General features: G+C 32.1%; 3 protein-coding genes across 5 annotated transcripts in view; 1 reads left to right on the top strand and 2 right to left on the bottom strand.

Moving 5' to 3' along the window:
* Positions 1–17060: 17060 nt before the first annotated feature.
* LOC139486838 (rho guanine nucleotide exchange factor 17-like) lies at positions 17061–64675 on the bottom strand. 2 transcript variants are annotated; one of them, XM_071271851.1, is made up of 22 exons: positions 64606–64675; positions 59328–61108; positions 56809–56886; positions 55940–56116; positions 55272–55388; positions 54795–54887; positions 53296–53463; positions 52569–52619; positions 51866–51966; positions 50569–50657; positions 49507–49619; positions 44222–44337; positions 43044–43135; positions 38507–38580; positions 36649–36854; positions 35087–35289; positions 32540–32666; positions 30884–30970; positions 29242–29458; positions 28444–28618; positions 25349–25522; positions 17061–20530 (listed from the first exon to the last, which is right to left on the bottom strand). In XM_071271851.1, exons 2-22 carry the CDS (start codon positions 60975–60977, stop codon positions 20238–20240), a joined length of 4401 nt encoding a protein of 1466 aa, XP_071127952.1. In that variant the 5' UTR covers positions 60978–61108; positions 64606–64675; the 3' UTR covers positions 17061–20237. The 2 variants fall into 2 exon arrangements, with proteins under 2 accessions (XP_071127952.1, XP_071127951.1); XM_071271850.1 differs by having other exon boundaries at positions 64610–64666.
* A 5724-nt stretch (positions 64676–70399) lies between these two features.
* LOC139486119 (myosin heavy chain, clone 203-like) lies at positions 70400–112522 on the top strand. Of its 2 annotated transcripts, XM_071270830.1 has the most exons (20): positions 70400–70491; positions 73618–73741; positions 74662–74730; positions 75625–75675; positions 81117–81170; positions 82167–82202; positions 82800–82853; positions 85463–85522; positions 86851–86982; positions 87845–88024; positions 90625–90699; positions 91263–91421; positions 92589–92648; positions 96113–96250; positions 97480–97647; positions 99294–99368; positions 100163–100358; positions 101122–101208; positions 102603–102680; positions 112171–112522. In XM_071270830.1, exons 2-20 carry the CDS (start codon positions 73680–73682, stop codon positions 112432–112434), a joined length of 1998 nt encoding a protein of 665 aa, XP_071126931.1. In that variant the 5' UTR covers positions 70400–70491; positions 73618–73679; the 3' UTR covers positions 112435–112522. The 2 variants fall into 2 exon arrangements, with proteins under 2 accessions (XP_071126931.1, XP_071126932.1); XM_071270831.1 differs by lacking the exon at positions 97480–97647.
* A 3346-nt stretch (positions 112523–115868) lies between these two features.
* LOC139487090 (gamma-aminobutyric acid receptor subunit alpha-6-like) overlaps positions 115869–121864 on the bottom strand; it is a 16957-nt gene continuing 10961 nt past the window's right edge. The window contains exons 5-9 of the mRNA XM_071272095.1: positions 121145–121227; positions 120006–120146; positions 118199–118351; positions 117463–117668; positions 115869–116209 (exon numbers count right to left, since the gene is read on the bottom strand). Of these exons, the coding sequence (XP_071128196.1) occupies positions 115943–116209; positions 117463–117668; positions 118199–118351; positions 120006–120146; positions 121145–121227 (850 nt within the window). The 3' untranslated portion in view covers positions 115869–115942. The remainder of the gene's footprint in view (positions 116210–117462; positions 117669–118198; positions 118352–120005; positions 120147–121144; positions 121228–121864) is intronic.

Here is a 121864-nt window from a genome sequence, read left to right as displayed (position 1 = left end):
TATTTAACAAGACAATGACGTAAATTACTCGATATATTCAAGGTACTGTATATTTTAATATACAATTCCTTGATATATTGTGTATTGTTTTCATCAGTTGTTAATTAATTAGAGATATAAAAATAATTAGCTGATTTTCATGACTTAGTTTGATGAAGAATGCATATACGAGTCGAGTAAACTCATTTTAGTTCATGAATACCCCCTTCTCCAACAAATAATTAACCAGCCTCCGCGGTCCAGTCTCAGCCGGCCCAATATGTTTTACAATATTTTAGACCTACGATTCTCTGACCAGGGAAGTCATAAAATAAAACTGTAAGCTTTGAAGGCTTTTAATTATAAGCCCTGCATTAACTTACAAACTGGCAAATCAGGAAATTTACCTAACCGCCTATCGCCGGGTAAATATTTATGCCATACGTATAGATATTTGCTCATGTTGCACAAGTTGGACCATGCATATATGAGGGGGAGGACAGGGGGGTACCCTTCTCCCTTCTCCCACCCCTCTTCTCCTTTCTCCTACCCCCGCTCTCCTTTCTCCCATTAGAATAAAACATCTCCTTTTGAAATATTTTTTCTTGAAATATTAGATCATTTTTTAAAAGGAGAGATATTTTATTTTTTCTCCTTTCTCCCAGCCTTCCTCTCCTTTCTCCTACCCCCTTTCTCCTTTCTCCCACCCCTTTCTCCTTTCTCCTACCCCCTTTCTCCCTGTCTCCCTTACCCCTGTCCTCCCCCTCATATATATATATCATATATAATGATCATGATTATGATTGAAATCATCATGCACACCCTCCGGGTTATCATCAGGCCGGCGAAGTATAAGAATTTTTAAAACACCCTCGGGGTTATCGGAGAGGGAAGTAAGAATCTGGGACTAATATTATACTTTAGTATAAGAGTTCCAACAAGAATTCAGTATCATCACACCCTCCGAGTTAATCGGAGGGATGTTTTAACAAGATTTAATTCTAAATTTGTAAGTAACTTTCATGGTATATACAAATCAAATTGTTCTACAAAGCTGCATGAATAATAATAACTGGACCAGTCATATACACAATATTTAATCTCAGAAAGCGTGTATACATGAGCTAGTGCACTGACCGTCTTGCTGTCAAAACAGTCAACATCTTCACATTCACGGTGACCGACATGCATGCAGTGTTCTTAGTATAGTGTCCAGGGGCGGGTCCAGCCATTTTAAAAAGGGGGGTCCCAACCCAGGACAAAAAGGGGGGTCCAACTATATGTCCCCATTCAAATGCATTGATCGTCCAAAAAAGGGGGGTTCCAACCCTCAGAACCCTCCCCCTGGATCCGCCACTGGTGTCACACGGGTAGTGAATTTGCTGTGGCATTTGCCTTAATATATAGTACTTAAGTTTTTAATTCGAACTCCGAAAATGACAGACGCATTCAACTCCAATATTAACTGCATGACTATATGATTGTCCGTTTTCCTACCGATGATGGGTGGTTCTCTCTGGACATTTCAGCTTCCTCCATTTAACTTACCTTCACGATATATATAACCAACAAACATTCAATAAGTGTTTGTTTTACTAAGTTAAAACTACAAATCTGAATCTATGACACACGTACGACTGGATGATTTCAACTCTCCGTGTGCAAACTTTCCTTTTACCAGCAGCAGCATATCATTTGTCTTAAGTTATCTTTGTTGTTTTTTGGATACTGTGATTTATCTTATGATCGTTTTTCGTTGTTTTTTTTTCAATCACATTTTCAATTTGTTTTCGACTTCGTTATGAATGTGAATATCCCTTTGGTATCTTTCGTATCCCTACTAATACCTTAAACGTTCGACGGTTCGAACATGTTCACGCTATACCGATTTCGTTAACCGGGGTGTGCTTCTTAACCCCGTCCAAAAATGCTCCAGCACATTAACAAGTAAAAACGACTGAAATTTACACATAATTTTACGATCAGCAACTCAAATTCAGTGAGTTGATTCAATAAATGTGTCGGTGTATTAACTCGATAGCGCCAAGTTTTTGCCGTCTAATATATCTTATATTTAAGTTGTCTGATCACGGCATTCTTTCCGATTGTGTCCTATTCCTGAGTGTGGCTTTTTAACCGAGTTTGAATTCGCGATGATTGGTGCTGCATGCATAGTAGGAGACTCACCAAGTCTGGCCGCTTCTTTTTGGAGTTCTTGTGGTTCAAAGTTTTTGTCTGTAACATTGATTTGTCTCATCCTATATTCGATCTACGAGATTTGAACATCGAAAAAGTACTGCAGCATAAATCAAAGTACAATAATAAATATTTAAATCTGAAATCACATATTCGAGTATTTTACATACAATATGTTAATCTATGATAAAATTGAAAATGGAAATGGGGAATGTGTCAAAGAGACAACAACCCGCCCAAATAAAAAAACAACAGCAGAGGGTCACCAACAGGTCTTCAATGTAGCGAGAAATTCCCGCACCCGGAGGCGTCCTTCAGCTGGCCCCTAAACAAATATATACTAGTCCAGTGGTAATGAACGCCATACTAATTTCCAAATTGTACACAAGAAACTAAAATTAAAATAATACAAGACTAACAAAGGCCAGAGGCTCCTGACTTGGGACAGGCGCAAAAATGCGGCGGGGTTAAACATGTTTGTGAGATCTCAACCCTCCCCCTATACCTCTAACCAATGTAGTAAAGTAAACGCATAACAATACGCACATTAAAATTCAGTTCAAGAGAAATCCGAGTCTGATGTCAGAAGATGTAACCAAAGAAAATAAACAAAATGACAATAATACATAAATAACAACAGACTACTAGCAGTTAACTGACATGCCAGCTCCAGACTTCAACTAAACTGACTGAAAGATTATGATTTCATCATATGAACATCAGGCACAATCCTTCCCGTTAGGGGTTTAGTATCATACCATCATAACATATATGAGAAGAACATAACCCGTGTCATGCCAACAACTGTTTTTAGAATAAATGTGTTTAGTTCCGATGCAAAGACCTTATCAGTGACTCAATATTAACGCCAAAATATGCAATCTTTAATGACTTGACAACAGTATCGTAATTATATCCCTTCGTAATAAGTCATGATATAAGTCATGATATTTTCTTCTAGAGAAGTTGTATGTTACTTATCATATCATAGATTAACACTCTTAGAATATTTTAAACAAAGAAACAACTGATAGAAAATCATATAATACAAATGTGAACGTTTTTCATATTTGTCGAGCCTTCGACTTTTGTCGAAAAAGCGAGACATACCGATTCTGCACTCCCTCGTCGTCGTTGTCGGCCGGCATCGTCCACAAGTATTCACTCTGTGGTTAAAGGTTTTAAAATTTAAATAACTTTCTTATTAAAACTATCCTGGATGTGTACCAAACTTGGAAAGAAGTTTGTTTATGATCATAAGATAGTATCCAGAAGTAAATTAAAAATAATCATGTATATTCGTATTTTACTTATAAATGGACTTAGTTTTCTGTCAGGAACCATTACATTCACTCCGAGATTAAAGTTTTTAAAATCGATCATAAGATCCAGAAGTAAATTTTGCAATAAAAAATCAATCATTTTTTCCGTATTTTAGTTATAAATGGACTTAGTTTTTCTGCCAGGAAACATTAGATTCACTCTGAGATTAAAGTTTTTTAAATCTTATTAACTTTATTAAACTATCCTGTTTTCAGTACCAAACTTGCACAGAAGCTTGTTTATGATCAAAAGCTAGTATCTATAGCGGGAAATTTTGTTAAAATTGTGTACATGTTTTTCCTTTTTTTACTTATAAATGGACTCAGTTTTTCTTCCAGTTAAGATTACATACAGTAACAGTCTGTAGTTAAAGCTTTTAAAACATTTATTAGATTCATAAACTATTCTAGATTTTTACAAAACTTGGACAGAATAGTTATCAAAGGTACCAAGATTATAATTTAGTACGCCAGACGCGTGTTTTGTCTACATAAGACTCATCAGTGACGCTCATATCAAAATATTATAAAGCCAAATAAGTACAAAGTTGAGGAGCATTGAGTATCCAAAATTCCAAAAAGTTGTGCCAAATACGACTAAGGTTATCTATACCTGGGATAAGAAAATCCTTAGTTTTTTTCGAAAAATTCAAAGTTTTGTAAACAGGAAATTTATAAAAATGACCACATTATTGATATTCATGTCAACACCGAAGTGTTGACTACTGGGCTGGTGATACCCTCGGGGACGAAATATCCACCAGCAGTGGCAGTGGTGTAAATAGTTATCAAAGGTACCAGGATTATAATTTAGTACGCCAGACGCGCGTTTCGTCTACATAGGACTCATCAGTGAAATCATAGTTATTCGATTTAAGGCTAAAGCAGGTAGTTGAGTTCAGTTTAAAAAGAAAACCCAAGATATCAAAACATCGCCGATGATTTATTCAACTTTGACCTTATTGAATCCGTTTTCTTGTGACCTTGAATTTAACCCCTTAGCTAGAGATTGTTTATACGCATGTGTTAGGCGTGTTCAGTCATTAACAGGGGAAAAAAGGTGGAAAAAAGGTTAAAAAAAGGTGAACCATTTGGTTGACAGAAAAATAACATTCTTTTACAGAAAAAAACCGGCTGATTCACTCATTTTTATAATCTATAACATGAAATCTAGCTGACCTAGAAAAATCAAATTGAATATAGACACAATCTATATATATTTCTGTTGGCAGTCTTCAGAGGTCATCTGGATGGTTAATCAGACTAAATACACACGAAACGTTGACCCATAAATAAGATGTGGTTTGAGGGCCAGTGTGACAACCACAAGCACTTGTCTCAGAAAAAAATTCTTATATACCTTTATATATAACACTTATATTAAGGTATATAGGAATTTTTTTTCTAAGACTGCCTGTGGTGACAACTCTCCATCCAAGCCACAATTTGTATAAAAAGTTAACAATTATAGGTAAAAAATTGTCTATTGTTTATTCACACTTCATGTAATTTGGATATACGTTTTTGTATTTTATAAATAAATATCAGAATTTGAGTCAGATCAGTGAACCCTGTAACTGTCAAAATAAAATTGAGAATGGAAATGGGGAATCTGTCAAAGAGACAACAACCCGACCACAGAGAAGACAACAGCAGAAGGTCACCAACAGGTCTTCAATGCAGCGAGAAATTCCCGCACCCGGAGGCGTCCTTCAGCTGCCCCCTAAACAAATATATATACTAGTTCAGTGATAATCACCGGCGGATCTAGAAATTTTCATAAGTGGGGGCTCACTGACTGCCTAAGGGGGGGGGGCTCCAGTCACGCTTCAGTGATTCCCTATATAAGCAATCAAAATTTTTCCCGCCCCGCCTAAATCCGCCTCTGATAATGAACGCCATACTAAACTCCAAATTGTACACAAGAAACTAAAATTAAAAATAATACAAGACTAACAAAGGCCAGAGGCCCCTGACTTGTATTGTTATGAGTTACAATTTATGACTAAAATTAGCAAAGACCCATCAAAACAACATTTGATACAAAAATTTAACAATACTTTTAGATATTTGGATGATATATTGGCTGTCAATAATGACGACTTCAGTATGTATACTAAAGAAATTTATCCTGTTGAACCTGGGAACAGTATACCTATATGTATATGTTCCTGGTTGAACTTACTTTAAATAAAGCTAATATTAACAATTACCACTGCCCTTTCCTCGATCTTGATATCTCAATCATTAACGGGAAGCTTAATACAAAAATTTATGATAAAAGAGATGATTTTTCATTTCCTATTGTTAATTATCCATTTTTAGATGGTGACGTTCCCTTGTCACCATCTTATGGTGTTTATATATCTCAACTTGTACGATTGGCTCGTGTATGTAACAATGTATTAGATTTTAGCGAGAGAAATTTATGTATTACTGAAAAATTATTACACCAGGGTGTTCGATATCACAAACTAGTCAAAACATTTACTAAATTTTATCATCGATATGAGGAAATAATTTGTAAATAATACCTCAACATGCAGACATCTTCAGGTATTTCACATCCAATCTTTTATGGTAATATTCTTTACAAAGCACACAAATGTCAGTATTCACCTCAAAAGCTTACAAAACCTTTAAACAGACTTATTAAGAAGGGATATAGTTACGATACTGTTGTCAGGTCATTAAAGATTGCATATTTTGGCTTTAATATTGATTAACTTTAAGGGTCTTTGCATCGAAACTAAACACATTTATTTAAAAAACAGTTGTTGGCATGACACGGGTTATGTTCTTCTCATATATTTTATGATAGTATGATACTAAACCCCTAACAGGAGGGATTGTGCCTGATATTCATTAGATGAAGACATAATCTTTCAATCAGTTTAATTGAGGTTTGGAGCTGGCATGTCAGTTAACTGCTAGTAGTCTGTTGTTATTTATGTATTACTGTCATTTTGTTTATTTTCTTTTGTTACATCTTCTGACATCAGACTCGGACTTCTCTTGAACTGAATTTTAATGTGCGTATTGTTATGCGTTTACTCTTCTACATTGGCTAGAGGTATAGGGGAAGGGTTGAGATCTCATAAACATGTTTAACCCTGCTGCAATTTTGCGCCTGTCCCAAATCAGGAGCCTGTTGCCTTTGTTATACAAAAAAGAAGATGTGGTATGATTGCCAATGAGACAACTATCCACAAAAGACCAAAATGACACAGACTTGTTAGTCTTGTATGGTCTGACGTCCATTATCACTGAACTAGTATATACATATTTTCGAGGGGCCATCTGAAGGACGCCTCCAGGTGCGGGAGTTTCTCGCTACATTGAAGACCCATTGGTGGCCTTCGGCTCTATGGCCAGGTTGTTGTCGCTTTGACACATTCCCCATTTTCTTTCTCAATTTTACTGTTTTTGGGCAATGGTCAAAATATAAGATTGCGATTCTTTCAACATTTTATTTTATTTAAACCAAAGCTTATTGTTATATGTTGAACAATCCCTCCCTTTGATTCCTTCTGACAATTTATTTTCACATATAAATGTTATAAGGATAAATCTTTCACTTTCGCTGTTTACTGAAAAAATTGTTATTCACAATTGTTATTCACAATTTTTAAACATGATAATAGACAAAATTGATAATTGAGATTTATTAAAAAAAATCCTCAATAACTGTGTCGAAATTGTTTCAATCATATTGAAATTTGTAGGTGTTACATTACTGATATTTATTTGCTGTTTAGTTTCTACTGTCAGTGAGTTGAGAATTTTTTGCTAGAAATAGAAGCTCTACAAAGAGTCACCTAACATCATGTGCAATTCCAACAATGGGCTCTCCAACATTGTAGACTAGAATTGAATTCATTCTTGTTGTTGATCTTGAATTGCTGATCATTGTTTTTATGTTAAGCCTACAATTTCTTTAGTTATTGTCCAAAACAATAAAAGAAGGATAGTTTTCAAGATAATAGACAACAAGAGTGCACACGCTGAAATGTCTCGCCTTCTTTACTAATTATTGATATTATTTTGATAGTCCTAAGTATAAAGCTTTATTAAAAACTCACATAAACTTAGCATTAACCAAGATAATTAAACAAAGACCAATGAACCATGAAAATGAGGTCAAGGTCAGATGAACCATGCCAGGCAGACATGTACAGCTAACAATGATTCCATACAACAAATATAGTTGACCTATTACTTTTTTAAGAAAAATAGACCAAAACACAAAAACTTAACACTGAGCAATGAACCGTGAAAATGAGGTCGAGGTCAAATAAAACCTGCGGGACTGACATATAGATAATAAAATATTTCCATACACCAAATATAGTTGACCTATGGCATATAGTATTAGATAAAAAGACCAAAACTCAAAAACTTAACTTTGACCACTCAACCATGAAAAACGAGGTCAAGGTCAGATGACATCTGCCGCTAGACATGTACATCTTACAATCATTCCATACAATAAATATAGTAGATCTATTGCATAAAGTATGAGAAAAACAGACCAAAACACAAAAACGTAACTATAACCACTGAACCATGAAAATGAGGTCAAGGTCAGATGACACCTGCCAGTTGGACATGTACACCTTACAGTCCTTCCATACACCGAATATACTAGACCTATTGCTTATAGTATCTGGGATATGGACTTGACCACCAAAACTTAACCTTGTTCACTGATCCATGAAATGAGGTCGAGGTCAAGTGAAAACTGTCTGACGGGCACGAGGACCTTGCAAGGTACGCACATACCAAATATAATTATCCTATTACTTATAATAAGAGAAAATTCAACATTACAAAAAATCTGAACTTTTTTTTCAAGTGGTCACTGAACCATGAAAATGAGGTCAAGGACATTTGACATGTGACTGACGGAAACTTCGTAACATGAGGCATCTATATACAAAGTATGAAGCATCCAGGTCTTCCACCCTCTAAAATATAAAGCTTTTAAAAAGTTAGCTAACGCCGCCGCCGCCGCCGGATCACTATCCCTATGTCGAGCTTTCTGCAACAAAAGTTGCAGGCTCGACAAAAACACTGAAAGAAAGCATCATTGATGTTGTGATCGAACCAGTTTCACAGCTAGTGATATTTTTTCTGACCATCCTAAGGCTTACTTCTTTCAATTTTTTTTTATACTCTTTTCATTTCAATTTTACTGTAAAAGTTAACAAAAGTACTGAAGTACTGAACAAGGGATGAACGCATTTTTTTTTATTGTGGATGGTCACAAACCATACCTGTCAACCTGTGACGAAGAAAATGCAGGTCATGACCTGCATTGAAGAATCAAATCTCAGTTCACAACGCGTACGAACTTTTTCGAGCTAAATTTCAGTATTTATGGTACATTTTCTTATAATGTATATCAAATATACCAAAACATCAATGCATGTTCACTTTGTTAAGTCATTTTAAATCTTATTAAATATTATTTCATTGCACTTTTAAAGATTTTTATAAATTTGTGTAGCTTAGTCTTATGTGCTTTACTTTTTGAGAAAAAAATACTGCAATCATCAAACACTAGAATTTAATATAATTCTTAAAAAATAATTTTCAACTTTTAAAAAAAAAATTGTATAAAGGTATAAAAATAATGAAAAGTTATTTTTCAATATGTATTTGAATTTTATATTTTTATGATTTAATCTTTTTCACCCATAAAACGTAAATATAAGGAATAATTTTGAATGGTGACAAATAAGGGGAAGTAACTCTAGTTTAGTTTGTGAACCAATGCCATTGGCAATGGTGCAATTTATTTTCGACCTAAAGCTAAGGTAATTGGTGTTAATTAACAGTGTGTTTGACACCAAAGCTGTCAAGTGAAGCCATGCACTTAATGGGTCACTTAATTTGACAGTTTACATAGCTAGGTGAACTTCCTGTTCATGGAAGAATTACGAATTTGCCGGTATTTCAAAGGACTATACTCAAGGCTAAGAAATACGGGTGAAATCGGGTCATTTTCGGAATTCCCGGGTTATTCCAATGACCCGGCGGGTGTTCCGGGTGATCCCTCAGAATTGTGAAAATCTCGGGTCACACCCGCAGAATACGGGTCAGTTGACAGGTATGCACAAACACTTGTCTCAGAGAAAAATCACATCTCTATACCTGAAAGAGAGGTTGACACTGGATTTTACTCGTGAAATAAAGTCTACTTGCATTTTTATACATATTTTTTATTATTTTTCAAAAAAATCCAACTAATCATTTGCTTTTAAATCATTCAGCTTTCACACAAAATTAACGGAAGAATTTAATGTAGTGTAGATCAAAACGAACAATATGTTGGTATATTTACTGTTGAGGTCTAGAATTTGTATGAATTGGAGTTACAGCATTTCAAATAAAATGCTTTGCTGAGCGCAGCCTGATACAAACGCAGAGGTCAAACCCTGAACAGTTGGAACAAAAATTGTGGCAATCAAATTAGCTTTATTATCTTACACAAGCATAATATAATAAGAAATTTTATGGAATTTTTATCTACTGATTAAATTGATGTATTTTGCTTTTTCACATTAATTTATCAATAGTAAATAATTAATTATGAATTTGAATTACATAGGAACTATAGCTATATGCTAGTGTATATCTGAAATAAAGTAGCTGTTCAACCAATCAAAAGGGGCCACGCTCCAGTCATGCTTCAGTTATTCCCTATATAATCACCCAGATTTTTTCCAGAAAAGGGGGGGGGCATACCCCCCTTAATACCTGCCTCTGAGTACCATAGGGTTTGATTGCACTTACTTCATGCAATCTTTATCCAAAAATCATTATTATAGAGCAGTAACTCCAATTGTGCTGCTAATGTTTCAAATTAAGAAGATGTGGTATAATTGCCAATGAGAAAACTCTGCAAGAGACCATGTGACTTTGAAGTTTACAACTACCACTAATACATCTATTATAATTTTTAACATAATATTCATAAATGAAAAATGAATTAGTAAAATTTGTCATTTAAGGGAAATGACTCCTATTAGAATTCATCTGACAGTTGTAAAACTTGTGATATAAATGAAAAGTAGGTAGATCTCAACATTCTGAAATTTGCGTCTGTCAAATTTTGTCTTTAAAAGCCGTTCTCAAGATGATAAACAACATTTGTATTTTACCCTTGTATGTTGTTTTTTAAGCTGTCTGCCATGTTGGTTGGAAGGCAGTATTGCCAGACACACCTTTTAAAATTGATACCCAAAATGATAATTGTACAAGTTTGGTTCAATATTTTGTAAAAAGTTAAAGGATGACCACAGAGGCCAAGTAATAAGAAAAGCTTACTTGGCCCTTTGAGCCAGGCTACCTAAATATAGTCCAACATTCTATATGACTGTGCATCTCCCAAGTAACTCAGTGGTTGTCATTTGTTGCTGTGTATTATCTTAGTATTTTGCTTGATGTTTTGTACATGTATAAATCAGGCCTCTAGTTTTCACATTTGAACTGTTTTACATTTGTCCTGTTTGCTTTTTATAGCTTTCTATGTAGTATGGGTTTTGCTCATTGTTTAAGGCCATACTGTGACCTATAGTTCCTAACTTCTGTGTTGTTTGGTCTTGGGTGTAAAGTTGTCTCTTTAGCAATCATACCACATCTTCTTCTTATTTTGTTGATAAAAATCATCATTGAAGGGGGGCATAGTGAGTCATCTTAGAACTTATGGACAATGGTAAGAAGGTAGATTTTAACATTCAGAGCATTTGTTTTCTCAATCTTTTATGGGTTTTGAGATATTAGACAAATGATGCATTTAATCCTTGTGTTCCATTTTTTGCCATGATGGCCATGTTGATTGAATGCCAGGAACCAACCAAGCTTTATACAAGACATCCTAAGGATCACTCAGTTTAAGTTTGGCTGAAATTGTCCACTGGTTTAAGAGAACATTTTTGAAAAGTAAACAATGACTGACCCAGACAACAGACATTTGGGAATGGACCATATGACCTCTAAAAAAATATTGTTTTTATTGTAATGATACACAATATTGTAAATAAAATATTTTTCAAAAAAGAAGTTTACTATGACAATTTGTAACTAGTAAGTCAAAAATATAAAAAATAAATTTCATAAGTTTAAATCTATTTTTATTTAATTTTTTTACAAACAATATGGACATATTATATGAAAAGGTATTAATATCTTTTAACTAACAAATGCTAACACAAACACTTCATAAATTCTTAAAGCTTCGAAATCCATAACATTTGTATTTCGAGTCATAATTAAACTAAAACAATATAAGACAATATGAATGATAAATACTGTCCTTAAATGACAGACTAGATTTATAGCACCTCAATATACAGGGGTTGTAAATATGGATTCAGTACACTACTTCAAAGGAACATAAAAATGGGTGGTAAGCATGGAACAACAACATAGTGATTGCATAATGACCAGGATATATTTTTGATAATTACACCTTATATAAGAAAATCAGATTTTGATTGGTTGATAGCCAGTGTATTTTTTACATATTCTAATATTTGTTCCTCATTTCAAACGAATTTGCCTGTTTTTCACCAGTGCCCGTGAATTTGCCATTTAGGATATTCCTTTCTACCCTCTCGAGCATCTTCCCGACAAAAATTTCCAGATATGACGTTACATAAAAAGGCGAGCTAAAGCATATTAGTACATGTATAATTCCCGCGGTTCTTTGATAATATCCTCTTATCCTCAAAATTATGCATAAACATGTTAATGAATTACAGCTTTCAAGAGGGGGGATAGGACCTTTATTGGGACTCCAGGATCGGGTGTTTTTAAGCTCGGGATTTCAGGATTTACTCCTTCTGGATCCGGGAATTCTTTTTTTCAAATTTCGGGATCCGGGATTTAACTTTATTTAAATTCAGGATTTCGTGTTTTTTTACCCCAGGAGTTGGGGATCAGGACCCCTCCTACCCCCTCTTTCAAGTATAAAAAAAACCAGTTGATCAGATCCACTTCATCAAGTTAATCCTCATATTCCTAAACTTTTATTTAACCATATAAATAGTCTATAACATCATAAGTGGGGGTAGGGGTGGTGTACTGGTAAAACACTGATCATTCTAATACAACTGCAACAAAGGACAGTGTAACCCATAGTTCTGGTCTTAATGTACAGATATAGCCTTCAGGAAATCTAGCAAAGAATTTTGCTCAACCTAGAGTTATGGGCAACCATGAACTTGCAGTGTGGTGTAAGCTTTGTTTCATGTTGAAGGCCTTGCTGTTATTTTCAGATGAAGACACCAATAAAAGCACTGTTCCTTTGCTTTGGGTTATCCATTGTTTGTTCTGATTCTTGTTGTGAATTAATACATCTTATCCCTTCTTTTCCTTTCTTATTAAAATTTAGAACTAATTGAACCAATAAGAATTTCTTCTTATAGTTTGCCCTATTCTAAATAAGAACAGAAAAGAATCGATAATTATAGAATAACTAATCAAAGAATTCAAATATGGAAAAATATTTGATTCATGACCAAACAACTAATGCATTTGTGAATTTATGTGTTGTTTGGTGACTGATTATTTTCTATAATTACCCTTTCTTATTCAGAACTAGGCATCCTGTTATTCCTATTGGTAAATGACAAGATCAACTATCCATTATTTAGATGTTCACAACTGTAGTGATTTGTTTAAAGACCGGGTCATAGCTGATTCAGTTTATAAATATCCCAAAAAATAATGAATTCTTTTACAATATATAAGCAATTTCATTTCATATGAACATGGCATGAAATTTCCATATTTCATATAATCATAAAAACAATTATAAAACAATACAAAACACACACTTTTAAAAGCTACAGATAATTTTCGGATAGAATATGAATTACAGGACGGATTTAAAGCTGTATCCAAACAATATGACAATTATTTCTTCTACTTAATGTTAGCATTATACAGATATATACCACATTAAAATCAATAAATAAGCTAATAAAAAGGAGGATGTAAATATCTAATTATATACATATAGCAGTGTATCTAAAAAGGAGGATGTAAATATCTAATTATATACATATAGCAGTGTATCAACCTAAAACAACATAAACCTGGAGTCTAAACCCCTCAATACACATCAACAATAACAGATCTGATTAAACTTAACAAACTATATAAATAATAATTCTATCTGATATACATGTATATGTCCAGCAGACAAAACACACTGACCATACAAAGCTAGGAACAATGAAACGAAAAAAATATCATTTAACAGAATAATCCTACAATAAGAAGATGACATAATATCAAGTTCATAGACACATTATTGGACCACACATGAAATATATGCAACAGATATTTATACATTATCAATGGTTTTGCAAAAGAGGATTTGTTTTTCTGCTACAATCTCATCAAAAGACCAACAGCTGTGAGAAGTCATATTTTCTATGGTAGAAGCACCCTTAGTTTCTAGTCATATTTTCTATGGTAGAAGCACCCTTAGTTTCTAGTCATATTTCCTATGGTAGAAGCACCCTTAGTGTCTAGTCATATTTTCTATGGTAGAAGCACCCTTAGTGTCTAGTCATATTTTCTATGGTAGAAGCACCCTTAATTTCTAGTCATATTTTCTATGGTAGAAGCACCCTTAATTTCTAGTCATATTTTCTATGGTAGAAGCACCCTTAATTCTAGTCATATTTTCTATGGAAGAAGCACCCTTAGTTTCTAGTCATATTTTCTATGGTAGAAGCACCCTTAGTTTCTAGTCATATTTTCTATGGTAGAAGCACCCTTAGTGTCTAGTCATATATTCTATGGTAGAAGCACCCTTAGTGTCTAGTCATATTTTCTATGGTAGAAGCACCCTTAATTTCTAGTCATATTCTCTATGGTAGAAGCACCCTTAATTCTAGTCATATTTTCTATGGAAGAAGCACCCTTAGTTTCTAGTCATATTTTCTATGGTAGAAGGACCCTTAGTTTCTAGTCATATTTTCTATGGTAGAAGCACCCTTAGTTTCTAGTCATATTTTCTATGGTAGAAGCACCCTTAATTTCTAGTCATATTTTCTATGGAAGAAGCACCCTTAGTGCCTAGTCATATTTTCTATGGTAGAAGCACCCTTAATTCTAGTCATATTTTCTATGGTAGAAGCACCCTTAATTTCTAGTCATATTTTCTATGGAAGAAGCACCCTTAGTTTCTAGTCATATTTTCTATGGTAGAAGCACCCTTAGTTTCTAGTCATATTTTCTATCTCAAGGGAGTACCATGAACTGAAAAATCATCACAAAAAAAGATCAAAGAAAAAAATACACAAAATAGCAATCAATATATCTTTTTTTTTCATTATTGACACAATCATTTAGCATTGGAATGAATAAGAAGCCTTCCTCAAGCCAATTATTTTTAATCTTAAATCAAGTTTGAAATACAATGTATACGTCAATTGTTATTTACCTATACATGCAACAAACTTGTCAACAAGGGGCCTCTGGAAGATTAAAGGAGTAATTACACCTTGAAAAATTATCAAAAGTAAAGTGTTTCAATCTTTACAAAAATTTATTGTATCAAATGTAAACATATGTATTTTAATTTAATTTTGCTTTATGGATTTTGCCCCATGGAGTGAATTCAGCATAATTATGACAGTCAACTTTTTTTTATCACTAAGAAACATTTCTGGGTCAAGGCCTTTTATAGCTGACTATGCAGTATGGGCTTTGCTCATTGTTGAAGGCCGTACTGTGACCTATAGTTGTTAATGTCTGAGTCATTTTGGTCTTTTGTTGATAGTTGTCTCATTGGCAATCATACCACATCTTCTTTTTTACAATATGATTGGATTTGATGTTTTCATAGTTGATCTTTGAAGAAAGTTTTGCAAGTTTATTGCAGAGTTTGTTTCTATTGAGATTTGTTTTCCCCTCAAAATAAAGTAGTGTTGCACTTAAAACTATACAATGAATATTTTTTGTCACTATGATGTCTATTGGGTAATTGTGGTTAGAGCTACTGGTTGTAAGACTACTAAAAACAGGAATTTCAAAGATATTAAGATTTGCATCTTGACTTGACCAGGATGAAAAATAAAATATAATCACATTACAAAACCAGATGCTCCGCAGGGCGTAGCTTTATACGACCGCAGAGGTTGAACCCTGAACGGTTGGGGCAAGTATGGACACAACATTCAAGCTGGATTCAGCTCTAAATTTGGATTGTGATTAAATAGTTGACACAGCATAGGTTTCTGACACAGAATGAATGTGTTCTAATGAACTTAAAATTTTTGTTTTCTCCTAGAGCAATTCACTATGCTGTTGAATATTAATCCTCTCAAAAAAATGTTTGAAGAAATTTTCTTTTTTATTTATGAAATTTCAAATGAGAAAAATTGAACCCAATTTTTTTAATCACATCCCCCTTTCCCTTATTCCAAAACTAATCTCAATTAAAATTTCTAATGGAGTTTGCAACAATAACTACTCATTTAAATACATCATAAAATATTAAGATGTAAAAAAACTGCTTGTTATCACTGAATGGTAAAGATTATTTTAATTTATCAGTTGGTAGTAAAAAGTGAATATACATTGTATATTGTATATAACAAAGATTTAAGTTGATTCTGGACAAAGAAAGATAACTCCAATTAAAAAAAAATCTTGCTATTGCACAATATTTTGCAATTAGATATTTCTTGCTTACTATTCTGGACAAAGAAAGATAACTCTAATTAAAAAAAAATTTGCTATTTCACAATATTGTGCAATTAAATATTTCTTGCCATTGCGCAATACTGTGCAATTGAAAAGACTTGCTATTGCACAATACTTAATATAATAATTTTAGATCCTGATTTGGACCAACTTGAAAACTGGGCCCATAATAAAAAATCTAAGTACATTTTTAGATTCAGCATATCAAAGAACCCCAAGATTTCAATTTTTGTTAAAATCAGACTAAGTTTAATTTTGGACCCTTTGGACTTTAGTGTAGACCAATTTGAAAACAGGACCAAAAAGTATTCGGACGACGACGACGACGACGACGACGACGCCAACGTGATAGCAATATACGACGAAAATTTTTTCAAATTTTGCGGTCGTATAATAACTATGTGCTTTCATATATTTTTGTTTTTCATTTAAAAACATGAAGAAGTTGGGGACAGAGATCTGTGTGGTTAAATCTTTATTTCACCTTATACATGTATCATTGATTTTGATTGGTCAATAAGTTGTATGTTTTACTTTACTTCAATGCTTAATTACCCCAACTTAGGTTAAATAGATTTATAAAAATAATGTACTGAAAATAATCTATGCTTCTGTCAGTTATACACCTTATCGCTAATCCTGGCTGCTTGAACTTTTGACGCATACAACAATCACTTTTCCATTGTGGCATCAGATATTTTTTTTCATGACGTCAAAATTTTACGGGAACCTGTGTGATATCCAGTAATGGCGGACAAAAAGTGATAAGGTGTATTGTTAGAAAGCTCGTGTAACAAACCAAGCAATACAAGATAGTGACAACAACAACAAAAATACATATACTTCATGTGTAATCCATACAAAGTAAAATATGATCTAGCAGTAAAAATACATACAACCAAAATGAATAAACTTATAATAAGACCTTGTAAAGATCAAACATTGGTTACACCAATCTAATAAAAAAATAATAAAGACACAACTAACAACAAAAAGTGAGACATACCTATCAAAATATGACAAAATTCATAAGTCATAAGAATCTCTGCTGCTCTTTCTATGCAGCAGAATTTCTTTTTAGAATTCAGAACCCAACTTTTAATATATTGCAATATACACTATTAAAGCAGTGTTTAACAACCTTGACCACCCATGAGGGTCTAACATTGTCATTAAATACACTGTTTACAAATATAACTCAAAGTCAAATTTCAGGTTTCAAATAATCAGGAGACAGCCAAGTTTTGCTGGATTTTACTTCTTAAAGCTGGATATATTGCACAAATCTGTGACCTAATTGGCACATTAATCACTGTTTTAATACAATTAACAAAAATATACATACATGATTAAAATTCTACAATATGACAACAATAAATAGGACATTCCTTATGAAGCATATTGTTTTATATTTCCCATACAACACTGTTTATCAAATGCCCCAATATTTTCATAAAAATACCAATTACCCTTTATTAAAGTCTTTTATATTGGTCTCTTTGTTTATAACAATTTAAACTATAATAAACATATTTAATATGATATGTATATAAGTTTGATTGTCACATTCATTTGATCAAGTATTTTCTCTTAACAACAATTCCATTTCTTTATCTAGCAAGGATCTGAATATAGAAATTGATAATTACCTTCTTCAATATTCTGAGTACAATTAAGGGAATGGTGTGATCTTTATCTTTAAAATAAAAACCTCCTGATTATGTCAACAACTAATAACTCTTATAGAAGTAAAACATTTATATATGTTCATCTTAATCTAGGACACAAAATCAAACAGACCTAGACCATCATTATACTATTGTCCATGCCTGTCTGTCTGTCTATCTATATTTGCTTTAGATCAAGTCACATGACCATAGGCAGTCATCGGAGGTAATCTCTATGATTAATAAGATGAGATTTTGTCCTAAAATACACACAAATGCTGATACTTTATTTCTTTTTTGTGCATTGTTTATTGTTTCTATAGAACTTTTGTAATACTATTTTTATTGATAAAATTGTTGGTAATGAATTTGCCATCTCATGCCACTTTAAGAGGTTTGCCATCTAGCTTATATACATAATACCAACAAAAGATGTTTGGTTTATGTCAATGAGACAGCATCAAAACAACACATAAACTGTTGACACAGAGAGATGTCTCACCTGTCTGCAAAAAATTCAGAAGACAATCCTATGGACATTAACATTGCTAATAATTCAAACTTGTTGGACCATGAGTTAGTGAGAAGGTTTTCTATATGGTCATATGGTTAGTAATGTAACGTTATATAAAAAACTATCGTCAATTGTAAGTCCTATCAAACAGACTAAAGCAGAAAATTCAACATTGAAAATTGGTAACTAATTCAAAGTCACTGGACCATTTTCTTGGGGATAGGGCCCCAAAATAGTCGTCAAACTGATATGCACTGATAGTAATGCAATTCATACAAAACATTCATTGATTTATCAGAAGTAGTTCCTGTCAAACTAACTTAAACAGAAAACTTAGTCATAGTCGCCATCACCAGAAAAGCAATACCCATGTCTCACTTTCTGCGCCTTTCTTCACAGGCAAGAAAATAAAAACCACAAAAATAAATAGAGAGGTTAACAAATGGTCTTCAACGACAGACAAATGATTATAAATCTGTCAGTTCTAAATAATACCTTAATATATATGTATATAAAATCTTAATGACATTTCTAAAAAATGTTTCATTTAATACATGTATCTTTAAATGACATATTGGAATAATGATCTTATAGCACTTTATAGACTTCAGCCAGTGATTGTTTGGAAATGGTTAATTACAAACTAATTATAATACTATTCATATATTTTCACTCATAGTCATACTCATAAAATGGTGAAAGTGTGGACAAACTGAAATCTGCGTAATTGATTGTCAGAATAAATATTTCAATGATGTTTGGTTAATATGATTGACAGTCATTTAGATCAAAGTATAAAAAAAAGATACAATTCTGTTTAAAAAAAATTAATCTAATGAGAATCAACAAACCCTGTAAGAACTAATAGTAATTGAAGAGACAATGAACCATGAAAATGAGGTCCAGATTAAGTGTCTCATAAAGATGTTTACCATAAAAAGATTGTAAAGTCTCTAAATATTTATTTTGTATTATATAATAACTGACCTGACAACTGAATGTCATTATCCCACTAATTAAATAATTAGTTTTTTACGTTAATATCTCTGAAACAACAAGTCAAATTTCCAACAATTATGTAACAAAGAGAAAAATGGCCTTACAAGGTTCGTTAACCACATGAAAATATACTGTAAATAAGAATTATTGCGAATTTGCTAAATATGCAAAATTTACTTACATGACCCAGAAACATTTAATATTCATGATTCAAATAAAACTGACGTGTTATAAAAATGTGATCTGAACCCATTTGTTTTATTCCCATGAATAAAAATATTGCACTAACTTTTAAATTTACAGTAATCCAAGTGAAAGAATAAAAGCATAAATGGAAACAAAAAATTAAAAAAAGAGATATTTTTTTTGCACTGTATATAATGGTAAAATATGGATTCTTAAAAGAGGGTGGTAAAGGTTTTTTTTGTGCAACATGTTTTACCATTTTTAAATCACGTGTAGCCGTGAAAAACATTCGTTATTCACCGTGTTTCATGAAATCAGTAAAAAAAATCAACGTGCAGAAAATTTTTAAATGTTCGTTCATTGTAAAATATCAATTTTATTTTGTGTTCTTCCGTGCAGATAACCCCCCTTTACGCCCCTCTTAACAATGATGTTACTCAGAGATAATCAATGAATAAAAACAATGAAAGCAAACAACAATTGATGCAGTCTTATGTTTGAGGTCAACAGATATGTTAGCTAGAGTTATTTATGGAGAGTTACCCTTCTGGCCCCATATGGACTAAACATTAAAGTACACAGGAGACTAGTATAACATAAATACACCAGGGGACTAATATATATAAGGTTGACTAGTTATTATTTTCAAACATGCCACAATAGTAAATGATTTGTGCTATCATCACGTCCAGCAGATTCATTAGCAGACGTGGTACGGAAATCCTCATACCCGTCCCCACCACTTATCACAAGCATTCGTGTTGCCATAGTAGCAGTAGTTGCAGCAACAGAGGATCTACGGGGCATGTCTTTTATGGCAAGGTTTTCTGGCAGTGACGATTCCTCTTCATTATCTGTCCTACTGGAAGTTGCTGCAGCTGCATTCATTTCAACACATGTTAAAAATCTAACATGACCAGTATGTCCATACACAAGACCTACAAATATATATATATATATATCAATCTAATATGGCATGTATGTCCATACACAAGACCTACAAATATATATATATATATCAATCAAACATGGCATGAATGTCCATACACAAGACCTATATATATATATCAATCTAACATGGCATGAATGTCCATACACAAGACCTACAAATATATATATATATATCAATCTAACATGGCATGTACCGGTATGTCCATACACAAGACCTACAAATATATATATATTTATCGGACCACAGATGAATTATCACGTTGCAATTGGTTAAATGCCGTCACGTGGTGACCACCTATGAGACCGTATGGGGTAAGTAAGTTTCATATGGGGTTCATGACGTGTTAATGGCGACGTCATCTATTAATGGTGTTGTGTTTCATTGTTTATTTTTCAACAAAACGCCGAGTAAAGACCAGCGTCCAATAAATTCGTAATACGGTTAACTACTGACCCCTACGGATCCATAGAGGGTGAATAAAATTCATAGGGGACTTGGCCTCCGGCCTCACCCCTATGGATTTTACTCACCCTCTATGGATCCATATGGGGTCAGTAGCGAACCATATAACTTATAATATCAATCTAACATGGCATATGCATGTATGTCCATACACAAGACCTACAAATATATATATATATATATATATCAATCTAACATGGCATGAATGTCCATACACAAGACCTACAAATATATATATATATCAATCTAACATGGCATGTATGTCCATACACAAGACCTACAAATATATATATATATCAACATAACATGGCCGTATGTCCATACATAAGACCAGGTTTTCCGCTGGCGGTCGCCATTTTCGCAATTTGCGAAAAAATAATAATTGTGGCGATTAAAATTCGTCATTGACGAAAGAATTTGGCGAAAGAAATTATTAAATTATATAACGATTTATTTTCAGCCATCTTGTTTATTTACTTTTTTCGGGTTTCTCGGACTTTATCCGATCAGACAATACCCCCAATTCACCTTGAACTCGTTTAGATTTTGACAGAAAATCAATAATCAGCTAATTGAATAGGTATCAACATCAAAGGACTAATTAATAAAGGTGTTGATTGTATTGTATTATATGATAAAATTATATGGATAACTGGCGTCCGTCACATGTCACAAAAGGGATTTATTAACCACTTTGCGATGCACGTGTTTGAAGCAAAATTTTGACGCTTCCTCTCGATCCTTCTTTTAATGATAGCCCAGAAAAGAAAACAGTTGTTATGACGAAAAATGTTGAAAAGCAAGAAAGGTCTCTGATTTAAAACTTTATCATTTAACTTTGATATAGATATAAGATAATTGATTTGAGTGGGTACTTTAAATTCGTTTCATTGACACACGTGTTTCAAGCATTATCATAGTTTCACTTATTTACGATGGTCTAGTCTAGAAAAGAAAACTGTTGTTATGAAGAAATCTATTCAAAAGGTTGGCATGAGAGTAACCATTCAATGTAATGACTACACCTTACACCAGTGATCAATTTCAAGGGATAAAATGTTTTGTTTTGTTGTAAAAACCGTCTTCTTATTTAGGGGGGGGGGGGGGCTAAAAAAAAATTAAAAAAGAAAAATATATTGTTTTGGCAAAAGAGGTGGCGAAAAAAATAATTGACCCAGGGGGAACCCTGCATAAGACCAACAAATATATATAAATATCAATGTAACATGGCCCGTATGTCCATATACCAGTGTATACAAGACCTACAAATATTAATATAAAATGTAACATGGCATGTTTGTCTCACAAGACTTACAAATATATATATTAAATCTAACATGGCCGGTATGTCCATACACAAGACCTACAAATATATATATAGAATCTAATATGGCCGGTATGTCCATACACAAGACCTACATAAAAATATATAAAATCTAACATGGCTTGTTTGTCCAACCACAAGACCTCCAAAAATAAATGTATATATGTAACACTCAGAAACATGTCCTTCCCCCCAAACATGTTCGATTCCCCCAAACGTGTCCACATGACGTAACTGAACTGCAAAACATGTCTAAGTTGTAAAACAGTGCCAAAGCATGTCATTTGTTTAAACACCCAAACGTGTCTATTTTTAATAAACACCCAAACGTGTCCATCTTTATATTTTTTACTGGAAATGTCATTCGTGTCAATATTATCATACATAGGTTATTTTGTTATTGCTTTTTCATTAACGTATACTCATTTTTCTATTTCAATAAAAAAAACTCTTTTTTTCTAAACCGGCAGAATAACCTAGGTAAAAGTGGGGACGTTCGTTAAGCTATGTTGGATGTAAATGTAAGCAGTCATGCTCAGTTAAATTGTAGATATAAAATCAGATACCTCGCATAGGGAGAATTTTCCATTCACTGCGCAATTCTAACTGAAGTCATAAAAAAAATCGTTTTTTACTCGCTCTTGAATTTTTTAAATTAATATCCCAACTAGTGTTTGTAACCCGTAAACATTTAGGTCCAATCCTCAATTCCTGGTATGATAATAGAACCAATGAGACAACTCTCCACAAGAGACCTAATGACATAGAAATTAACAACTAAAGGTCACCGTACGGCCTTCTACAATGAGTAAATCCCATACCGCATAAACAGCTATAAAAGGCCTCGAAAGGACAAATGTATTTTTGCTAACATAATATCGTTCAAAATGCATGAAATATTCGAAACTGGACGTTATGTCTCTTGTTTGTGTTTCTTTAGTGATGCTCGAAACCTAAAATTTATGGAAAAAAAACCCTGACAACTAGTTTATGATTTGAAGAGCTTTTACAATACCAGACTGAGAGTTGAAAAAAGGAAGTCAAATCTGCTGAAAGCCTGCCATGCAATGTTCGGATAAATATAAAAGCATCATCAGTTTATTTATACAAAATAATTTACATAGTAAACGATCAATTCAACTGTTCAAAAATTATTTGGATGTTTGCTCAAAATGAGCATGAAATACTTGCAACTGGCCAATAAGCAAATACAGTCAAAAGTTAATTCATATGTAACAGATTGAATTTTCAATTATGATAATCATTAATAACCAGCATTGAACAAACTAATGCTAATAAATGACCACTTCATCAACTGTGTCCCCCATCATAGAATAGCCATAAACGTTATTTCATTCGGGAAATTAGTGTATTAACGCTAAAAGATGTGAGACGTTCTAGCTTGTAATAGCGGACACGTTTTGGCTATTAACAATTATCGTACACATTTAGGGGTTCTAAAATCGGACATGTTTGGGGGTATTGAATATTACGGACACGTTTGGGGGGAAGGACACGTTTGGGAGTGTTACATATATAAAGTGCCTAGAAAATCAACCTAACGATGTTAAAGTAGATCTGATTCGTAACTTCCTACCTGGAACATGTTTTTTTTATTTCTAACTTCTATGAAAACACCGCTTAGTATTGCGCAGAGACCTTATCCCCTCCTCTAACTCTAGCTTATAAAAAATAAGCTCTCGTTTCGGGAGGTGTTTGTTACCTTCTCAGAAGGAATAACACAAGGATCTCTGATACAATATGTGGTGTATTCTTTTTAGTGTACAGAGAGGATCATCTACTCATCTCTTCAGTATAATTACAGGATGCTAATCTATTTTTAGAAGCATACAATCACTGTAATATATATATATATATCTAAACATGTAGAGTTGTCACTGGTTCAAACACATTTTCCCCCACAGATCTCTTCATGACAATTTATGATGTATAGAAACATACCTTTATTGCTACCTTTACAGTCACAAACTAAAGAAATAGCAAATCCTTCTTGAACAGTCATGCATAGTGCTAATAAATAGATAAGACCCATGTACACTTATTGATATTTTGGATAAACTTATTCTAAAAAGTTAATAATTTAACAGTGAATATTTGGTTCATCAGTACTGACATTTATTTATTTCACTAAATATGTACATTCTGTATGTCTATACACTTATGGTCATGACAGAAAACAATGCTGGAGCAGGAAAAAAATATTTATAAAAAAAATTAAAACAATTCCTGTTGTTTTTTGGTTGGACTGCTTTTTACGTGGCTAGGCAGGGAACATCACACACTTTGAATTTTAATTTTGGCCTAAAAACTAATGTTATTTCAGAAATTATTGCAATGTTATAATATTTATAAACTTTTATGAGTATAAATTAAACTCCGTTTGGTGAACCAACGCCTGTGTGAATCATTTCGAAAGAGTCCCCGAAGTGGATACCTTGGTATGCAGGGCTGTCAAACTATGCAAATGAATGTAACATTTAATTTTACTCCAAAGTGACAACAACACTTTAAATGGTCTGCAATTTTATTTGCTATGGTCTACATGTTTTGCCTGCAAGGCAGGCTTCATCAGGACAATTTTCATACAGAAATTATTTACAGAAGTACTCAAAGTGTTACATTGAATAACTTGAGTTTGTTTTACTTTTATATGATACATGACTAAAGGCTAAGTATCTAAAGAGACCATGGGAAGTTCGTCCATTTCGATACTAAGCCTTCAGAACAATGTCATTTATCATATAAAAGTAAAACGAACTCAAGTTACATTGTAAACAAACTTTATTTTTATCTCATCTATTTATAACTCTTTATTGCTACTTTCACTTTTCATTCTCTCACCATGACAATTTCAAATTAAATGTACCACTTTGAGTACTTCAGTAAGTTGTTGTCAATTAGGAATATAGTTTTATAGTTATTCTTTGATTCCATGGGGTTGTATATATATTCCACTATACATTGATTCAGTTGTTGAATGGGTTTTATTTGTTTTACCTGTTACTGATGGGGCTGTCATTTGACCTCTTGTTGTTGTTGATGTAATTCTTGGCATTGGTATGGTAAGTATAACACCAGCACTTGTTCCAACCCAAAGAAGATCTTTACAAATTAACAAGGCAGTTATACGTAAACAAGCAGCTTTGTGTTGTCTTATAATGTCATCTGCAGCTGAAAGAATCAGAAACAAATCTATTAACACAGAGATATGTCTTAACTGCTTTAAACATTAAAAAGAGTAGGTTGATAAAATACCATATTACTGCAGGTACATGTGGAGTAGATATCCCTTTTAAAGGATATCAGATTCTTACCAGATCAGAAAACTCAACATTGAACAATGATATACTTCATACACTGAAGAACATACACAGGTCTTTTATAGCTTGGTGTTCGATTTGAGCTAAGGCTCTGTGTTGAAGACTGTACCTTGACCTTTAGTAGTTTATTCGTTTACAAATTGTGACTTGGATGGAGAGTTCTTATATCTGTCAAAAAAAGTCAATAACCTTAACAGTATCCTTACAAATTCTGATCTTATAAGAAATACCCTCATTATAAGTATACATAATTAGTAAACAGAGAGTTGATAACCAATGGTTTATGAAAATGCATCACACGCTCACATGAGGCTGGATATTAAATTTTAAGAAGCTCAGACTTGTTCTGGACAAAAAAGTGACAAATATTCATTGGATGGGTGACTCGCAAATATTTACAAGGTCAGAGCATATGATATATGAATTATAGCGAACCCTATGATAGTTTTCCATAGATTCACCTGCAAGTTACCTGTCGATTTAAACTTTTGGCAGTTCTATTGTCCCATCTAACAAATACAACAGGTATTGTTCTCTGTATAGTTCATTCACCAAGACCTTTAAATTTCTTCTAGGAGAAATATATCACTCATTGATTAATTTACCTGACCAAAAAATTATCTGTTTTTTTATTGAAATACTTCTATAAACTCACATAAACTGTATGCAATATTGTATTTATTCAATATACTATTAATATATTTTCAATTTGTTCAATATAAAATCTGATTTAATAATAAAAAGTATATTTTAGACACATTTTTTAGTATTTTTCAAAGAATTTGCATGTTTTTGTTGTTGTTAATTTATAGACTATGTTTATGAAGACCTTAATTTAAAAATAATAATATTCAAATTTTTATTTATCAAACACACAAAAATATTTATTGAATATTTGATCAGAAATCAACTTTTAATTTTTAAATCATTATTAATATTGAACACATTAAAAACAAGTTTTTGGTTTTGAATAAATACAACACCACATGCAGTTTTGTGAGTCCTTTCTTAGTATTGGTATAAGTATTTTTTAGTCATTGACAGTTCAATTTTTTGTTCAGGTAAATTAATCAATGAGTGATATATTTCTCCTAGAAGAAATTTAAAGGTCCCAGTGAATAAACAAGTGAAACTGCGAGCTACTGCTCACTGATGATACCCCTGCCGCAAGTGGATAATATTAATAGTGTAAAAATATGCAAGTGTTCGGTAAACAGGAAGTTGTCAAGTGATGAATCTGAAAACGCATCACACGGTATAGCTGACTTATATAAATCCTGAAACCAAATTTCAGAAATCCTTGTATTGTAGTTGCTGAGAAAAATGTGACGAAAATTTTCAACTTGGCTATCATGTGTAAAATCATACAAGTGTTCGGTAAACAGGAAGTTGTCAAGTGATGAATCTGAAAACGCATCACACGGTATGGCTAACATATATAAATGTTGATACCAAATTACAGAAAGGGTGGATGTGTAGTTCCTGAGAAAAATGTGACGAAAGTTTCATGGGACGGACGGACGGACGGACTGACGGACGGACTGATGGACGGACTGACGGACGGACTGACAGACAGAGGTAAAACAGTATACCCCCCCCTTTTTTAAAGCGGGGGTATAACTACACAGAGACCAATACCTGTTGTATTTGTTAGATGGGACAATAGAACTGCCAAAAGTTTAAATCGACAGGTAACTTGCAGGTGAATCTATGGAAAACTATCATAGGGTTCGCTATAAATATTTAAATATTGTAAAAATCCAAAAGGTACTAAAGAATTATGAAGGGTGGAACTATAACTAAAGTTGAAATTAAAATATGTCAATACAACAAAAAAACAATTTAAATTGAAAAAGTAATGTTTACATGCAAACTTTATAATTTAAATATTTCAACAATTTGAAACTTCTTAATCACCCAAATTTTATATTACTCTCACAATTTACTTCTGTTGTTGTAGTAGTGAGGTTGAAAAAAATGGAAAACAAGCATGTTCATTCTGTTTTTAAAATAAGTTATATATGTTGTTATATCATTAGTTGAATATGGACCTTCACTACTCTATTTTTTCATTGGAACTTTTATCAGCTACTATTTCCTGTAATAAAATTGCAAAACAAACACATCCAATTTTCGGGTAAAATGTTGCAATAATGGTATCAACAGTTTTGTGTTGTTTTTTTTAAAAACTTGTTTCTCTAGTGCTAGCTGATGCTCAACATTATTATGAGTACGATTAAACATTGGGTCATTTGATGTTACAACAGTTGCAAAACTGTGGACCTTTTGAGCATTCATACAATGTTCATGACGTTATAAATTCACAAATTTCCTCTGGAAGGGGAGTAAGTACCATATTTGATATCCAATCAATATAAATTGAGGACTGTATGGATAAGGTTTTCCAAGCATCCATTCTCTATAGATTTTATTACCCTTCCCAAGCACCTGATTTCACTCCTGGTTTTAGTGGTGTTCATGTTGTTTCTTATTTATTGTTTATAACTGTTGATGTAAATGTCCTTTGGTTTTGTGAGTCCTTGTTTACTCCTTGGTTTTGATTGTTATTGTCTTTTAAACATTTGGCCTTGTAGTTTTAAAATAAAGTAAGAATCTATTCTAAGCTTAACCATTATTTGCATATAGTGAAAGAATTTAAGTTCATTACATATAGCTGTGTCTATGTAACAATTTCCATTGCAGGTGAGACAAAAGATGTTGGATGCAAATAAAAAGTACAGTTTATAATTGATAAAAGTTTTCAACATTTACATTGCAACTTCTGTGTGACAGCATGGGCTATGTTTACTTCCAGCAGGAACTCATAAGTTGTAGCATGATGTAACAAGACCTTTGAACTCTGTTGTGGTGCTATCCAGACTCCCTGTCCTGCTGTCACCATACACTGAACTGATCTGTTGGAATCTTGGCTTTCTTGAAATGATGACTGTATATAAAAAATAATAATCTCTGATGACAGTTATATAAAAAATTCTAAATCCATCTTGGTCCCCCACTCCTCTCCTTCAAAAAAGATTTGAATATTATCTTAAATTTGAGGGTTCAAGTCCCATAACTCTGGAATGACAAATTTGAAGGTGTAAACCAGAGTAAAATTCCCACCTATGCACATGCCCACTAGTTCAAACAACGTATGTGGTAAAAGTAAATTGACAAACCAAAAGCAAATAATTGACTAATTTGTGAAAGATAACCCTAAATCCTGATTTTTAGATACCCATTACAATGACCAATTTATAAAGGAACAATTTTTATCAATTTAAACAATAGTGCAATGCAGAATTACCAGAATGACAGATGTAAGGACAGACAGAAGGAAAACCTAAAATTAGATTCTGCTCCATGGTAGGGGAATATCAACAACCAAAAATATTGAGACAATCAGAGAGTATTGAGACCTTTTTGTATGAACATTTAACACAAAAAAGATAGGGAGAAATAGCAAATAAAAACAGTTTGTTTGACTGACAATTTTTTTTTAAACACATCTACCCCGGTAGGTTTGTTTAAGTTACCTCTATTCTAAGAGTCAAGGTTTGTTTAAGTTACCTCTATTCTAAGAGTCAATGGATTTATAACATTAATCATGTTCTGACAACCACACCATAATTTTCCAGCTACAGCTAGCATTCTATTGATTGGTGAAGTCACAGTTCCAACGGTACGTGTGTATGGATTTTCTGTATCCCATATACCTTCTGTATCTCTTTTATAAACTATCAAATCTCCATTGGCTAATGAAACAAATACTTTGTTATCAAGATATCTGAAAAACAAATAATTTAATGAAATGGCCTTTTCATAAACAAATCTAATGCATTGTTGATTGCTATGCCAATTTTAAGAAGACAATAGTAGTTTATATAAATTCATAAACCAATATACAAACCAAAATTAAGTAAATTAGAAATGTAGATGGCCACGCTTGCATATCATATAGAGTTATAAAGGGACATTACTGAAGAATGGTAAAAAATGACTACCCAAACTCAACTTGATCTGAGTTTTGTGCTAATAAGTATTGTGTTTAGGTTTCATAGCATTTAATTGAGGCAAACTAAAGTTACAGAACAGAAATGAAAAGTTCAGCAATTTTTCCCTTTTTAAAGGACAACTCTAGAACGGTTTAAGTGACATCACCAAAATGCAAACTTGATCTGTGTTTTGTGGTAGTAAGCATTGTGTAAAAGTTTCATGCATTTGGTTGAGGCAAACTAAAATTGGAGAATGGAAACCAAAAAAAAAAATCAGTATTTTTCCATTTGTAAAGGAGCATAACTCTGGAATGGTGAAAGTGGCACCACCAAAATCCAAACTTGATCTGTGTTTTGTGGTAATAATCTTCACTCCTGTTGTATCTGCATCAACTGCCAAGTAAATCCAGACTCAGTCAACAGGGCTAGCCTAGTCTGCACAAAAATATTTTCCAACTACTAGTCCGAAGAAAAATACCTTTTTTTTTAAGACATTTTCAGTATGAGTCTAAACAAAGTTCTGCAGAGATCTACTAGTTCGAATAAAATTAAAACTAGTCTGGAGCATCGGACTAGTGGCTAATGGTGCCAGCCATGTGAGTCCAGACTCAATAAAAATATGACAATAGGGAATTGGATATGAAGTAAAGTTTTTAATTCCAAGTGTAACTGCAGTGACAATATGTTTGCTTAAGAAAACAGCTTTAAGTAATCGTTACATTAAAACCAAATGGAATTGACAAATGAAAAGAACCAAATAGTTTTAGTCTAATCAATGAGAAATCGAAAAAATAAGGTTATAGAATGTATACTTGAATACCTTGTCATGTCATAGTACTTAATAGTCTACATTCCTGTAAGCCAACTTTTTTTTAGTAGACAAGAATGTGTCCATAGAAACAAAGATACTTGCACTATCATTTTCTATGTTCAGTGGACTATGAAATTGGGGTCAAAACCCTAATTTGACATTTAAATTAGAAATATCATATCAAAGGAAACATATGTACTAAGTTTCATGTTGCTTGGACTTTAACTTCATCAAAAACTACCTTGACCAAAAACTTTTTAAAAACATGTTAACCTGAAGTGGAACAGACAGAGACAGGTTGATAATCGACCAGAGGCAAAGACTGGAAAACATAATGCACATGAGTATAGCATAAAAACTGCAGATAACTGCGGTAAAAGTTGTGTATGATTTGTTTTATACTCACACAATACAGTAAACAGGAGATCCATGATGTATCTTCAATTTGTTCTTTGTTGTCTTAATGTTATCCGTACACTGGAAAATGTGTATACTGCAAAAATAAAAAGAATTTTGAGTTAAGATTAATTAACAGCTGCACTGTGAGGGCATGATATACCTGTCACCTTTTCAAGGAATAAAGTTCAATAACTTCTCAATGTCATATTAAAAATTCATGAAAGACCAAAGGAAGGTTATCTTAAGGGGGCTCGCGGGTATAAATCAAATTTTTAATTTAAAATAGGATTTCGCTATATTTTTCTATAAATGAACTTTATCTTATACTAAATAGAAAAATGAAATAAAAAAATGGGGTCACCATTCATTTACGCTTACAATCTTGCGTCGAAAGAAGTATACATTTTTTGTTAATGTCCTTTTTTTCTGTTGAACTAATAGGAGAAAAAGCGGTAATATCGAAATAAAAAAAGAACTAAATTACAGAAATCGCTAAAATTTTATAATCATTTAGTTTATGTACAGCTTATTCGAAAACAACAATAAAAAATATAGGTCACCGATGAGTTAAAAAAGATATTTCAATTTTAATGCCAAAAAATGGCATTTTTGCACCAAAGGTAGATAATTTGGAGCTTTTTCAATAATATCTGCATTTTAAAAGTCACCTGGGGCCAACACGAATTGATTTTTTGGAATGAGTTTTGTACAATATGACAAAGTAACAACTACTAAAGGTACTTAATAAAATTTGTAATGAAAACTAAATGTTTAATTTTTTTCTGAAAATCTTATACCCGCGAGCCTCCTTAATAGACATAAACCCGTCACCAAAGTTTCAGAAAACCAAAATATCCCTCTTTTTTTAATGAATAAAATCCCATAACTTGGAAATGTTACATCTAAAATTAATAAAAAACCAAAAGGAGCTCACATCAATAGATATCAACAATTCACCAAGGTTTCATGCGAATTGGTTGAAGTGTTTTCAAGTTATTGTCTGACATGTTGATGACGAATGGACGGATGGACAGAGGTTTACCATAATATGTCCTGTAAACAGGCATATAAAAACTAAATTTCTTAAATATTTTTAATTTAATCCATATAGATTCTAACAGTCATCAATAGTTTAAGACAGCTTAATTTTCATATTTCAAAGGGCTAGGAGAGCTTTTCAAATAATTGAATTTTAACTATTGAGAGTGAAGAAATATTGTATTGTTTGAAATTCGGTGGTGGAATCAAGGAAAGCAAAAAACAATCATGTCTTAATTGAACTTTGACAGATAAAAAAAAATAATAAAATAATAAACTGATAAGGAAATTTATAAATTGGCTAATAATTGAATCAAAAAAATATCTGTCATTTTGCATTTCTTCACAAAATGTTTAGTAAGTCCCTTCGCCTATCAATAAAATAAATGTTTTACTCTTGTAAGAGTTAATATAGATTACCGCCTTGTTCCTAACTTTCAAAGAAAATATAACATTGAAGCAGAGTTGCAATGAGATATAAAGTATTTGCTTTATCATCTGGAAACTAAGATGACTGTAGATGTGAAAGTCTGATGAATTTTATACCCTGTAGCTTTGTGGCATGGTGTATAAATATATGAGAGATATGATGCTTGCATGCCATCAGAGAATCCAAGTTACTTACCATCCATCTTCTGTTCCTAGCCACATAGTACTCTTAAAAGCATCTTGTGTCCAGTTACCAGACACTGTTATTGTATCAGGTGAACTTTGGGTCAGGTCTGAAGGAGGTGGGCGTCGAACTTCTATCTCTGAAAAAATAGGCCAAAAAATACAGTTGATATTTACTTGGTACATTAAAGTTTGGAAACTTCTTAAAAACCTATATCCTCTACATAGATTGAAGATATATATATTAAGACTGATTCCTTCAAATTGCTGATATCTAATTTTGAGCCTGCATCTTTTTGAGTAATAACGTCCATAGAATTCCATTAATTTTAACTTCATTTGGAAATCTTATATCACAGCAAAATTGACACATACTGTCTCCAACAAACTACTTGTAAACATTTAAACAAGAACTAAATCGTTCCAATTTCAAAGTTTTCAATAAATATAACAGACACCATCAAAAATCTATTATCAATACCATATTCCCCTAAACGACAGTCACGACCATAGCTTCCAAAACGGTCATATATTCCGGACAAATTAAATTTGTCTGGACATTGTCCATCTGAGATAAATCTAGTTTTCAAGAGACAGTCATTTTAACATAATTCACCAAAAAAACCGGGAAAATTTGGCGATCTTTTTGACCCAACCTTTTGCCAAAAGCCAGACATTTCCAGTCATAAAAGTGACATGGTGAATAAGTACTATTAAAACAAATCCTACTTAAATACCTTCTCATTATAATCAAGGTTAATTAGTTGTGGGAAATTTAATTATGCATCCTTGCTCTTAAATATTTCTAAAACTACCATTGATTCATCTATCTAACGTTTATTTCAAGTATTTTTTTTTAGAAATAACGTGGAGAGAGCTACTTAAACTTAATTGTGCTTTGTAAATGCACAGGGAATATCCGTATCTGGTCCATGTCTTACCATTGTCAAGTCAACATCTGGTATTAGGAAAATGTGTTCTTCAAAAACGAAAGTCAAGTTTTTGACAACATTATTTTGCACAAATAAAGAGTCTAAGGCAGATATTAGTACACTGATGTTGCACACTTCAAATTAAGAACTGTTAATTTAACTGTTTAAGTCAGAAGATCAAATTCATTTCAAAGTAAAGTTTACTATTGTTTTTTTTTATTGTCAATCATTGGTTATATGATGGCCAACTGATTATCATAGTTGCCCTTTGTTACTCAGTCTTAAGAGATTAAAATCAGGATGAGACATAAAATGTCTGGCTGGCTCAAAGATGTTATGAAAGCCCTGGTCACGACACACAAAGACATGAAATATTCCACCCCTTTCAAAGTAAACTGAACAAAATAACAGCTTCATCTCATCATTCATTGTCCTTCTTTGCAAATTAGAGGATTCAATTCCAGTTTCCTGTTTAGTTCAAAGGGAAGAAAATTAAATGAAAGATTCTGTGTTTTCTAATTATAAATTTTTAACTATAAAAAACTATAAAATAAATGTGAAATAAACGTTTCTTAAGAAATGGCTTATAGATCATATTATTATGGGGATGTACCTGGTATAAGCATCCTTGATTATTTTTTGGGGGTGTATACTTCAAGTATACTGCCATGTTCACTCAGTCTTTTTGTTAGAGTATTTCTATGTATATTCATCTGATAAGTAAAGCCTTTTTCAAATGATTTTTATAGTTTTGTTCATGTGCTTTTCTGTTACACCACTGTCCCAAGGCAAGGGCAGGGTTGGGAGCCTGTTCACTAGTTTAACCAGCCACATGCTGTATGTGCCTGTCTCAAATCAGGAGCCTGTTATTCAGAGGTTGTTGTTTGTTTCTGAGTATCATATTAATTTTTTGTTCATTATTTTTACATATAGTATGATGTTAGTTTTCTTGTTTCAATTGTTTTACATTTGTCATTTCAGGGTTTTTCATTTTTATAGCTAACTATGGTGTATGGGTTCAACTCATTGTTGAAGGCTATATGGTGATCTATAGTTGCTATTTTCTTCGTCATTTGGCTTCTTATGGAGATTTGTCTCATTGGCAATCATACCACATCTTCTTATTCTTTATACATGGTTTCTTGTGGAGAGTTGTCTCATTGGCAATCATACCACATCTTCTTATTCTTTATACATGGTTTCTTGTGGAGAGTTGTCTCATTGGCAATCATACCACATCTTCTTATTCTTTATACATGGTTTCTTGTGGAGAGTTGTCTCATTGGCAATCATACCACATCTTCTTATTCTTTATACATGGTTTCTTGTGGAGAGTTGTCTCATTGGCAATCATACCACATCTTCTTATTCTTTATACATGGTTTCTTGTGGAGAGTTGTCTCATTGGCAATCATACCACATCTTCTTATTCTTTATACATGGTTTCTTGTGGAGAGTTGTCTCATTGGCAATCATACCACATCTTCTTATTCTTTATACATGGTTTCTTGTGGAGAGTTGTCTCATTGGCAATCATACCACATCTTCTTATTCTTTATACATGGTTTCTTGTGGAGAGTTGTCTCATTGGCAATCCTACCACATATCTTCTTATTCTTTATACCTACCACTGACAAACAAATCTCTTTTCTCTGTTTCATTAAAATTCTCCTCCTCTTCTTCATCTGATTCCTCTCTATCTTCCTCCGAATCCTCTTCACTGAGTTCTTCGTCTGACTGATATCCTTCTTCATCTACTTCTTGATCTTCATCAATTTTTATTGCCAGATCTGGTACAGTGGCAGTCTTTCCTTTTTTTGAACTTGATTTTCTAAACAGAAAGAATTCTCAAGTTATTTTAAAATATATATTGACATGAGTATAGTATCTAAATATTCAAGTGTGAATATAAACAATTATCAGATAACCTTCCAGACGTGGGCTTTATGTTTTAGGTCCCCAAAGTTTGAGGAATTTGCATGTTTTCATAAATTATCAAGATCTTTATTGTCATACCACTACATATTTATAGTATGTGCCACAACATAACAAAATAAAAATAAACGATAACAACAAGATTATTAATACATCTATACATAACAAGAGGCTGTCACAACGACAGCAAACCGGATTTATTAACATTTATTTGTGTCCTGGCAATATCACAAGAACCATTACTGATGAATGGTGAAAGTGAAAATCGTCAATATCAAATTTGACCTCCATTTTGTCATCAGTATCAACATATTAAAATTTGAAAAGCTTAGATTGAATGGTTCATGAGTAAATGCAACAACGTGAATGGAAACGCCATTTTACAATCTTTCAAGAACCATAACTCCTGAACGGTAAAAGTCAAAATCGTCATTATTGAACTTGACCTCTATTTTGTCATCAGTAACAACATATAAAAATTTTAAAAGCTTTGGTTGAATAGTTCATGAGAAAATGCACGGACATGACTGGAAACACCATTTTTCAATCTTTCAAGAACCATAACTCCTGAACAGTAAAAGTCAAAATCGTCATTATTGAACTTGACGTCTATTTTGTCATCAGTAACAACATATTACAATTAGGGAAGCTTTAGTAGAACAGTTCATGCGTAAATGCACGGACACGACTGGAAACTCCATTATTCAATCTTTCAAGAACCATAACTCCTGAACGGTAAACGTCAAAATCGTCATTATTGAACTTGACCTCCATTTTGTCATCAGTAACAACATATTAAAATTTGGGAAGCTTTGGTTGAACAGTTCATGCGTAAATGCACGGACACGACTGGAAACTCCATTTTTCAATCTTTCAAGAACCATAACTCCTGAACGGTAAAAGTCAAAATCGCCATTATTGAACTTGACCTTCATTTTGGTTGTCAGTAACAACATATTAAAATTTTAAAAGCTTTGGTTGAACGGTTCGTGAGTTAATGCACGGACAACATTTGATTGCCGCCCGACCGCCCGCCGACGGTACATCCCCAATTCAATAACCGACATTTTTGTCAAAAAAATCCGGTTAATAAAAGTAAGATATTTCCCGAGTCCCCTGTCCTCAATTGTTTAGACTGTTATCACTGTAGATGGATAAACTACTAGGACCATTTGACCTGCCCCCCTCAAGTAATGTCAAAGTTTGCGTATTTTTGAGAATTATTAGTATCATAAGTTATGAATCAATACACTACCTTCTAAATATTCCATTATAAGCTGGTACAGCACAAATACATAGTATCCTTGAGTTACAGCCTGGGACTGGTGTGTTCAGTGTTACAATTGGCTCAGGTTGAAGACTGAGTAGACACATGTGACCTACATAACCATCACTATTACACACCCACACATCACGGAAACCTGTACAATTTACGCCATCTATAGCTGCAGCGCAAGAAAACTGAAAAAAAAAATTCAAATCATATCTATAAATGAAAATATACCAGACAAAACTTTTGACCATATTTCTTTTGTAAGTTGGATATGATGATGGATGACAGAAGAATTGCTTAACCTTTGATTATTTTGTGTTGTAAGTTGTTGTCTCACTGATATAAACCACATATATCTATGTATTAATATCTTGTTGTTGTCTCCTCACTGATATAAACCACATATATCTATGTATTATTATCTCTCAATCATTGATGAGCAAACCTGTCAACCTCTGATCATGACCTGCATTGAGGAATATAAAGTCAAGTCATGACGTGTACAAATCTGTCAACCTCTGATCATGACCTGCATTGAGGAATATAAAGTCAAGTCATGACATGTACAAATCTGTCAACCTCTGATCATGACCTGCATTGAGGAATATAAAGTCAAGTCATGACATGTACAAACCTGTCAACCTCTGATCATGACCTGCATTGAGGAATAAAAAGTCAAGTCATGACGTGTACAAACTTTTTTGGTTTCAATTTTGGTATTTAGAGGATTTTTTTGTATATTCTATTTCCTGAAAATATTCAGAATTAATGCATTTTATAATCCCTAACTATAATCATAAAAAATATATAGCAGTTATTATGTACTATGACAACTGTATTTTTAAAGTATCCGATATTGCATTTCTCTGTTAAAAACCTTTTGTATTTAGAGGTGATAACAAAGTGATTTATGAAAAGTAGATATAAAAATTAAAATAATTTTGCAACTGTCATCCTCATTCCATAATTTCCAAAATGTTAATTTTTTTATAATGTCCACTTCACAAAACAATAGTTAACAGGGGATATTCTTCCTATAAGACCAATATAAAAAAAACTATACGATTGATCTGTTACTAAATACAATGTATTTGGCATTGAAAAAACTATATACAATTATAAAATTTAAGGGTTGACAATTTTGGATATTCATCGATTCTAATATCCACAATTGTTTTATTATACCGAACTAACAGTGGAAAGGCCTTTCCAACACTTACTATATTCCTTAGACTTTACAAAGACAAGCTGACGTTTGAAAATACATTTATGTTCAGAATTTCTCGAATGTACAACAAAGGTAGAATCTTTTTGTGAAATATTTATGGCCCTGAAAAGGACCGTTACTTTTTTTAAGAGATATCACCGACTGCTAGCACTCTATTCATGTCCAATGCCTTATGTTCTCGTCTCTCGGTTGGCTTCCTGTGTAACGTGAACGCTGCCATTTTGTTTATTTAAGTCTGTGACGTCATAATCATGGGAGATAACTCAAGTACAAATCAACAAACTCAAAAGGTTATTCACCACTGGTGGAATTTTTTAGGGTTATTTGTCCTTCCTCGCAATTGAATCAAAAACAACAGAATTATTCCATGCCATCTGATAACGTTTCACCCAATAGAATTGTTTAAAATATATGTAAGGTATAATAATACTAATAATTATATAATGTACAGTAATTTAACGTTTTCCCCTACAAATCTATCTTTATAGATGAACTTGTAAGTTTCCGTCTTCAACAGCCCTTCCATGTTTTTTTTATTATTTTTTTTTTTGCAAACATTATAGATTGGAAAATGTATAGTTTAGAGCCAGCTATGATGTCATAAAAACTTACCTGCATTCCCGCTCTTGTTTTAGTAATCTGTAAAGGCTGTAGAAACTCAGGTGCTCTCTTGTTGGACAAAATGGCTGGAAATAAATAAATAACTACCTACAGTAAATTCTATTATTACCATGTATGATTAAGTAAAAGTATAGCTATTTAATATCAAACCATGTAAATATTTTCTTATAATTGGAATTTTATTTCATTGAGCTCAGATTTCTTGATCACTATTTGTTTTTGTTTTGTTATCCATTTCCTGTAGTAAAACTGCCACTCTAATAAAGTATTATAATCCTGAGGATATTCCTAATAACTATGAAAATGAAAATCTCAGGTCATAACCTGTACAATCTTTTTTTCAGCTGAATTTAAGTATTTAGGGGACATTTTTTTTAAATTTTAAACAAGCAGTTTCCAAAACATGTTCCAATGGTTAAGTATTACCTTAAAATTATTTAAAACTATTATTGTTGCGATGCACTTATGATTTTGATGGATTAATGTTTGAAATAAATGCTTAAACCATACATTAAACCCTTTTCATACATATTGTTTCATGCTAAATAAAACAAGTGAATCTATTGTCTGTAATATTCAAACACTTTGAAAGGTAAGAAAATTAAAAAGCCGGTGATTTCCTGTCAATTTGATAAACATAAGGAATCCCAGAAATGAGTCCGGAATGATTTGTACTTTACTATTGTTGCAAAACATCTGTTTTAATTTCATCTCTAAAATTGACAGAAACCTTACTCGTTACCGATGTTTGAGAAATTTACCATATTGAGAGCCATAAAAATCATTTCATTTTTTAACTGTTCCCTTCCCTTAACTGTTCTTGAATGCTTTGAGAAAAATAGTAAGAAAATTCACAAAGTCTATGTGTTGACATGACATACTTGCCAACCTCTGACAATAGGAAATCATGTCATGACATGACATGACATGTCAAAAAGCGTGTGAAAACGCACGACGTAGATGCAGACTTTTTAATATGAATGTGGTAATGTTCATTATTTCACATTATACAAAAGTGTTATTATGAAAAAACAATATATATTCTTCTGTAAACTTTTATTGTATCCTACAGTGGTCTGTTATGTTGCTTTTAAAGCAACACCACTAGCTATATATAGACACATATTGAAAACAACTGCCAGTTTCAAGTTTAGTTAAATTTATTTGATACATTGTAACAGCACACAATATAAATGTAACATTATCAAGTTCTGATCAGAATTCAGTGTGAATTTCTTTATAATTGAAAGTGCTCTCTCTCAGTAAGAATTGATACATGTATTTGGCTCAACTCGATTAGCTTTATCAAGCTTTGGAAGAATGTCATAATGGTTTTTTTTTTTTTGGCAATGTAAAATGTCATCTATTATCTCTGCCATTGCTCCCATTGCTATAGCCTGGTCAAAACTGGTAAGTTTATCAGAAGATAGCTGGCACTATGAGAGCTGATCCAGCAGTTCTGTGATATTTTCATCCGATGGCGCGTGGAAATCTTTTGGCTAGAGTTGAAACTGAAATTGAAAAAGAAAATGTTTTATAACTTGATTTCCATTTAATAAACATGTTGAATGCTTATTCAAATAGCTTAATTGTATTTCCCCTCTCATGTGTATTGTTTATATCATTGCAACTTAAAATGCACAATTCGTCACTCGATCATTTAAACTTGAACTCCAAAATATGATTTATAAATCTTGAATCTTGGTACGTACACATCGTTTTGGCTTAACAATCAGCGGTTTAGACGACAGTACAGACCCTGAATTCTGTGTACATTTCCCCAATAAAGTGAATTTGAAAGAAAGTCACAACATCGTTAAAACTAATCACAAACTACTTACCTTTTACTGCTCGTTTGCAGAGAAAAACAAACAACAGCTGAACAATGGCAGCCAAACAATTACTTCGAAATTTTCGGTATTTATCGCCGAATAAGGAAAAAAACCTGAGAATAGCGATATCACTAACGACAAAAAAATGAAAAGAACGAAAAAGCGTGTAATCGCGTGTAAAGTGGTGAAAAGCGTGTACACGCCATGTGACAGAATTCACGCGTGTAAATCGTTGAAAAAGCATGTATTACATGCGAATATCATGTCACTTGGCAAGTATGTGCGTTGACATAGTCAAAACAAGTACTTTGGTGCTATTAATTTAGTGCGATTTCTACAATTTTTTTTTTTTTAAAAGGGTACAAACTTTAATCTCAAAATGACCGAAATTGTGTGAAAAGATTTCCAGATCCTTGGCTCAGACTTTGATTGGCAAGTTTCTGTCTTGAAATCATAATACCGTAGAAATGCTTGTATAGTCTGCAGTTTTATTCTCCAAAATAGGACCTTCCAGATGTGGTGCGGACTATAGAGTACAATAAGCAAGAAATAAGAGAAAAATTTCAATTTCTTGGGTGAGGTCAGCCGAGGTGGTTTGCTTACGCTCCGTCATCTTTGTTATTGATATTGTAGAGGGCGCTCTTATCATTTTTCAAACTAATTATTTTAACTTGTCCATATTAATAAGTTATTTCTATTCAATATCAAATTAATCAGTGTTTTCCTTTTTTCACTAAGGTAAGGTGGGTGTTTTAAAAAAAATAACTTGCAACGGGGTGGTGTTTTTTGGTCACAAAAATAAAGATAAGTATAATATTTACATTTAATGGAGTTGAACAAACATAAATAGAAGTAGTCATATTAATTGTAAAATATTCTTTGATTTGATTTTTTTCCGCAATTTATCTCTTTTCACTCTTCTTTCATTTACAATTTTATGCATCAGCATGGATTTAAGGCCTTTCAATCCAGGTTTCTGTCCTGTTTCTTGCTTTTGTGCCGTATTTTTGGCACACAGAACAGTAGTATCCTTTCTCTCTGTGACTATAAGCCATTTGAAGTCTTGCTCATATTTGTCTTCATTGCGTGTCTTTTCCGTTGTTTGGTTGATTTTTGTTCAATTTCCACAACTTCAACATTACTATCATTTTTATTTAACTTATTTGGTCTGGTATTTTCTTTTTTATTTCTTTTTCCCCGATTGAAAACATTGAAATTTGACGATTAGACGCCATTTTTGTCAATGAAAACAAATCAGCGAGGCGTGATTAGTATTCAAATTTTAACGATACGGAACCGAAAAAAAACAGGAATTTGAAAAAAAAGCCGACCACCTCCTAAAATCGAAAGCTGGTTGGCACACCCGGCTTAAATGCCGAATGGAAAACACTGTTAATACTGATAAATATAAAAACTAAACCTTTCATTACAAAGGAGTAGGTCCGGTAAGGACCGATTTTGGCCTCAAATTTCAGGTTCACCTTACGAAAGATTTTGACCACTTTTTAAACACTTAAGTGTCTATTTTATTTGAATTAATTAGTTTATGTGAAAGATTTTAACAGATTTAGTCATTAAAAACGATCCGATTCAGGCTCAAATATGAAAAATCTACCTAATATGCCGAAAAATGTCACTTTTCAGATGGTTTTTGGTAAAAATGAAAGTGGCCGCATCCGTGTTCATCCTCAACCTTTATATATGTTATGTACTATCATAAAATACAACTTGCATTTCAATATTAAGGATGAACACGAATGCGGCCACTTTCGTTTTACACGAAAACCGTCTAAAATTTAACTAAAATGCTAGAATTATGAGGATTTCAGTAGTTTAGCATGACTCAATGGTGCTAGTACCGGATATATGTGCATTGTATTATCAAAAACAGCCCATATTTATGTAGCAGAAACATTCTACTGTCCAATAAATAACTAAAGGTTTACATTTAACAATTTTGTAAAACTGCTATATTTTGGGGCCAAAAAGGGGTCTTACTGAACCTACTCCTTTCTCATTTCTTTTCAATGCATTGGTTGAAATAAACTGGTATCTGCTTGATTGAAACAATACAACAGTGAAAAAGACAACCGTAAACCAGCTTAGAATTTGTAAACTACAAAACGTAATTGGTTATTGTTCGTTCCGTTTTGGTATTTCATACTGACTAATATTGTTTGTATTAGCTTAAGACCCTTCAAACATTAATGTGATAGATATATTAAAGAACTGTTTTACAAAAGGAAGGAACTGTTTTAATTTCAAAGTCGTATTAAAGTGATATCTGATATGTACGGATTTCCACTCTAACCGGTTAATTTCTTCTTTTACACGTTCTGTTTAAACTTCCTATTAAACATACACAAGTTTCTAAATTATTTTTTAAGTGAATTAAACTTATTTTAACAATCACGAAGCGTTCTAGAATCATTTACAAGCAGTTTCAGCTTTTGTTTGATGATGGAAAACAGGTTTTTCCATGAAAATACCGCAAATGACTGCACAGGATTTGAAATTACTGGAGTTTCATTAGACCTTTTCTAACAGTTACAACACTATACAAGCCTTTCTACGGTAGATCAATTGTCATGCAGATGAACAATACATTATTTGATTTCTTATTAATATTTTCCCACAAATTAATTCACTGACCTCTCCCTGAAGCACAAACTAACAGTTGAAATAAAATTCTATACCTAATTTTTGTTTTGCATCGTAGAAAGCTGATTCCCATGCAGATCTTTTTTCTGATGAACTAAAACATAACTCTAATGGAAAAACACCTTCTCTGTAAATATATAATAAAGATGTTCTTGAGCAAAAATTACAAATAAACAAAAGATTAATAGAAGTCTATTATGATCGTCTGCATTTGTTTGCACCTGTCCTAAGTCAAGAACATGATGTTCAGTGGTTGACGTTCATTGATGGGATTCATAAGTATTTCTTATTTTTTTATAGATTAGACCGTTGGTTTTCCTGTTTGAATAGTTATACATTAGTCCTTTTTTGGAATCATTTAAAGCTTGCTGTTTGGTGTGACCCAAGGCTCTGTGTTCAAGGCCGTACTTTGACCTATAATGGTTTACTTTTACAAATTGTGACTTGGATAGAGAGTTATTATTTGCATGACTTTAAAGCGTTCAAAAAATGTGAATATCTATGTGAATACATTTGATTTTGATTTTCTGTGTTTTTAACACCACTTTTAAGCATCGCTTTTGGGAATCTATGTGAATACATCAACTAAGTATTCTTGTAGATTTTGGTGATAATACATAATTCTTATTCTTATGAGCACTTTTGCTCCAAAAGATTTTCTCATTCTATTATGGCATTCAGGAAATAAGACAATTAATGCATTTAACCCCTATGTTGTATTTTTAGCCATGATGGCCATGTTCATTGAATAGTGATTCTTCAGCCCAATTTTGGTTGTCATAGGTTTAGTAGTTTGAGATGAGAAGATCTGATAGTTTATGACGGTGATAATAAACCACAAGTGTAGGCTGTAACTCACAGTTCAGCTAATAAAAGGTACAATTAACCGGTTCAAGTTTTTGGTATTGGATATTCAGTCTTTCTAATGGTTGATCTGTTTACCATTTACAACATAAGTTCCCATAGTATATATCATGCATGAAATGACATTGCTTGATGATTTGCCTTCATGTAAAAGTTTCATTAAAAGCAAAATGATTTTTTTCCCTAGTGAAACAATAAATTATATCTTACTTTTCTATATATATGCTTAAACAAAAGACACATAATATCAAACTTAAATATCACTTTACCTTATGAAACAAATAAAACATGCACCACTTGGATGGTTTATATTCTGTATGCATGATTTGAGTCTTTAATAAACACTTACTGCGTAGTAACTATGATATCTAGTTTGTTGGAGTCTACCAGCCTCATTCTTGCCTGTATTTCTGACAACTGATTGTTCAACATGATTAGAAGGTCTTTTAAAGCAACATCCAACTCCTATAAAAGGAACAATGGAAGTCAGCATTAAATGTTTTGTACAATTTTGGAGGTAACGTACTTGTATATATCATTTTCTTTTTCAACACTATTCTATGTCAAAATATCACTGTAACAAGAGTCTGTGAGAGTGACAGTAAACCTAATTTTCTAATCATTTATTAGCATCCTGGCATTTTTCAACATCACAAGAACCATAACCCCTGAACAGTATAAGTGACAATCATCAATATTGAACTTAACCTCTATTTTTTTCAACATATTAAAATTTGAAAATCTTTGGATAAAGGTACTTGAGATTATGAATGGACAAGACTGGAAACAACAGTTTTCAATCATTCAAGAACAGTAACTCCTGAACGGTGAGAATGAAAATTGTTAATATCTACCTGACCTCCATTAAGCACTAAATTAAGACAAACATACTGTTTAGTTAAAGTTGAACTATTAATAATATTATCAAGAGAAGATGATATAATATTGCAACATTGTCATAAACTTCCTTGTTAGTAATTGAATAACCAGCTAAAAACCCTGCGACTTTCTTCATGTGTTTGTCTTTAACATAGGAGTCTGTAATGGTGATTATTGAAGGCTGTATGGTGATCTATAGTCTGTAATGGTGATTATTGAAGGCTGTATGGTGACCTATAGTCTGTAATGGTGATTATTGAAGGCTGTATGGTTCCCTATAGTCTGTAATGGTGATTACTGAAGGCTGTATGGTGACCTATAGTCTGTAATGGTGATTATTGAAGGCTGTATGGTGACCTATAGTTTGTAATGGTGATTATTGAAGGCTGTATGGTGACCTATAGTCTGTAATGGTGATTATTGAAGGCTGTATGGTGACCTATAGTTCCTTACATCTACATCATAATTTTGGTCTATGATGTAAAGTTGTCTGATTGGCAATCATATCACATCTCCCTTTTTGTTGAGTCTGTAACCAGGGTTTCCCCTGGGTCAAATATTTTTTTCGCCACCTCTTTTGCCAAAACAATATATTTTTCGCCACTTTATTATTTTTTTCGCCAAGTAACATATCGTTTCAAATTTACCAGGGCTCACGCTACCAGGCTACTTGGGCGAAGAAGTCGCCTTCCCGACCGTCACTTCGCTTTCCCCGACCCCCAAAAGCGAAATCAAGTCGCCCTGTTCTTGACGATACTCGCTTTCAGTCGCTTCCGTCATCAGACATTTTCAATTTTTACCAAGTTGATGAAACATCAATTTTTTATTGATAATTAAAGAAATTCAGACATAAACGATTCATTGTCTTTAGAAAAGAGGTTGAAGCATTGTCTTCGCAATGTGAAGCAGGTTATTTGATATAAATACAACTTTTTATCACTTCGTGCATTTCCGCAAGTTCTTACTCGAAAACGTACATCAACCTAAATTTCGGCGGCAAAATAAGTTTGTTACTTCATTTAAACGTGATAAAAGTTGCCTCCAGTAAATGTTTAATCCATTTATTGCATTAAAAACGTTATGTTCCTTTCCAAATAACTTGTCAAACATCGTTTATTTTTGAAAATTTTCTTGCATTCGTCCGCCATTGACCGATTTCTAAACTATGGATCTGAAACGGACCAGCTATGACCGAAATCCATACTTTTACAATAATTACTACGGACGCACGGATGGAACAGCTGACAGAAGAATATTGATCCCAAAGGGGAAAAGTACGCATTCCACACGCATTAAGAGACTTTTGGTTACATCTAATTGATTGGTGTATATAATTCCCTATATTTTTTATGGATTGTTTCAAACTATTGATTAAAATTGCTTAACTCTGAGACTATTATACTAATATCAATATATTATGGCCCAGCTTAATAACTTTTATATTTTTTTATGAGAAACACTGAATTTTTCATACACAAAATAATTTTTAATTAAATTGTAATTGATATATTATAATTTCTTTACATTTTTTGAATTTTTTTTAGTGCTAGATATTTAGTTGGTAGTTTCTCACAAGAACCTTTGTAAAATTTAAACAACTTTTAATTTAAAATGTTAATTTAATTGTAATTTTTTTACTCAGATATGAATTGAACAATATAAAAAGAACATTATTTACATATGGCCCTTTATACTATTGTAAAATCCAAACATTGTAGCGCACCGCGCGAATGAGCACTTCTCTTTCAAATCTCACCACTTCTCCCTATCAGTTTCAAAAAGAGAAGTCACTTCTCCCTATAATTCTGAAGTAGTGTGAGCCCTGTACCTTTTTTTTGTCCCCCCCATCCCTTCTTAAATAAGATGATTTTGCCCCATTGTGTCTATGATTATTCTCTCAAACTTATTTTAGAGTCTTCATTTTAATGAATAAACACTTTTTTTAAAACATTTACTTTACAACAACATATTTTTTTTTAACTTAAAAGGGAAAAATATTCATTGTATTTTAAACAACTTTTCTAAACGAGGAGGTCACTATACTTTTAATAATAAAGAAGATATAAGTCCTGGAATATAACAAAATTCATGGACATGTTTTGATCATATAATACCAGTATAGTTGGTAGGGAAAGTTTCTTTAAAAGAAAAATATGGATGTGCCCTTTTGTACTAAGAAGCGGTTTTTACACAAAACAAAAGCTTTTATCCCATGAAATTGATCCCTCATTTCATGTGTAGTCATTACATTGAAGGGTTACTCTCATTCGAGGGGTTGTTCCCAACCTTTTGGAAAGATTTTTTTCATAACTACAGTTTTCTTTTCTTGACCATTGTAAATTAAAAAGTTGAAACGTAGAACTATGCTTGAAACACGTGTGTCACTCAAACAACTTTAAAGTAGTCTCCCTAATCAATTACCTATATTAAAGTCAAAGGATAATTAAAAGTTTTAAAACGGAGATTTTTCTTGATTTTGAACATTTTTCGTCACAACAGCTTTCTTTTCTAAATTATCTTTTATTAAAAAGAAAAGGAGAGGTCAAAAGTTTGCTTCAATCACGTTCGTCGCAAAGTGGTAAATAAATTTTGTATGTGACATTTAGCGGAAGCCATTTAACCGTATCATTTTGTCAAACAATTCAATCAACACCTTTACAGTGTTCTCCCCAGGATTTTTGGATAGCACCAGGGTAACGCGTGACGAAATGAATTTTACAGTATTTTGTGTCGCTTTGCGTCGCTTATTTTTTTTCTTGTTACTTTTTGTCATTACCTGTTTGCCTTTGTTTTGTTTACTGTGGAACTGTGTTGTAGGACTTTGGGTCAGAAAATTATTGGTAGAAAAAGTAAATTAATAAACAGTTTGTATACTTTAATATCTTTGAAGAATAAATAAAAGAAAGCACAATTAGTCTTTAAGCTAAAGTCACTTCTTATATTTTGATCAAGCCATTTTGTCCCGATCTTGTAGTTACACTACACATTCCCCATAACAATGAACTTTGAACAAGATTTTTGATACAGAACCTTCAGTAAATTAAAAGCTATTTTCCATAGTTTTAGATCTGATTCTTTAAGACAACAACAAATTTGTTTTTATGATTAATACTTTGTTACAGACATGGAGAGTACTTTAAAAGAGTTTTCTATTCACAAGGTTCATCCCTAGCTTTAGTCCTGCGTGGGAATGTATTAGAGTTGTGGCAGTAGGCTTTTCAGACCTGTTACAGTCCAATATTTTTTACATCGTATAAATTACCTATTTATTATAATATGTCTGTGCATCAATAATGGTATGATTCTCAAAAATAATTTGCAAAACATTTTTGTTGGTATGTTCTAAGAATGTTTTCATCCTTAATGTAACATTCTAATATAATTTTGCATTCAATTTGTACTTTATTTTTATTTGCAATGAGAAATTATATATGAGGAGCATTTATTTGTAATTATCAAAATCAGGGGAAGTAACTCCACAATTAATTCCTAAAAGGCAAATTATTTTGACTTGAGACTGGCGTAATAGGGTTCATTAACAAATGTCTGCTTGTCCCTCACAAGTCTGTTATTTAAATTATGATCTCTTAATTAATTAAAACACAAAAGAATCATGTACATCGATTAAATCCAATCATCAAGGTTAACCTCAACAGGTAAATCGATCACGTGGTGTAAACAATCATCTTGTCAATACTGGATTAAACTGGTTAGAACTGGTCAATTTTGATGTAAAGTTGAAGTCATCTGAAACTTTACCGATTTTAATACGATTTTTTACCGAAAACTTTAGCACCACGGAAAAAAATTATACATCGCGGCAAGAACGATACCACCGCGGCAGAAAATTATACATCGCGGGCCCGTGGTCCTTTAAGGGCCTGGGGAGAACACTGCCTTTATTAATTAGTCCTTTGTTGTCCATAGCCATAAAGCCAATAAAATGCAATCAGATGATTATTGATTTTCTGTCCAAATCTTAATGAGGTCAAGGTGTAAAGTCCGAGAAACTCGAAAAAAGTAAATAACCAAGATGGAGGAAAATAATTTGTTATATATCTTTCTTTCGCAAATGACGAATTTTTATCGCCACAATTATTATTTTTTGGCAAATTGCGAAAATGGAGACCGCCAGCGGAAACCCTGTCTGTAACATTTATGTTCCGAAAGTGATACATAACAATCTCAGATTCTGTTGCCAGCTTAAAAAACATTTAGATTTAGTCTGTGGTTAACTTTGTCACAGCCTATATGCAATTTAATAAAATTTAGACAGAACCTTTATTATGACCAACAGACTGCATCTAGGGCAAAATTTTGAAAATATTTAATTGAATTTTTCTGTATTTAAATGATAAATTGCCTTTTTTGCAGTTATAAGTAGGTATGGGGTTAAACTGTGTTATATATCAATTCATTTGTCAAGCCTTACTAGAATTTTGTGAAACTTTGTCAGAAGCTTTTTTTGATACAGTAATGCTTGAAGCAAATATTTTGAAAATATATATTTTTTTTCATTTTCATAAAATTGATAAATAGGTGAGTCCTCAGGAAGCCTCTAAACAAGTTTTAAGCCTGAACACTAATGTTAATTTCTAGTTTTGTATCTGTTGCAAATTTGTTTTCAATTTCAGGTTTAAAATTATGAGAATTAAAACACTGATAGACTCGATCATACAGTGATATATATGAATGACTGATATATATATATGTAAATTATGGGAAGTAATAGTACAATAGATTTGAAATGCTTACTGAGTGTTGGCAACTTAGTTGTGTTGCTATGTCATTGATTTCATTCAATCTGTGTATATCTTGTTCTATCTGTTCTGGATCAACTGATGGCTTTCTATTCAACTTTGATTCAGCTGCAAATCAAAATTGTTAATTGTTGAACTAGCTATTGAGATATAGTTAGTTACAAAATCGGAGGTTTGATTGTAAGCATGACTACTTACCACTTTGTACACATTTTACTTTTATCTTGATCACAAACATTATAACATGGATTTATACGACATAAAAACCGTTTGTTCAAAGTTATATTTGATAAGTGTCGCGTACAATAACTAAATATTTTGTTTTTTTAAATTATCTTACTTCGAGAGTTGAAGACTTGAGAGCAATTTCCTGAAATATACCTTGATATGAATTTGATCAAAATCTGAGAGCATTTACAATGCTAATTTCCATATTTGTAAGGGCATAACTCTTCACAAAATAATTGATCAATACTGAATTTTAAACTCAACTTATGAATTACTAATAAACCTATAATATAAGTTTCATAAAAATCACTAAAAAGACAGATCCCATACTTTCAGGCTGAGTGAGCTAGAAATTATCAGCCTAAAAATCATCAGACAATAATCTAACAAGGAATGTAGAAAAATCCATTCAGACATTACTTCTATTAAGTTCAAATTGATCACTTATTTCAAAACAGATGAAAAGTTAAAAGAGAAAGACAACTGCATGTATTTTTTTTATCCACAGTTAAAAGGGGATTATTTCGTTTCCCATTTTAAGTGATAGTAACACCTATATTTGACGATAGTTTTTTCAAAATTTGTTTTTTTCCACAAACAGCAGAAGACAGTTTAACAGCAACTGGGGTAAAATCAGTCAATGTGAAATTGAATTTCTAACATTAACAATAAGTAATATTAAAGCCTTCTGAAAGCAACTGATTACTTAAAAAGAGTTTATTTTTTGCATTGATAATAATTTGTTTTCAATTTTTAAATAAGTAAAATTTTCAGGATTATGATATACCATTAAATAAATTTTGCTAAACAACTATAGCCAGACACTTACTTTTAACAACTTCCACATCATCTAAGCCTACCCTGACCCATACTTTCTGTTTGATATTTTCTGCAAAATCCTGTCCAGTTGTCGATTTTCTGAATTAAATAAAATGTATTTATTAATATATTAGTAATTAACTGTTGATCTGCAAATTTCATTTCTGACATCACCTATTCTTTCACTAAATAATTCAAAATTTGGTGACTATGTGGAACGCATCTATCCCATCCAGCTAGAGATAAAGGATACTACAGATACAGTTAAGTCTGCCTAATATCTTGACTTACATCTAGAAATTGACAATGAGGGTCGGTTGAACACAAAACTTTACGACAAAAGAGATGATTCAGCTTTCCAATTGTGAACTTTCCATTTCTAAGTAGCAACATTCCAGCAGCACCTGCATACCGGGTATATATCTCCCAATTGATACGATATTCCAGTGCTTGCATTTCCTATCATAATTTTCTTGATAGAGGGTTGCTGCTCACAAGGAAGCTATTAAACCAAGAGTTCCAAATGGTGAAGTTGAAATCATCCCTTCATAAATTTTACAGACGACATCACGAGTTGGTTGACCGTTATGGAATAACCGTTTCACAAATGATATCGGATATGTTCCTTACGTCGTAACTACAATCCCCTTCCCTTTCATGAATATGACCTTGAGAATTAGACTATTTACCAGATTTGTTATCACATAAGCAACACAACAGGTGCCACATGTAGAGCAGGATCTGCTTACCCTTCAGGAGCACCTGAGATCACCCCTAATTTTTTGGTGGGGTTCATGTTGTTTATTCTTTGGTTTTCTATGTTGTGTCATGTGTGCTGCTGTTTGTTTGTCTTTTTCATTTTTAGCCATGGCGTTGTCAGTTTGTTTTAGATTTATGAGTTTGACTGTCCCTTTGGTATCTTTCGTCCCTCTTCTATTAAGAATGCTGTTTTCTTTGTCTCGCTGTGAAGTTGAATTTAAACTTACATGTGTTAATGATAGTCCAGGATCGTTGCTTTGAGGTAATAAGCATTTTGTATAAGTTTTATAACATTTGGTTGAGGCAAACTAAAGTTAGAGAATGGAAACAAACATAAAAATGTACATATGAACAGACAAGTGTAAAACTTAATGACCACCTCTTTAACAATATGTTTGATCTGACAAAACAATTGTTTTACAACAAATGATTCTTTCTTTCCACTTTTACTTTTATCCATGTGAGAAAATTGCTATCTGAAACCTTGAACAAGCTGTCACTGAATAATTTAATATAATAGTGTCCTGCATGTGAATGAGGAAACTTACAGTATAATTGTTTTCCTTGGAACAGTGCCACTTCTTCTCTTGACACTACTGATTATAATTAAATCAGAAAATGTCCAAACACAGCTTTGGTCCTTTTTACTCTGTAAATAATAAACAAAATCAGATATGAAAAGAACTGGCCTGTAATTCAGTGGTTGTTGTTAGTTGCTTTGTAACATATTTGTTTTTTGTTCAGTATTTTGTACATAAATTAGGACATTAGTCTTCTTGTTTGAATTGTTTTACATTTGTCAGGGCCTTGTATAGCTCACTATGCAGTATGGGCTTTGCTCATTGTTAAAGGCTGTACCATGACCTATACTTGTTAGTTCCTGTATTATTCTGTCTCTTGTGGGGAGTTGTTTCATTTCTTACTTTTACAGTACATTTTGTATATATCTTCTAAATTTCATTTGTTTCGCTTCTTGTTTGATATGCATATCAATATACTAAACATAAAACATCAAATATTCTTCTCATTTTCAAAGATTTCCTAAATATATATATCAAAATTAACCATGAAAGAACTGACAGAGAAATACCATTTCAAAAGCAGATATACATCTATCAAACTTTTCAATAGAACAAAATGACTACCTCACCACTATAGTTCATGTTTATAAAAAACAGTTTATCTACCTTTGTAGTGATTCTTCAAAAACCAGCATGATAAAAGAAAATTACAATGTATCTGTTTACTTACAATTATCTGTACCATATCATGTCTGATGTATTGTCTGTCTGGTGACACAAGCTACAATACAAACAATTAAAACATCACTAACTCATTCCTGCCAACTGTTACTATTTGTGGGGAATTTCCCCCATGAAATCTCCAAAAATGGAAATTTTGAAAGAACAATTTTGACCACAATTCAAAACAAAACATTCAATTAACATGGCTATAGATTTGTACAAGTATTTAGAAGTGAAAAAACAACAAAATCATAAATTTGAAGGCCCCTTTTCAAGTTTTACAGGATAATTGGAGCCATCTTGCATGTAAAACCCCCATGGGCATTTTGAAATGTTAATAGGTATATTATCTTAACATCAATTACATTGCTGAATTGTATCCTTTTTGTTATTTCGTTTAGAACTAGATAATAGGAGATGTTGCAGAAACCTTAATCTTACCATAACCTAGGGATCAGTAACTTAGTATAAAATGAAATTGTCAAATATTTGTATTAGTATTTTCAACTATTTCTCAAAGGTTAAAGACTTGACCTCTCCTACTGCAAAAATAGAATACTGTGAATTCAAAAATAATTGTGTGCATTTATTATTGTGATTTTTGAAGAATGGACAAAAAAACAACATTTTATTCATTGAACTCATGAGGCAAAATAGGTGTGCAGATAATGTACAAATACAGATTATACAAGAACAATTACAGTAATTGAATAATATCACAATGAATGTCTTACATCAGTTAGTAACAGAAGCTCTAATCTTTTCAGCGAGTCTTGGCAATCTTCTTCCTGGCGATTCTCATCCAATGTTCCAAGTTTTATTGCAAAGTTATGTAGAATTCGGTCAGCTTCTTTCAATAAATCATAATCAGGATGACAAGATGGAGTATTCTCTATTAGTCTCTGTAAAATAGAACACATTGACTAATGTTAATTACTGTATATACTTCTCTATCACAATCAATCTTTTTCCAATTCTTGACTGATTAGTTCTTTTTGTGTGAAAAATAGGGATTTGTTTAGGACAAGACTGAATAACATGAGACCAGCAAACCAGAAGTTGACTTATAAGTTTGGGTCAACTTATCAAAACAGGTTCATTCATTATGACATTGATCCTTGGTTCAAGTTATTTTGAACAGGTTAATATATTTGATGTCACGAAAATGTGATATTCCATTTCAGGAAGAGCTGAACAGAGTGATATAGACAGTGGGAACACCATTAAATTTCTTTAAAGCTAAAATCATTTACTTGAAAACAGACAGTTGAATCACAAGAAACAATGTCAAAAAGACAGTTGGACAGGTAAATATCAGCTGCTAGACAAGAAATGTAATACTGTGGTTGGTTTCACTTTGATGATAGGATAACAATGTTTTGATTGTTTACACATTAATTACTGTTGAAACCATTTTAATGACCACAGAAGTATACCTGTGGTTTAGAAAATTTCAGCAAAGTTAAAAAAAAATCAAAACTCATTAGAAAATTGTGCTTGGCCCAGAAAGTGTCAATCATTAAAAATCCAAAGGATTTAGTATAAAGATGTCAAAATCAGTCAGAAAGATGGTACCACTGTGTTAAATTGATAACCTTTATGAATGTTTATTCACATGATCATTTAGCATGCATGTATAGGCTTAATTGGTTAAATTTTGGTTGATTTTTATTTAGTTTGGCTATAAACTGTGATTCATAACAACACAGGAATAAGACTGCTATTAAAGGGGTGCAATTGGCACCAATACGAATACCTACATACTTGTATGACCATTTTGGAAACACAGGTATTCCACAATACTCATACTCAAGAGCCTGGACATAATTGCTATAGGTATTATCTTTTAAGAAAACAAATTAAGATAAGCAGAATCTAAAAGACAACTATAGTTATAAAACTAGCTATATCCAGTCTAATTCTCAGCTGACAATATATCCTACAAACCAGGATAATTCATATCTTGGGAGCTGAATAAACGTATTTACAAACCTGAATTCATATATTTGGATTCTTTGTACAGATCTAACAATTATATTTTACAAACCTGAATGAGTAATTCATATCTTGGGATTCTTTGTTCAGATCTAACAATTATATTTTACCAAACTAAATGAGTAATTCATATCTTGGGATTCTGTGTTCAGATCTAACAATTATATTTTACCAAACTAAATGAGTAATTCATATCTTGGGATTCTTTGTTCAGATCTAACAATTATATTTTACAAACCTGAATGAGTAATTCATATCTTGGTATTCTTTGAACTGGTCTTACAATTAAATCCTTCATTGTCAATTTACTTCCACTGTCTCTGTGACATTGCTGTAAAAGAAGAAGAAACTCATCAACAACTCAAACATGCAAGCTCTGATATTTTTTAACAATAAAGAAAAATCCCTTATTTTTCAATGAGAGCTAAACCTACTGTATGTTTTATCATTGCAGCTCTTTTTATAAGGAGGATCGGCTTGTGGTCAACCACCTCTCATTATAACTTCATCTGCCTCGCAGAGCAAGTGCGGGGGGAAACTGAGATGGAACATCACATCACATAAGATTATTTAGCAACTCTTATCCACAGCGTTTGAATGCATAAATGCACACAGGTATTTCAACAGCCTTTCACAAATGCTGAGGCAAATTCAAATGTTTAATTCAAAGATAAATTACAAATATCTTTTTAAACAGTCAAAGAAGTACATTTACCTCTATAAATCTTTGTATGGATGATTTATTTTGTATGATGTTTTCTATTTCTTTACCAGAGGTCTTGAAGTTCTCTACAAATGACAGGTAACAATCCAGAACAGTATTTTTGGAAAACTAAAAAGTATAAATAAGAAATCAATCATTGGTAAAATATCAACAATGTATGCAACATGTACTTTATTCACCTAACATACTGTCTCTTATGCTCTATATGTCCTTAGCATGGAAAATAGCAGTAATTGTGGATTTTTTAAGCAAATTTTGTTAATTTAACTTTTGTGACACTTTGAGTTAATCTCTTGACAATGCTTGAAGCCAATATAAATATTTCTAGAGTTTAAAGTTTTGAAAAATTTATGTGACAGATAATCTTTGAAATAAATTCGAACTTTTCATAGATTTCGTGTTCAAATAAAAAATACCTCCCCTGCACCAATTGTTTTAGAATTGAGGTCAAGAACAATGGAGATATAACAGATGGAAACCAAAGAACATAAGACATCTGTATGCAAGGTATGAAGTATACAGGTCGTCTACCTTTTCAAAATATAAGACTGTATACCAAACGTTTACAATGCATCATACATTTAGTAGAATAAGGTTTTAGCTTGTACCTTCCTACATGTAAAACAAACACTAAAAAAAGATTTAACCTACACACTTACTGTTGAAATAATAACATTTCCAACTGTGCTTGACTTTGTATCCCAGGTTCTCCAGACTTTGTCTAAAGCATTCTTGTATACAGTGTGATGCATCAATATTTCAGGAACCATGTAGAAGATATTGTCTACAATATTATCATCTACATTACTGGACAGCTTCAGCGGCAACATGTATTTCTACAATGAGAAAAAAAAAACCACATTATATCAATTCATTTTCAATAAATCTGCTCTAAATCCTGTTAAATGTCAGAATTTTATGTAAGTTGTATATATGGTTATTTGAAGGCAATTTTATTGATGCAATGTAAGAAAGACAACTCAAGTGAACCAGACTGAACCTGGTAAGTAGCTTTGAAATATTTCACCTCTTACAAAATTATCTGGTGTAGATTGTAGTTTATATTTACAAGGAATCCGCATATTATAAAACTTCTATCTTGGAATCTGTAGGAGGATATCACCTTACTGGCTCAAGTGAGAAAATGTATCTCATTGAGATGACCAATGATTATCTATAATTATATATGGGTCTAACAGACATACTGAAAGAATTTTAAACTTTTATCCATAGTGGCAATGTTCATTGATGGTCAAAAATAATATGAACAAACTATAATCTAGATAACTAAATTTCAATAATGTCAAGTCTTATTGAAATTGGTTTAATGGTTTCTTGAAAATCTCTGCAACAGTTTATAGATGAAGGAAAGACACCAGAGCTTCAGCAAGATTAAACAGACCAGCTTCAAAAATAATCACATCCTTTGTGTAAATGGAAGAATTGGAGTTTCAAGATAATGATTGAAGCCAAGTGACACTTACATGTCATGCATGTATAGTTAAAATTGTCCAAGGAAAAGACTTACATCTTTCAGTGTAGATAAAGCATCAACATATTCTTGCTCATTTCTGTACAGCTCTTCTACAATGTGGTACCTTTTATCCTTAATAAAAAAGAATCCGGATTTATAAAATATGCAAATTTGTTTTATTATTAAATGCTTCATTTATCAAGTTTATTGTGTGGCATTATATATAACATGTATAACAATCATTTCAATGAATGTTTGTGATATTTTTATACTACACAGTAACTCAGAATAAACATGATAAAGTGATATTCTTGATACACATTTATGACTGTAATGAAATGAATTCAGATCAAAATATTAAAACTTCTGACATACCTACATGTACATTTTTTTTTGCACAAAATTAAAATGTTCATGAATAATCATGATGTTATGAATGTTGTTTTACAAAGTGCATGCATCGTCATTAGTTGCTGTACATTTGTATTAGTTTTTTATCATTGTTTCGGACATACAATGTATAATTGGCCATTTGTTTTCTTGTTTGAATTGTTTTACATTTCTCATTTCAGGGCCTTTGACAGCAGACTATGCAGCATGGGTTTTGATCACTATTGAAGGCTGTATGGTGATCTAGATTAATGAGTATAGTTGTTCACTTCTTCGCCATTCAGTCTCTAGTGGAGAGTTTGTTTCATTGACAATCATACCACATCTTCTTATTTCTATATTCTCAAATCATGAAGACAGTTTTAGCACAGTTAGAAATAACCTGAAATATGTAACATTTTATAACAATTTGACAGAGATATGTCTCACCTTTTCATAATTTCAATAGTTTATTAAACTAGACAAACAAAAACATAAACATGTGAACTATGCAAAAGTTTGAAAATCAATAAACCACAATAAGATTAAGGGGTAGGACCATTTAATCTCCCCCAACATAAAGACAAATGTGCATGTTGCCTGAGGTGAGACAAAAGACTACTTTCAACAGGCTATTTAGTGAATGACTTCATAAAGGAGTGCATGGTTGACAAACTTTTCCAGTAGAGGACAAAACTCCAAACTTTATAACATGATAACAATTAGCATGGTAAGTTTTTTTTTTACTAAAATTAAAGCCAAACTATAAAACCAGTGTTCTCCCCAGGGCCTTTTAGCATCATGGTTATGTGATGCTATAATCTTAAATGTGATGCTATCTGGAGTGGTTATCTTAAATGTGATGCTATCTGGAGTGGTTATCTTAAATGTGATGCTATCTGGAGTGGTTATCTTAAATGTGATGCTATCTGGAGTGGTTTTCTTACAGACTATGTTAAGGATGTGATGCTATAATTCTTAGAAACAAGTTGGTATTTCAATTTCCTCTGTTTACCAGGATTCTAAATGAAATATCTGTGGAGAACACTGAAAACTTAATACTTTCTTCCAAAACTGACTGCCAAATTTTTATCTGTTGTTTTTCCTAAATAAAATTTTTGGCAAAATAGTTTCAGCATTGTTCAGTGAAAGCATACACTTTATCACTACATGTATGCATGCATTTGGTCCATTCTTGAAAAAACTTTCATTTTGACAACTTCGTGTTTAGGTTATGTTTTTCAAAAACAAAGGTCATCAGTACTGAGCTGAGGGAGGAAAATGTTAAGCAAGGGAACATTTTGAAATTTTGATCGTTTATTGTTCAATTTAAAAAAAAAACCAACTAAAACAATATTTAAATCCTGTCCGAAGAATAACTCTTCAGCCCGAGGTAGTTCATAATGACTCTGAATGTGTAATGCATACTGCTGTTACGAAAACACGAATAGTGCTGAGTCTTTTCATGCACACTTAACGAACAGTTTTACGCTAGCCATCCTAACATTTTTGTTTTTATCGATGTGTTATTGAAACTGCAAACAACATCTTACATAAAGATGAGAACTTTAACTGTAAAAGCACCCGTTTGGAAATGTGAAAAGGAGAAGATGGACTTCCTTCTTGAACAAAATACAAAACTTGTAAACAGTGAATGTACTACTGTGGACTTTGTGCGGCGTGTTGGCTACAATATTCCGCCAGAACTGACTTATGAAATCATATCAAGATATTTCTGATTAGTGCTGACTTTTGAACATAGGTTTTCATAGATTTAAATGATGAATTTTACTTGCATGTTATGATGACCTTTGACCTACTTAATATTTATTTCATATTATGGCTTTGCTTTCGATCAACAGGTACGTATTCCTTAATTATTTACGGAAAAGCAATAATTTATTTTTTCCGGAATAGTTACTTTTTTTCCGGAAAAGTAAGATATTTATTTGCGGAAACGTCATCTTATTTTTTCGGAAAGTAATGCCAATTTGCGGAAGCGTAAAACGCCGCAGGTAACTGCAGGTGATAAAACTTGGGATTAACAATTGGGACATGAAATACTTTATAATGCATATATTGTGAGAGATACTTACAAAGTAAATCTTTCATAATAACCAGCATTACAGAGAAAAATCTTCACCAAGAGTAATTTGTGGTCGAGTGATTTAGTATACCTACAAAATATATGAATATAGCCTTACCTTGTTTTCTTTCTTGCACAAAGTTGGCATACTGGTAGACTGAACATCTATAATACTTGGTGGAAACAGTGAGACTGGATTACTTTCATTGCTGGCTATACTGTGCTTCCTTAGACTATTCTCTCGGTCTAAATATTTTCTCTCCCTTTGCAACACACTGGCTGAACTGACACTTCTAGCAATGTTTTTCTTGTTTGTATTAGGGAGAGTGAGATACTGAGGAGAGCTATCGGTGGGAGTTGAATCCTCAAAAGTAAAACTAGATACATACAATGGAGGTTTGTTGAAGGTGTCATCAAAAGATTGAGATGTTTGTAATGGTGGATGATTATTATCGTTATCAAGGTCTGTTATCAGATCTGTATGCTGACTTTCACTAAGAACTATCTCCTCCTCCTCCTCCTCCTTTGTATCTTGCTTAGCTAAATGTGGAGAACTATGAGAGGGTTTGAGAACACCAGGTATATCAGCATTGTCTATAGACTTGCTGCCTATAGGATCACTTTTGGATTTGGGTTTTGTTCCACGAACATTTCTGGGTTTTTCCAAAGCACTTATTTCACTATTAATACTGACATCTTCACTGACGAGACTCTGGCCTAACTGACTGTCGGCTAATGATATGTCACTAGGCTGAGACTCCAAATCAAACGAGTTTGTTGGTGGAGCTTCATAAGAATGAGATAATGAACCAAAACCATTGGTATCTACAGCACCCTGTTCAGAGGGGAATGTAGTCTTTGTATTAGGGGGGTGAGTAATATGCCTAGAATTAGAGGTTTTACGACCATTGCTACTGATGGGTCGTAATTCTACACGTTGTAAACGTTTATAACTTGGTTCATCACTTTTACATGGTTCTGGCAGTGGTTTATTAATTTGCATTAAACCTGCATAAGCAGGTCTTCGTTTTGGAGCACCTATTTTATGTAACATTAAAAAGCGAGAATTTGTATCTGTATGTCCTATCAGTTTTTGTTCACCTTCAGAATCTAACCCTTCATCATCAGACAGAGCAGGACTTTTACTGTCACTTTTCCTGCCATGGATCCACCCTTTTCTATTTGCCTGAGACTGTTGTTGATCCTCCGTTACGATTATCTTACCAGGAGATCCTAGAAGACCGTCAGAACTTGACCGTCTATCACACTCTTTCATCTTTCCTGATAACAACTGACTATCACTGATAGATTTAGCACCATCCTCCGTAGGATTACTACGTGGCTGTTCCACCCCCATACGACCACTTTTAAGAATATCAGTGAGAACTTTAAGGCTGCGACTTCTGTTTCTGCTTAGCAATGGATTATCTTCAACTGACGGTGAGGGTATGGGCGATGTAAATGGAGATACATGTGTTGATTGAGATTTAGCTATAGCCTTGGGAAAAGTTTTAGGTCGACTGTAGGTTTTTTTGAAGTCAACTTGCTGTAGTTCTTTGATATCTTCCATAGTTTTATCAATGAGAGCTTTAATTTCTGCCCCTTGACCAGGGTCTGTTTTAGATCTGCCATGATGGCCAGGGCAAACTCTTTCATTGCCAAACTCTGGCAATTTTGGGCGTGAAATCTTTGGTGATATTGAAGGGTTTATTTGATCCTCATCATCTTCACTGGCTGAACACTGCCCTGATGATGACTTCTCTTCCATGTTTCACTACTATTTATTATTCTATTGATTAATTTGCATCCATGTCCTCAGGTTTTAAACCTGTATAAGACATCACTAGGATACAACAGATGTATCTAGGTAAACACATAGCTATAATCTGTAAATCCAAGCTGAAAAAAAAAGAAATAGAGTAAAAGATTAAACTGTATGTTTTACTTAACTGTAAACATGTACATGTATTGCAATAATTAGAGAACTGTTGTACAAAATGTTGAAAGGGTGAAAGTGTTAGTTCTGCCAAAAGAACATTTTTAAACTATATAGTGCTGCTTCTAGTAATGCTAACTTTATAGTTCGTATAAAAATAATAAAACATGTTAACATTTCAAACAATTTCAACCAATACAATGTACTACATATGCACAGCCAATGTGCCAAAACAGATTGAAGAAGTACGCAGACTGGTTTTTACTCAATTATAGCACACCTGTAGTGTACATGTACATTGCATATTATTTGTTGAAGCAAATTTAATATTTCCTTCTAAATTTAGCCCCAAAACTGTATTTCTATCATGCATAACTTGACAAATCTTTTAGTGAAAAATCTAGCTCATATCCTATATTTTTCTTCTCAAAATGAAAATTTAATGTAAGGTACATTGTATGTCAACACTTTAAAAGTGTTAAAAAAGATATTTTCTTGGGTTACCATATTGGGAAAAACCATGAGATAACATGCAAACAAGAATTTATAAAAAGTGTTTTGATGTTAAATAATTGGCTGGAAAATTGATAAATTATTAAAACTTACCTATCTAAATAGGGTTAATTATACTTTCACTAATATTTCATTATGAACTACATTGTAACTAACTCCCCCTTACCATGTTTATACATGTTATAGTTGGGTTAGTTTTTATCATCAATTTTCCAGATTTCAAAATGATTCAAGAATCAAATACATGTAATTTCTGGTTTCTACCAAAAATGTAATTAATCTTTACAATTTTCAACCAAAACAAAACTTTCTTGAAACCCACTGACTCCTTTCATCATGTTCATTTGTATTGCTCAGGAATAAATCAAATTAAAATTGTTAAACATACATGTACATTGTAGCTATATATACATGATATAAGTTATGGAAGTAGTTTGGGCAACATTGTTTAATCCAAGGAAAAAAATCAATATCGGCTCATTCCATTGAAGTATTTATAAATTAAAATGTGTAAAAATTATATATGTAAAATATGTAAATTGTATAAAAATTATAAATACTCATCATTTGAGGTGCACACTTTTTGTTTAATTAAAAATAATCATCCTCTTCCCTGCAATCAAGTCATTGTTGTTAGTTGATCATTATCATATTTGTTTTTTATCAATTATATTATGTTGTTCCTTTTTTGCTTGTATTGTTCTGTTGAACCTTTGTCCCAAGTATAGGTGAGGGTTGGGGGTCTCTTGCATGTTAAACCTTGTCAAAATCTGCTTGTCTCAAGTCAGGAGCCTGTAATTTAGTGATTGTGGTGTGATGCTGTATATCATTTTTGCTTTTTAATGATTGTCCTGGACGGTCCTTTGTCTAAAGTAAATTTGAACCACTGAATAGGGTGCCTGTCTGTGTGTAAATACATGTATCTTTATTTAAATATCAAGTCATCTGATTATAAAAATTCTTCCAATCATCTCCATCGGTAATTATATGGTGTCTATTCTACATGTACATGCTGATCCATTATTACAGTCCATGATGCATTGTAAATTGCATTTTTTTTTTTTTTTTTTTGGTAATTTGAGTCTAATTATCGTAAATAAAAACATTTATATGTAAATATGACAGCGTATAATCTTTAAAATTATATCCTGGTCTCATAGGTTTTCTTATTACTTAAAATGAATTGTGAAGTCATTATTTCCATTGAAAAAGCATGCATATAGTATGAATTCATCTGAAGCACTAAGACATACATTTATGATTGACTCTATATTCAGAATTTCTGCACCTTTTTTGTAAATCTCAGTGTGGGTTCAACCAGTGACACCCTCCTCTGCGGAGAGATTAGAGGATGGTGGTGGAGGGTGCATGTGTACGCTATATAATTAGGAGTTATATTTGTGATTAATGAGACCATTCCTCTAGTGCAGATGATCATGCCATCTGCTGTGGTTACTTTTCAATTTTTACTTTTTCTGATCCCACATTGGCAGGAAGGAGTCAAAGAAATTTTAAACATCTGCGCCAGCATAATACGATGTCACATTTTCAAAGAATAAAGTTCAATAACTTCTCAATGTCATGAATGTCATATCAGAAATTTATAAAAATTAAAAAGCAAGCTTATATAATTACATCAATAGACATGATAGATAAAGGGACCAGAGTAACAGACAATTGGTCGTATTATATTATATATTTTTATTATTACAAATTGCCTTCTTCATTTGCTTTAATATTTTATATCAATCAATTAAATCAAAATCAATCATATTATGTACTTTGTTTAACCTATTTTTAATTTACTTTACATTATGTCTGAAAATTATATTGTAATTATTCTGCTCATTTTGGGTGCCGTGATTGGCAAATAAAATATTTGTTTGTTTGTTTATTTGTTTGTTTGTTTGATATATTAAACAATTTAACAAAGTTTCATGAGACCTGCTGAATTCATTTTTGAGTTGTTGTTAGAAAAAGGGAAAAATCACCCTTTTTTTATTGAATAATACGCTGCAACTCGGAAATGTAAAATATAAAATTTATGAAAATCAAAAGGGACCCCATGTCAATAGATATAAACAATTCACTAAAATTTCTTGGAAATTGGTGAAAGCATTTTTGAGTTATTGTCTGAAAACTGGAAAATCCCCCATTTTTAAATGAATAAAAAAAACCTCATAAATCGGAAACGTAAAACTAAAATTTACAAAAAAAGAAAAGGAGCTCACTTTATCACTTTAATACATGTAGATATAAACAATTCACCAAAGTGTTATGCAAATTGGTTTGTGAGTTAATGTCAGACATGTTGATGAGGGACAGACCGACAGACAACAGTATACCATTATACATCCCGTAATTGCCCAGGCGTATAAAAATCAAAATCGCTTTCCAAGATGTCATAATTATTGGTACTAGCCTTTACCCCTCTTCTTATTTTAGGGCCTCTGGACCCCCCTTTTTAAATCCTTGATCCACTTCCAATAAAACGTACCCTGAACATAGTTTTAACAAAGTTGATTAGTACAATACAGAAGAAAATGAAGTTACTTTAATGCTGAATTATAAAGCAGCGAGTGTGAGAAAAGTAAAATGAAGTGTCATAGGATAAATTTGAGGATTGCTAGCGATGCCATGGTACAAAAGAACGGTTGTTTATATTGTCGTCTAATCTTTTAAATATTAATTAAGAGTAAAAATTAGTTTGAAATCGGTTAGTGCCCTATAAGAAACCATTGGCTAGTTTTATGCATTACTGCAGTCTTGTCAGCTTATAGCTGAAGATGAAAATTATAAAGGTAAACAAAAGGAATAAAATGATGTCAGAAGTTTGTCGTACATACACAAAATCGTTTGCCAACATCATTTGATGCACACTAATGTGTAGAAAACTATGTTTGAAACTTTTTATCAACTTTTCGTTGTTCTTGAAAACTTTTCTCACCTACATTTATTTTCTCAGATGCATCCGCCATTTTGTTTTCTAATTTCTGACAGCAAATTGTAACCTATAGTTCATTTCATAAAAGATCAAAAGAAAAACAGCAGCAAAATTTCTCCAAATAGAAAATTTGGAAGAACATAACTAAAATTACATGTCCCAATTCCAAACTGATGTTTTCGTGCATAACTAATGTCGACACTTTCCAGAATGGAGAGAAAAGCAAATTTACAGCGAATTATTTATAAATATATCATTGTAGATTAATTAATGGTGACTTTGTTGTCAAAATTGATGACATTGTGTACTTATTAATATTTAAAAGATCTATATATATTATTACTTTGTACTAAAACTATTACACAAGAGACATACGACAATTTTGCATAGGCGGATAAAAGAAAAAAAAAGAGGGGGGGGGGATAACTCAAATTGCAGCTACTGTAACACTATGATTTTTTTAGTTTATTTATAGCTTTCCTTGAATTTTGTCTGTACTAATATGTTCATTTTTTTTAATCTTGACGTGGATTGTTATTTGCATATATCCAGCTTGGGTAAGGTTCAGATATATGGGCCATGAATAATTTAAACTCACAAGTTTTTAAAAGCTTTGCGGCCTCCCTTTTCATGATAAGGCATACTGAATTGGCTTGTATTCCGGCATATTTTAACAAATTTGAACTCTATGCTTAAAAAATTTATCTGCAATTAGGTTTTACTCTATCCGTCGTGAACTACAATTTATGTTGTTAGCATTTTTGTCAGCGATGATTTCATAATTTGAATGATTTGTTAGGATTGTAAACCAATTTTAAGTCTGTTTGGGTTACTCACATACTTTTTTTAATATGACGGAACTAAAAATAATCAACTGTCATACAAGTGCCGGGAGGTTATGCTAGCTCAGTATAAAACCATGCTAGTTTAACCCACCATTTATATTTCGGAAAATGCCCCCAGGAATAAGACTGTCGTTTTCTACTCTTTTCGTTAATTGAGATAGTCGAGCATTTAGTTTTGTCAAGTCAGGTTTATGGACTTCCTTCTTTTCAATTTTACTTTGAAGTTCAGTACTTTTTGTAAATACTTTGCTTTAGTCCCATGTTTTACCCGACATATTATGCTAAACAATGATTTATGTATCATTTACGAGAATTTTGAGGCACACTAGTTCACAATTGTTCCATTAGAGACATTAGACCTACACATATCAATATAAATGGTTCCATAGTGTTAAAATAGTTACAAAATGAGACCAAAGCTTAAGGTGAGCTTAGACGGGGTTGTCTGCTGCCAGTATGTCGTCAAGTTTTTTTTTATTTTCATGCTCGAGTCAAACGTACGATTTATGTATTTGGCTGCAAAAAGATTTTTTGTATAGCTTTTTAAAGATCTCAACGAGCATAACACAATGACACGTGTCGTTACCGTTGTATCACGCCACGGCCAAGAAAAAAATGTGTTTAAGAAAGTAAAGTCAGTCAACTGAGTTTTAAAACCTCACCACGATCTGAATTGTTAGATCGCGGTGATCGTGGTCTAGTGTGACTGGGGCATTATAAATCTGCAAAGTTGCCGCGGGAAGCAGATTCTTGTTCTTCCCTCGCCGGGATTCGAACCCATGCTAATGGGAGATTGAGACAATACAGACATATATTTATTTAATCTACCTTATAGGTAAACGGTTACACATTTTATTGACTCTCAGATTTAATCTTTAATTGCCATTTTGAAATTATTTTGTATATTTGTTAGGAACATGGTATATTGTTCCTTCATTCCGTAAGTTTTGACTATCCTTTGTAGAATTTGAAACCACTCCCCACGATTTTCTGTAATCACACGAACTTCAAGGTAAAGTGTTACTATTGCAAGTAAAGCAATGAATAGTTAATGATGGAATATTTGCAACAAGAAGCACATCTGCTATAACGCTTCATCTCCCGTCATTTAACATCTACACTGAGCAATCAATAAAAGCTTCTCAAGAAATGCATATATTTAATAGCTCAAACATTCGCACGTATCATATTCATCAATACATGTTAACTTCATTTTCATATACAGCGTGTCGATTTCCGTTGGAATACCATTATGATGTGCCTTCGGTATTATCCCTTTTTGTTTAGTTTTACAATATACATGCATGCAGAATCTGCATTGATATCAAATCTAACACCTATTTACGATTTTTTGAAGTTTTGGGTTATGCTTTAAACAAAGAATAATACCTCTTCTATCAGAAAACAGAACTATGTTCTAATGTCATTAGCTTAAATCAGTTTTCAAATTCATATTATGTCTTGATTTGTATTTAGTGACCAGGAACCTTTTATTTATCTTACTTATTGTACGGTATGGGGTTCTGGTTTGTTGAAGGCCGTATATACTTGGTGCTGTTTTATCTGTGTTAATCAATCTTTGTTAAGTGGACACATTTATAAACTAGAAACCATATAAGGGGGATATTGCTAAGTTTGGTGGCTGCAGAGGAGAACAATTTTGAAAAAAAGTTAACGACGACGGATGCCAAGCGATCACAAAAGATCATATCTACCTTTTTCTAGGGTGAGCTCTAATGTCACAAGATAAATTATTTTTTGAAATAACTTGAATATGATTTTATAAAAGTACAATAAATTCTACAACGCATAACATGTAGATTTTCGTAAAACTATAAAAAGTCTAATTGAAGCAACCACAAATTAAGTCCCAAATGCCATTTCCAAACAGATGAACATATTATTTGCCTTTGATTAAGTAACAGTACGTTTACAATCAACTGCATGTATGTTTAAAAAGTACACTTGTCATTTTTGGGGATTTTCTCGCTTCATTGAAGACCCATTGGTGGCCTTCGGCTGCTATCTGTCCTTTGGTCGGGTTGTCCTCTTTGACACTGATATGGGGAATGTTTCCATTATCAATTTTACTTAATTGTACCCAAATTATAAATGCCGAGAGGTGGCTTTAAACTGCAGTTTCTATATTTCGTTATCTTTAATACAAATGTACAATTAATATAAAAACTATCAAGAATGACATTATTCGACCAAAATTCTGTAGGAAGTGACGTTATGAAATGTCCTTCATAAACACATACTCTAATGTTGTTTATGCTTTTCGAAAAAAATAATTAACGAACATATTTATAAAATATACAATATTTCATCAAACGTTTCCGCTACGATTGCAATGCACTAGCAAAACACTGATTCGACCAATATCTTTATCCTTGTGGACCTGCATCCTTGTCCAAAGTTTTATTTGAAAATGTCCTGTGTTTCCTTTATAATGCACATCTTAGTTCACCATCTCCTTTTAGAACAAGTGAGCTAATGCCTTTATCCAGCAGCGGTAGTCGTTAAAGTTTTCAAAGATTCGAGATCGATCATGCTTACATTCATAGAACTTATTGTACTCTTTTCAACAATGTTTGCCTTTTAGCTATGATCTTTTAAAACTATACACAGAGATATAAAAAAGCAGAAACTAAGAAAAGTTTGTATTAAAATTAAAAAAACAATTACTATGAAAGATGGGGTCTTTGGGTATACTACTACGATTCTGGCATTTACCCCAAAAAGGAATTAGTTGATTATTTCTGTTAATGCGATAATTGTAGATCTTTTCTAGTTTAACATTTTGATAGATATTATTTTCAATAATTTAAAAAGTCGATCACTTTTGCTGTGCATAGTTTCTTTTTGTTTATATATATGATCGACTTTTTATTGAAAGTAATGTCCAGCAAAATGTTTAACTAGAAAAGATCTACAATTATCGCATTAAAAAAACCCATCAACTAATTCTTTTATGGGGTTAATGTCCTTAACTAATGCCTTTTTACTAAGACTCACGGCAACCTCCAGTTGTTTTCTATACAGTCGGAAACCAGGTTGAAATAGAACAAAAGAATAGAAGCTCTTTGTTAGAGAAGGCGATAAATATGTTCTGTAATGTTTACTATAGTGACAAAAAATTTAAAAGTTAATAGAAACAAACAAAATTACAATTTTCTTCTCAATAACGAAGTGTTATATTTTAAAAACACCATTTGCATAAGTTTTCAATTTATCTAGTACATAGTTAAGCAGAACAATCATATATCAGGTCGACGACATGGGTATCTTTCAAGTTGGATGTAGAAAATGCATATCCTCCGATTTCTTTAAAAAAAATTACCACGGACGGAAAACATATCAATCTATTAGTTCAGTAATTTTCGTGTCTGCCCTTCTATTATGTGACTCAAGAAAAAATTCCCCAAAATGGGTAACAATAGTATCGAAAAGAGAAAATCGAGTGCACCTTTTTATGTTAGGGCGTGTTTGAGTTGAATATTTTGTCTTGATATCGTACAAAGCAAGAATATTTCATACACCGTCTCGCTTCAGATTCTATCATTTTTATATATCAAAGCTACAGGTTGACTTTATAAATTATAAAAATCACAGTACTAAAAGATGAAATATATGGGTCAAGTGAAATACCTATCTAATGAATCACAAAAACAGAGTAGGTGTGTTCGAAAAGCTATTATTTTACTAAAAGTACTTGACGACAGTCTTTCAAGTTGGATGATGAAAATGCATATCTTCGAAAATTTATAATTTTTTGTGTGTGATAACTAGGGTTTATAGTCTTCAACCACTAAAAAAATCTAGTCTGCCCTTCCACGAAATATTTAATTAGAATTTTTTTAAATGTTTATGAATTTTCGAAAATTCCACCTGACAACCGATCAGACAATAGTTTTAAGTTGAATCAATGCAGACAAGATCATTAACTGATGCTCATTAGCGAGTTGATACATTTCTCTTATAAAATGCAACTGACATATAAGGATCGTACTGGTGCAATGTGGATAAATTTATCGGTTTCCAAGAGCAAAATTGGTAGCGCGTCATCCCTACAATGGCTTCCATTTCTACAATTGTGAAAATGAACTGGCGTAATGGGGAGATAATTTTGACGAAGTAGGATCCTGACTGTATAGGTGTGTTTTTAACTAAATTGAATTGATATGTGAACTTATAAACGTCAACGAAACGTAACATACAACCGTATTCCAACTTTAGTAATCTATATTAACAATCGTATGTCATGGTAAAGGCGCGGATTTATGGTATTTTTTTCCCTTTCTGTATACTGAGTGGATTTGACAAGAGAACGCACGATCATATGTTTTTCTGATTTTGCATATATTAGGGAGAATCTCTACAGCACCACCGTATAAAGCGATACCATTTAATTTTTTTGGATACCTAAACAATAACACGTAATTCAGTGAGTGGAAAAAAGGTGACGACTTGCCTTTATTCTTGCCACAAAATCCGTGACAAAGAAAAATAATAATAAAAAAATACCACAAGCAAAAGAACACTGCCTGTTTTTCAGTAGTATAAGACTTAGTACACATGTATTAAAATTCCAATATGCTTTAACAACTCATTTGACCCGACTGAGTAAAAGTTTAACCACACCTCACGACTCGCGGTCAATTGTTTATGTTTATACACTATCGAAATTGATTTCTGTTTTACTTTTTACTCGCCCTAATTGTACATGAAAGACCATGAAATATTTCCCACTGAACATTGAGTGAACGATAAACAATTAGTTGATTGATATCATTTTACTTTGGAGAACTATTTTAGAAATTAATATTTCCATACAAAAATTATTTTTTTGTCTCATAGAAGCTGTCCCTTTCCATGATCTTTGTGGGTTGTACTAATTTAAAACTTCAATATGATCTATTTATAAATTAATAAAGGTGAATATTCATAAGGGTTATTTAAACACAGTACGTTTACACATGGTAGTTGTTGCCATGGACGAAAGAAAGAAAAACAGGAAGTAAATTTAACCAAGTTTGAAACGGTAAGTAAATGATTATAAGAAATGTTCTCCACTTAGTTTCATTGATCGCATTTATATAGAGATCTATTAATGTGCATGTACACGTTGTGGATAAGTCGACCACCATGTATGAATATTTGAACACCCGAGGAACACCGCTTTGATCTGAAAGAGATCACATATATACACAACATCAATGGTCTTTTTTACCCTTTTTATATCGATATACTGGCATTATTTTCCATTGGAGTTACATTCGTTGAAAAAAAATCGTGCATTCAACTTTCGCAATTTTACTATGTTATGTCAATGTTATAAACACGATAATTAATAACTTACCCAATCAAATATGAAGACAATATGAAAGGAACCCATGCAATATTATAAGCAATCAAAAGAGTACATCTATCAGCATTGAAATAAAAAAAACTTTAAGTAAATACAAGGTGTTGTAGACATACAATTTGCTATCTATTTGGCATATATTAGCAAATGTAAAAAACTTTTTTCTAGAAATGATAAATGACTTTGAGACTCAGTCTGTTTTACTTTTCTTATATTAATAATCAAAAGAGCGTTAGACTCGGAATTTTGTTTGTTTTCGTTTGAATATAATATTAGTTACATAGTGTGCTAGTGACCTAATACGGTATATATGGGGTCAGTAAATTCCATATGGGGTGAGAGCGAAGCTCGAATCGCTCTCACCCCATATGGAATTTACTGACCCCATATATACCGTATTACGTCACTAGCACACTATGTAACGAATTTATCTTACTGACTATCTGACCGTGTGAAATTAAGACTAGTGATTCTCAAAATGAGCACGTCTCCAATACTGTTAGCATTAAGACAATACTTCCATTGATCCTACAAAAACAGAAACCAACAATAATGACTTGTAAAATTTAAATGTGTTTTATGAATTTATTTCAATCTTAATCATCAATTTCTTCGTCTGTTGGATCTTTTAAGATTTTTTCTCAGTACCGTTTTGTTTTTATAAAGGGACATAACGCCATTACTAACCGTGTATGAAATAAGCCCCGCCCCTTCTTACCTAATATGGAATATAAAGGGACGTAACTCCACTACTAACCGTGTATGAGATAAGCCCCGCCTCCCTACTAACCTAATATCAAATATACACGGTTTGCACGCGGACGCTTTCAACCAATCATATTCCTGGAAATGTATAGGAGGTTAACTTGTCATAGCCTGTATTGTCATTTTACGTATATAGCACTTATCTTAGGAGACATTTTACTGGTTTAATCTCGTGTAAAAGACTTTGGAGTAAAGTATGTAGAAATGGAGGAAAGAGGTGGTGATGGGGCTTGGGTTGGGGCTGTTACAAGTAAATTTGTGATTGATGATGAAGTTTTAAGGGAAAATCAATCGTAAATTGAAAAGCAAATGAAAAAAAAAAGATGTTGGAGCAGGCTTACTACGGGCATTAATTCTGTTGAAAGATTCTACTGGAATGTAAATTCCAATATAGATTATCATAGGCGGATCCAGGGGGGGGGGGGGCTGGGGGGCCCGGCCCCCCCCTTTTTGTGAGAAAAATTTGGTTGATTATATAGGGAATCATTTAAGCATGACTAGAGCGGGCCCCTCTTAGGTCAGTCAGCGCCCCCCCCCCCCCTTTAGGAAAAGTTCTGGATCCGCCACTGATTATTTTATGTAACAAAGGATTCGAATACATCAAACATGTTTGGCTGAAACATTATAAACGATTATTTTGTTCATATTTAAGAGTAGGGGTTTCCCATGGTTACTGTACCATGTAACTCCCCATTTTATACTATCGCCACAACTTGCTGAAAAATAGTTGAAAATGGAGTTAATTCTTTGCATCTAACTTCTAAAACTTGTTGTCAAAAAGATGTTTTTTTTTTTTAAAGAATATGGACAACAAAATTGTTTGTTTATTGTACGGCAAATTGCAGGACGTGGTACGGCGAATTGAAAATAACAACAACTTTTGTCTGTACGGTGTCTTGCACTATATTCTTTAAAAAACATCTTTTTGACAAAAAATTTCAGTGAATAATATGCCACACTGTATTAAACTAAAAACGTGTCTGGAAAAATAATGAAAAACAGTTCACTATCTTGACAATGGGCCGACACAGGATGATCGCCCTCGACATTTTTCGCTACTAAGTGGCAAGTTTTGGAGTATAACACAAAATCTTGTCTTAATTTTGTACTTATCGGCGGCCTAATAATTTAAAGAATTATATATCAGAAAATTATTTCTTAATCGGCACCCTCATCAAATGAGTGGAAATGCTTTAAATTGAATGAATTAACTTGCTTACTTTTTTTTCTATTTCTCTCCGCTTTGTTAGTACCCAATTTCCGGTGGCGATGATACACATGCAGTGACCATGCATATGAATATAATTGATTTCATTTACCAAAAGCATGACTTATACTCACTTTTCATAGAAAGAATTGTAAACTACAAAATGATCTGCTAAATTGTGTTACAGCAATTTAAAGATCTGAGACATTTGGATTATAGCTCTTCATCTTTTATATAAGCTTTGGATTTCAAATATTTTGGCCACGAGCATCACTGAAGAGACATGTATTGTCGAAATGCGCATTTGGTGCAAGAAAATTGGTACCGTTCATTTTATTGAATGATGTGATCGTTCGTCCTCCCTATCCGTCTACCAGCGCAATAAAAGGTTTTGAAAAGAGAGAGGGGATGGGGCACTGTCATGACAACGGGAGTGTATGCATTAACCATATATGTAGATCTATATAAGGGGCATTGATTCTGTGTCCCCCCTAATCCGCTCTTGACTATTAACATCATGCACAGTAAACTGGGTTCTCGTACTTAAAAGTAGTTGTAATAGTACATCATACAGAATGCAATCTTATTATACATTTTATTTTCATTGTCTAACCGTAAAACCACGTAAGAAATTGAACAAACAAAGCTATATATTCATATTTTCAAGTCTAACATTGTTTGGACTAGTTTTCAAACAAAGTTTCTATAATTTACAATTGTTTGGAGATAGTATATCATCTGTCAAAGTACAACTGCTATTTCCGTAAGGTCATTTGAAGAAATAATTCGTCGACATACATAATTCTGAACCTTCTTTTTTTTCTTTCCAGACTAAGTTAGAGACTTATACGCAATATGAAAACCAAATACTAGAAATATAAGTAAATTGAATATGTCAAGTAAAGGAAAAACTAAGACAGGAGCTGCTAAGAAAGTAGTTACTAGTACATCAAAGTATGTTTTTCATATATATTATCTTTAAAATTATATCATGTGCAATTGAACTATGTTGGTCTTGAAAGTGGTATCATGTCACTGTGTATGTATACAAGAATGAACGGCATGCCACATTGAAAAAATACTGCACTTACATACGACGAGAAAATTTAACTATCTCGAGTGGAGAAATATCGTATCCTCCTCGATGCAGTGGTAGGCTTTACATTGATGATATCGATTTTGTGGCAAATGACACGTTTTAACGGAAGAACGTCATCAGATGTGCATGTGTTCAAACATTTTGAAGCTAAATACAAAAGAAGTTATGCTGACATTCACGTCCTTTTTTGCAAATGACACGTTTTTATGGAAGAACGTTACCAAGTATGATTGTGGCTTTGTCCTTTGGTACTACTTTTCTCGTCGACAATCATACCATATATCCTTAATTTTCATATTGAGCATCCACATGAAAAAGATCTCAACAGAATGTGGTAAAGAAGAGGCATTTATTTGAAATCCTTAAGTTCGCCTTCACCACTGAACCAGAAGTTTACCGTACGCTACAACAGGAAGTACAATTGTTTCTTCTCAAGGTTTCATGTCCGTATTATTTAGCTTATCCATGGTCATCGCTTTAAAGCTTTTTTTTTTTTATAAATTCTGTGAACTGATATTATTCTTTTTTAAAAGAATGATATAGTAAGTCGCTTTGTTTGAGATGAGTTGTAGATGTGCTTATCATGCTCGGTTATTTAAATTGATAATCGTCTGTGACTTCATAATTATGTAATGGTTGATTTATTTGAAATAACAGCGAATAGATGCGTAGGCGCTGGTATTTTATTCGTAAAATTTACGCAATTTTGCTAATTTCAAATTTTAAGAGGAAGACATATGGACTTATATCATTATCCTTTCTTTTATTGTTTCAGTAAAAAAATTAATGGTCAGCCCGTTCGGGAAAAGTCAGCAAAAAGAAATCCAACAAATCTTGAAAACAGGTAATGAGATATTTAAATTATTCTGGTGCGAGAGGTTATAGATGAATTCAATTTCCCCCTAAGGTTTCATTACAAATGAGAATTTGATATCGCCATATAACATGGAGTTACTAAATTGCAAAACAATAATGAACGAGCATTTGTTGTACGCTTCTGAATGTAAAATCAAAAATAGAATAACATTTTCAGGTGAAACGTGTGAATCGCTTTAATCGCCGAAAACCAGACTTTCGTATCACTTATTCGTATAACACTCAGTACAATGGATAAGAGAAACATCTCGTCATATGATCAATAGAAAACAGGCCACTATCATAAGACAAAATATGTTATTTTGAATCTTCGCATGAATATCAGCACATATCATGAATCCCCGGGGTGTAAATCTAAAAAAAAACTATCATAGTAAACTGAAGTGTATTGACTTCAACATTAATTACCATTCGGAATTTTTTCTGCACAGGGAAAACTATTCATTCGTTGATCCGTATAGTTTGTAAACCATTAGCAACGTTGATCATTACGGCTAGACGAAATGGCTGGGTTTACATCACAAAATTTACTCTTGATGACACACAAACTTGTGCAACTGGAAAAGCTTTTAGGCCCGGCAACAATCATACTTCCACAACATATCTCTATATTTGTAGAACATTTAGTAAAGGTTTTCAACAAATAATGCTATTGACATACCTCCTTGTTTTGTCTTATATATTTTTGAATGTTTCGATCATTCCTTATTGAATAAAAGTTGTAATACAAATGAGGAGGTGAGGAACAGCTATAAAATGTTCTTTACAGAAACAAATTGCTATTTCACTGAAATTGAACAGTTATAATGATATTCATGTCGAGGGAGTATACTTTCAATAGATTGGATTTTTTTTTTTACAGAAATGAAGATCCTGAAAAAGATAATAACTCTTTTTTATTCACTGGTCCATCGTAAGTTTTAGATAATCAATTTTTCAAAGATATGACAGATATACATTTTTGTTTTTGCACATCAATTGGATAACTGTACAAAATTGTCAGAAATTCTGCAATTAAAAAAAAGAAGAACATAACGTGTTTAAAAATGGCGTTGTCAGTTTCACTTTCAACATCGAGCCGCTGAAGTTATTATATGACCTTGTTTCACTCTATTTCTGTTCATCATCTTCTTTAATTATTAAACTATTCACCCTGTGTCATTTGGTTTCTTGTGGAGAGTTGTCTCATTGGCAATCATATCGCATCTTCTTTTTTATATTTGTATATAGAAACAAAAAGATGAGGTATGAGTGCCAAATGGTATATCTTTCCATCTAGGACACAATCTAATAAAGTAAGCAATCACATGTTCAACGCTGAAAAGTAAGCTATAAATAAACTCATCATAGATACCAGGACTAAATATATAAATGATAAGAAAAATAATAGGTTTAGATCCAACGCCGCAATTTTTGCATAACATGTCAAAGTTCACGACCTTGTTGCATATACACATGGATAACATCATCAATGATTTTATTGAGTTTGGCAAATGTCCGAGTCCGTTAAAAATATTAAAAAAATCAAAATCTCCATCAGAAAGAAAACTAGAGGCTGTTAAGAGCCTGTGTCGCTCACCTTGGTCTATGTGCATACATGTATTAAACAAAGGACACAGATGGATTCATGACAAAATTGTGTTTTGATGATGGTGATGTGTTTTTAGATCTTACTTTACTGAACATTCTTGCTACTTACAATTTTCTCTATCTATAATAAACTTGGCCCTTTAGTTACACAGAGGAAAATATTTTGTAAAAATTTACAAAAATTTATAAAATTAATGAAAATTGTTAAAGATTGACTATAAAGGGCAATAACTCTATGAGGGGTCAACTGACCATTTAGGTCATGTTGACTTATTTGTGTAGATCTTACTTTGCCGAACATTATTGCTCTTGACAGTTTATCTCTATCTATACTAATATTCAAGATAATAACCAAAAACAGCAAAGTTTCTTTAAAAATTACCATTTGTGGGGCAGCAACCAAACAACCCATTGTCCAATTCCTCTGAAAATTTCAGAGCTGATAAATATTGACTAGATTAACAATTCAACCCCTTTTCAGATTTGCTTTAAATGCTTTGGTTTCAGAGTTATAAGCCAAAATCTACATTTTACCCCTATGTTCTATTTTTAGCCATGGCGGCCATCTTGGTTGGTTGGCCGGGTCACCGGACACATTTTTCAAACTAGATACTCCAATGATGATTATGGCTAAGTTTGGTAAAATTTGGCCTAGTAGTTTCAGAGAAGATTTTTGTAAAAGACTACAAAATTTACGAAAAATTGGTAAAAAATGACTATAAAGGGCAATAAATCCTAAAGGGGTCACTCAACTGACCATTTTGATCATGTTGACTTATTTGTAGATCTTACTTTGCTGAAAATTATTGCTGTTTACAGTTTATCTCTATCTATAATAATATTCAAGATAATAACCAAAAACGTCAAAATTTCCTTAAAATTACCAATTCATGGGCAGCAACCCAACAACGGGTTGTTCGATTCATCTGAAAATTCCAGGGCAGATAGATCTTGACCTGATGAACAATTTAATCCACTCAGATTTGCTCTAAATGCTTTGGTTTCAAAGTTATAAGCCAAAATCCACATTTACCCCTATGTTCTATTTTTAGCCATGGTGGCCATCTTGGTTGGTTGGCCGGGTCAACGGACACATTTTTAAACTAGATACTCCAATGATGATTGTGCCTAAGTTTGGTAAAATTTGGTCTAGTAGTTTCAGAGTAGAAGATGTTTGTTAAAGACTACAAAATTTACGAAAAATTGGTAAAAAATGACTATAAAGGTCAATAACTCCTTAAGGGGTCAATTAAGTATTTTGATCATATCGACTTATTTGTAGATCTTACTTTGCTGAACATTATTGCTGTTTTACAGTTTATCTCTATCTATAATGGTATTCAAGATAATAACCAAAAACGGCAAAATTTCCTTAAAATTACCAATTCAGGGACAGCAACCCAACAACCGGTAGTCCTATTCATCTGAAAATTTCAGGGCAGATAGATTTTGACCTGATAAACAATTCACCCCTGTTAGATTTGCTCTAAATGCTTTGGTTTTCGAGTTATAAACCAAAAAATGCACATTTACCCCTATGTTCTATTTTTAGCCATGGCGGCCATCTTGGATGGTTGGCCGGGTCACCGGACACATTTTTAAACTAGATACCCCAATGATGATTATGGCCAAGTTTGGTTTAATTTGGCCCAGTAGTTTCAGAGGAGAAGATTTTTGTAAAAGTTAACAGACGACGCCGGACGACGACGACGGCGACGACGACGACGGATGACGGACGCAAAGTGATGAGAAAAGCTCACTTGGCCCTTCGTACCAGGTGAGCTAAAAAAGGAACTTTGAAAAGACTAAAACAAAAATAAAAATACAACTGTTTGCTTCATTACCCCCAAAACAAAGGAAACAGTTTGAAATAGAAAACAATGTTCAAAATACTGAAATATGTCAAAAATCAATACTTATAGATTCTGTTAACCTTTTTAGATAAGATTAAAAAAAAAGTCTTTTGCAGTTTAGAAGAGTTGAGAAGAACCCATAGCGTAGTTTCCTCGATTTAAATTAATTTTTAATTATAAAAGAAGGTACAATATCATAATATATATACACCTCGCCAAAAGTTATGCAATTAATTAACACCTGCTAATTTTCCAGAATCGTTTTTTACTGAATTCATAATTAATCGATATATCGGTACAATGAACGAACTGAATTTATATTTTATAAGATGAAATATAGAATGTTAAATGAAAAATGACAGTTTGAACTGTTTTCATGACTGAATTTTTGACTATTTGATTTTGGGAAAATGGTTATAAAATGGCAAAATAAAATACAAGGTAAAGTTTCAACTTATCCTGAAGCCTTTGAAAAATTTGCTCTGCACTTTACACAAAATTCTTTTCAAAACTCGAGAGTGACCATTTATGAATACATTAAAGTACAATTTAGGTCAGTAGCGAGTGTATCCTCCACGATTCCGGAAAAGTTCATCTACACGTCGTCTCATGCTTCGAACTAGCGTCGTATTGTTCTAGCAGGAATTCTTTACACTAGTTATAGTTTGTCTTATGGGTGATTGTGTTCTTCACTGATGTTTTGTTGCTGTCTTGTGTACGAATACCTATAATCTCCGTGTCATCACCAATCATATTTATAATGGCTATATATCGGGTTATTCAAACACTCGTTTCTTTGCACAGAAAGAACTTATCGTTAATCTGAGGATGGAAAGAATACCTTATACTTACTCCCATTTATTTATTGTAGTCCTGTAATGTAATGTTGTCATTTTAATGTTATAATTAACATTGTCATTAAAGTGGGAGGTTTGGCATGCCACAAAACCAGGTTCAACCAATCAATTTGTTTCTTACAATGCCCTATACCAAGTCAGGAAAATGGCCATTGTTATATTATAGTTCGTTTCTGTGTGTGTTACATTTTAATGTAACTCGGATTTGTATTTTTCTCATCGATTTATGATTTTCGAACAACTTTAAGACAAATATATCTTCTTTATTTTTTGCCCTCTCGTCAGAATTTCGTATGGTCACATTTTTCTAAAAAGTTATTTTAATGACGTAGTATATTGGAGAGTTTCAACCCCCTTTTTCAAAATGAAAATCTGTATATGTTTGCTTTCATTTAATTTTTTTACTGAAGTTATTTTCATATGTCAAAATATTCAAAATATTTTTAATATAGCATTTTTTAATGATAAATGTTTATGTATAATAGCAAACACTACTAAATCCAAAACAATTATAGAATAACTAATCGAAGAATTCAAATAGAGAAAAATATTCAACGAGTGACCGAACAACACATTAATTCACGAATGCGCGTAGCGCATGAGTTAATTATCAGTGTTGTTCGGTCACGAGTTGAATATTTTTCGATATTTGGCACTGAGATGACTTTTCAACGCTAGGACAAGACACGTATTTTTAAGGGCAAAATTGATAGGCATGGGAGATAAGTACAAAATACAATAAGAAAAGCAACGCGAACCTATATTTTTTGGACCAAAAAATACTGTCCTAATAACTTTTCTTTCATTCTAGCAAGGTTTCGTTAAAAAAATCAACTTTCTAAAGTCTGTATCTCGAAAAAGGCTACCATTGTCGCCTATGGGGAAATTAATTGTTTATTTCAATCTATAGGTGTGTGTTCGGTGGGGAGATTAAATAAAAAAAAAATCGAGCCGTAAAACTGTTAAAACAACACTAGTTGTCTTTACAGAAATTTTATTAAGAATGAAAGTACGAAAGATGTAATTTTTTTTAGACCAAGCTAAATTTGACAGCTATACTACCGATCTGACCGGTAAAACGTCTATCCCGATAGACGACTGATTCTATGATTGAATAATCTTTTTTTATTTTGTGTCATATTGTTAAACAAACGAAGACCTAATGAAAATATGAAGTCTGTTGTGAACTATTTGATATTTTGGAAATACACGCGAATTCATCGATAACAAACTACATAGAAAACTTAAAACTGAGCAACATATACCGCACCGATACCGATGGTGGTCTCAGGTGCTCCACAAAGGCAAACAGACCCGGCTCCACTAGTGACACTTATTAGACAAAAACCAACAGCTTATGGTATCTTTAAATAAATATAAAAATACCCAGTTGTGAAAAAAGTTACAAACTTGAATTTCAAGAATCAGACTACAGAAAACCGACACGATCCATTTGTTTTTATATGGACACTCGGAAACGACATTTTTATTATTGACGTTTAAGTTTTGGAAAGCGCAGACAATTAGAGCTATTGTTCTTTCTTAATCAAGTTAAATAAACGACGTTTTGTTGTATTTGCAGGTCCTTCAAATCCTTGATTTAAATTAAATTAAAAAGTGTATTTAGTACCATATTTAAATTTTCTACTACTTTAAACATAGTTCTCCCGAAAAAATACCCGTTTACGCCGAATTACGAAAAACTGCCACAAAGATACATTTTCCTGCCGACAAAAGAGGGGTGATTAATAGAACGGTGACCTATAGTTGCTTACTTCAACGTCATTTTGAAATGGACATGGGTTACCGGTAATTGTCTTACTTATTGGCAATCATACCACATTCAGAAAAACTCATTATATATAAAGTAATTTAACTTATTTATTACTGGGTATCAATTGAATGATTTTTAACACTTAAAAACATCATCTATACAAACTTTATAGTATTCTCTTTAAAATTTAAAACACTAACATTATGGTATGTTGAAATGCTTAAACATGACATATTTATTCTGATGACAATGATTTACATTTACAATTTATTGTTTCCAGACCTGAGAAATTAGAAGAACATTGGTTATCCAGAATTACTGAATTGGTGCAAAAGTAAGATTGAAGATGAAACATAGATTGCTATATGTTTGTTGATTAAGAATAACTCACAGACGTGATTTTGTCTTTGCTAAGCTGACATCGATAATGCGTTAACTGACACTAGTATGTAATGGTATAGGAGGATGTTCAAAATAAAAAAACCGACTTATTTAGCCTTTCAAATTACAATTTACTCGTTTATAAATTATTTAGATACATTAGCCATCATAAACAGATCGAATTGACATATTTTACATGAAATTGATATTTGATGCACAATTTTTTTGGCAAAAATTAGATATTAACCAAGAATTAAAACAAAAAAGAACATCTGCATATCGTAGAAAAAAGCGCACTAAGGATATCCGACTTTTAAAAAGTTTTTAAGCCAGACGAGCATTCTTCCCCATGAGACTCATCGCTGGCGCTTGAAACCTATTCGTTGAATTTGTTGAGACTGTTTATCATCAGCGGTTTCGTTGTTTCGGAACCGCTGCTGATGAACAGGCTCCAATTACGTATACAATTTTCCAAGACCATCACAAAAATACTGAACTTCGAGGAAAATGATACAACTTGTCATACGTTAACAGTTTTTATTCTAATTTGGAATGGTAGTTTTATCAAGGCGTTTCTCTTTCCGTTGGGGTTGACATAAAACTTTTTGTTCCAGTTCAGTTAAGACCTAAAAACTGCCAACGTGTAACAACTTTACTCGGTTTTACGGCTTTGGCCGAAAGAGCTTATTTATTTCGCGTGGATTAAACTGGTAACATTTATATCAGACTACTTTTATTGTTACTTTAATGGAGAGTTGTCTCATTGGCACTCATAACACATCTTCTTAAATCTATATATGGTTATTGCAATATACGTTGCCCCGGATAATCTGAACACATGTCTTGATTTACAGTCGTACATTCACATTTTCAATATCGCCAAAAAAATGGCAACAAACAGTTAAACTGTCAAATAATCATGATTATTTTGCTTTCTTTTAATCCACAGGAAAAAAAGTATATCAGCAGATAGAAAATTTTCAGAGTAAGCTTTTAATCTGTTATTCTGCTTTGAATATTAAATAATGAATTGCTATTCAAACTCAGTATTATGTTGGGGTTCGAGTTGCTTAGTAATAAATATTCCTTGTAGTGTTTGTGGACTGTGGCTTTTTTCTGGATGCTGCATGCGAAATTTCGAGTAATCGTTTTAGATTGTCCCAATTTACATTTTGTTCCACTTTATAGCAATTCAACGCAATGTTGCTGAATGTCGTATTTCTGTTATAATAATAAAAATAGTTAAAAAGAAAATAAATAAAGCTTTTCTTTTTTTCTCAGTTAAAAAAAAAATAGGTTGACTTATGAGACACATTTCCTGGAAAACTTCTATGAACGATAAAGTAGGAAATATATTTTCATCAGCAGCCTAATTTTATTTTCATTATTATTTGATTCTTTTTTCTTGCTTATTCATACTACTAATACAATTGTCGGTTAGTGAGATTAAATTCAACTCCGTAAATCGTGAGAATTAAGTTTCAATTGTTTCAATTTTATCTGATTAATAAACTGCTGATAAACAGGAGATAATTATCCTATTGTACTTTTCACCCACCTTGTATATATGTTGTTTTTTAAGGTCTTTACAACAGATATATGATGCCCTGTTAAAGGAATTATGTACTCGATGTGGGTAAGTGTACCCTTTCTTAACGCACTTTAATCATCATAATATAAACCAGACTCATAATTTGCGAGTTTTGTTTCCACACTAGACTCTTCAGTTTGGTTCGAATATTCACGGTAAAAAAATGAAATAACAAAAATACCGAACTCCGAGAAAAATTCAAAACGGAAAGTCCCTTATCAAATGTCAAAATCTAAAGCTCAAACACACCAAACGGTTACATTTCTGACTTGGTACAGGTATTTTCTGTAGAAAATGATGGATTAAACCTGGCTTTAAAGATACCGATTCCTTTCACTTGTGTGATAGAAGCAACTAAAAAACATTGTTATTGACAACGATGTGTGAAGACATAATATATCAAAATTAGTACTTTGTTTTGTCATTTTCTTTTTTTGCCATGTCGTTGTCAGGTTATTCCCGACTTATGCGATGCAATGACCACCGTTTGGTTTCTTTTGTCTTACTTTTTTTTATTATCTGTCTTCTCATATTTCATTTCAAAATCTATCTGAAACATTTCTTTCATTCAGAAAAAAGTTTCTTCTTACCAATAACCAAATGCTCAACTTGAAGCTTAAAAATAGTATGGTGACCCATACTTTTTATTATATTTTTGAAAAAAAAGCATGTCAAATTCACTTTACAGCAAAGTATATGAAAACACATATCTTAGGACATATTTAGTGCTGATACACCTTAAAAAAACAACATGGGAATGATGGATGTGTGAAGGATCATATATCTTTATAGTAATGTTAACTTTTAATGTAGATTTCCATTAATTAGTTATCAAAAGTACCAGGATTATAATTTAGTACGCCAGACACGCGTTTCGTCTACATAAGACTCATCAGTGACGCTCATATCAAAATATTTATACATCCAAACAAGTACAAAGTTGAAGAGCATTGATGATCTAAAATTCCAAAAAGTTGTGCCAAATACGGCTAAGGTAATCTATGCCTGGGATAAGAAAATCCTTAGTTTTTCGAAAAATTCAAAGTTTTGTGAGATAACACATAATTAAAAATCGAGTAATTTGTTCACACATAGCGTCAAATTAAAGTCATCTCTGACGTCACGAAAAAGGTAATTCTTAGTGTTTTCGTGAAAAGACACAAATGTTAGTTTTTAGTGTAGTTTTTGGACACCAACCAAACGATTCACTGCAATTTTTGTGTATATGAACAAAAAATATGATGTTGATTTTTTTGTGGTACTTGCTTGTACTCAATATTTCTTATTTGTAAGTATGTGTAGAACTATGCTTAATTTGTCCTTTTTGGGTAGAAAAATGGATTTGATATCTTTCGATAATTGAAAATCTGTTAACATTCATAAATGTTGTATGTGCAAAGATGTTACTTTTTAAACTTTGCACATAGTTAACGATTACTTTTGAGCAAAATGCAGCTGAAGTTGTAATAATTCTTTTTTGTATGCACTAGCTCACCTACTTCTATTTTTTCATTTTATCTACAATTTGATATTACAGCAATACTTATTTTTACAAAATACAAACTTTTCATGCATGTACGATGATAATGATAAAAATAAATAGAAAAGTTTGTACGAAAAAAAAATGTATAATACCATAATTGTTCTCTTTGAACGAGTGGGTTCTTTTATTGATGATTACGATTTGACTATTAAAAATATTCTTCATACAAAATAATAATGAATTCTTCAGGTAATACGGGTGTATACACGAACATTGATATAATGCTTTCATATCTTAGTGATATCCCATCGAACTTGAGATAAAGGATACAACATATTCATTAACTTACTTATCTTGAGACGATTTTAGCTTCAAAATTGTGAACTTCCATTTCTATGTTTCAACATTCCATCAGCGCCTACATATGGAGTATACTAGTATATCTTTAAGATGATACGACATGCCAGGGCTTGTATTTATTATCATGATATCCTTGATAGAGGGTTGCTGCTCACAAGGTAGTTTTTAAACCAAGAGTTCCAAGTGGTGAAGTTGAAATCATGCCTTTGTTAGTTGTAAGGATGCCCTCACGAGTTGGTTTGCTGTTATGAAATATCCGTTTCACAGATGATAGCGGAGATGTTTCAATTGTCGGTACTACGATTCCGTCCCCTTGCCCGCATGTGATCTACTGAATTAGACTTATTATCGGGTTTGTACTAACACGAGCAACACGACGGATACCACATAATAAGCAGGATCTGTCTACCATGGCGTTGTCATTTTGTTTTCTACTGTTTTATTTTTGAATTTTCTCTTCTGGTATCTTTCGCCTGTCTTTTTCACACTAACCAAACCGTAGTATATTATATTATGCATGATATGTTCAAATATATATTTACTAAAAGTGATAGGTCACCGAGCTTGTTTTCAAGATACAGGAATGAAAACATGACACGCTTCGTATGGATTATACAGGGAATGCATCCTTTTACAAATAAAGGTCAAACTTATTGATAGACAAGCTTTAAAAATATCAATAGGCTAAAGGGATCATTGCCGGATTGTTCCCTGCTAAGACATATTTTTTACCGTAACCAACTTCCGAGTAGCCTCCAAAAGGCTGAAGACTCTCACACCACTTTAAATGATGTAAATACACACTTTACAGGGAGAAGTTTGATCCAATCTTTGGAAAAGACACTGAAATACAGTTTGACACTAGAGAAAGGTTAGTCGTATAATACATATTTTGGAATACAATTGAGGTTGCTTCTAAAAAGAACAACAAGATGAAATAATGAAAAGTAGTCGACACATTTTTTTGAAAACACATTAGAGTGTCGTTTTATAATGTCAAAGCATGTGTAAAAGATGCAAGAAATATTTTTGAAACATTTTTTATAAACTTCACACCAAACATTTGAGGCAAAATTTCTTACCAATGAACTATATATGCATATCCCGTCGACAGTCATTCTGTCTATTATGCTCATGTCTTCTCCATGAGCTGCATGCTCCATCGACAGTCATTCTATCTACTAGTATGATACAGATTTTTATAACATATATTGCAAATTCCTCCGAAAGTATTTCTATCTTAGATTCTTTGATGTAGATATTAAAATAAAGCTCATATTCCTTTCTACAGTCTTTCTATCTTGGTGCAAAGGTCAATCATTAATTTGGAAACACTATAATTTATTTTTAACTTGTTTAAATCACAGCCACATAAGTCCATCAAAAAAATAATATGAAGATAATGTACTCTTCCCGTGTTTGTCGTGCTTGTGGATTCTTGATAAAAATAAAAAATAAATAGACCAATTTGCTATAATAGCCTCGATCAATGTTTCGAACTCTTTCCAATAGTATCAAAAAGTAATATCACAAACATACTGAATTCAGAGGAAAATTCAAAACTGATATCCCTAAACAAATCGCTAAATCAGAAGCCCAAACACATTAAACGAATGGATAATAACTGTCATATTCCTCACTTGGAACAGGCATTTTCTAATGTAGAAAGTTGGGAATTAAACTAATTTTTTAAGCAAGCTAAACTTCTCACTTGTATGACAGTCGCATACAATTTCATTTTATTGTCAAGAATGCGACTATTCATCGTTAGGCATCACAAGTTCTAGGATTTTTTTTTAATTCTTATAACCTAGGTAGAATTGGTGACTTTATGATGTGCAATATTATTGTTAAGTTTGATCGATTGATATTCGAACATATATTTGGTACTTATTTTGAGTCCCTGCCTGCTGAATTGTCATTATTGTATACATATGAAGCAAAGTTTATACAACATCATATAAGATACAGACAAAAACCCATTTCACTTACAGATATAATGACGATGTTGTATCACTCTACAATCATTTTTCAGTGTAAGGATATTGAAGAGAGAAGGAGGTGTGCTTTATATTCCTAGTATTCCAAATATTGATGTTAACGAACAACTGAATGATTTCTAATGCCACTAACTTCAATTCATTTTTTTAAGAATATTTTAGGGGATATATGTTTACATATAAATTACCTGTTTTGCAGCGAAAATAAGAATGAAGTCAACAATTCGGATCTTGAAAAAAAGATATCTGAAATGAAATTGACAATTGAAAATTTAACGAAAAGAAACGAGGAAGTAGAACAACAATTAACCAAAGTCAAAGACGAACAAAAGTAAATATACGTATCATTAGGTTATCTGAATGAGCAAAAGATTAAAATAAAACATCAATCATTATATATGACATAAAGTATTCAGCAGCACACAATCAACAGTTTGAAATATTATAATAATAAACACATTAAAAAACGTATTTTAACTAACCGGTCGTTAAAATTTTCAACTACCATTCTTTCCTCAGTAAAAGAGCACTTTTAGAATTGTGTATTGAGATATATTCATTTAGCAGTGTCAATCACATTTTAATTCTAAAGATCTACTGCAAAAATCTTCGATCACAATCTTTACAATTTTGCATTACTATCAAAACCATTATTTATCTACGCTCTAAACTTCTATTCCTTATGCTCAATTAAAAGATCGAAGACATCTTCTCATTAAACTTTTTGGTTTGTTACCTTATTTGTCTTTTTTTTTTATCGATTAATAAGATTCAAAAATTGGGTTAATACTCGGTTTTATTATCATCTACACGAAAAAAACATTGAAAGTTAATTAAAGATACAAAACATAAATAAAAGAAAGAGTTTATTGACCTTTTTTCCAATATAAACAAATGACATATTTTATGAAAAGGAAATCTTACTCTTTAAAACAAATGAAATTAGGCTATGTTAGCATGAATATTATACGCATATGCTTTGTTTGATATGTTTGAAGGGTTCAAATAAATAGGGTTAAATTTAGTTTTGCATCCGACGCATTACACGTGGCATTACTTCGGATATTTCGAAAGTGTTTAGAAACTTTGAAGTACTGTTTTTTTTTCACACACCAATAAATATATATAAACCATTAGCGATATCAGTCAGTGTTTGATGGTCTGTAATAATAAAATTAATATTTTATGATTAGGAAGCTTGATGACAGCAATAAAAAATATCAGTCTGAAGTACTGAGTAAGACAACAGAACTCAATGAAATAAAAGAAAAGATGAAGAAATTAGAGCACGAATTAAAAAAGGAAAAAGAAAATCAAGTGAGAAAAGCCAAAGACCAAGTAGAAACGAAGGTTGATAATAACTTACAAAACAAGTATGTGATATTACCTTAAAAGCTTTTTGAATGCAAGCATTATTATAAAAAAATAGTTTGGAAGACATTTTGAACTACTAGTAAGTAGAAAGCTTTCGTGAAAATTTATAGTTGAAGAATACCGAATCTATTTAAAAAGATGAAGTATTAGTGCCAATGAGACAACTCTCCATAAGTCACAATTTGTAAAAATAAACCAGTATAGCTTATAGTACGGTCTCTAACACGGAGTCTTGGCTCACACCGAATAGCAAGCTATAAAGGGCAAAAATAAAAAAAATGACTACTGTAAAACCATTCAAACTTAAAAAACCACTGGTCTAATCTTTATAAAAAATGAGAAATGAGAAACACTTATGAAACACATAAATAAACGACATGTACTGAACATCAGATTTCAGACTTAGGACAGGTGCATACAAATGTAGCGGTTTTAAACGTTTTGATAAGTACACACCTTTACCTTTATGTGAAACAATAGTGTAACATCACAACATAGAAAGACACACTATAAAATATCAATTGAAATGGCTTAACTCAATCAAAAGACATATTACCGTGAACGTACACTGAACGAATAAATGTGATCTATGAATAAATGTGATGTAAATACAAAATCAATAAAATAAGGGGTGAAAAAATAAAGGTAACAGTAGAAATACTGCTGAGACATATAAAACAATTAAATAAACCCATCAATAACCTTGAACAAAAAGTATGAAAAAACAAAAAGATACACAAGTAAATAAAAATCATTTCTTTGTACCGTTAAAAAGGCGTTTTTAATATTTCTAATACACGAAAATTGTGTTAAAACAAGAGAAATGTAATGAGCCCCGCGGAGACGTAAATAAACCATGTTCTATCTATGCATCTCGTTGTTTACGATTTAAAAAAGGATATGTCTTTTATTGTTTGATAATAGAATAGTTTTCGGCATGTGATTTTGGAACTATTAAAACCTTTGCCTACTGTGAAAGAACTATGTGTTTCAGTATTTGCAAGACAATTTGGTGAAACCTTTGTTTGAAAACAATAAAAAATACTGCACAACGTCATGTTTTCTCTGACTGTTAATGACGTCTTTACACCAAATTTATTGTATTTGGGATATGCACTGATTGATATCACTTTTTGTTTCGTTGATACATTCGTGTGACGTACAGTTCGTAATTATATTACACTGTTGTTGTGTACTGTCTTAAATTAAACGTAGGTGTTCGTTTTTATTATGTGGTTAACAGTCGAAATGTACTACAATGTATTTATTATGTATTTATGTATTTTTCTGTTCTGAGTGTTCTTGCCTTTATTTGTGATGTATACTGTCGTGTAATGTTGTCATTTTAGCAGTATTTTTAACATTGCAATTAAGCGCGATTTTTGGATAGCAATAACACCATGTTCAACCCACCATCTTTCTAAAAAATCTCTTGTACCAAGCCAGGAATATGGCAGTTGTTATCAAATAGTTCGTGTCTATATATGTTGTGTTGGCGGTTTTTGTTGTTGTTGTACTTTAGTGTTTCTGTTGTTCCGTTGTTTTCCTCTTATAGTTGAGGTGTTTCACTTGCTTTTAGTTTGTAATCCGGATTTGTTTTCTCTTAATCGATTATGACTTTTAAACAGCGGTATACTACTGTATCCTTTATTTAGTCTTATATACATACTTTTTTCATTGTTTTTCATTGGCTTTAAACTAGCGAGTACTCCTCTGATCTGAACTGAGTGTCTTTTGTGTTTTCTTTTAGTTTTTTGTATGCTATATTTAATTTTGAGTTTTGTATAGATAGTCTTTGGACTTGAAAGGAAGCTATCTCGTCGATTGGTTATTTTTTTTTAACTCGGCAGTACAACTTTAATTATTCTAATCATTTTCTGTGCTTTATTTTGTAATTCATTTGATTGTATAGCTCAAATTTTGGGCACCATGATTGGTTAATAAAATTATCTAATAAGCTGGTTCTCGGCTGACTACTACATTTTGTTTATGAGTGAAGCGTAATAGAAGCGGATTCCAGTTTACAGTTCATAGTGATCGTCAATTTTGGTGTGTGTTGGTGAAAGAAGGTTTTCTTATCTTTCCCACGAATCTGTCTTAGAATCTCACTTTGTTATACTGGAGTTTGGAATTTCGGTTGATGGTCGAACTTAGGATCGTAGAATATGCTTATGGTGCAGCTGTTTATAATATGGCTACGAACGTTTTTTTTTAATTTCCTGGAAACCAATATAGGTTGGTAGGAAATATAGAAATGAATGTAAAATATAAAATAGTTCATTTCGTCAATTTATATTATATTTTACATCGTTTTTAAAAATTTTGTTTCGGTTATCAATAGCTTTTTTTTCTGAACTAAACAATTGAATCATTAGAAATAGATTATAAAACATGTTAACAAAATAAAAATAAAGATATATTCATTGTATATGTAAAATGCTTACTCTATACGTGTATAAACATGGTGAAAGAGGTATTTTAAACATATACAAAAAAATCAAACACAACATAAATGAATACACTTTCGTTCGATCACCCAAATGATAAAAGGTTTTTCTGTAGATATTTATCATCATGATAATAACTTTTTTTTGATAAGGATAATGAAATTAGAAGAACAGATAACAAATATGACAAATAATACCGAGAAGGAAAAATCCGATCTGAATGTCAGGCAAGTATTATCAACATAGTAAAATGTTTACTTCACGATACCTAGGAAAAAAATGATATGCTTCATCAACATATTTCAGTTACTTAGATAAAAAATATGAGTTTTTTCGTGTCTTGTGGTAATGAAAAGAAATTTATAAGTCGGCAGGTTCTAAGTTATAATTTTTGAATTGTAGGATTTATAAAAATGTCGTTACAAAGAGAGTTACAAATTATTATCATTAAATTCAAAACTTGATGAGAGTAATATCGAATTTGTCAACCTAACTTTTGTGAACCTTAATAAGAATAGAACGATCTTCTGTGATAAACAAAAGAAGACGATAGTATTGATCAAAACCAACCGCATGCAAGTTTGATGTAATCGTTGTAATTTCTTTACTAAAAACTACTCAATGTACAAGCAAAATAAATTATAAAAAGACCCCAAAAAAAATATTTTACACTGAAAGTTTTCATTTCATTTCGTTCCATTAAATTTTTATTTAATTCAAATAGAATTAATTGGATATTTCACTCTAGCTTATTTTCTTATAAAGCTTTATTGTAGTTTTTGTTTTAAAGATTGCAAGAGGAAATTACAAAAATAAAACAACAACTGGATGAAAAAAATAAATCATATGAAAAAGAAACCAGTGAACGAAAATCAATTGAAAAAGAAAATTTGGAACTGGCAAAGAAAAAGACAAATTTAGAACAAGAAGTCCATGAATTGAAATCAAAGTGAGTGCCTTTTGGTGTGATAAAATGTTTTGTTTGAATAGGTAAAACACCTGACTCATGTAATAAGCTGCAACAAAAAGCTGTAATATGACCAGGGCGCTCAAGCGTATTCATCTGTCAATATCAATTTTCTTTATCTTCAATATAATTTTTGGTTGACACTTGAAGTTTTCACATAGAACACTGAAATCAGAAATCGGCTATTATATCTTAAATCTATTTCCACAATATAAGAGATTCAAAAGTCGAAAACAGACTGAGAAAGCCATGTGAAAAAAAATGATTAATTGGTAAGGGTGACTTTTAAAGAGGTAATAACTCAAAATACTAAATATCTCTTTCACTGAAATTTGTTATCAATTTTTTAAATGAAAATTGTTCATTGTACACACACCTTTAATTATGTTGGTTGTAATGATTTATTTTTCAAACATCTTTGACAATCAGCAAACATAATTCCATTGTTTAATGTAAAAATATGGAGATGTTGTATTATTTCCACTGTTCACCAAAATTCAAATTAAAGTATGTTTGCAATTATAGGCAAAACAGCCTTCAACAATGAAAAAAAACCCAAATCGTATAGTCGGCTATAAAAGGACCCGACGTAACACATATGAATCAATTCAAATGCGAAAACCAACAGACTAACTTGTAAGTTTAAAAAAGGGGAGAAAGATACCAGAGGAACAGTCAAACTCATAAATCGAAAATAAACTGACAACGTCATGGCTTAAAATGAAAAAAAAAAACAACAGACAGATAATAGTACACAAGAACATATTTGTGAGCGTTCAAACCTCATCTATCCTTCAACAGTGGTGTAATAGCACAACATAAAAACTAACTATATGAATAAGTAGAAAAAAGACTAACTCATCAGATCGAAACAAACAAAAACATCAAACAAAAACCAAGACTGGACGTGGCAGGGTATATATATATGTATCCATCCCTCATCACTAACAATAAAAAAATACAGTAAGTACAGATCAAAGAGTACTTGCAGTTACTGACAGCTAGTTCAAAGTCAAAGACAACTAATAAAAAAATCATGTATCTTGTATTACTTAAAAGTTATCTGTCTTTTATTACTTAAATGTTATCTTTGTTTTATAACTTAAATATAATCTTTCTTTTATAATTTAGAAATTATCTTTCTTTCAGCAAATCTGCACAAGACACGAACAAAGAGCAAATAACAAGGTTAACAAACGAAAATGAAAGGTATGATTTAATTAAGAAGGCTTAGATAATGTTAGTTTAATATTGTGCGTGCACATGGCATATCGAATATAACAATTTTGATGACATGATAAATCAACAAAAATATTACAATGATAAGCTAATTTGGTGCATACAGGTCAATTTAAAACATAAAAAACGCTCCAAAATAACTACTTTTTCGGTTAATTTTAGAATAACCAAATATTTCCTCATTCTTATAGCAATACAATCGCTGGAAATAAGAACAGGATAAAAATCCATCACACACTTTGATAATACTTAACTTTAAAGGAATAATTCTTGGATTGCTATACCTTATTTTAAAAAATATTTATTTATTGCAGAATTTTTCCATTTAGTTTTGTTTGTTTATCAAACTGTTCAAATGTCCATTCAGACATCAGGAGAAAGTTTCACCTCGCACCTTAAGAAATGAGTCACTGTGCTCAGTTTAATATCATTTAGATGTAAATGAATGCTTTGCCTTCTTATCCTCCTTTGGATTTTTTTCCGAAGCGTTTTCTGTTTGTTTTCGACTGATACCTTTGTATGTCACAACGGTATCTTATGCCTCTCTTTAAAGTACACGAATTTCTTTGTGTAAAGAAGAATGGTCAGGTTTTGGTGTTTATGATAGTGTCGACAATGATGTACTGACAAATATATGATTTGCGTTTTAGGTAATAAAAAAGGTAATATTTAAGAAAATATCTTTATCACAGCATAAAATGTTTTAAAATGAAATTAAATTATTTTTCGACGTCCACTGCAAATGGTTCAAGCGTTTATCGTTCATTTAAATAGATGTAGGAAGATGTGATGTGAGGTGCCAATGAGACAACTCTCCATCCAAATAACAATTTATAAAAGTAAACCATTATAGGTCAATGTACGGCCTTAAATTTGAAAATTATGTTTTTGTAAACTTATGTTTAATGGCATATCCTTCTATTCATATTCATCCAATGAATAATTTAGTTATATAAAAATAACTTATCAAAATATGTTTTCAGTCCTTGTAAGAATTTAGAAATGTCTTCTCATTCTTATAGCAATACACCTGTTGGTAATAAAAACAGAATTATTATTTTTAATCCAACACACACTTGATAAAACCTAACTTCAAATTTAAAAGTAAGAATTCTTGGATTATTTCTATATTTAGATTAAATTTGTTTATTTACATTTGTTGATGTATTAAATCAAAGTACTAAATTGCATTTGAATGTCAGCTGAGTAGAAATTATTGATGATCTATAAGGTTATTGTTCATAAATTTGTTAAACTATTCGAAACACAAAAATGTGTTTTGATATGCCTGAGCTAGATTTGGCACAATATTTTTTAAGTTTAGATTTTAAGTTTTTCAATTTTTTTATCAATTTGGTCTACTAAGATTTAAAATTCGTCGAATCTTATGTGGACGAAACGTGGTCTGGTTTTCTAAATTATAATGGTAACCTGGTAAGTTTTTGCTATCACTGGGTCAACTCCACTGCTTGACGTTTTGTCTAAGATGTTACCATGCCAGTTATCTGTTTTTCTCTGCTGAATTTAAATATTATAAATGAAGTAATTTTATGTAAATTAGATGTTCAGTAAATGTTAAAATTATTTGAAACACTAAGGGTTTTCCCTTTTCCAGTCTAAAATTAATAAACATGCTTTGCTCCGTGTTGAGGCTCCGTATTGAATGCCGTACTTTGACCTATGATGGATTACTTTTATAAATTGTGACTTGGATGGAGAGTTGTTTCGTAGGCACGTTAAAATTGAAGTTTCGTATAAAGATAGTGCCACTCCCTCTCTGTGCACAAAGAAACCTTAAAACAACTCTTTGTAAGTGGCCTGTTGCGAGGCAAAATTTCTATCCATATCCATAATACCTTTACTTTTCAGTGGCAGTTCAAATTACACTGACCTTCGCCAATGGTGGCCATTTTTACAGGACCTACTTATTGTCTTATTATTTTAATGTGTTCACGTCATAAACATGCACATGTCTACTTTTAAGCTCACTTGACCCAAAAGGTCAAGTCAGCTTTTCTCATCCCTTTGCGTCCGTCGTCCATCGGTGTCTGTTAACCTGAGATCACCCTCAGTTTTTGGTGGGGTTCGTGTTGTTTATTCTTTAGTTTTCTTTGTTGTGTCATGTGTACTATTGTTTGTCTGTCTTTTTCATTTTTAGCCATGGCGTTGTCAGTTTATTTTCGATTTATGAGTTTGACTGTCCCTTTGGTATCTTTCGTCCCCCTTTTCTAAAATCTTCTACTCTGGAACTATTGTGCAAATTAAATCTAAATGTGCCCATAATTGTCATTGGGTTATCTTATCAAAAAAGGTGTGTTTGATAACCCTGCCAGCCAACCAAACATGAACCATAGAACATAGGGATAAATGTACTGTTTGGCACTAATCGTTTATCCGTTAAAGGGACATAAGCTTCGAGATATATAAAAAAAAATAAGACGTAATTTTCTGTTCAATGGAAGTGAAATAGTGAAAAATTCACTTCAAAGTTAAGGGTGTTCAGCAATTTAAAGAAAAAATGTCAACCTTGAATTTGAAACAGAGGGGGATCATTTCGTTGACTGATTCGATCCACGAAAAACATTTCTTATATACAGGTAAAAAAGCTTATTTTTGAAAACATATAACCTGTAATCAAACAGACCAAGAAAAGTCCAATTACCGAGAGAAGTTTTTAACGACATTGACTACCCACGAGGATCCTATACGTATCGGTAAAAAATGAATTAAATCGAATTGCACGTTTTTTTCAATCTATTTATATTGATCTATGTTTATGTTTTTTATCGGGTTTTGTGACCGTGGGCAGTCTTTGAAGTCATCATGATTGTTCATATGTTGGCGTCTAGACTTAAATACAAACGAAAAACCGATATATATATATATATGTTATCACTTAAGCAACACGACGGGTGCCACATGTGGAGCAAGATCTGCTTACCATTCCGGAGCACCTGTGGGGTTCGTGTTGCTTATTCTTTAGTTTTCTATGTTGTGTCATGTGTACTATTGTTTGTCTGTTTGTCTTTTTCATTTTAAGCCATGGCGTTGTCAGTTTATTTTCGATTTATGAGTTTGAATGTCCCTCTGGTATCTTTTGTCCCTCTTTTTAGCTCTTAATACTGTTATTTTCCTTTAAAGGTGATTTTGCACACAAAAATGTCAATTGTTGAAACTACAGATGATTAAGCCACAACGGCTTTTTATAGCTTCTTTCTTGCTTTGTCTGATTTAGCAATCTAATGAGTCGACCCCTTTCCAACTATAAGTGTTTCAGGTAAAAGGATGGACTTCTCGCCAAACACATGAGTTATAGAATTCAGTTCTTTTAAATTTTCCTTAAGTGAATTCAGAAATTGTTAGAAAACACTAAGGTTCCATCTCTTTCAAGAAAAGAAGCTTTAAACAACATTTTAAAACAAATTGGTTTATAGGTTAAAGCTTACCGAGAATCAGTCAAAAGAACTTTTAGAGAAGAAAGAAAAAGAAATAAAGAAAATGGAAGAAGCTCATAATGTGACTAAAGCAGAAAAAGCGTCTGTTCAATCTCTTTTGGATGAAATAAATAGCAAGTAAGTTAAGTTTTGTAAGAAGTTGTATTTGTGACCAAACATTTTATAGTTATAGACATAATAATAATCATAATATTAATATTAAAAATAATCAAAATATAATAATAATATCAATAATAATATTAATAATGATTATAATAATCATAATAATAATAATAATGAAAATTCCTTTACAGAAATACATATTAGTCGATGATGCATACAAAAAAATGTGAGAACGGATTTTTTGGTTTCTCGTGGCTTAATTTTTAGTTTTTCAGTGTAGGTTTTTTTAATATTGTATGCATTTTCGTCAGTTTCTGTTCGCGGTCATCGTGTTGTTCGTCCTTCATCAAATAAAAACTTTTGATTTTCACATTGTTCATCATTTTTTTAAATTACATTTTCCCGTATTTAAGAAAAATCGAATTAATGAAAAAGCGGATTCACCAAACAACAGATCGAAATGTAAAACTAGTAAAAAATGAGTGAAATAAATATTACTTATCAGTAAAATGATCACGATTGCGTCAAATGTAAATATACAAATACGATATACAATATATGGGGGTCTTACTTCATTTCAAGCATTGTTGAACTACAATACTCCTGTCTTACTCAATATTTATTATAAGTATAGCCGGCTTTCTTTTCATTATTTTGAATATCATTTTTTCATTTAAAAAGATATCCTATGAATGGTTAGTTGGTTTTTGTTTGAGATTTCCTATAGTAGCATTATTTGTCAAAATATTAAGCACAGGTAATGATATTTTTTTTAGACAGAATATAAACAGAATTTTGTCATTTATAATTGTTTGAATGGGGAGATGGGGTGGAATGCTTGAGTACCACTTTGACGTATCAGAAATATCAGTATGGTATATTTTACACGAACAAGTGAAAATCAGTAGGAGTCTAGGATAAATTCCTAGATAATAAATATAACTTGTAATATCTGTTTCAGTAATACTAACACAAAATGACTGTTTGGTATTGTTCAATGGTTTAAACATATTTTCAAATACAACGATGACGGTTTAGATATTGAAAATTTAAAAAAAAGTCTTCTTTAATTATATACATTAATAATTATTCATTTGTTTATATCCACACATACCAGCATCACATATGTATGTATAAACAGCATTTGACACTTAAAACGATCAATTGCTTGAAATCTATGTTTCAAAATTCCAGAGTTGTTGTAATTTGGAAATTTTATTAGCCCCGTTTCTTAAATTTTATAGAGTTAGACAAGAAGTAGATCAACACACTAAGAAAACTGAATCATTTTGTCAGAATTTAATGTCAAAAGAACACGAGATTTTGGATTTGAAAAGAAGTAAAATTGAATTAGAAAGAAGTCTGTCATCCTTAAACAAACAGATAGATGATCAGAGTAGCACAAATAAAAGGTATAAGATAGGTGGGCTGGCAATCAAACACACCTGGAATACACTTTGTTGCTCTTTTGTACTAGATTTGCAACCAAACACAACTGGAATACACTTTGTCGCACGCTTGTACTAGATGGATTATTTTATACTAGAATGAATTTGGAATGAATAAGTTGAGTTAGGCCTATTTTTGAAATATTTTAAGTTATACATTACAATAAATGCTAGGGTTTGAGAAGACATTCTGAAAATTGCCCGGGCACCATGTTCAATATCGATACTATGATCTTTATACACCGGAATAGTAGACTATCCTTTCCTAAATTAAGATATATCAGTTTTACATGGGAAGCTCCACACTTAAATTAAAGACAAAAGTGAGAATTTTTTTGTTCCTTATTGTTAATTTTCCTTTTGGGATGGTGTAATTCCTTTGGCACCATTTAACAGTGTTTAGATTTCTTTACTAAACTCTTCCATAGATATACAATTTTGGATTTGAAGTTTGGTCGTACCTGTAGAAAATTTATCTCAAACGGGATGGCAAATCCTCATTTTTACGGAGATGTTGTTAACCGTGCATGGAAATTTAGATACGATCCTGGTAAATTTATCGATCCTTAATATAAACTTATTCTAAAGATTTACCAATTCAACACTGTGATTAGATCTTTGGATGTTGGTTTTTGTTGTTATCAGTAAATTTAAAGCAAACTAGATATTATTGTAATATACATACTAGTATGCACTTACATGGATTACTAATACTAATACTAATATTAACGTAACACGTAAAGAAAACCCGATCAATTTGTTATATGCCTTTTTGAAATGGTGACACACCTGATATTTCTTAGTTAAAATTGAGAATGACTCCTTTTGTCTTCTAACCGCAAAACTTCCGTTAAACCTTATGGAAAACAAACAGGTCAATGCGAATCTGAAAGTGGAAAGATGACATATTATCATTTCAGTCTCCATCACCCCCCCCCCCCCACACACACACACACAAAAAAGAATAAGGAAAACACTTCAAATTTAGATAAATTTAAAAATTTTGAAATACAATTATAGTATATATGTGCTCAGTTGACACAGCATTTTATTGTCTTGAATAAACTTCGGACTCTTTTCGTATGATAACACATTTTTTTTTCATAACGTGGATTAATAATTAGGACCTAGATTTGTACAGCAAATTATTTTCAGTTTCCCCTGTTGAATAATTAAGAATTTAATCAATTGGCTTGGAAATACATTTTATTTATCTGCAACGGGCATTTTCTCATTTCTACATAAGAAAATGCATGTACCAAGTCAGAAATATGACAGTTGTTATCCATTCGTGTGATGTGTTTGAGCTTCTGATTTTACCATTTGATAAGGGACTATCCGTTTAGAATTTTACTCGGAGTTAAGAAATTTGGTGATTTTACTTTCTATTCAACCCTTGGACGCTATAATTTTCTCTCTGACTGAAATGGGTACACACTTTATTTTTGACGGATTTTGAATTTTTCATCAATTCATCAGTGTTGGTAGTAGAACAAAACATACGTACAGTTTAATGATACTTTAGATTTTTACAGTTAACGCAGGTAAGTAGATATTTTAATATCTTAATTTTCAAAGAATGTTGTACAATTACTTTAATATTCCTATAGGAAAAAACCCAGTACAAAAGCTCCAGACCAAAAATTCAAAGACCTACAGGAGGAAAATGAAAAACTAAGAGACAGGTATACATCTTGTTTTCATTCCCCATCACCTCTTTATATTAGTTAAGGTTACACTTAAAGTCACAAGATTTACCTCCTAAAAAATCGCCTTATTCACATAAAAAATCTAGTTTTGTTGTTACTTGGCAATGAAATATGCTTAAATACACTTTTGATTATTATTAAACTAAATATAAAAAAATGTTGTATAATTGCCCCTGAAACATATCTCAATCGAAGATCATATGAAACAGAAGTCAACAATGGGCAATACTCATATTGCCTAGTCGGTTATAACAGACCCCGAAATGTAAAATAATTCAATCGAGTAAACTAACAGCCTAATTAAAAATAGTTCTTCTTCTAAATTAGTCGAAAGACAAAACTTCGATGGCTTTTAAGATAATTAAAATGACACAGTGCATTGTTATTAATTTTTAACACCGGTATATTACTGTTGCCTTTAGTTATACTCTATATGCAGACACTTTTTTATAGAGTGACATTGTTTCTTTTTAAAATTCAAATATTAATTGATGTAGAAGTTATAATTGTGTCTACCACACGACTGATATTATAAATATTTAGTTGCTCGGAATAAATAATGTACTCAGTATATGAAATAGAGAAAGAAAATGAGGCTTTCATTAATATCCTGTATGAGTAAATCGTAATTGATAAATTTTTACTTGATTGCACAATTTATTAGAAATGATTCGAACAATAAATATGTTTTATAACCTTCATATTGCATATTTCTGTTATTTACAAATATGGTTATTCCAATCTAAAATGATTTTATCCATTAATTAAAGGTTAAGTCAGGTTGCGGGTAGTAAGTTAACTGACGGTAATCCAGCAATAGCAGATTTAGGTGATCCGAACAGACCTACACAACTTGGCGAAAAGTTCTCAGAATTGTACGACAATGAATGGACAGATGCTATGGAAGAACTTGGTAATGCTGGAGACGAGAAATCAAATATCACCACTTTAAGAAATATTGTTGAGGTAAATATATCTCGCATATTTACAAGATTATGTATCGATATTTTTTTTATGCTTGAAACCATCAATATGAAATAAAAAAACCCACTTTTATAGTTTTTTTTTAAGCATAAATTGCATTCGTCAGCAGATTTTGTTAGAATTGTCAAAAATCTATGTTTTGTTGATATAAAAATACATGAACACAATCATTCTGTTAGTCAATTTTTCCGGATATATCATACAACCCTTTGTAAAATCAATGAATTAACATATCTAGAGAATCCAACGATAGTTGACAAATCTTATTTCTTGTATGGATTTATTCATAAAAAATGTATTTATTTGTTATATTACGATTAGGAGAAACAATATTTTAGGCTTTTAAAGCTTCGTAAGTAATTAATTTTTCTAGAAAAAATTATGACGAAAACAGAATAAACATATTGTAAAACCATCACAACGTATTTAACTGCCTTGAAAACTTCAAAGTTGGCATCCTGTGAAAATTTTTTAAGTGAAAGTGCTGCATAGTATTTTTCATCATGTGGAAGTCTAAAGTCACAACTTGAATTAATGTTTGAATGAATAAATTATAAATGACTGTATATTTTGTTTAAAGAAAATCTTTGAAGAAAACCGTGTTTTAGTGATGTGATTTTTTTTAATTAAAAGCAGAAAATCTGATTTGATCATATGACCTTGGATGGTATATTCGTAGTAAGTTTAAACTACGATTGATTAAAGAGGATAATTTGTAGATCTTACATTAATTTGTTTTTTGCAGAAATCTTACGACTTCGGGAAAATTAAATCAGAAAAGTATGCAGAAGGACTAGAAAGTGCATTATTACAGATCAGTAATAGCATCATGGTTTGTATTTTCAGTAATATGTTTCCTTGACAAGTTTGCTTAAACATGTAATGCCTAGGGTATAGAGTTAAAGGGTATTGATACTATAACGAAGGAAAAGGCATTTTATATAGTGACAACAGGTTTTATTATATGAGAAAGAAATTTTCAAAAATACATCAACAGTGTAAAGATTTACTTTAGCTATGATTAGTGATTTTATAATTTGACATTTGTTAAATAAGATGCTGTTAAATGGTAACAGGAATGATATGAACATTAAAAGTAGTCGTAGATTCAACCACGTAATGTGAATTATAAAACACCCAAAAAATACACAAAATAAAATGAAATAAAAAAAAAAAAAAAAAAGATAGTGGGCATTAGAACGAACGTCGTTTTATTTTATTTATGTTTCAATATTTGGCAATCAAGTAAATTTATAATCAGTGACTTTCTGTACAATAAAAAAGTTCAATAGCTAAGATTTTTCTTTTGTAAAATATGTAATACTTTATTTTTTGGTTTTCTATGATTCTTTTTTCCCATGGTTATGCCAGTTTATCTTTGTACCTGAGATCACCCCTAGTTTTTGGTGGGGTTCGTGTTGTTTATTCTTTAGTTTTCTATGTTGTGTCATGTGTACTATTGTTTGTTTGTTTGTTCTTTTCATTTTTAGCCTTGGCGTTGTCAGTATATTTTCGATTTATGAGTTTGACTCCAAGGGATTGTGTATTTACTTCTGACCAAATATCATATCTTAAACCCTCCTTTTTGCATAAGTTTATAGCAAATAAAAGCAGATTGTTTCCATGGATACACGAAAAAGAAATGACATTTTATCATTTCAACTACTAAATATCGATTCTATGGAAGACACTGATTACAAACATATATAAAAAAGTAGTTGTGGTATGAATGCCAATGAGACAACTCTCCACAAGAGACCAAATGACACAGAAATTAACAACTATAGGGCACCATACAGCCTTCAACAATGAGCATTGCCAATACCGCATGTTTAACGAGAAACCTAACGGTCTAAGTAATTTATATACAAAAAAAAATAAACGAAAATCAAATATGTAACACATCAACAAACGACAACTACTGAAATACAGGTTCTCGACTTGGGACAGGCACATACAAACATACTGTGGTTGGGTTAAACATGTTAGCGGGATCCCAACCTTCCCTCTTACCTGGAACAGTGGTGTAATAGTATATTATAACATAAATCTTACATGTTTTTGATTTGTTTGCCTTGATATTGGAATTTTGTCTTCGACTTGAGTTGAATACCTCCTCTCTTTTAAGATAAAATTTGTGCTTATTGACGACAATTGAAAACAAATTCTATTTGGTTTATAATTAAACTTTATTTACTTATTTACAAAGAATATTACATTCAATAGGTTACCCCTACCATTTCGAAATATATTAAGGATCACAGAAAAAACACAGCCTTGCTGGTAGTGGATTCATTATTTAAGGTATTTTCGTATTGGTGCTATGTGATATTATGTATTTTAATTTGTCTGAGTAAGGCAATGTATATATAGATATGAAAGAAAATTACGTACATTAAGGTGGCTCACCCCAATAGTGACCCCCGGTAGAATTTTTTTATTTTCACATATTCTGTAGATTTTTTTATGCTGAATCCAAAAATGCAAAGAAAAAAGGGGGTCACCAGGCTCGTTTTCTCCTCAAATTGAAGCGAAATGTGCGATTTTGACCCTATTTCCAAACATGCTAACCCTTCCAACAATAACCGTTACATCAAATTCAAAGACTTTTAAACCCAAGTCAGTATGATTTTTATGTGAAAAAACATTAGAATTTGAAATGTAAACCTTTCCCTTGGTTGTTTTTGACTTAAAAATCCTTTTATTTTCAGATTAATGTCTAAATTTTGCATTTTCTAGTTTTAGTTTAAGGCAAAAAATATTGGTTTAATCGATTTTTCGTAAAATTTCCCCGGTAGATTTTTTTTAAAAACAGATATGTCAAAGCTATGAACTTTTCGAACATTTTAAGGTAAAATAAAATGGGGGTCACCAGGCTTTTAAAAAAGTTACGAGCTTTTGTTTAACCCCTCTACCCCATAAGGTCTGATTTCATTGCACTCCATTAATTACTTAATTGTGAATTCTTTATTGATGGCTTTAATAAAATAATGTTTGTAAATATATCAATAAACGATTGCTGAATATAAATGTGGTTATCGTATTACTGTTTCTTATCAAAAAGTGAAATTTTGATTATTTTGGTGAAATACGGTAATTTTGTCTGGCGCGAGTTGCTTCCCTCTAATTTGGCGCCATTATCGGACCAGAGGAATTTCAAGGTCGCCATTGCCGAGCAGCATACTATATTGATGAATACGACCATGTACATGCATAACAGACATTGTGGCGAATATACAACGATGAAGGTAGAGTTATTAGATAAGAAAACATAGATTTCGATATATTAGGCAGCCAAATGTTATCAGTATAATGAAAAATACAAACTTGGGGGTTGTCTCAAAATACTCGCTACTGTTGAAAATCACTGCGGCTGAAACCTTGCACGGGCTCAATTTCTGTTCCATGTTTAATATTATAGATCGTTATAGCTGGTATCTTATTTATGTGTTTATTTTACCTTTTACAGACAAGTTGTAAACATGTCTGGTCAGTTTTGCAAAATATCCGTGTGCAAACGGCCGAAGAGGAAGGGATGACATCTACTGTCATTTTTACGCTACCGTTAGCAATGTTTAGTGTCAATGAATTAGTCTTTTTTAATCATCATTTTTAATAACTTATTTCGTAGCCAAGTTAGGTTCATATTAGTCCGAGATTAGCCCCAGCTTGTCTGGCAAAACAGCCGTTGGACGTCAGAGAAATCTCGGACTAGGGTCATATGTATGTGGGGTACCCCATAACTTCCATCGGGACAGTTTCTATTCCTTGACCCCAACTATATTTCTCTTCCTATTTTACTCTAACCCCCCCCCCCTCCTTTTTACTTCAATTCTTCCATCTCCTTGCCCCAAGACAAAATATATTTCAAAGATACCCCCTTTTCCCTGATCCCTCATTCCCCTGTCTCCTTACCCCTGTCCACCCCTCTATTAAGGTCTGGGGTTTGATTGACTTCTTTATTTTCTTGAGAATATGATATAATTGGCCTAATTTGTAAATGATAAACCCTAGGCTACAGTAGGAGGCAAACGAAGGATTCATCTTTATCAATCACAATTTGTTTACCATTAACCCCCCCCCCCCTAATTCTGTTAGGTATACAAAAATGTCTTAAGGTCTAGTAATAGAAGTATCAGGGTTAAACATGTACAGAATGCGGCCATAAGTATTTGTCACTTGAGATTTTTAGCTGTTTTTATATATTGTATATAATATAAAAAAGAAGATGTGGTATGATTGCCAATGAGACAACTATCCACAAAAGACCAAAATGACACAGACATTAAAACAACTATAGGTGTATAGATACAATTTTTCAAATTTTTTTTATTTTGGATTGATTTTAAGCATCCTGGTACCAATAGAAGCAGTATTATCACAGGATTATTTTTTGGTTATATTTTTTTTGTGTCTCATTTTCATTATTTTCTGTTCAGAAATTCGATATACATGTATATTCAACCAAATTAAATTATAAAAAAAATATTTTATGTTTTCTCAAGGGAAAACAAAAATAAATGAAAACGAACCTATTATCAAATAAACACATATTAATTTAGACCATTTTAGTTCTTTTAAGGTTAGTACCCTTGCATTGTCAGTCTTATCAAACTTGCATGTACCTCCCAAATTTGGTTTCTGTTCTCCAACTTCAGTTTGCCTCTACCAACGTTATGAAACTAATACACAATTAATGCATATATATATATGCTTACTACATTGTACCAACAAACACACATGAAGTTTGAATTTTTGGTGGGGTCGCTTTTACTTTTCTAGAGTTATGCCCCTTTACAAATTAAAAAAATGCTGAAATTTTGTTCCTTTCTTTAACACAGGTTTGCTTCATCCAAATGTTCTGAAACTTATATGCAATGCTTACTACAACAACACTCAGATCAAGTACAAATTTGGGTGGTGTCACCCTTTTCATCCTTTATATGCAAGCGGCTGCTCATCTGTGTCCCATGGACACATTACCATTATGAACTAGTCTACATCTATATGCTTTTGAATGTCAATAATTGTTGATTTTCTGACAGAATTACTCTTATATTTAATTTCAGGCTGCAAGTACATTTGTACATGTACATTGCAAATGGAAGGAGTGAGCTTGGAATGTTCAACTTTACTTGGAAACTATTGGCAAAGTACTGACAGAATTTCATGAGAAGCCAGTATCATATTCTAGTCTTGCAACCGGAAACTATGCGTAAAGTGCTGAAACTTAAGAACAACATTCTACATGTATATATGCAATATATGTTGCCACAATCCACTTAAGGAGCTAAGATCAACTATAAATTGGAACTACATGTATATGCTTTAGTGCTGTCAAATTCTTTAAAAAATCAAATCAAAAGGACCTACTTCACCTATATATATAGCTACCTGTCCCAATGATGAATACAGATCATATATACGAGTCTACTCTTATAAATAAAACAGTGAAGGAGAATTAAAATAAAGAAAATATAGAGCTGATCAGCTAATGATTGTACATGTACATGATGTATAAATGGCAACAATTCGTACATGTATACTAGTACATTGAAATTAATTATATTAATAGATGTTTTATAAATTTGATCTCATAGATATTAGAGGAATAAAATCAAATTTGAAAAAATTTGATTTAGTTGAGCCTTTTTTTTAACACCAGTTTTCAGGACATATTATGGTATACCATTGACTGTCCATCGTCAGCATGTCGGACATATACTCAAAAATAATAAATACTAATAGGTACATGTAGTAGTCAATATTGTGTAATCAATAGGTCATCTTCATGTATATTTGGTGTATGAAATGATTATTAAATGTCTTATCACAAATTAAAATATCAAATGAGAGGATGTGATATGATTGTAAATGAGACACAAGAGACCAAATAACACAGAAATAACTATACCTGTAGGTCACCATATGGACTTCAATAATGAGTAAAACATATTCTGCATAGTTGATTTTAAAGGTCTCGAAATGACAAATGAACAATTTAAAACATTTAAAATGAGAAAACTAATGGGTGATTTATGTACAAAATAATAAATGAATAACAAATATGTCTGTCTTGCAGGGTTTATCTGAACTTAACCTCATTTTCATGGACTTGTCTGTTTCTTGAATTCTAAATATGTTTCAAAATATTTGGTTGATGGGATGATTGTTACAGAGTCCGACATAGGGTGGGGGCTCATTGGTGGATTATATTGCAAATAACTGAAGCCAGCCCCGCTTTGGCAGTCAGTCCCCACATTGCCACTAGAGAAATAAAATAACTAAGAAAAAAAAAATTAAATCACGATAATTTCCTGTCGATATGCACATCTACATAGTATGTCCTTATTATCTACAAAGTTTCATGAAATTCTGTTGTGTGGTTTCAGAGGAGTTTCAATGACAAGCTGTTTGCAGTTGTATACTGCAACAAATAAGTTCAAAGGGGCATAACTCCTAGAAAAATAATTCGTAATTTCCTGTCGATATGCACAACTACATGGTATGTCCTTATTATATAAAAAGGTTTTATGAAATTCTGTTGTGCGGTTTGAGAGGAGATGCAGTGACAAACTGTTGCAGTAGTATATTGAAGCAAATAGGTTCAAAGGGGCCTTACTCCTAGAAAAAAAATATGTATATCTAAATAGTATGTCCTTATCTAAAAAGGTTTCATAAAATTCTATTGTGCAGTTTGAGAGGAGATGCGATGACAAACTTGCAGTAGTATATTGAAGCAAATAAGTTCAAAGGGGCATAACTCCTAGAAAAAGTTTGAATCATAATTTCCTGTCGATATGCACATCTGCATAGTATGTCCTTATTATCGAAAAAGGTTTCCTGAAATTTTGTTGGGCGGTTTGAGAGGAGTTGTGATGACAAGAAACAGGACTGATAGACTGGCTGATGGACGGACGGACGGGTCAAAAATGTTATACCCTGCGCCATTTCCTTGTGTAGGTTATAAAAATAGGAAGATGGGGTGTCATTGTTTATGAGGCAACTCTTCACCAGAGACCAATTTACATAGAAGATAACAATTATGTCCCCATACGGACTTCAACAATTACTATAAACTGATATACCACATAGTCAAACAAATAAAAGTCCCAGAAATTACGTTTTTTTTTTATATGACTGCACATAATGAAAATTAAAGTTGTGCATACTGAATGATCACTGGCAAGTATTTCATGCATAATACGGATGAGAACATGCAGATAAGTATCAATTATGAAAGTTATGCAAAGTAAGACGGGACCCCGGAGCTAGATTTATGGACTGCCATAAAAAAAAAAACGAATGGACAATTACGCTTGGTGCATGTGTAGGCAAAATTCCCCCTTTTTACCCTACGAGGCTTCGTATGTATACATCCAGCTATTTGAACACCCTGTATAATCAAGGGGTCATCTGTCAGATTAGTCATATTTCTATGTTAACCATACGATATGAAAATAAGCAGATGTGGTATGATTGCCAATGAAACAACTATCCACCAAAGTTCATATTTAAAATTCAATATTATAAATAAAAAAAACATTATCTCCTTTTATCATCACGCATAGATCGATGATTAGTTATGCATTTCTTTGCCACGGTAAGATCAAATCAGTGTTCACAAACAAAATTGTCATTCACATTTTTTGCCGCATTGACATCACTCAACTATATTTGTGATCATTTGTTTTAATCAAGAACTTTCCTTATTAGCTTACCTTTTAAAAAAGCATTTCAAAAATTAAGATTAAAGTTAAAGTTTGCCAACATCACCGGCTAATAAAGCGTTCTTCAGGGAGTAGCTTTTAAATTACAATCCAAACTTTTCTTGAACCTAGTAGTAGTATAGATTTTTTTTTATATATAAAGTCTTTAGTAGTGTTTGAGACTGCCCGGCACGATGCGGGTGAATGTCCTAGCAAAATCCCGACATGGTGAAACCAAAAATTTTGCGGTTCTCCGCAAAGCATGCAGTATTTAGGAATTATATCATAGACCGATATATAAGGTCGGAATACTAGGCCAGTCCCGGTTACTTTTGACAGTGATGGATCCAGGGGGAGGGTTCCGGGTTCCCCCTTTTTTGGACGATCAATGCCTTTGAATGGGGAAATATAGTTGGAACACCCCCTTTTTGTCCTGGGTTGGGAACCCCCTTTTAAAATGGCTGGATCCGCCCGATTGATCGTTGCTGGATCCATTAGTCTATTTTAATAACATTCAGTGCTCTGATTCAATTATTTTAGTTTAAATGCTGATATTTCTTTTTTTTTTAATATGAACTCGGTTGACATATTGATAGATACAACAGAAAATTGCAAATCAACAAAATAACAATTCACAAAATAAGTAATAGAAAAGTATCATAAAAATAGAAAACATTGGTCCCGATGTCTTAGATTATAGGACTAAGTCTAGTGTTCCGGAAATCATGGAATTGTGATACGAGAAAAATTATCAGATGATTTTCGTGCAGGTAAACATATCTTTAAATGAAAATGTTAAGTATTAAGTCTGTTAGAAAATTGACATGTTCAAATTTGTTTTGGTATAACTATAATTATCAAAATTTTGCAGTGGAAAAATATATCGCATACTCGGGAATAATCTCCAAAAAATACTTGGAAATAAAGATATTTCAAGTTTTAAATATATTTATGACAGAAACAAACTGTTATAAAACGCCAAACGGATTATATCATGATAACAAACCCGCCCCGATGTTTTAAACCATACTATACGGGCAGAGACAGACAATACAAATTTTTGAACATATCTAGTAAATTAATTCACACTAAATATATTAGCAATTGGTATGCTAGCCAAAACAAAGCTTCTGATGGAAAACTGTTTAATTATGTAAAATTTAAGCAGAATTTTGGTTATGAAAATTATCTTTCTTTAATTAAGAACTTTGATTTTAGAAGATCTATATGCAAATTACGTATTTCTGCTCATAAGCTTCAAATTGAAGTTGGTCGTTTTTCAAATATTCCACGAAATGAAAGAATTTGCAAAAAATGCTCCTCTGGCTGTGTTGAAGATGAAATCCATTTTTTAACTAACTGTGAAAATTTTAAATCGGATAGAGATGCTCTCTTTGACTTTGTTTGCCAAAGAATTCCGAATTTTTCTACACTTGATAATCAGCATAAATTTATTTATTTATTAAACTGTGAAGACAATCAGGTCCTTAATGCTGTTGGTAAATTTATTAAAATGAATATGAGTTAGTAATTGTATTGTAACTGTATGTAAAAAATTGTTTGTATCTATGTATCTATGCAAATCAATATTCTTTTGCCTTATTCATGTATGCTCTGTATGCCCCTTGTGGGCCCTTAATTGGAAATAAAATATGTTCTGTTCTGTTCTGTTCTATATACACATACATGTCTCTGATACGGGTCACAAGTTTACCTGTTTTTGAAAGCTGTACGATGACATGAAGTTGTTTACATCGCTATCATTTGTTTACAGTTAATCATTGCGTCATTGGCAAAACATTTTCAAAAATAAATATCCACGACATCATTTAATTCAACTGGTATTTAAGTGAATTCAAAATATGGTACGAACGGACCCAAGAAGCGACCGTGTAAGATGAGAATGCGTTTTGGGAGCGAAGCGGCACCAAATACCGTCGACGTCATACATGTGACTTTGTCAGTATTTATATATTCTTTTTTTTTAATGTTATGCTTAAATCATGTATATTTTTCTCCTTTTAAACTTTTATGCGAAAAATGAAGAAAGCACTGTGAATTTCTGACCGTTCGTATTTCCTGTTTTGAAGAACGTTTAGCGGCACTTGTTTACATCGTCAAGGGTGCTTTCATACACGCCCGCGTTCCAAGGTCGTCAAAGCTATTTTTGAGAAGACCCCTTAAAGCGACCGTTTCCAAGGCACTCGTCGTAAGAAACATGCGTTAAAATATGCGCATTGGTAAAGGGCCGAGCCACCTTAAATACAGTTTATGATATCACTGAAATAATTACGACCCAGCAGATAACTTTGATTGCAATATATACACCACCTTCAAAGTTCAATTGAATCCATTCTTACAGTCATTGTTGTTCAAGAAAGTTAGCAAAATGTAAACATGTAAATCCTACTGAAACACAGATCATATACTTATAATTTGCTATGCTACATCCGCATTTTGTCTGTTTAAACTCATCAGTAGCGCACGAATCATAATAGTTTGAAAGCCAATTAAAAAACAACGATGAAAATAATGCATAGAAAAAACAAAACGTTCAAAACATTGTAGCAAACACGACTAAGATTGTCTATACCTAGGTTTGACAAACCTAAGTGATTAAATTAATTGTTAATTTAATAAATAAAACATCTTCAAAATATGACCAAAATAAATTCAAAGAGATGGGATATGTTCGCTTATGTAACAACTATCTACCTGAAACCAAATGAAGTAGTTGTCAAGTTTTAAAATAATGCAATGCTTGTTATTTTATTGAAACATTTTATGAAATCTTTCGACCTTTCGTCTATTTATAATATTTGCAAGATATGACGTCGATCTGCTGTGTGTGGTACTTAAATTATAAAATTGAAGCACAACTCCTTATATGTCACCAATGTTACGAAGCTTTACTGAGCACGTCAACCATTCCGTGTCGGACATAAACAAAAATTTAATTAACAATACTGATCTCCAGTGAAAATTCAAATAAGAAAATCCCTTATGAAATGGCAAATTTAAAAAGCCCAAACACATCAAAAGAATAGAAATCAGCTGTCATATTCCTGACTAGGTAAAGTCATTACCTTATGTAGAAAATGCTGGATTGAACCTGGTTTTATAGCTAGCTTAACATCTCGCTTGGATGACAGTCGCATAAAGTTCATTATATGGACAACAATGTGATAACAAAAAAATCAGACATAACAGGTCAAATGTCAAAAATAAAGGTACAGCAGTCAACATTGTGTTGGAATAACAGTCACTTTAAAAACAAACTAAATATGCCAACAAAGAAAAAAAGGGCATATAAACAAAGAGCAACAGCCAATATTGAAGGACAAGAATACAAAAAAAAATAATAATACAGTACAACAACACAATGGTTAGATGCATAAGTATTCAGCCACGCCAAAAGTATAAAACCAACAACGGACTAAAAATTAAAAACTTTACAAAGACAAACACAAGAACACCATAACATGTAATTAAGATAATAAACAACGTCAGTACATAAAATCTATAATTCAAGACCATCTAGTATTATTTGTGAAGTTGATACGGAATATTTGTCAACAAGGTCTTGGTATCTTCCGATGGAACGTTTTTCCATCCCAAACCGAAGACCAAATGTGAAGAAAATTGACTTGTCATGAAATTGCACCAAATACTGCTTAGTAACTTATTTCGTAAATAAAGACAACAAGAAGTGTTCTAATATTTTAAGTTTTGAGTATTGTCTTGATACTATCTTCAATTCATACGAGCACTGGGTATTCAATTAATATTACCATAATAAACTAATTGTATAGCCAATCTGTGGCGTAGTTTCCAAGCGTCCGCACGTCATTAATTACAAACCGCACATCAACTTGAATCCATAAATGATATATTTACCAAGTATGGTTTGCTATTGTCCGTTGAAATAAGACAGACATCATTGCTCTTTAGATTATTAAGTCATAGGACAACGTCAATATTTTGTGTAGACGAAACAATCGTCTAACTTACTAAATTATAAGTTTGGTATCGTGTGTGATTTTATAAATTGCATGATGAAAATCTATTTTTTTGTATACTTTCAGTCTTTTTTAAGTTCTCATACCGAGTTTAATGTTGGTGGTAAAGATGTGCAGACTTTCATTAAGAAGACATTGTCATTGTGCTGGTTGATGACTATACAAGATCCGCCAGTAATACTCACTACAGAGTTATCCGGAAAGTTTAATACTGATCTTTTCCGACATTATACCAAATCAGGTTCAAATGTTGACTATGTAGTTTGGCCGGTAGTTTTCCTACACGACGGAGGACCTATTATCTGTAAAGGAGTTGCTCAAGGAAAATAAAGTTTGTCTTTCAGGATACACCGATGGATGTAGCATTCTCTAACCCATGTCTCATTTCCATAGTTAATATATTTCAAAAGTATGGAAATTATATACTGTATTTTGTCTAATTATCTCTTATTATCTTGATATGAATTGTTTATACTATTACCATAGTCAATGTTTAGTTGAAAAAGACACCACGTGTGGAAAGTAAAGGTATATGTAACAGATCTGAATGCGGCAACACATGATTGTGAAAATGAAATTAAATGATTGTACTGTATCTGACTTCTTTTACAGTAAAGATGTAAACTAAGAAACACCTAAAAGTTTAACATGAACATAAATTTGGGTTGATAAAAAACAGATATTTGATATTCTAAACATTTAAGACATGGATGTACAAAATATTATATACCATATTTTGCATTTTATCCTCATTTTTATGTGCTACGTTTCTGTAGGTATATATTTTTTTTTTATATTAAACACAAAGTATTGACATATCTCTGTATGAATGTGATATTATTTGTATGGTTTTATGGCATTGACAATGGCATCGAGTTCATTGCAGTCGTAATTTGTGTCTATTGATACTCTTTTTGTGATATATTTTCTGACTTATTGTTATGAATAAGATCAGATCTTATAAAGTTATACTATAACGGTAATTGTCATGAATTTTTGTGTTTCTTTCACAGCTAATTGCAAAATCCAAGAAGATAGTTATTTTATGATATTTTAACTGCATATGTTTTGCTTTAAATCTAGAAAAATATCCCCTCCATTAATTCAATTAAATAGGACGAACTGTGATTTGATTAATGTTTAGAAAACTTATTCGTGAAAACTTTTTGTTCTTAAGAACTTGGTTTAAAAGAAAGTCCGCTAAGTTGTATTTTAAATTGTAAAAGAAGACCTAGATAGTGTGACCCGTTTAGAAATATGGACTACAGAAGAACTTTGTGGTCACTTGCTTAGGACGTCCATGGTATCCCGTCTCTTTGTTTCATATGTTGTTCTACAAAATCAAAAAGAACAAAAAGGTAAGAAACAAAGATATGTCTAGCCATAGCTGTTATATTCAATCTATTTTATCTTGTTTTTTATGGTTTGATAATAATTCCTTGTTCATTGGTATATTTATTTATGCAAATCTAGACAATAATAGTTTACCGATGTTTTAATTTCAAGAAACGATTAAAAAGACAAACCAAGGTAAAAAACAAAAAACAAAACTGAGTGAATTGCAGGAACTTCAAAATACAGAGTAACCTTAAAACTTGTCATAAAAAAGAACTTAGGAGGGCTATTAGATCATAGTCTGATAAATCGGTCATATTTCGATAAAAGCTGACGCATGTCTCTAGAACAGGTTTTCTACTTCTTCTTAAAGAGGCAGTATCTACAACAGTCGTGAATTTGCTAAGGCCGTGAAAATTCAGTACTTTTAAAGATATCAATTAAAAAAAAATCGTGTCATATTTAGCTGATTGCAAATGCGAGAATGAATATTCACGTTACGAGATATGTCCTACTCCTTCTCGAAGCAAAAATACGAACAGCAAAAAATTGAAATCGGCATTTGAAGGGAATTAATTAAATTACTCGATACTCATTTCTGAAGCTTTTTTTTTTTAAATACTCAATCAGTAGAATTGTTACGCTTTTAAAAGTACACTATGTTAATCGGTACGGATTTCTATTTAGAGTAAATGAACTCATCGAAGATACCATGATTGAAAATATGTATTAACGCCAGACGCGCGTTTTGTCTACAAAACACTCATCAGTGACGATCGAGTCAAAAACAGTTAAAAAGGCCAAATAAATTACGATGTAAAAATCGAAGACTAAACATTTCTAAATGGTGTCGTTATTTACTAATAGTACTACTAACGATTTAGATTGAAGTGCTCCTGGTGCTACTCTCGTACTAAATTAAAAAAAAAACAGTATTGATGGCCCATTTATCGGCATTATCTTTTATGGTCTGTTCGCCTGTTTTCTAAAACAAAAAGCATCAAAAGGATAGGAAGATAACACTATAGTACGTCTTCTCATCACGCAAATCATATAAAGCCGCTGTAAGGCCTAATCAATAACAATAGTAGTAGAAATGGGATATTTCTAAAAATTGGCTTCAGATGTTCATTTAATTCTCATTGAAATGTAAATTAAAAAACAAATGGCCGAATCAAATAATTCATGTCGGTATATGATTACAGAGTAAAGTGCTTATGTTATCATTTAAGCTTTTAATAAAAGAGAGAAAGCAGTTTTTATTTGAAAACTGTTTCAAATCACACGATCCTTCAAACGGAAAAAATGTAATATATATTGACAATAATAGTCCATTGACTTGACAAATCAATGATATAAGGATGAGGCTTAAAAACGGGGAAATGCGAGGCTGTGCCGAGCTTTTCCCACGTTTCGGACCGAAAATATAGTTCGTTGTATACATTTGAAACAAAAACAGGTTGAAGAGGTCGTTTGAATAATTAAATATAGTTTGGCAACTGCTATTTAATGCTGTTCATTAGGAAAGGTGATATTAGATCAGCGACTGTATATGACATATACAGTCAACGCATTTTGGCTGCTCAAATAGACTGAGTACAGTTAAAATATATATAAATGGCTAAGACCCCATTCACACTTAGACATTAAGATCGATTTATACTTAACTGCTTCACTTTAGATCGATTAAAGCCCAATATGAACGCTTTTAATTGAACTTTAATTGGTCTTAAATGTAACACAAAAAGAGGTAGATTACTTTGAATCGATCTAAAGAGGGTAAGTTGTGCGTGATGTAATGTAGATTAGATCTACATTATTTGTTTTCCGGGGACACAGTTATCGTATTTAGATTATGTTCTAAAATAGAGTACCTAGTGTGGACATAAATTGCAAATTGCTTTCATACTCCTTTACAATTTATTTTATTATATTTGATGCATAAAATAGTAAGAAGGGGGATGAAATTAATTGCAAAAAACTTTGGGGAATAAATTGTTTGATAATGTTGTGATTGGTCAAATTTGAAAAGGTAAAAAATAATATGTATGAAGCTGATAAACTGAATTACAAACCCCCTCAACATAAAATGTCCCATGTTTTGAGTAAACGCCGATAGACTTTTCTATAATTTTGATATGCTATGTCACAAAAATAGTAAGTTGACGTAGTTGGTGATTTGATAAAACCAACCAAATGATATTAGAAATCCTTAATGCCGATTTCTGTGTCGTTATGTTGCTGTTTCCTTGACAATCATGTTCTCCACAAAGTTTATTCAAATAGGAACGCCTGACGAATATCGGTCATTTTCCGTTACCATTTCGACTTGCACCCTTTACTGAACGAGTATTGCAGTTTAAAGTGTGTGTTTTGTGCTTTTTTAAAAAGAGGGAAGGGAGAATTTTATTTACTTTATTTATAATTGCAAGACTTTCTTCAGAAAACAATATAAAAATCTAGCTCTGGTTCGACACAACATTCCTTAAAATGTTTCATGCGTTTAAGATGTTTGAAAATTGCCTGAATCCCAGTACCAACTCCAATAAAAAGCATGAAAGAAAATAAACGATGCAGGAAAAAAATATCGTGATGTCATGTCAATTTTACTGACGCTGTTTCCATTTTCGAGGTCCGCTCTAGCTACATTTTGATTACGGAACTGATAATTCCCAACTAAGCATCGAAGGAACAAGTTGTAACAGCTATAATGTCTTACATTTGACTCAGTCGATATTATACCGTTACTTTTAGGATCAGTGACAGGAATCTACAAATGAAAACAAACGCTTATGGTGTTAATTTATGAAAAGAATGTAGAATATAATAGAGGTGGTTTCTCGATTAGATACATATTTTAAACAGACTTATCAACTTATATTGTTTGGTAAAATGTTGTAGTTGGATTGTTGTCTCATTAACGTTTACTCATCACATCCTTGTATTAATTGGCAATACGCACTGTAACACAATGGATATTTAAACTCCTATATACCACTAATGTTTTTAATGTTTCTGTCTCCGTTTTTCATTAGCCAATACAAGTCACAAATAACGCCTAATCTCTAAGAAATGAAAGGGTTACAACTTTCTGTTAACAACGGAACAGAGCTTCCAAATTCATAACCATCAAGCATGATTTATCATATAATGAATTTCAAACTGTTATTCGGATGCTCAATGGCTTTATGTGAAATTGAATTATTTTCATTGAAATCAAATTTAAGGTTAAAAGAGTAGCGGATACAAGATGTCAACATATATATCTTTTGATAAATTTGGCAACATCCGTATTTTTCTTTGGAAAGCACAAAAAGTAATTCCAATAAAAAAAAAGATAATACTACCAATACTTTTAAGGACTTTTTGTTGTCGGTTATTTCGAAAAACAATATTCTGATGAACTGCGGGTAAGTTTATTGGAATTAGATTAGTCCTTCAGATTTTAACGACAAAAATAGTCTGTTCTTAGTCACAGGTATATAAAAAAACTTTTCATTATATCAATATATCTAGGAAATGAAAGTTTAATAATAATAAAAAAATATATATAAATGTTCAAGCTATCCAAAACGACCCTTACTCTGGGTAATTTACATTTCTGGTAAATTGGCTTGATGTTAACCCAATCGCGAAAAGCAAATAATATAAAAATGTTATTTCTGATTTATTTTATAGAGTTATTTGGTAGCAGAGTGCATTTTGAAAAGACACCTTAAAGGTGAAATTGATTGGTCTTCTAGCGACTTAATTTCTTTCTACAATAAACATACACACATGAAAATACAGACGAGCAACGATGCTTTCTTCTTTCGACTGTTTTCTTACACACTTCAACCAGAGTTAGCTTAGTCTAAGCAGTGCAACTACCTATGTATAACCTGACATGTAATTCAAATACGATGAAAAGTAATATTTTTCATTTGACGTTTTATTTTTAATTACATTTTTGTATTGAAAGAATGGATATTTTGCATGTAAGGTTTATAAGTAGTTATAATTATGCGTCTCATATCTTATTACCTGTTCTTCCTCGCTATCACTAGTTGATCCTTCTTTTGGAATTATTTTGGTGAAATAATTAACAGCAGCGTATTCTATCATGGCGGCCAGGTTATATACAATACATACATTAAGATAAACATCAAGTGCAGTAGCGTACGGAACTCTGGGTAAACCATCCCTCACCATCATTCCTGTAGAGGCAGTTGACAAAATAGTAGTCACTCCTTCAATTGATAGAAGTAATGAAATATAACTTGAAAGATTGGTATTATTCATGAAGGTTTATTTCTTTGAATGTTTTGCAAAAAAAAAAGCTTTAAACATCAAGTAAAATTTGGTATGAAACTAGAAATACAGCGCATTTACAAGTGTGGTCACCGTTTCTATAACAGACCGTTACAATAACATCTAGATCATAAGAATCTGTATTTGTATTGTCCATATAACAGTCATAATGAGGGTTGTCTCTCAATTGTTGACTTCAATGTCTATGTGCTTGTAAATTGTACAATATTTATCCCTGAGTGCGCTTCCAGTTTCTGAAGTGTTTCGTTATGCCCAGTCTTTTTATTTTGGGATTTATGTACTGTCGTTTGTGTGTTTTTATGTTTGTCTTTTTTCTTGTCTAGCCATGGCGTTGTCAGTTTGTTATCAACTTATGCGTTTGAATGACCTTTTGGTATCTTTCGGCTTTCTTTTAAGCTTTCAAAACGAAAATTCTAGACATTCTATAATTGTACAGTGTCTTACTTACCTAGTAAAACTCTTGCAGGAGCTGCATCTCTGTTTATCCAGAAAGAAACCCAAGATAAACATACTATCAGGGTACAAGGTAGATATGTTTGAAGCACAAAAAAACCTACGTGGCGTTTTAAATGGAAGTATACCTCAAGAACAGAATGCTCTCCTGTAAAATATATAATCATTCCTTTATTGTTGAGTAATTATCGGAGGGAGATGTTTCGGTAAGATATAAAAGCGGAAACCTTATTAAACATGTCACGAAGTATTTTCTTACATTCATTTTCTTACTAGCATGTACATTTCATAACTATAATCCGTATAATTCTTAAAATAATAACCTCTTATACAACTGGAGTAAAACGGGGAATTAATTTTGCCCAAAAAAGCAATGTTCTCGTCACATAAGTCTTCTGCTTAAAAAAGATACTAGTAGTTATTTGTTGGTTTTTTTCCACTAACTTACTTTTTGTCACTTTGGTCTCTCCTCACGTTATTGTTTTACAAGTATTATTTTATCTTTTAGTTCATTCTATTTGTATAATGAAACAGACTCAAATGTTAAAATACGATACAAAGGACATGAGAAGTTATATTAAAATCAATCCAATTGATACATTAGGAATTGCAAAATGAACACGTAGACATAAGAACAAAAGAACACCACGATAATTTATAATTATCAATTCAGTGGAATTGTATACGACTGTCATACAAGTCAGATGTTGAGCTAGCTTTAAAACCAGGTTAAATCCATCATTTTCTACCTTAGAAAATACTTGTACAAAGTCAGGAATATGACAGTTGTTATCCATTCGTTTGATGTGTTTGAGCTTTTGATTTTGCCATTTGATAAGAGACTTTCCGTTATGAATTTTCCTCGGAGTATAGTATTTTTGTGATTTTACTTTTTATACACTTTAGTTTATTAGGCATGGTAGGTTATGCAATGATACAACCATTATCACATGTAACTTCTCCTATGTTAGCTCAAATTTTCATTTATTCTCTGATATACAAATTAAATTAAAAATACAAGAGTGAATTAAAATAATTGAGAATGTGATGATTTTAAATATGTCAAATTCCAGTAGGGGAAATTTTTCAATTTTCAATTTTCAATTTTCAATATCTATAGATACATTTAAAGCAAAACACATATTGTTGTTATATACATATGCATTTTTATGTATCTACAATCTGTTGGCTTTTTATTAGTTGTTATTGGTTTTGACATAACTGTCAGTAGCTGCGATTACCCTCTGATATGTACTTAGTGTCCTTGTTGTTGGGATGTACAAGTACCCGGCCACGTCCACTATATATTTAAAATATTAAATGTATTTCTATCTATATCCATCTGATGAGTTAAGCCTTTTTCAACTGAGTTTTATAGTTCATTTTTATATTGTACTGTTACATCATTGTCCTAGGTTAGGTAGGATTCCGATATAATATTAAGCCCTGCCACATTATGTATGTATATGCCTATCCAAAGTCAGAAACCTGCAATTCAGTGGTTGTCGTTTGTTGCTGTGTTACATATTCGTGTTTCGTTTATCTTTTCACCGTACATTAATTAGGTCGTTACTTCTCTCGTTTGAATTGTTTTACATTTGTGATTACGGGGCCCTTTATGGCTGACTATGCGATATGGGCTATGTTTATTGTCAAAGACCGTACGGTGACCTATAGCTGTTAATTTCTGTTTCATTTGACTTTTGTAGAGAGTTGTCTCATTGGCAATCATACCACATCTGCTTTTTTTTCAAATAAAAGCTTCTTTTAAAGATTTTTATACACAAAAAAATAATGTTTACCGTTATGATCTATCTTAGTGAGGTTCTTGGTTTGTATTCCCCGGATGTTAAATTGTGACATAGTGACACCTTCATACATTTCCACTGACTTATCTTGTCCATTTTTCCATATATACAGTATGTCGTTAACTGTATATCCGTCTACAAATATCAATTGAATTTATATAGTTTCAAGTTTTTATGTTAATCAAACATTTTATCAATCTATACTTAAAAATGAAAATGTTGATTTTTTCCTCTAGCTACGAATAAGAAAGAATATTAAATGTTTTGGTTCTATTTTATTTCTTTGAATACATGTATGCCGGCTTCGTTTTGTAGTTTGATGTGAAATGCTATTATAAAAATAGAAAATAATTAGATTCCCAAAAATCTGAGGCATAGATGTTCTTGCAGTTATGGGTTTTTCGTTACGTTATATCTTCCTTTTTATTTTTACATTTTTATTTTCAAATTTGAGGATTTAAAGTGTGGATGATGTTTTATGTGTGATTGTGTGCTTGCTTGTGTTAAACACCAAGTTAAGAGTTGAACACACCTTGCCAATAGTTATCAAAGGTACCAGGATTATGATTTAATACGCCAGACGCGCGTTTCGTCTACATAAGACTCATCAGTGACGCTCAGATCAAAACAGTTATAAAGCTAAAGTTTTAAAGCCAAACAAGTACAAAGTTGAAGAGCATTGAGGAAATAAAATTCCAAAAAGTTGTGCCAAATACGGCTCAGGTAATCATTTCCTGGGATAAGAAAATCCTTAGTTTTTCGAAAAATTTAAAGTTTTGTAAACAGGAAATTTATAAAAATGACCATCTAATTGATATTCATGTCAACACCGAAGTGCTGACAAAACCGTTAACACTCAAGACATAAAGAGCAAATACATACCAAAATTTAGAACAATTCATATACGACAACCAACGGTCCGATTTATGTTAAAAAACTACAAAATAACAAATTTGGCAAACAACAACAAACTTTACCTATTAAATTACAGGTTCTTAACCTGTGACAATGGTACAACAACACACTAAAAACATACTCCAGAATATCGTTGTGAAAGGATGAATTAGACGAATCAGATCGGCATGAAACACAATAGGCATCTGAGTTTAGATGTATAAATGACTTTAACTTACAACTACTGATAATAAGTGGACAGACAGGTCTATCCATAGGATATTCCATCATCTTCATTGGACAAACAGCATGAATTGTTAATCTAAAACAAACGTTCATTAAAAATATTCAATATGCAAGTACAAATATGTATTTGAATCAAGCTGGAAATACAAACTTAACAATTCCTGACATAAAAAACGAATAAAAACTATATTCAGATTTAGGAGAGGTAAAAAAAAAAAGGTGATGTAAAATATTTTTCTGAGGTTTTAATGTTCAAATATACACATTAAAATTTTCAATATAAAAATCAATATAGGAAAAAGACCAATATTTACAATACCGGTATTTAAGATAAAAAAATCAAAGCACAAGCAAAACAACAAAATTTTAGTTTATCAACATTTCATCATAAGTTGCCTTGAAAGAGTTGTTGCAAAGGTTCTTCAAAAAAAGTTTAGCTGATAATTTGTATTGAAAGAAAATACAGCTTGTAGAACGGAAACCAAATAAAACGTATAATTCTTCAATATCAAGTTAGCATTTAGACAGCGTTGTCAGTTTATTTTCGATTTATGAGTTTGACTGTCCCTCTGGTATCTTTCGTCCCGCTTTTAGACATGTGATGTCGAATTTTTACCCCGGTGAATTTTCTTTTCGTTTTATTTTAAACCTTAAAATAGTTTTTGCTTTTTCAATATTAATAGGGCAAATGAATGCAATATGTTGGCATAAAT

The sequence above is a fragment of the Mytilus edulis genome, chromosome 8 (assembly GCF_963676685.1).
Source record: "Mytilus edulis chromosome 8, xbMytEdul2.2, whole genome shotgun sequence".
NCBI lineage: Eukaryota > Metazoa > Mollusca > Bivalvia > Mytilida > Mytilidae > Mytilus > Mytilus edulis.
Note: the sequence above shows the minus strand (reverse complement) of the source record. Positions and strands in the feature narration are given on the sequence as shown.

What these genes read in the sequence shown, in the direction of transcription:
- LOC139486119 (XM_071270830.1), top strand. Translation starts at nt 73,680, where the DNA reads ATGTCAAGTAAAGGAAAAACTAAGACAGGAGCTGCTAAGAAAGTAGTT. An exon ending in TTTTTATTCACTGGTCCATC is followed by an intron (nt 75,676 to 81,116) that starts GTAAGTTTTAGA and finishes TATTGTTTCCAG; the next exon opens with ACCTGAGAAATTAGAAGAAC. An exon ending in GCAGATAGAAAATTTTCAGA is followed by an intron (nt 82,203 to 82,799) that starts GTAAGCTTTTAA and finishes TTGTTTTTTAAG; the next exon opens with GTCTTTACAACAGATATATG.
- LOC139486838 (XM_071271851.1), bottom strand. Translation starts at nt 60,977, where the DNA reads ATGGAAGAGAAGTCATCATCAGGGCAGTGTTCAGCCAGTGAAGATGAT. An exon ending in TGATGTGGAAGTTGTTAAAA is followed by an intron (nt 49,620 to 50,568) that starts GTAAGTGTCTGG and finishes TTTGATTTGCAG; the next exon opens with CTGAATCAAAGTTGAATAGA. An exon ending in CATTGACTCTTAGAATAGAG is followed by an intron (nt 28,619 to 29,241) that starts GTAACTTAAACA and finishes TTTTATATACAG; the next exon opens with TCATCATTTCAAGAAAGCCA.